The 129,749-nt window shown below is 42.5% G+C and overlaps 16 protein-coding genes and 3 non-coding genes across 20 annotated transcripts; 8 read left to right on the top strand and 11 right to left on the bottom strand.

Moving 5' to 3' along the window:
* The first annotated feature begins 8,949 nt into the window (after positions 1–8,949).
* LOC128707210 (annexin B9) lies at positions 8,950–16,448 on the top strand. Of its 2 annotated transcripts, none has more exons than XM_053802161.1 (5): positions 8,950–8,979; positions 11,782–12,264; positions 12,333–12,558; positions 12,646–12,827; positions 16,395–16,448. In XM_053802161.1, the coding sequence occupies exons 1-5, from the start codon at positions 8,950–8,952 to the stop codon at positions 16,446–16,448; spliced, it is 975 nt and encodes a 324-aa protein (XP_053658136.1). The 2 variants fall into 2 exon arrangements, with proteins under 2 accessions (XP_053658136.1, XP_053658135.1); XM_053802160.1 differs by lacking the exon at positions 16,395–16,448 and adding an exon at positions 13,792–13,848.
* A 143-nt stretch (positions 16,449–16,591) lies between these two features.
* LOC128708815 (DNA repair protein RAD51 homolog 3-like) lies at positions 16,592–17,732 on the bottom strand. The gene is made up of 5 exons (XM_053803796.1): positions 17,572–17,732; positions 17,398–17,504; positions 17,143–17,333; positions 16,954–17,085; positions 16,592–16,870 (listed from the first exon to the last, which is right to left on the bottom strand). Exons 1-5 carry the CDS (start codon positions 17,730–17,732, stop codon positions 16,592–16,594), a joined length of 870 nt encoding a protein of 289 aa, XP_053659771.1.
* A 1,143-nt stretch (positions 17,733–18,875) lies between these two features.
* On the bottom strand, positions 18,876–20,583 carry LOC128709894 (GPI mannosyltransferase 3). The gene is made up of 3 exons (XM_053804931.1): positions 20,459–20,583; positions 19,530–20,381; positions 18,876–19,467 (listed from the first exon to the last, which is right to left on the bottom strand). The coding sequence occupies exons 1-3, from the start codon at positions 20,581–20,583 to the stop codon at positions 18,876–18,878; spliced, it is 1,569 nt and encodes a 522-aa protein (XP_053660906.1).
* An 891-nt stretch (positions 20,584–21,474) lies between these two features.
* Positions 21,475–23,848, top strand: LOC128708900 (uncharacterized). Its single transcript, XM_053803880.1, has 3 exons — positions 21,475–22,569; positions 22,638–22,728; positions 22,794–23,848. Exons 1-3 carry the CDS (start codon positions 21,475–21,477, stop codon positions 23,846–23,848), a joined length of 2,241 nt encoding a protein of 746 aa, XP_053659855.1.
* A 2,008-nt stretch (positions 23,849–25,856) lies between these two features.
* Positions 25,857–25,928, bottom strand: LOC128710529 (small nucleolar RNA U18). Its single transcript, XR_008409905.1, has one exon. It is a non-coding gene; the product is annotated as a small nucleolar RNA U18 (small nucleolar RNA).
* A 3,861-nt stretch (positions 25,929–29,789) lies between these two features.
* Positions 29,790–29,862, bottom strand: LOC128710523 (small nucleolar RNA SNORD18). The gene has a single exon (XR_008409900.1). It is a non-coding gene; the product is annotated as a small nucleolar RNA SNORD18 (small nucleolar RNA).
* A 4,461-nt stretch (positions 29,863–34,323) lies between these two features.
* LOC128710000 (hrp65 protein-like) lies at positions 34,324–41,634 on the bottom strand. The gene is made up of 5 exons (XM_053805039.1): positions 41,242–41,634; positions 40,145–41,006; positions 39,873–40,063; positions 39,657–39,800; positions 34,324–34,551 (listed from the first exon to the last, which is right to left on the bottom strand). The coding sequence occupies exons 1-5, from the start codon at positions 41,632–41,634 to the stop codon at positions 34,324–34,326; spliced, it is 1,818 nt and encodes a 605-aa protein (XP_053661014.1).
* Positions 41,635–42,660: 1,026 nt separating this feature from the next.
* On the top strand, positions 42,661–43,265 carry LOC128708151 (transmembrane protein 216-like). Its single transcript, XM_053803111.1, has 2 exons — positions 42,661–42,880; positions 43,072–43,265. Exons 1-2 carry the CDS (start codon positions 42,661–42,663, stop codon positions 43,263–43,265), a joined length of 414 nt encoding a protein of 137 aa, XP_053659086.1.
* Positions 43,266–44,888: 1,623 nt separating this feature from the next.
* Positions 44,889–45,206, bottom strand: LOC128709892 (cyclin-dependent kinases regulatory subunit-like). The gene is made up of 2 exons (XM_053804928.1): positions 45,033–45,206; positions 44,889–44,954 (listed from the first exon to the last, which is right to left on the bottom strand). Exons 1-2 carry the CDS (start codon positions 45,204–45,206, stop codon positions 44,889–44,891), a joined length of 240 nt encoding a protein of 79 aa, XP_053660903.1.
* An 11,200-nt stretch (positions 45,207–56,406) lies between these two features.
* LOC128718866 (protein tipE) lies at positions 56,407–65,801 on the top strand. Its single transcript, XM_053812482.1, has 2 exons — positions 56,407–57,277; positions 65,732–65,801. The coding sequence occupies exons 1-2, from the start codon at positions 56,502–56,504 to the stop codon at positions 65,799–65,801; spliced, it is 846 nt and encodes a 281-aa protein (XP_053668457.1). The 5' UTR covers positions 56,407–56,501.
* Positions 65,802–88,624: 22,823 nt separating this feature from the next.
* LOC128708103 (growth hormone-regulated TBC protein 1-A) lies at positions 88,625–90,505 on the bottom strand. Its single transcript, XM_053803062.1, has 5 exons — positions 90,486–90,505; positions 89,529–89,824; positions 89,317–89,463; positions 89,047–89,229; positions 88,625–88,980 (listed from the first exon to the last, which is right to left on the bottom strand). The coding sequence occupies exons 1-5, from the start codon at positions 90,503–90,505 to the stop codon at positions 88,625–88,627; spliced, it is 1,002 nt and encodes a 333-aa protein (XP_053659037.1).
* On the bottom strand, positions 89,903–89,975 carry Trnav-cac (transfer RNA valine (anticodon CAC)). Its single transcript has one exon. It is a non-coding gene; the product is annotated as a tRNA-Val (tRNA).
* Positions 90,506–91,135: 630 nt separating the features above from the next.
* Positions 91,136–91,848, top strand: LOC128707126 (probable Golgi SNAP receptor complex member 2). Its single transcript, XM_053802073.1, has 2 exons — positions 91,136–91,269; positions 91,347–91,848. Exons 1-2 carry the CDS (start codon positions 91,136–91,138, stop codon positions 91,846–91,848), a joined length of 636 nt encoding a protein of 211 aa, XP_053658048.1.
* Positions 91,849–91,917: 69 nt separating this feature from the next.
* LOC128708701 (MRN complex-interacting protein) lies at positions 91,918–93,077 on the bottom strand. The gene is made up of 2 exons (XM_053803681.1): positions 93,009–93,077; positions 91,918–92,937 (listed from the first exon to the last, which is right to left on the bottom strand). Exons 1-2 carry the CDS (start codon positions 93,057–93,059, stop codon positions 91,918–91,920), a joined length of 1,071 nt encoding a protein of 356 aa, XP_053659656.1. The 5' UTR covers positions 93,060–93,077.
* A 5,638-nt stretch (positions 93,078–98,715) lies between these two features.
* LOC128709890 (uncharacterized) lies at positions 98,716–107,370 on the top strand. The gene is made up of 7 exons (XM_053804926.1): positions 98,716–98,869; positions 104,942–105,446; positions 105,543–106,036; positions 106,127–106,692; positions 106,762–106,951; positions 107,021–107,257; positions 107,321–107,370. The coding sequence occupies exons 1-7, from the start codon at positions 98,716–98,718 to the stop codon at positions 107,368–107,370; spliced, it is 2,196 nt and encodes a 731-aa protein (XP_053660901.1).
* A 1,830-nt stretch (positions 107,371–109,200) lies between these two features.
* Positions 109,201–114,968, top strand: LOC128709887 (uncharacterized). Its single transcript, XM_053804924.1, has 4 exons — positions 109,201–109,320; positions 109,518–110,782; positions 110,864–110,990; positions 111,060–114,968. Exons 1-4 carry the CDS (start codon positions 109,201–109,203, stop codon positions 114,966–114,968), a joined length of 5,421 nt encoding a protein of 1,806 aa, XP_053660899.1.
* A 415-nt stretch (positions 114,969–115,383) lies between these two features.
* Positions 115,384–117,152, bottom strand: LOC128708315 (uncharacterized). Its single transcript, XM_053803289.1, has 4 exons — positions 116,973–117,152; positions 115,793–116,881; positions 115,519–115,721; positions 115,384–115,450 (listed from the first exon to the last, which is right to left on the bottom strand). Exons 1-4 carry the CDS (start codon positions 117,150–117,152, stop codon positions 115,384–115,386), a joined length of 1,539 nt encoding a protein of 512 aa, XP_053659264.1.
* A 589-nt stretch (positions 117,153–117,741) lies between these two features.
* On the bottom strand, positions 117,742–119,995 carry LOC128708950 (EF-hand domain-containing protein 1-like). Its single transcript, XM_053803931.1, has 3 exons — positions 119,247–119,995; positions 118,913–119,097; positions 117,742–118,841 (listed from the first exon to the last, which is right to left on the bottom strand). The coding sequence occupies exons 1-3, from the start codon at positions 119,993–119,995 to the stop codon at positions 117,742–117,744; spliced, it is 2,034 nt and encodes a 677-aa protein (XP_053659906.1).
* Positions 119,996–120,520: 525 nt separating this feature from the next.
* On the top strand, positions 120,521–129,332 carry LOC128709884 (pseudouridine-5'-phosphate glycosidase-like). Its single transcript, XM_053804921.1, has 7 exons — positions 120,521–120,615; positions 120,753–120,912; positions 121,829–122,194; positions 122,588–122,924; positions 123,009–123,139; positions 123,374–123,433; positions 129,309–129,332. Exons 1-7 carry the CDS (start codon positions 120,521–120,523, stop codon positions 129,330–129,332), a joined length of 1,173 nt encoding a protein of 390 aa, XP_053660896.1.
* The last annotated feature ends 417 nt before the right edge of the window (positions 129,333–129,749 follow it).

Here is a 129,749-nt window from a genome sequence, read left to right as displayed (position 1 = left end):
ATAGATATTTTGAATGATATTCTTATCCAACAGGCATTATTTTGCTGCATAAATTACTGCATAGTTTGTCTTTCCTAGTTTTTGCTTCATGGTTATGGGTTATAAGTTTTTTTCTTTGCGTTAAGTGTTATTTAGCTAGTATTGGACGAGTTTCGAAGAACGCCCAATGATGCGTTCTTCAATCTGAGCTTGTGTGGGAAGTTCCTGGAGTAATGTCATTCTTCATTCAGGATAATAATTCATTGACATGTTGAGCAGTATTTGCTTACAGGATATTGTTGCTTTTTATTGAAGTTTTGCCCTGACATTCCTGTCTTCCTGGACGTTAATCACCCGTTTACCTAAGTCAGTTCTGTTTTAGTTTGAATACTTTCCCAAACACATTACACTGCAAACTATTTTTTATTCTAATCGATCTTAAGGATGGGTTGTGCTTCATCAACCTCTTCTCAAATCTCATCCTTGGATTGCATTTAGGTTATAGTATAGTACTGGTGAAGATATGGCATTATTTCCACAATCCTCCCTATAATTATTTAATGTTCTTTCGCTATTACATTCTTTGCATGCTGCCAGCTATATAAGCAGTAAAATTATATATCAAACTACTGTTCAGTTGTCTTCGGATATGGGTTTTGATTGGTTCTATGTTATAAAACACATTTATTGGATTATACTACACTAGCACGAAAGATTTCAACCAACAACATCGATTTAAAATGCGTCGTACTATGATCGTTCCACGGGGCCGCGCATACCACGCTGAAGAAATTGTTCAGCCGGAAACGTTGTTAACAAAAAAATTGCACTTTCTTCGTTAACTGCTTAATCTAATCTCACTTTTGGTGCTTTTTCTTATTTTAATGTTTGATAACAGAAGAAAAAAACCGAAAACACCAAAGCAAAGCATTAATCTCCTTATAACGATCGAGGAACGATTCATGAACGCACGAGAAAAGTGTCCCAAAAAACAAAAGCACGAACATCGCGAAGCAAATGGGAAATGCAAACGGTTCGAGTCATACGCAAATAAAACAGAGATGGGTTTTAGATCTAATTCTGATGAAAAGTCGGACGTGAGGGGCAAATGGAAAAGACAAGAGCGTTTAGTACCATTTATAAAACACTTTCGAGTGACATTTTTAGGCGAATTCATTATCTGTTTTCTAGCTACATTTTTATAAAACGATTTACGCGTAAATTGAGTCAAAAGGCGATAACGACGATTAAGAAATGTCGATGATACACAACTTCGAAATGGATTACAAATTGAACCCACTGTAGGACGCTGCTTTTCTTTCCCTTTTCGAGTAAAGAAGAATACTATAGTGAACTTCTAGATAAATGCCGAGAGAATGCTGTGCAAATCTTCCTTACCAAACTAAAACCATCTACACGTGTTACAATTGTCCAAATTGGTGTAAAGTGTCCAAACGCAGGTTGCCTATCAATGTCTTAGTTGCTTTAAACGGTACCGGTAAAACAATGAATAGAGATAACAAATCATATTTACTAGCAAATCCGGAGTGAATCGATACTATTCTCCACCAAAAACAACCCTACGTTCGTCTCCGTGGTGGTAAACAGGAACAAAGTACACACGAAACACTACTTACATCTGTATAAATCCATACTATCACATGCAAGTAGCAAAACGAAACACACCACAACCAAATACAAACAAAAATGACAAAACCTCGATTTAGACAATGTACCATATATGAAAAAAAAACAAAACATTTTTCTTCTTCCACCATTCGCAACAGAACATCTAAATGCGCTTCGTAAGATTCCTAGCTCTTAAAAATCAAAATTATATAGCAATCCTGTGAGGAAATTAGAAAATCTCAAACGCAAAACTTACATCCTTTCCTGCCTGGTTCCGCTTGTTTCTCTTTCATTCTTTCTAGGCGACAAGAAAACGATTAAGAACTAGTGGAACAAACTCACGTAACGAAGCGAATACAAAACAAAACAAAAAAAACAGTAGTAAACATAGCGAAAGAAGAAAGAAGCGTAAATAGATTCTATCGAAAACAAAACAAAAAACGTGTAGTAAAAGAAAGCACTTGAAAGCATAAACAACAAAATAACAAACTCACGGAAAAGAACGAGGAGGAAGTACATTGCAGAACAAGAAAACAAAAAAGTAGCAGCTAACAGTAGAAGAAGAGAAAAAAACACACAAACACAGAAGCAGAAGAAGAAGTAACAAAGAGAAAACAAAACTTACACAGAAAAAGAAAATAAGAAAAGTGTATATTTTTTATACTTCTTATATAAAGACGGTGTTTATTGAGTGGAGGAAGGAAAAGGGGCGAACAAAACCGAGCAGGAAGGTCAACACAACAAACAAATAAATAGCAAAACAAAACAATATAACACAACAACAAGAACAGGAACAGTGCGTCAGTGCAGCGAACCCAAAATTAGAACAGAGTGTAGGCTGTTTTGAGATAGAACATGATAGAAATGATTGAAGTACGTTGCCATACAAACACACTCACTCGATTCATTCATGCATTATACAATGCTTGACAAAGTAAAGCAACAGATGAAAGTAGGAAAACCCGCAGTAAAGAAAACATGTGTCAATGTGTCACTAGAAGTAACATAGAATACGAACGTCGTATTCGTAGCAAACAACGCAATGACACACAGTAACAACCACAACATCATGTTGGAAATTTCTTTTTTTTTTTCATATCTTTTGGTTGAACAGTTTTGCACTAAGGGCTGCTAGGGTGCCCCTGTGCCGAAATATTCTGTACAACTCCACACACACAGCCAAGGAAAGTGTGTGAATTCTTACGATTGCATTTAATGAGCAAATAGCCAAGAGCTCAATAGGATATCTCAATAGATGACGGTGTACCTTCCAGAACACGCCCATATTCATTGCTTTGTCACTCCTCGTTAGCTTTCATTTTGCTAAGTAATAATGCGTTAAATGAGAACATGTAAAGTGCTTGTGTAAAAAAGCAAACCCCAGCAGTAAATCGACGCGACAAAGCAAAACATTTAACGTTGAAAACATGTTACCACAAAAAAAGAACAAACAAGGAAGGAAGAAAAACAACTTGAAAGTGGAAAAAGAAAAGAAAACGAGTGAAAAAGAAAACAACAAAAAAGCGTTTCCCTTCAAACGAAACGAATAAGCAAAACCCTTATGGTGGTTCGAATAAAGCAAAAAGCAGTAACATCGTAACAAGAAAAATATAGCAACAAATAACAAAGACGACATCATGAACCACGTTCAGGCGTTGGTATAACAACAGGAAGCAACAAAAAATGAAGAGAAAAAGCAACCACGTACATAAGCAACACAATGTTCTAACACAATTTATATAATTTTTCACGTAAAAAGTAATCGTAATCTAGCACCATTAAGGGCACGCGAACTAACAAACGAAGCAAAACAGTGAACAAGTGTTGTTATGGAGCCGTAACTTGCACAGTACCACCACAAGAGCAGATCACTAGCGTGCACCAAACTCACCACCATCTGTATTCGCTCGTGTACGTCTCGTGTACTCGTCAACTCGTTTATATGTGTGTGATGTGAGCTGTCTATTGTCTCGTTTGATAATTGATTGTTTGTTTCTGCGTGTATGAATATTTCACAATTGAATCACGTTGCAAACACCGAAAGCGTGAACCGATTTCTTCCTTTTTTAAAAAAAAAATCTTGTTCTGTGTCCTGCCACACTCACGCATACAATTGCCATGATCATATAACAACGTCTAACAGAAGGGCCGCCGAGCGATTGTTTTTATTTTTCCTTTCACGAAGACATAAAATTGATAAAGTTTGGTAAAAATATATTGCATACATTGCATACACTCACACAAACTCTTACAAAATGCCTTTTGATAGGTTAACAAAACGAATGATAAAAATATGAAAAAGCACGAAAAGAAAAAGTGTCCAACCGGCACAGCTCCATCGTGCGTGCGCGTACAAATTAAAGCAAGAAATTGTTCCCCTTAACCAGCAACTAAACAACACTATCTCTCTCTCCTTCTCTCTTTCTCTTTAGGCTAGAAGAAAGCTCCGACTCATTAGAAATCTCGAACTAGTGTCATGTAATATTAATGCTTCGGGACGCGCGATCGGGCGTTAATGTGTATGCGCCTTTTGATTCTTTGCGATCGGCCACCCATCCCCCCCCCCCCCCCCCCCCCTCCATCCACCCATCCCCCTACACGTACGAAACCCTCGGTGACGGTGACAGAGTTTGTTGAATCATACTAATTTAAGCTGTGCGTGGAATGCATAACGAGAAGGCAATCGGTATTATCGGCCAGTAATGTAAGACCGCGAACCACTATCGAACGTTCCGTAGCGGACTTAAACAGTCACCGTACAAAACAAATAAAAAAACCAACGGTGCGCAAACAACCACGAACCAACAACATTACCACAGCGACACACACACATACACCATTAGCCGACAGGCGCGTGTATATGATGAAGATGATGATGTTTCTGATTTCAATAAAGTATAACTGAAAGCGATCAATAAATGTAAACCTGACCGGGTGATTTGTGTTTTCTTTACCGTATCACTTTAAGCTATTAAGCTTTAAGCTAGCCCCATGTAAATAATGTTAATTGGACTGTTTATTAAAAAGCTTTTCTTTTCTTATTGAAATATTGATTCTTTATTATGGTACCTTAACAAGCGTTGACTTCGTTTGTCGCTTGGGTTTGGCTTGCAAATTTCTATCGCCAAACGCGCCATCTAGCGGTAAGTAGTGGTAGTGGCTTTGCTAGCGCGGATGAATCACGCAAGAAGATCCACAGAAACAGGGCAGACAGCGACAGCAAATTGGACCAAATTTTGAAACTTTGTTACCAGGGTAGAAGGAACAGTAGGAGTATCCAGCAACAAACATTAGTAAGGGAACATCCATTTATTACGTACCAGTGAAATTAAAATTGTAATTATTATCCTGATTTCTTAAGGTACACGATTTCGTTTATTGTTCATATTTAACTTTTGGCGAAGAACTTAATATACCGCATGTCTTGACGCACTCTATCTAAGTGTTTTGAAAATGAATGGACGGTATTTGATTTGATTTAACATGAATTGCTCGAACGAACTCGTGATCCTTGTTTGTTGAATAGGGACTTTTATTCGTTTATTTTATTATTTACAACGATTCATAACGCTGAAAGTAACGTATATTAATAACTGTTAAGCTTTTATCGATTGCCGTATTGATTCGCTTCAATTGGATAATGAGTAAACACTAATCATCACGCCTCCAACGCCCAGCATTAGTAACGCTACGGTCGTGAAAGGATTGATGGCATTGATGTTCTGTTTTAATGGCACAGTGATGGTTAGTAAAGCCATTTTATTATTTCTTCTTCAACCCGTTCGTTCAACCCGTGAAAAAGATAAATAATTAAAAACTTTACTTTGTACATTTAATTTTAATTGTACATCAATGTGTTTCTATATTTTAAAGCAATTCAATGTTTCTTTCATTAATGACACAAACAGTTCTGTTCACCGGTAGTGAGCTCACACGTGCTGCTCACACTCATTTTCACTTTGGCTCAACAATCTCACCACACTGCGGATGAGTATCTCATCTCATCTCAGAAAAGATTCTGCGCTGTGTACAGATGAGTACTCACTAAACCCTTAAAGTCATTAAACTTGAAGATCATCTTACCGCCGGTTTTGTGTTTTCGTACTTTATGTATATTTCAAGTAACTATCAACTTTTTCCAATTAGTGAGACGTTATTTCTATTAATTGTAACTGTGTGGGGAAGTAAATCGTGCCAATACACATCATCACCACGTCATCTAAGCGTTGTAAATATGTCCTTGTGGTGGGATTCTTGTTTGGTTCATGATCGTATACACCAATACGAATGATGACGAATTTTATTTGTAAATAGGTAAAGGCAAGGTAACGTCACTGGTAGTTTGCTGATTGAGCTATTAAGATGCTATGTAACCTTCATCACCAGATGAATCATGCACGAGTTCCACTAAAAACCAGATGATTCAAAGCTGTTGCATACATCGTGCAATCGCTATCCTTATTCAGATTCAGTACAAACTTAAACTACTCTTCGTGCCCCTTCCTCGTGTTCGAGAATTGTTCCAAAATTTTGCACTTTGCGCACATAATCTATAGAAAGTCTTTGCATTAGGGTTTGAAGCAAACACCGGCTGCTTACATAATGTATCTCTTTTTATCACATATATCTCTTTTTATCTACCAAACTTAGTGGTTAAATCTTATGGATAGCAAAATGGATAAAACTGCAAAGCTTTACAGCAGTTAGGCACGTTGCTCTATGTGTTGGTGATAAAGGAACTCAACTGGACAGTGGGTAAAGAGAAGCAAAACTAAGAACATACAATTAACAATAACATGCATGATTTGCAAGCGCACAGAAAAATAAGAGGTAAGTGTTGAACAACTTTGTCATACAAATTTTATAACGTTTTGTACAATAATAGTATATATTATTATTGTCTACAGCTTAATGTTTAAAATGTAAAATTTAACCTATAAAAAGGTATAACAATGAAAAACTTTAGCGATAGGCAAACTATAAAATATAATCAAAAAATAAACATTAAATAAGGCAAACATTAAATGACTTAAAGCAAATTTTCACTTAAATGTACGTACGTTACAAAAGAAACCAAATCATTTAAAGAATACACAATTAAAATGTAAAAATTATTCTAAATGTGCGCGCTACTGCCTTGCTATGTTGCCACACATACATACATACGTGTATCCAATTAAATGGGGTGCCCAGTTAGATGAGCTCCACCGATGAAAAACAAGTTCAGTTGCACCAGGTTCGTCGTTGCGTGCGGTTAGTATTCCGTAGAGCTAAGTAAAGTGTTTGTGCGAAAGTGTTTCTATAGCATTAAGTATATTTTACCTTTAGTTTGTGTGCTGTATTACGTACGTACTGTGCGTAGCAAAAGTAGTTTGGTTTGGTTGTTCGCTGTGGTGGCAATAAGTTGGGCCCTGTGTTGTGCTCCGTGGCTTGGCACATTGCAAGCGTCTTCATTTGGACACCGTGGCATCAATTGATAAATGGCCGCAGTTTGAAAAGCCGGTTCTGGCCATAAGAAGAGAACAAGAAGAACTTTCCATGTGTGCGAATCGGCGTCTTCCCGAATTGGCAACGGTGGCGATGTTGCCCTCCAAATCTAAAGATGAAGGCAGTAAATTCTTTTTGCCGCTTTTATTTGCTTCCATCTCTTTCCTTGCCGCCAATATGCGTATCAGGTGAAACGTATCTGAAAAGGCAAGCAAAGCAATGAGCAAAAATTAAGAAACACATCAAAATGAAGAATTTCGTCCGGCACGGAATGACCGAGGACAGCGGGTCGGAGGGTCAACGTCATCGAGAAGTTGATTTTCGTGTGTCTGTCTTTCCGTTCTGTTCGCATATTTTGATACAATCAAAACACCAACATCACCACAATAGCACCGGAATTTAATGCCGGTCAAATGGCACAGAGCAAAAACCGCCAGTGGTATTGGCTTACTGAGATCGATGTTTTCACTTGTGTGCATGCGATGTGTACGGTTCGAAAAAAAGGCGGTGAACCTTTTCACGGTTGCTAGCTAAATTTAACGATGATGGGTGCGGATGGTACACTGTGCATACTTTCTTTCCCTAAAAAGTGACACACAAACACTTCAGTTCACACAGTCCACAAGTTACGGTGGCTTTCTCCGGTGACACTCCCAAGCGGCCCCGGCCTGCGCTCTAGTGCTCCGCTGGTCGGTGTAACATTCCACGTGTCACGTGAAATGAAGATCACAGGGAGTGGTTTTTGCCTAAAGAAACTCTATTTGCTTTTGAATTTCCCGCACGATGTTCCACATGCTGCAACACTCAGCGCAAAACAGATGTGGTTTATTATTAGAGCGGATTGTAATTTTCCAGCACCACAAAGGGGAGCTAGAGGGAACGATCGTTTTCTGTTTTTCAGTCAGAGTTAGTGGCGTAAAACTAATTCAGCCGATCGCTAGTGTAGGTAAGGTGTAAAACATGTACACAATTAGCACATCACGAATACAAGCGCCCGAGCGCCCTGATGCTGGCAAGCAGCGACAAATCACCATGAGGGATGAGATCATTCCGCGCACTTTTTGTTTCAATTTTGAACAAACTTTTGCTGCGCTGTAAAGATCCGATTCCACGATGCGTTTAGTATACTTAAATTCACCTAGTACAAAACATGGCTTCTACACTAATGGATCTTTGGGATTGACGGTGGATAGACATTACCACACCGACATAATTATTATTCACTTCGATTACCCAACCCTGCCATATGAGAAGTTTATTATTATCACCGCAGTAAGCACTGGAAGGGTTCCGCTTTTAAAGAAGTGCGTACCGTTTCGATGGTAAAGTGGCCGATACGTCGCCGTTGGCCATTGTGTGTGGGCCACACAATCACGTGGGCAGAACGGTGGAAAGGTGAGACTCACGTTGAATGATTAAGCGTGTTGTCTCTACTGTTGCATTCTCCTCGTATTACAATGCTTCTAACCTGCGGGCACACACACACAGGTGCCCCTTTGAGCCCATGTTGTTACCGAATGACGGCTAACCTTATTCTCACATCCGTTGGTGATGCTCCAACGCACGCACCGACTCCCCAAAAAAAACTCAACGCCTAAAGGGGAAAGTTAAGTGAAATCTTTCAACCCATTTTATTTTGACCGACCAAATATGCTATAACGGCTTCTGCCACTATTTTTCACCGTATTTTAACTAACTTAACTAACTAACTTTAACTTTATCACCATTAGTGATGCATTGTCTCTATTCTGTTGCCTTATCTTTATTTCCGTAGGTTATCCGGCTACCATTGAAAGCTAATTAAGCTCCCGAGTAAACTAATTTAAAAAAAAAAAACATCACCCGACCAACAAAATGAGCTCGTCCCAGTATTATCCATTCCAAGTAAGTATGTCCCACAAAACTGTCTCTCTGAACGATCGAGAGAAAAAATGTGTTGCATTCTGAATCACTAGTAGTTAATATGCGAAACGATCGCATGAATGCAGTCAATGCAGTGGTACGTGCATCATTGCCGCAACGCTTAGAGTAACATTCTCATACCAATACACGAAAGAATGCAGCTAAACGCACATGTATATATATATATATATAGCGAAGTACACAATACTATCGATTGTTTTTTTTTCCTTCTGGCCAACTAGTACTAAAAAACCTCTCACCCACGTTCCACTTGGCGGTGTGATAGTTGGCACGGTTCTAGTGTGATTAGATGACTCCAAGAAAACTTCATACTTGTGCATGACGTATTGTTTAAACCGCATTGAAGAATTTGCGATATTCAACGGCAGTGAGAACCAGTTTTCCAATAGACCATCGTCTTAAATATTGCATTCCAAAGACTTGTAGTTGTAGCGCGGGAATAACTCGTTATCAACACAGCTGATAACAAGCAAAGTAATTGAAACAGCTGATTTTTAATCACAATCATCTACCCGCTTGATTAGGATCTGTTTTCATCAAAACAATTTCATAACGCTCAATTGAATCAATGCTATCTGCCCATCTGGTGGGTGGCATAGTAGATGTGATGAGATCTGCCAAGCCCTCTTTGAGGGCCTCCCATATTTCGCCTTGACACAACAACAGTTCACAATTCTCAAAGCATGACATCATCACCGGCAGCCGATTGTTGGCCGACTGTGTCTCTTCAAGCCGCGGCCTTCATCACATTCCGCTTGCCCCGGCATAACGGAATGCGCATGGATGCGGTCGGAACCGGAAGACGAAAGCATTAGCAGATTTGTGTGTGTGTCCTTCCCCTTGGTGGCGTGGTGGTTGTGTGCGTCTAGCCAGCAAGGCGCCAACGATAGATAGCAGGATAACCCGCTGGGTGTGGGATATGTCGTTGTTATAATGGGTATAGCATTACTAAACCGGTAAAGTGTCTAACCATCACTCCAGGGAGTTGTTTGATGGATTAAGAGCACGATGGAGAATAAAAACGTCCACGACAATATGTGAAATATAAAAGTGGAATTTAGGACCGTTTACACTACCGCTTTACGAATCGATAGCAGTCATTATAAATGTTGTTTAGCGTAAATATTAAAACAACAGTAATACTATTTGCAAATATTGTCCCCATTGTAGACAAGAGTTGCAATATTTACAATTCCGACACGTACTGCATATTTCACAACAAAACACGAACTCGGTGAATCATCCTCTATAATTTTATACTAACCTCTACAGTTTAATACTGCAAACATCTATGACGAATCGTAATGCGCTTTAATCCAAAGCCAAACAGTCATGACTCGCTGACTCCCTCCGCAACACCAAATTCTTCACTACCAACCATCCTTAAAATTGTTCTGTTCCTTCTCCATTTCATCCCCCAAACCTTGGCCCCACCTCTGGTAAACCTTGAACGTGAACTACCTCATACTACGGCAGTCATAAAGCATGGTCAACACAACCATTCTCCGTGTCAGTTCTCATCCAATCATATGACAATCTCGATTCTCGGTCGTACGCTAAGATCAATTAAGCCGTAAAACTTCCGTGTCACACCAAAAGCACACGGTGACCTTTCTATGGATGTTACGGCATTATGTCTTTTGCTGACAAACAAAAACCATATTTCGACGGATGTTTTACAGGAAATATCTCACTATTTTCTGTGCCCCAGCACACACAATAGGTGTGCTGCAGTGGACTGGTGGTTTGCTATCGATTATTTTCGATGGCCCTTTTCTTCTGGGCACTGGCAAAAGGACCATATGGGCCGTTTGGAAATGGCGGTTTTGATAAGCTCAATCGCATGAAAGGGAAAGCGTGAATGAAGGTTAGCGGAAATAATCAATACAACCACACGCCAACGTTTTGAAGTCCCTCCCGATGGCCGGTTTGGCGGTTCATAATAAGTATTGGGAAATGCGGGGTGGGAAATCCACATTGACCCCAATTTACCACCCCGTTGGGTGGTGGAAAGCCTACAAACCTTTCGTGTGATGTGGCGGTACCAATTTGAGCTGGTAAAATATTCACCACACAATGAGTTGTAGGAACGTGCGCGTAATGATATCATTTGATTTTTTTTTTGTTTCTTTTCGGACGTAGTAGTTGTCGTCCATTTTTGTAGATCATATTGAGTAGTAGCATCGTATGGGTGTATGATTCCCAAAACTTTCAAAAAAGAAAGAAAGAGGAATGAGTCAATACCCGATAAAGCGCACGAACGATCATTTATCATCGTCATGCAGTAATTGTGGTTCGGAATGGGAATGATTCGTTAGTTTGCATAGAATTCACATAATGGAATTCCTCCATATACTAAAATTCCCACCCCCGCTATTAGTGACCACACTCGCTACTGAATAACACTGAACGTTCTGAACATGCAGACACTGAATAGTTCCTGCAGTCAACTCGTGCAAAGAACGCGCATTATGTTGCGCGGTCCACGTCATGGGGGTGGTTCCGGTGGGTATTTGTACGATCACTTCGATTCGATAGGCAGCAGCGTGTCCGATTCGTCCGACGAGGAGGAGGAAGAGCAGGAGGAGGAACAAGAATACGTTGAGGTACCGGTGAGTGAGGGACCTGAATGAAGATAAATTAGAAAAGCGTTGTAATGCAAGTTTCGCACGGTATGATGATTGTACTTTAAAGCCAGCCCGATTTCTTTTGATAGTCAAAATATTTAGTAACCTGTTTTTTTAAATTGATTTCCTCCTGTAGTGCACACCGACCGTCTACCCGGCCGATCCGTTCGATGCCAACGAGGATGCGGGCACGCTCCGTACCGCGATGAAGGGTTTCGGTACGGACGAGAAGGCCATCATCGAGGTGCTGGCCCGTCGCGGTATCGTCCAGCGGCTGGAGATCGCCCAAGCGTTCAAGACCTCATTCGGCAAGGATCTGATCAGCGATCTGAAGTCGGAGCTCGGTGGCAAGTTTGAGGATGTGATACTCGCGCTGATGACACCGTTGCCCCAGTTCTACGCGAAGGAGCTGCACGATGCCATCTCGGGCATCGGCACGGACGAGGAGGCAATCATCGAGATTCTGTGCACGCTGTCGAACTACGGCATCCGTACGATCGCCGAGTTCTACGAGCAGATGTACAACGTTTCGCTCGAGTCGGATCTGAAGGGTGACACTAGCGGTGCGTTCAAGCGGCTCTGTGTGTCGCTGGTGCAGGGTAACCGTGACGAGAACAATGTAAGTCGTTTGTTGAAATCATCGCGCCAAAGTACTCACTGGAGCTTGTTGTGTCCGTTTGACTTTAGGGCGTTGATGAGGGTGCAGCGGCAGCCGATGCACAGGCACTGTATGAAGCTGGCGAGGGCCAATGGGGTACGGACGAGTCCGTGTTTAACCAGATTCTGGTGACCCGCTCGTACCAGCAGCTGCGTGCCGTGTTTGACATCTACGAGAGCCTTGCCGGCCACCCGATCGAGGATGCGGTCAAGCGCGAATTCAGCGGCGCTATCGAGGAGGGCTTCAAGGCTATCGGTAAGTGGATTTTTGTACCAAGGTCAAGACGATAACGTAGACCATTAAGACTAATCAGCTTTTGTCATTACCCGGCTCATCAAACAGTACGTTGCGTTCGCTCGAAAGTCCAGTACTTTGCCAAGCGTCTGCACAACTCGATGGCCGGGCTCGGCACGAACGATAAGACGCTGATCCGCATCATCGTGAGCCGATCGGAGATCGATCTGGGCGACATCAAGGAAGCGTTCCAGGAGATGTACGGCAAGTCGCTCGAGTCGTGGATTAAGGTACGTTCCATTTCCTTACCGATCGATCTTCCTCCGTAAAGTCTAATACGCTCCCAAACACCAAAACCGAGATCAAACTAACGCGATCCTCTTTCTATGTGTTGCTTACACTCATACATTGTGTGACATTTCTACTACATCTCTGTCCAAGATACACATCATTCGCATCATTTTGACAACACGTTCAAAACACGACATTCGGAAAACGGCTAAGATACGCCGCCGGAGAATACGCACTTACTGCCTTCTGCTCATTTAACACAACCACCAACTATTGGCTACACACTCACGCCTCTTTTCTCAAGTGTGTAGATAACAGATCAGAATGATAAAATGTGTCCTAACAATCAACAAACAAACCCAAAATGGGTCAAATTCCTCCTTTTCAACCTCTTCTTTACCTCTACCAACGAGTATTTTCGTGTTTCCCATCAAACATCAGCCGAGTATGTTATGAGTTAAGAGCGCTGTTATTTTGTTTCAAAAGTCTGTTCTTTAAATTTTCTCTATTCGGTATGATAAATAATCGTTAAAAGTAGTGCTATAGTTCAATTTAGCGTTTGCAAACGTTATTTGTTACAATCAATGTGTCCCATTGCGTGCGCTGTAAAATATGCTGCTTTAGAACCGTTTGGACTCTGCCACTTTTAAATCATTCAACGGACGACAATACGACCCCCGAGACGACAAAAATCGTGTGTGTGTGTGTGTTTGCATTTCATTGGCGCAAAATCGCTTAAGTGTTATCCCCTCGTTACTTGCTTACAATTGGCACGATCTGATCCCAACGTCCCTTTTGAAGCAACATATTTCGCTAGCAGCTAGGGGCGATCTCACTCTTTAAAATGTCCACCCTCCCCCCAAAAAAAAAAAAACAATGCTAATTGAATGAACAAATTGTATATTGCTTCTATGCTTGGAAAAAAAACCACAATCCGTTTTACTACTGCTGCTGTTTTTCCAGGGTGACACATCGGGCGATTACAAGCGCGCTCTGTTGGCAATTTCCGGCTACCGGTGAACGTTTTGTTATAAGTTGTGCCTACTAAAGCAAAGCAAATTGCAAACACCGCCAACCTCAATAAGTAATAGGAACGAAGAATGTGGACAGATTTGTTTGTTAGGAACGGCTTGTTCTCCGACGGTTATAGATAGGGTTGTTTTCTATCATCTACCGCTGCCAACATCGATTCTACCGATGAACAGTTAACAAGGGAAAGTTTTAATGTAATTTTTTAACAGCAAGTATCTCAACAGACTATCTCAGTATGCATCACTATTAACCGTCGCCAACACGAGTGGCACGTAATCTCACATCACAACATATTCTTATCTCTCTGTGTGAGGGAAGGTTCGTTTGCAAACGAAACTTTAATGCCCTCGTCTTATAAAAACCACCATAAATCCCATAACGAAAAGCTTCTCTACCCTCACTACTCTTAAATAGGGTTCATTTGTACTTTAAAATGCATATTTTGTCCTTCGCACAGTGTTTACCATCTTCTGTACACAGGTGTTGTTTATTTAGAATTGTATAATCATGTGCCTTGACGAAATATATGCGTATATGCCACCCACACCTACCAGTTGTACCGCTTGTACAGGCCAATTTAAGCAGAGAAATAGCAGTTCAATTTTCAGTTTACCTGTTTTGCACGCAAAAAAGCTATTGCTCACTGTGGTTAGTAGTAGAAGTAGTAGTAGCAGTTGTAGAGTTGTGTGACGCAAAATTTAAGTTCTTTTCCATCCGTGTGCAGGATTAAACTGTTTAATAAATCTTAAATGTGAACACACACCTCCAGTAGCAGCGACGTTCATAAACGAAAATTGCTAGGTTTTACTGTATCTTCCTATTGTAATGCCTTTCAGTGTGCATCTCTCGGTGTGTTGTGAAACTTTATTTCGCTTTTTTCTGTGTGTTTAAACGTATAAGAACGGTCATCGTTCGCTGTAGCAGCATGTACTCCTTATTACTAATATGCAAAAGTATTAATAATATACCGGTGAACGCCTTGGTTGTAGTAATGCAACTTCAAGGAAACGCTACCGCGGATGGTTTAACACCCAGTTAACATTATTGCAACCGTAACCGTACTGCAAATTAAATTGAGTGTTTTTTTTTCTCTTTTTTCTCTCTTTTTCACCCCGTTTTTTTACTGTACCCACCCCCCATTTTTGTGTGTTTTGTACGCGTTCCGCGAACCCTACAGGAGGATCTTGGAGGCGATAATGCTAATTTGCTGTACCACTTGGCCGCTTACTAAAATACCATTTCCTCTTTCCCCGAAACATTAAACACGCACACTTCTAATCGCAACGTTCTTATCGTTGGTGATGTGATGTGATGATCTTCGTAGGTTGAAGAAGATCGCTAACCCTACCGCTCAGATCGCTACATTTCAAGAGTTCGTTGTGTTTTAAAGAAAACAAAAAGCTTACTTACGTTCGTTTGATCAAGTGTGTTGGATGTAATGGGTCCCGGGTCAAGTTCTCTGTCACTGGTGTTGCTGGTATTATTGCACCATATTCGGGTCCGCGCTGTTAGTGTAGTGCCTTGCGTATATAGATATGCCCCGTTTTCTCATGTCTGTTGTTTTTGGGCCCAAAAAAACCGTCCATCTCTTTCGCAGGAGGATGTCGGAGGGGATCTTGGCGACCTCCTGGCTACATTGGCCTCGTTCTAAGTGCAACCTGCAAACAGTATGCATTTAAAAATAAGCAAAATCAAAGCAAAAGCATTCAAAAATCATTACAACAAAGACGATAAGCTGATGTTAGTTGGTGCGTACGCAGTCAAATACTTCTAAACGGGCAACGCAATATTTTAAACCTTCCTTTAAAGCAAACAAACAAAAACCCGTCTTCTGTTGTGCCCTTTTTTTGGGGTTTGCCTTTTTGGTTCATTGTGATTTTATCGCCGCACACGGTTTTTTAAAGTGTAACACGAATGTCAAAGCAATTCACATGTTATTGGATAAATATAATTGATGTTTACTATAAAGTATCTCTTGTTTTGTCGTTAATGTTAATCATGGACATCACATTTAATATTGGCGTTCGATAACTAATCAATACACGCAACAACAATCTAACAAACCACCGGATAGCGAAACTAAACGTGCGCTTTGTTCTCCAATCTCTCTTCTTCCAGGACGATATTGGAAGTGATCTAGGCAACTTGCTTGCTGAGCTTGCCACTTATTAAATCATATCTCCCTCATTCCCGATGTATTCGAGTGCACTAACGGTTTGCTAAGAGTTCGACGTAAAACACTGCTACTCTTATTATGGTGTAGAGCACAACAGCTACTTCTCAAAACATTCCTTGCGCCTTCCGTGTGTTTGATGATGTGAAAACGTTAATACTCGTTGGTTATAATGCAGAGCTAATTATAAAAGACAATCCATAACAATCGTGCTTTGTTGTTTGCTAAACAGGTACAGAGTGGTAGAATAATGTGTGTCATAATTTCCTACCTTTACGTCAATTGGTCCCTCGCCCACAATTTCATGTGCAGCACCGCACAGCACCAAATCGATTGTTGAACGAACTTTTACTCCTTTCAGGACGATCTGAGCGGTGACTATCGTGATGTGTTAGTCACGCTAACATCCTATTGAATCACGTTGTGGTCCGCCTGTTTTGGGAGATTCATCTCTGCAAAGTTTCAGGGTCTGCACCGGTTTGATAGCTTAAGGTCACTCACCCAGTGCATTAATAAATGTTTCTCATGCTCTTTTGCGGAATCGTTTATCCGTTGCTTTTAAATTGCTCGCTTGTTGATACCTCTAATGCCCGCCGTCTCGATACGAAACGGTACCGTAATGTGTGGCAGAAAGTGTCCTTTTTCTATGGACGCCACATAGCTTGGTTGGTGTTCGGTATGGGAATCGTAGTTGCTTTCATCTCGTCCGAGAAGTATTCGCTGATTAATCTTGTGCGTGTGGCTGCCACCCAGTGCGGCCACTATCTGCGGTGCTTCCGTACGTTCGAAACTGTCCGTATCCGAAATGCGTGTCGTCACATCGTTCGTGACAATAACCTTCCGATGGGGAAGCAGGAAGAAACGGATTTATTATTTCGTGTTCGAAAGAAAGGGGTAAAATGGATTTGTTCTACGCTTACCACACAACCGAATTTATTGGCGAGTTTATGCAACGGGGTAAGTATTTCGTGGAGACGCTTGACGCGCTTCATCGAGCGTGTGATCGTACTCCTTATGAGAAACGAAAGCGAATCAAGTATGATCAGTTTAATCTGCAAGATAGTTCAAACATTAAACAATTTTAAACCACCACAATAGAACACACATACCTTCTCACCATCGTAAAGTTTGTTCTGCAGTATAGCTATTGCTTCCAGAATTTGTGTACAATTCGCCACGTGCGAATAGAGGATACCATCTAGAGCGGTCGCTTCCGAAAAGCCGGCCAGAATTTCGTCCGGATCCAGCTTGTGCAGTAGCGCAATGTTCGTACAATGGGTATGGCATGCTTGGGCCATTTCTGTAACAAAACATTAGCTGGAGATGTTTATGTATAGTTTATGTTATCATAATAAACTGTTTACCTCGCACTCGCTGTGGACAAAATCCGTAATTAGTATCCAGATAAACAGCTCGTCCTTGTAAGCCTCCGAGCCTTCGAGGTATTTGTACGTTTACCGAAAGCTGCAAGCTGCCAAAGAAGATACATTCAGTTCAAATGCACAGCAGATTAATAACCTTCAGTGCGTAATTCGTACCACAGTTGTGTTTTCCCACTACCGGGAGGTCCGCACAATTCAGTGATCATGCCCTCGGAAATGCCACTACCGAGCGCAAGATCCAAATCTTTGCAGAACGTCACCAGCCCGGTTCGGTTCTCCTCTTGCTTCCACATATCGAGGGCTGATGTTTTAAACATAGGCTGAAACACAAGAATGATTTCTTAGCAGATCGTGTCCGTTTTGGTCCCTTATATTGCGGTTGTGAGAGTCTTACCATATTACAATAACTTCGATCGGATCGATCGGTCGGTTAGCTTAAGTGCTACAGGAACAGCTACAAAACGTGCGTAGTTCACACTTGTGCACTCTACACTAGTTATAAGCAATTCAATTCTTTTAAAATATCGTCACAAAACATTCATTCTAATTACTTTTAACAGTGAACGATGGTAGACACATATTTTAGCTTCGCGCGTTTTTCCAACGAATTGTTTGCAATCATGGACGTCAAACTCGCAGCAAGACAGGCAAAACTGAACTGTCAAACTTCGTCAAGGCTGGCATAAACGGTTGCAATTTCGTGTTTGCAAAATCAAAGGAAAAGTATGTGATTTGAAAATTATGCACCGTGATCGCGATCGTGCAGGTGATCAAACATATGAAACACACATAACCCGATCGTTCACAATGTTTATGCAGTTAGAAAGCACACGTGAACTAACAAAGAAATATCAAAATTATAAAACAATATCATCGCAATATTATTTAGTTAGAAAATCGAATTTTATTAAGTTTTGCACAACATTCCCTAGAAAAATATAATTGTCCGTAAAGCGACAGCAACGATTACGGGCTGTCGACAGAACACGCGGGTAATTTATAATTGTTCACTCGTAAAACGTGTGGCAGTGGTAGTCAAACATCTAGTCTCTCTATTTCTCTCACCGCTACAGAAAGGGCAAAACGCGCAACGGAACTCAATTCCAATCAAACTACTTTGTAAAACTAAATTGGGACACAAAAAAAAAGGAAGCCTACATACCTTCACTTAAACGCTAAGTATTACACAAATTCGCAAAACATTGCATAGGAAATCATAAAATTAAAGTACATTTTGTACTTTTTAGCCACACCGTATGAGTGATTGCCGTTAGTCTAGCCGCTTTTAAATTAATATTTCAAAACCAACGTTTGTGGCTCCTACCTAATCGTTGCACGTAGAACACAAACATTGCATCATGATTGACAAATTTAGTTAGGGGAAATATGATAAAATTAGCAAAAAAAAGAAACCAGTGCGATTAATGTTTGATTGCACTTATTCTAGCCGGTCCGAATCGTTACGGATTGTACTCAGGATCGTAATCGTCCTCCAGGGAAGGATCTCTGGTCGGTGGGGTGGTCGTGGTGGTGCTACTAGTGCCAGCTGCTGCATTCCGATCGAATCGCTCATACACCTTCACATATCCTCCGACTCGTCCCGTCGGATAGTCAGTGTGGAAGAACGAGGCTTTTTCCTGGTAAATCGAGAGGAAATCTTTGATTTGCGGTTCGAGCACATCGAACGTAACGACGTGCGTAGGTAAAGCGCTGATCGGATGCACCGGCAAGTTCCTGCGTATCCAGCTCATCGGATTAGCGTAAAACTGATCCGCCTCGTCGACGTAGTTCGGCTGGTCGGTCAGATTTGGTTCGCAACGCAGAAAACGCATGGTCACATTTTGATGCACGTGGCTGTAGAACGGTGTCGAGTGGCAAGGCATCAGGAAGAACATTTTGGCGGGATTATTAAACTCGTCCCGATAGTCCTTTGCGGTGGTAGCAAGGTAAGGCATCACGTCCATCGTGCCGCGCTGATGTACGAGCCCGGTATAACCCGCCATCAACCCATTCACTGACACGATCAGCAGTGCGGTAAACCAAATGATTTTACTGCAAAATAGTACATTAAGTTAACTAAATCGATGTATGTTTGGGTCCAGCAGTCGCCTTACCTGGAAGCTTTGCGGCTCCAACGAACGAGATAATCCACCGTAATGAACAAACACAACGGCAGCACTGGCAGCAGGAAGCGGAACTCTTTGTGGGACAGTAACGAATACACCGCCACGGTGAAAAACACCGACAACAACAGAATAGCTCGCTCTTTGTACACCTTTCGATGGCGTAGGGTTTCGTACGATGCCAGTAGGAATGGCAGCAGGCAGATTCCAAGCACAGTCGGCAACCCGGCATACACATACCAATACCATGGATGCTCTCCGTAGAAGCTTCCTACACCTTGCAGCACGTTGTACTTCAGGAACTCGTAGAACGTAAAGACGACCGTCCCGTGGAAGTAGCTATCCACGCTCACGCACAGCGCACCCGTCACCAGGCCAATCAGCAGATAGCGCTTCAGCAGCAGCTCCCAAGTCGGATGGGAAGACTTTTTGATGTGATACAAACACAACGGTATCCACGGGAGGACCGAAGTCGGTCGGAGATAGAAGGATAATGCCACCGGCCACAAGAACCGCGTACATTCCGAGCTCCAAGGGAAGTAACTGAGCGCAATCATGGAGAGGGAGGTTTCCAGCGTGTTGGCCAGCGTGCGCGATCCTACATAGAACCAGCACCAGGAAGAAGCGAGCAAAAACGTGGACCATTTGGTTCGGTTGCACCACACATGGAAACGGTAGTCCGCGTACGCGCTGAGACATGCTTGTAATAGGCGAGGCAACAGTGTTAGCAATTCCACCGAGTCTAACCCAAACAGTGCCAACAGTTTGTACAACCCGGCAAATAGCGCCGGATACACGTAACTTCTAATGCCGGCCGTCCATTCCCAGGTCATGTGGCCATAGCTGAAAATAGCAAAAAGGAAAAAAAGGTAAAGTATTTGTATAACGAAACGAAAGAGACCAGCGTGGGTCACACCTACCCAAAAGCGAGATGATGGGCCACCTCGAGACTTTGCCAGTACTCATCGGGAACGAACCAGCTCGCAACGAGAAAAACTGACGCAACGCGTACCGCAACGAAAAACCAAAACGTTTTGTTCCACATTTGCGCGTGCGATGGTTGATGCAGCGCTCTCTGGTTTATGTTGCGAAGGTAGTCTTTCTACTTGGGACCACCGCTAAGGCGCTTCGAACACGCGCTTCACCTTTTCACCACCAGCGAAGCAGCAGCAGCAGGGGCAAACAACGCGCACGCACACATACACGCAATGTGTATGTGTCGGTTTGTTGGGGAGGTTCACGGTCAAACTACCGGTTTCGATTGTGTGCTATTGTTTCACTTCCAGCGTACGATCCACGTGTTTGCGATGCACACTGCACACTCTGCTGAAAGTGTCGCGTAACTCACTCACCGTTGGTCAACGCGCTTAACCCCCTCCGGGAATGCGTGCAGCGCAAAAACGTCCACAAACTGTCCGCACTGTCCGCGGACGCGACCAAAAATAAACTTATGCTCTACTCCGGCTACGGTGCGTGACGTTTTGTTTTGCCTCTTCGCGGCGTGTGTGATGATGACGTAACCGTTGAGCGCAACGAAAAGAAAACGAAATGGCGGTTGTTTAAATCACCTCTCGATGCGATCGTCTCGAGGGATGAAATTTTTCATCTTTTGTGCTTTGATGCAAGACAACAATTAAAATGCACATGCTTGATTGTTGGTTTCAATTCCAATTATTTAAACTGTGCAGTTGAGTTAAAATAACACAAAGCGTATGGTGAAATTGATTGAAATCGTTCACACAATGGTTGTGGCGTGTACTAAAATTGTTTAGACCATACAAACTTTGCCAGAGTAATGAACTTTTGGGTGTAAACACAACGGTATGTTTGGCCTCTGTCAACCGAGTTCTAAAAATTCCAAGTAAAGAAAACACAAAACTCGGCGCACTTTTCTGCTGGTGTTGCATATTTAGTGTGTCCAATTCTCTGAATAAAAATGGCTGCTAATAATACGGCCAACATAAGTGTTGACGATGGCATTCCGATGGATTTCTTAGCCGAAATGCATGTGGCCATGGATTGTTTGCCGGTGGACGAAGAGGAAGCGAGCCGTATAATAGCGGAAAAGCTACGGAAGGAACACCAGGAACGCAATGCAGAGCGTGTGAGACAGTTTAACAATGCTTGGAACATTCAACCGATAGACTGCAATGAAACAACGTCGAGACGCGCAGTGCCACACAACAGTTCTGGCGTTAATGGACCGATAGAGAAGATTCCGGTGCGAGATCCACGGATCGTTGCTAGAAGCACGCAATCATTGCTTGAGGATTGTGCCAAGCACCGTCCGCCTTATACCGGGATCGTACAATTGCCACCAGCCGCAGAGCAACAGCTTGATGCATTAATTCACGAGCGAGCTTTGGCACGATTGCATGCATCGAACACGCGTGATAATAGTGAGGTGAACGAACAGGGTGAACCTCACATTACGGAACATTCAAGGGTACCGAATCGCCAACCACCTGCTTCCGGGCAACATTCACTCGGAGCTGGACGGACACGTTCGCGGGGCCGTCGATCTCGGCGCCACTCACGTAGCGCGTCCAGGAGTCCGTCCCATCGTCGGCGTCGAAAGCATCCACGTTCCAGGAGCCGACACCGGAGCCCATCCTACTCCCGCTCACGATCCAGTTCCTGCAGCTCGGAACATTCCCACGGCACGGTGGATTCGCGCGGAAGATCATCCCGTAAAAACAATATGGATCCAGCGACCATGCTGCAATCGGTAATGGCAATGACTATGCAGATCTTTAGCCAGGCTGGTACATTCCTCAATGGCCAGGCTGGTAATCCCATGGCATTGCCCAATCGTGTGCCGTATCCTGCTGTGGAATCCATCCCGGGAACGATGGTGGACGATGCACTGCGGTTCGCACCTTCTGCCTTTCGCAATATGTTTGCAAATCAAACCGCGAGTACACAAGCGACCCAGCTAGACGATCGGGCAAATGTTGGCAGCGATATGTCTACAATTGTCGTTGAGGACGATGATCTACCTAATCACCCAAAGTATGATGTGTCGACAGAGGTAAGAACGTTGTCTAGGTGGAGTATAACAATCAGCAGATTGTTTTAAATGATCCATTTATGTTGCAGTTATTCCTCGAAGGTAAACTCAGCTTCACCGATTTCCTTTCCATGAAGCCATCCGCCAGAAGTGGCCAGATTGCCCCTGTCGATCCGAAAGGTACTTTGAAGTGGTCTTCTTTTCCCGTCCTTGGTCAATATTAAATCCTCTATCATTTACTTCAGTTCCTAAGCGAATCAACGAGGCCATAACCATACTGGAGCACCAAGATGCGAAGAAGCAATCGGCTCGCTTCCTATACGTTCCGCCAACCTTTTACGGTAGCGATACCAACAGCAAAGAGGAACACCAACGTTCTCCACTGATTTGGAACAATCAGAACGTGTTGTTTCCATTTACGTCTCACGCAAAGGAGGCCAAATTGTGCCAACCATTTGGAAATGTAAACGCAAAACTTAAGGAACTAACAGAAAAGCTGGGCCTAGACGAGGGCATCGTTTCGCAGCAGCTCGAAAAGGTAATGCAGAGAACTGCTGCTGCCGTGGAACAGAATACCAACTATCGGTCCGCACCCGATGCATTATCGTCATCTTCCCGGATCCAGGCCATCACAACAGTGTCGCCCAAGCCCGGTAGTGGCAAAGTGCGACACCTGATTGATCGCACTGTACAGACGGACGGGTATGCCTGTATGCAGTGTGTCGCACGGAACAACAAAACGTTCATTACCACATCCACACAAACCAGCCCTCCCGTCATGCGGAAAGACTCAGAAGTACAAACGAGCGGTCCACCACTGTCCGGTCCCAACGTCATCTCGCTGGACGGTTTGAATGCAACCCAAATCGAAACGGTCGATGCGATCGTACGTTTCATCCGTACTCGGCAGATAGCCGGTTCTATCGAAAGTGTACAGCATGCGCTACGCAATGATCGGGTCACTGCGGCCGGAATGACTCCAACGATTCAGCACAATGCTCAACGGCTGCTGTCGCAGGTGAAAGCAGATCTGCAGCGTTCCGAACCTAACGCCGACAGCAGTCAGACACACTACGGGAACATGCAACTACAACATTCGTCATCCCATTTACCGCAGTTTCAGTACGCATCGTCAAGAGATCCACGTTTCCAACACCCAGGCAGCGGTATAACGAGAACGTTCCGCACTACGACCACCACCATGGCTGAGCAGATTATTCCGGCAGGCTATGAAAGCCAACCGGCGATGTCCAGAAAAATGAAGAAAAAAATGAAACTCCAACAACAGCAGCGTTGGTGAAATCATGTTCAGACAATCCGTGATGAATAACATTATTGCTTCCGCGTGCGATGCGCGCCTTCAAATCATGAATATTTTAATAGTCGTTACAAAATTAAACGTAAGTTTCTTCTTCCTCATTTTTACGTTACATTTTTCATTCCATCTTTTTATTGAATTATCTGCGTTGGAAATTCTCACAATAAACATTCTTATTCAAAATTTTTTGGTTTAAACTTCTTTGCCCACTCAAAGTTCAGCAAGTCGTATTAAAAATGTCAGTTTTCCACGAAACTCGGTTCAGCTCCTCCATTCCCAGCTGCATCCAATCTCCAACACAGGTTTAGCTCCACTTAATACATTTAACGGGCTCTAGCTGTATTCCTCTAAGCCACGAGGTCGCTGTCGAGCATCCTTGCTTTTACGGCCTCTCCTCTAACATGTGTTTTGTTATGTTCAATCCAAGAAGCCTACAAGTTATCGCTTCATAGAAGTATTCGATGCTGATGATACTACGACCGCTAAAAGAACCTGTTTTTGGTTCCAACAGTGACACTATGGCCAAAATCAACAAAAAACAAAAGATGATATACTCGCGAATATTTTCGTGAAGACATGATTATGATTTTCCTGTTCTGATAGCCTTAACAAAAAGAGGACGTTCCTTACGAAAGCAATTCTGCGTAATGATGCAACCTGTTTGAAAAAGCTCTATAATTCAAGCAATTTTAACACATAATTAGTCCGTTTGTATTTAAACGATTCGTATCACAGAACATTTCGTAATACTAGAGAAAAAATCTTTACACATGTATTGCGTTTAGTTTGTATTTATTTTATTTCATCACCACTACATTCACCTTATAGAGAAAAAAGGTACATCTTCGACCTCATTTTTCCGACCCAAAATTTCGCGTATGCATTTGCTTGCTGCGCCTTTCGGAATTATTACACCTACTGGACCAACTACTTCGACCCGACTCCGACCCGCACTCACTGTACCCACGAGTAAGAATAGTTTTTCCTTTTTTGCATCTACTAAACCATCTTGGACCCATGGGTCGACCCGCGTGTCACTAGTTCCTACCCCACAATCTGATAACGATTATCTACGGGTGAAATTATTTTTCTAAGCTTTTCCACCAACATCCCGTGATGGCTGCTTTGCTGTCCAATACACATTTCCTGCTTTTTGGATGGTACCTTCCAATCGATGTCGTGACAGCTATAATAAAAACGAAACAAAATGTCATGAAATGGTTAGTCTCTTGTGGCTCACATTTACCGATTAAAATGAAGAAAATAAACACACGCATGTAAGACTAAAGACATCGTTATCAGAATGAAATCTTTTCAATCACTATTGATCAGTCGGGAAAAGAAGACATAATAAAAATAATTTTCATCAGCTTGCAACATTTGCAGAAGTTAGTTTACATCTTCGTGTTTGTTTTCTTGTAATAATAGTATTTAAATCTATTTTTACGTACCTGAACACAAAATTACTCGGTGGCTCTATCTTCGCAGCAAGGTTAACATTTTGGCCTGTTCTGGCAAGACGATTCGCTGTTGCTAAGACGTTCGAGAATGTTGTTTTATCCAGGCTTCTTTTAGCATTTACGGGGACGCATCATACAGTCGAAGCCAAGATAAGATGAGACCTGTAATTGAAAACAACAGTACATTTCAAACAAAATTTGTAAGACTTTCGGGTTGGCGGCGGCGATGGCCACTTCATTTTTTGTCAATAATTAAGTCAGAAACAGTTTTGTCGATCACAGGTTGTCTTCAGTCGGGAAAAGAAGACTTTGAATTTAAATTAGATTTCATCAGGTATACACGAAGTTGTGATCGTTTGAACTTATAGTTTAATATTCAAATTAATCATCATCCAGGATAATTACCTTAATTCACCTGATTGAGTTGCATTTGAAGAATCAGCCCATTGGCTATCTGAAATATTGAACAATAAATACTATTTTAATAATTATGAATGCAATACAAAGTTGTGCATGTGCATGTGAAAAAAATGTTTCAGAAAGTGGTGAGAAGTTATAATCAAAAAAATCATAAACACGGACCAAATAAATTTCATCACAAAATAATCTATATAGCAATTATGTTATTAACATGATACGTACCGTTGCGTTAAAGTCTTTTAGTATTCCCTGTCGCGCATTCTATTTTGCATGTCCAAATATATCTAGCCATCATGGCATTACTACCATGCGATCTGTAAGATTAATGATGAACCAATCACGAATTAGTTTACATTTCGCTAATTATGGAACTCAAAGATATAAACAATTCCATTGAATTGTAAAATGGTACCTACCAATTTATTTCTTGGACTTTATCCGTCTGAATAGGACCCACGTTTCAAATCACATCTAACCAACGCCATTGGGTTGACAATGATTGTAGTGCCACATTCTAAGAATGACGCAGTTCGAATAGATTCAATAATCATCCTGCGGAAGTTTTAAATATAATATTAAGAAATGTGAATAACAATATAATTTTGGATCAATAAATATATGTGTTGCGGTATGAGTCAGAACAAATGATCTTGATAGATTCATCTGCAGCCGAAAATTTTATATCATTTTCAATCAAACGGTAATTATTTATCATCACAAAAATGCGATCTACGCAAGATATTGGATTGAGGGGCGCTTACTGTAAGAGTTTCTTACCATTTGTGCAGTTGTAATTTGAAGCAGATCGTTCGCATTTTCTAGAATCCATTCTGCTGATGAACTGAGAACCGCTGCAGATCTGTAAAAGAGTAAAGAATAACAATCATAGAGATTTTGCTTTAAGATACATAACGCTCAATAAATGTATTTCTTGCCGCATGTATCAGAACAAATGATCTTGATAGATTCATCTGCAGCCGAAAATTTTATATCATTTTCAATCAAACGGTAATTATTTATCATCACAAAAATGCGATCCACGTCAAGGTATTGGATTGAGGGGCGCTCTTACTGTAAGAGTTTCTTACCATTTGTGCAGTTGTAATTTGAAGCAGATCGTTCGCATTTTCTAGAATCCATTCTGCTGATGAACTGAGAACCGCTGCAGATCTGTAAAAGAGTAAAAATAACATTCATAGAGATATTTTTGCTATAAGATACATAACGCTCAATAAATGTATTTCTTGCCGCATGTATCAGAACAAATGATCTTGATAGATTCATCTGCAGCCGAAAATTTTATATCATTTTCAATCAAACGGTAATTATTTATCATCACAAAAATTCGATCCACGTCAAGATATTGGATTGAGGGGCGCTCTTACTGTAAGAGTTTCTTACCATTTGTGCAGTTGTAATTTGAAGCAGATCGTTCGCATTTTCTAGAATCCATTCTGCTGATGAACTGAGAACCGCTGCAGATCTGTAAAAGAGTAAAAATAACATTCATAGAGATATTTTTGCTATAAGATACATAACGCTCAATAAATGTATTTCTTGCCGCATGTATCAGAACAAATGATCTTGATAGATTCATCTGCAGCCGAAAATTTTATATCATTTTCAATCAAACGGTAATTATTTATCATCACAAAAATTCGATCTACGCAAGATATTGGATTGAAGGGCGCTTACTGTAAGAGTTTCTTACCATTTGTGCAGTTGTAATTTGAAGCAGATCGTTCGCATTTTCTAGAATCCATTCTGCTGATGAACTGAGATCTGCTGCAGATCTGTAAAAGAGTAAAGAATAACAATCATAGAGATTTTGCCTTAAGATACATAACGCTCAATAAATGTATTTCTTGCCGCATGTATCAGAACAAATGATCTTGATAGATTCATCTGCAGCCGAAAATTTTATATCATTTTCAATCAAACGGTAATTATTTATCATCACAAAAATTCGATCTACGCAAGATATTGGATTGAAGGGCGCTTACTGTAAGAGTTTCTTACCATTTGTGCAGTTGTAATTTGAAGCAGATCGTTCGCATTTTCTAGAATCCATTCTGCTGATGAACTGAGATCTGCTGCAGATCTGTAAAAGAGTAAAGAATAACAATCATAGAGATTTTGCCTTAAGATACATAACGCTCAATAAATGTATTTCTTGCCGCATGTATCAGAACAAATGATCTTGATAGATTCATCTGCAGCCGAAAATTTTATATCATTTTCAATCAAACGGTAATTATTTATCATCACAAAAATGCGATCCACGTCAAGATATTGGATTGAGGGGCGCTCTTACTGTAAGAGTTTCTTACCATTTGTGCAGTTGTAATTTGAAGCAGATCGTTCGCATTTTCTAGAATCCATTCTGCTGATGAACTGAGAACCGCTGCAGATCTGTAAAAGAGTAAAAATAACATTCATAGAGATATTTTTGCTATAAGATACATAACGCTCAATAAATGTATTTCTTGCCGCATGTATCAGAACAAATGATCTTGATAGATTCATCTGCAGCCGAAAATTTTATATCATTTTCAATCAAACGGTAATTATTTATCATCACAAAAATTCGATCTACGCAAGATATTGGATTGAAGGGCGCTTACTGTAAGAGTTTCTTACCATTTGTGCAGTTGTAATTTGAAGCAGATCGTTCGCATTTTCTAGAATCCATTCTGCTGATGAACTGAGATCTGCTGCAGATCTGTAAAAGAGTAAAGAATAACAATCATAGAGATTTTGCCTTAAGATACATAACGCTCAATAAATGTATTTCTTGCCGCATGTATCAGAACAAATGATCTTGATAGATTCATCTGCAGCCGAAAATTTTATATCATTTTCAATCAAACGGTAATTATTTATCATCACAAAAATGCGATCCACGTCAAGATATTGGATTGAGGGGCGCTCTTACTGTAAGAGTTTCTTACCATTTGTGCAGTTGTAATTTGAAGCAGATCGTTCGCATTTTCTAGAATCCATTCTGCTGATGAACTGAGAACCGCTGCAGATCTGTAAAAGAGTAAAAATAACATTCATAGAGATATTTTTGCTATAAGATACATAACGCTCAATAAATGTATTTCTTGCCGCATGTATCAGAACAAATGATCTTGATAGATTCATCTGCAGCCGAAAATATTATATCATTTTCAATCAAACGGTAATTATTTATCATCACAAAAATTCGATCTACGCAAGATATTGGATTGAAGGGCGCTTACTGTAAGAGTTTCTTACCATTTGTGCAGTTGTAATTTGAAGCAGATCGTTCGCATTTTCTAGAATCCATTCTGCTGATGAACTGAGATCTGCTGCAGATCTGTAAAAGAGTAAAGAATAACAATCATAGAGATTTTGCCTTAAGATACATAACGCTCAATAAATGTATTTCTTGCCGCATGTATCAGAACAAATGATCTTGATAGATTCATCTGCAGCCGAAAATTTTATATCATTTTCTTTCAAACGGTAATTATTTATCATCACAAAAATGCGATCTACGTCAACATATCTAAAACTATGACACTTTTTTTAAAGAATTTCTTGCCTCTTGTGTAGTTCTTGTTCGTAGCTATTGGTTTTCCGTCTCCAGAATCCGTTCTACTGGTGCATTCAGCACTCATGTACATCTGTAAAAGAACAAAAAAAATTCATATATTTTCTAACAAAATGCATTTTTCTCAAATTAATGTATTTCATATCGCTTGTATCAGAACAAATGATCTTGATAGATTCATCTGCAGCCGAAAATTTTATATCATTTTCAATCAAACGGTAATTATTTATCATCACAAAAATGCAATCGAAAGATCTAAACTACTGACACTGTAAGAGTTTCTTACCTTTTAAGCAATTGCTGATACAAAGCTTATGCTTCTTATAGATTCCATTTTTCTCCTTCCCAAGAGATTTTCAAATCCAATCTTAAATTTCACCTGCAAGAGTCTGTAATGGTTAGATGAATAATTATTTTCTGTTCACAATCTATTTTTCCAAACAATTATGCTTCTATTTTTTGTGACATCAGAAATAATGGATTATATGAAATCATAAAATTTCATAAACACGGACCAAATTATATCATCAAGTGTAGTGACGTTCAGGTTAAACATTTCTTGACGACAGTGAAGATTGACGTTGTCTACCCTCTCATCCAATCAAGAGCTTTAAATGAATGGAAATTCTTTAATAGAAAAAAAAACACATTTCTTACCTTTTGCAACATTGTTTTTCTTGCTTCCAGGATATTTAAACGCTTTCTTTTTGATAACCTTCGTTGGAACGCTGTAAGAGATATGGAAATTAGAAAACATAATTTGAAAGATATCAGCAATATATTTACCTTTGCATTTCTGCGCCATTGTTAGTTCCAACATGAATTATCTCAAGCAGTTCTGATAAGTACACTTCATGAAACTGTCCACCAGCATGTCACATCGTTGATGGGAAGATAGATGTATAAGAATGGAAGTAAAAAGAACTATAGTTAGAAAAGCATACCTGAGAAAACATATAAGTTTTACAAATAATTCAATCGTCTTTTCTAATTGTGACTCCAATATTTTTAACGAGATATGCGCATTTCAAAACTAACAAAAATGTCAGTAAAATAGAAAAGCAAACTTCGTTGAAGTGCGATTATGTTTTGTTGCTCATTGTGGTAAATAGTATATGTAGATTTATCACAGATTTAAACACTGTTCATTTTTCCTTTTGCTTTTCATAGTTTCGTAATAGCTTTTATGTTTCTCATTCTAGAAAAAGAATGTTCTTTAGTTCAATCTTCGTGGAGAGTAAGAATCAATTAGCGGAAGACATCCACAGTCGTTCGTACTCACAAATAGGGTAAAAATAAACATTTTCTACGTTCTCCACACGTTTATGTGTGAACGAGAAACTGACATTAGACTGTGAGAGGCAGGATACATAAATTCCAGATATTCCGTTACTTCCCCCGCTTCTGAGCGACTAAACGAAACAAAAATAGGGACACGAACTGAACATAACATAGCTACTGAAAACTGATAACGCAAACAACATTACAAATGGTGTAAATTGTCGTTTTGTTTTCAATTTACATACACTGACTTTCATACGGTATTGCTGTTAGAGCTTCTTGTTTGAAATGTAACTCAGTTACATTTACACTCTTCAGATTGTGTAATGATTCGAAGACCAAATCAAATCAAGGATCAAGGATTATTGACATCTTGCAGAGAGTATTTGCTATAGTTTATATCCTTGCGTCCAGACAGGAATTTATTCACTTTGCAAAAAAAAAAATATCTCAACCTAGAATTCTTTAACGATGTGGACTATAATTTTGTAGTAATACGAACTAATAGAGTAATAAAAGATTTAATCCCACTACTACACATTTCATACCTACTAATTGCACAACAGATCGATGTTTCAAGAAGGAATAAATAGTGGCCCCTAACTTGATTCGTTTTTCCAAGTGAAATCTTCAAACATACGAGATTGTAATACTAGAAAAGCAAAGCTTTAATCGGTATAGCTGTTTCCAAGTTACATAAAAGTAAGCTTGATTTGTTTTAATGTAATAACCATACTCGTAGTAATATTAACGCAATGAGCGACCTTGATAGCTTAACTCAAATAATCCATATCGCGAAATATGACGTACATGAACGGCATCAGTAGAATGTTAAATAAATGAATAATTAATTAGTTTCTTGCACCATTAATTTGTTTGAAACAAGCGATAACACTGAAGCGCTACTCACAATAAAGAATTGAGAATCGCAACACGTAAATTTAATTGTTTTGTATTATAATTATTGCAAAATTGTTTCACGTATAAATAGTAACACGCCTTTAGCGAAGGGCATGATTCAACATTCGTTTCGATAATAATTGATTTAAGTCCAACAGCTTGTAATAAGCGGTTTGCAAAAACGAAAAACAAACACATAATTGCTACATATTTCCCCAAGTAAGACTTTCGTTGGCACTGCAAATGGTTCTTGCAGATTTCATTGGAAACGGTTTCGACAGAATGGAAGAAAAAATAATTCTTATATATTTAGCTTAAAAGTTACAAAAGATTAATTTGAAATTAGTGCATAAACTATGTAATTTTAATATTACCTATATAAATATGCGTGTTTGCACCCACTAGCGGCAAGACGAAAGAAGTAGATATAGAGATTTTGCCGTCTGGCATGAAATCGAGAATCCGACACATTGTTTTCTATATTTGATGCACCTCCCCATGCGCGACGAAACATTGGTGATGAGTAAACAGGTAGGTGGTGGTCACGTACTCGGCAGAGAAGTTCTTTTCAATCCAACTTTCAGGTACACGCGTTAGTAATAATTGTAGTAAATGTTCCATCGTTTGGTACTCTCAACTAGCAGCCATTGTGCTTTCACAGGTTGACCATAACGAAGTATATGAAGTGTGAAACACCTTTTCGCTTATCTCGTTCCATCATCCACAATCAGTCGAACGCACTCTGCGCTCAAAGCCTTTGCCCGAAAGACTTTTCAGACGACACTATGCATAATAATGCACTAAGGCGACACAATAAAAGCGGACTGACTTCCCATTCGTAGAAAAACGATGTTACTTGTTGAAAACACTACGAAGAATCATCATAACTTTGAAACATCATACATGATACACATTGGGGCTCGGGAGCATGAGTGCTCGATTACATTAATGATATTGCACAGGCTTATGTGCACGTAAGTGCATCTACTTCCAAAAAGGATAGAACAAAATTCGTAACCATTATGTTAATTATTTTCAATTGTACGCAAAAAGAAAAAAATGCTGAAAGCAATCTATAGAAGAGGATCACAAAAAGCACAAGCAACATGCTGTGCATTATCAACTTTCTCACAAATAATGTATTGCATATGTACATGAAATGAAGATTTAAAAATTAACAATGGATTGCTCAATTTGATTGATGATTTCTCAAGACAAGTGCATCATAGTAAGATGAATACAGCACATGAATAATGAAGAAATTATTGTTAAACATATAAGTGTAAAAGAAATAAAAAGCGAAATAAAAGCCAGTATTCAATTGAATAACATTCAACTGAAAACTAACAAATAAATAATAACCGAATATAATGAACGATGTTTGTTGAGGTTACTACTAAAAAGCAATCAGAACAAAATCAGATAAATGACAGATAAAAATATCAAAGATTAACAAACAGCTGCAGAGGAAAATTAATCCGAATCAAAGCATTTACACTAAACTATTTTTAACATCTTTTAATAATGACACTACTAACGCTTGTCAATTGATATTATAGGATAATCTTTATATTCTTCACAAGGTGTTGTATTGAATATATAAGCTGAAGAGACGCTTTCTTTGCTTCATTGGACTACTAACTAAATATCAATCATTGAATTGCCACACCAGATGCGACCACACATAAATTAATCTGTTATTTACTTAGACATTGTATCGTGCCCATACCCACATGGCTCTAATTTCCCTTGGTGGTAATGCTGCACGTAAAAAACGGACGTAAATTAATAAATCTTTCCAACAGAAGGAGGAACGGCAATATTTTCTCATTTGTATCAATCAGCTACGTAGGTGTACGTAAAGATAGCAAACAAAACCTTATGCGTATTTCTAATTATCTAAAAAGAGTACCCCTCCTTCCCTTTGATCATTACTTTTTGAATACTGTAACTTGACTCCGTACACTGCGCGTGGTTGACTGCAGGAATAGATTGTTTGATTTAAACGTTTGTTTTTGTTTTAGCTCTCAGGAAAGAGAATATTTTGACTAACTTTTTCACGTTGTGGGGTATGTGTATTTATTTCTTGTAGAGGCCATAACTTGCAGTCTTAACTAAATGTTATGTAGTGTTTAGGGTTTTAAAATGGTCATACATACATACGGTGATCTTCCTTCGAGACAGATGTGAAGGTCGTGCCATCAATATGGTTGATTTATCTTACACTACTAATTTGTTTGTCACGAGGGCACCGAACTGCCCTGCATAATAATTTGTATGAATCCACATTAATCTACATATACCCCCGCACTACCGTGAAATATTGCGGTTGACCAAGAAATGTTAAAAAAAAACAATACGTTTATCCATCCCAAAGAGATCAATATGTTTGTGTAGTAAAATTGGTTTTACGATGTTGCCAATTCGATGTTAGTCATTACCAAAATCGAGCATAGAATCGATCGGTACTCTCAACTGCCAAAAAGGAATAAAATAAATTGGTACAGCATCGATTGACATAAAAAATATCGTCAAATCGTCATATCTAAATCGTTCAAATTCGTGCAAATTCAAGAGTCGACGAAGATGCAGTCGGTGGTAGCCATTATTGAAAAATTCTTCTCTATGGTGCTATGTCTAACGACTGATGTTGCCAGTCTGTGGCACAGCAGTTTGTTGTTGGATACGATAGAGTTCGTAAACAAGATCATCTGATATAAGAGAAGTTCGACGTGGTTGCCCCAAAATGAAGAAAATAAGATAAAAATTTACACCACACGTCCTCCTCCTGGCCATTTGTATCATGATATCCCTCTTTAGAAGCGTCTACGCTTGTTTTGGAAATCATCACTGTTCAATCGACGATCAGGCGTATTATTCATCCAATTGTTACGATTGCCTCCGAAATTGTTGCCACGCTGTTGCTGATGCATTTGCTGCTGTTGCTGCTGCTGCTGTTGTTGTTGCTGTTGCTGTGGTTGCGGTCCATCGTCGAACCGAGTCGGTCGGTTTTGACCGTGATCGTAATCTCGGACAGTCGGTTCCTATATTGGCAGGATCATAATAATTTATTTATTTGAACAAAATTAGGATCATATTAAATGAGGTGGTGGATTGATTGGATTATCAGAAGAACGAACTTTCAAGGACAGGGGCAAAGACAAACGAACAAACGTGAAAGGTATCAAATGTTTTATTCGTTTAACGCAACACCGGAGAAGAGAGAACAAATTAAAATGTCACAGACAGCGGCAAACATTACTATAGAGATACGAAGACGACACAAACGATAGTATGCTTTCATCAAAATGTACTATTAGAGGAGCAGATTTTAGCGCGAAGACACACACGTTTTTATGAGTAAACCCAGATCTGGTAGAGTGGGATGAAAATATTGGCCAATCTATATGCTTATTTTACGGACATGTTAAAGGCGACATGTTTTCACTAACCAAGAATTAGTAAATGCAGCGAAGAATGTTCAACTGCGCAGTTGATCTTCGTCATGGTTCAGTTCAGTCGTTACCTAATAGTAACATATTTTAATTCTTAGTAAAATAATGATTGCATCACCTAACGATCCATTTGATAATTTGCACTTAGTACAGTGCAGACAAACAATAGTGCACCGAGCAATAGGGACTCAATATAGTGAATGGAATACATCCCAAACATGTAACATTATGCAACGAAAAAATTGGTATTAGTTTCAATATTCACAAAAATTAGAAGGTATCATTTTCATGACGGTCGACGAAACGGAGATATAAATAAAAAATAGTACATATAGCGTACTTTTTAAATTTGTCATTCTATCTTAAATGACATTATACACACATAAAAGCCCCTATTGTTGATGTAAACGTGATTCCCTTAAGCAAAACAAGGTTTAAATAAAAAACCAAGAGCAATCGACACAAAAATGATTCATGAATAATCTGTTGAAATTGATACACCTGTAAATTATGCTGATATGCGCATATTATGTTTTCAACGGATTTTATACGTTTTTTGGGTAACAATACAACTAGTATCTGTTTTCATTGTATCAATTAATGGTTGATACAGATGCAAAAAAAAATAGAAAAGTCAATGCTGTTCTGTTTGTAACACTTATCATATTAAAAAAAAAACAATGTTTAAGTTTGAGAACCGTGGAGATGTTGTGTTCATAAGTTTATGAGGAAAACACGGGTTAAGTCGGTATAATTCAGCGTATGCAGAAAAACTTAATTGATATACATATTAGGAATAATCATTTTTTGATAACAAGTTCGTAAAACGCATGTCGAGCAATTATACCAATATTTTCGTCCCGAGATGTACATTAATTAACTGTTCAGCGAAAGTATTGCAGAAGACGAGTTGTTTCTTCGATGGCAGCGCATTTACAACGAAAGGACGTCAAAATATAATTATGTTTGCAACGACGAGTATCGGTGGTAGAACTGATGGTGGCAATATGTTCAGAATTATCGTTATACTTGAAGAATTCGTTTAATAATGCTTAATGTTAAGTGTCTCTCTCTTCTTGGCGTAACGACCTACTAGGTCAAGAATACCATTTCTGGCCTATTAGACTTATTTTACCACACAGCCGGTTAGTCAGCTCTGACTACGGGAGATTGGTCCGGTTGGATTTTGCACCGGTCCTACCGTATGAAGAACAGCTCCGTTACTAATACACAATCGGGACGCGCTATGTTGTATATCATTCAATATTCCGATCAGAAACTTTTCTCAGAGCCATGAAATGGCTCTGTGTTGGTCAGTAATGATACATAAAATGTGTTGTGTTCTCGCTTTATTACTTTGTGTATGTTATGTCCAATAATTCGAATAGAAATGTACACTTCGAAAAAGCGCCCAACAGTACATTCATTAAGTTATCATATGCTAGAATTATAAATATAGTAAAGTGTTCAATACTTTTAACTTAAGTTGCAAAATAGCAACTTTGTGTTATTTTTCAAAATAATACCACCATGAACGTTACATATGAACAACAACTGTGGTAAATCGACAAGCGAATAGAAAATTTGTACTTGTTCTAGCACAACCTTTAGAATATTGGGTCGATTTGAGTTTTTTTGTTTCTAAACAAACAAATTGTATTTTGGTACATTTGTCAACAGTATTGTAAATTGCCACTGTAGTACAGCTAGCCCTTGGGACAATTATGGACGAAAGTTTTCCGAAACAGCTAGCGGTCATCAGTGGGCGCTCCAGATCGCCGCCCGACCATATGATATGTTGGTAGGTAAGAGGTGTTAAAATGCATAACAACCAACCACTGGCGATCGAAGGTATTAGGAATCATGCCCATTTTTGGGCATGAAGAAAAAAGACAAACAATCTCATTCGATTCTACAAAAGGATGAACCAGGGCTCTAGAAGGGTATTTTGGCATTCAAGATACCTAAATATAAAAGAATTTTAAACACGTGGAATGACTGATGTTTAAAATACTTGCTTGTTATAATCCGAGTGCGCCATCCGAAAGTAGACGTAACACTACTTGAGTTACGATTCTCTCTCTTCTTGGCGTAACGACCTTCTATAGCCTGCCATTTTTGGCTAACTACACTTAATGTTGCCAGATAGCCGGATAGTCAATCCTTGCTACAGGGGATTGGTCCGGATGGAATTTTGGACCGGTCTTGTAGTGTGAAGACCGGCGCCACTGCCATTACACCACCCCCTACGAATAACAAGTACATTTTTTGATACTACAACCTCAGACGATTAAGGTCTATCATATCAGGCATTGTTTAACTTAGTGTTGATATCAGACTTGTCAAGAGACACTTCACACGGAACAACAATCTTCGACGCTTCCCAGCTAAACCATCACAAATGAAAAGATTAATACAAATAAATTAAGATATTTTTACAGTACGACATTCATAGACATAGTGTAAACATATGCAAAGAAAATGTTTTAAGAAAGAATCGCATTGGCTTTTATACCATAGACTAACTGGGTTAGCCAATGAATTTATATATAACCAGGCGGAACATATTGAATACCGAAAGAAGCAGAAGAATGAAATGATTGTGGACAAGAACCATATTTAGGATGATTGATTCAATTGCATTTAGACGACCAAATGTGGATATAGCTTCGTACTGACTCACGCAACACCAGTTGACATTGAAAATAAAGAAAATAACTTCATCAATAGCATATTTTGACGCACACATGTACTGCGAAATAATATGATACATGTTAGTGTTGATGTCCACAAATTGAACTACACGAGGAAAATTCAAATTAATTCGTTAGGCAATTACTTCCAATCAAATCATACGAACAGAATAGGTCTTAATATCTGTCTGGATGACAATATGCCACAATTAGGCCTTAAAAATGTTGCCAAAATGCGTCCAAGTATAAAGAGTTCGTGCTTTAAATTATTTTTGGACGAATAGATGACATATATCGGCCAAGGGGCCAATATTTACCGAATAAGTTAGAAATCGAAATTTACATCTCAAAAGAATGAGATTCTTCATCGTCATATGGCTATTACAATGTTCGTAATCGCAGATTCGAAGTGTTATCAAACAATAGTGTTGTGTAATTGGAAGTAAGACAAAGGATTTCTATTAAGGTTCTTCAACTGTTATCATCTACTAAATCCGGATAAGACTAAGCGTAACGATGAGTTTGGATTATTAACTCATTATCAACTTGACTTTAATCACTAGAACGTCCCCCATCAATGATCCTTTATATTTAAATAAATGATCATAGTAATTTAAATGTTTTTGATTGGATAAATCCAGAAAGGATAGAATCTAACCAACCTTATCTATTTGGTTTTAACTGTTGATAAACCTTTTTTAAGTTTATTACTGGCGTTTTCAATTCAACTTGTCCAAAACCTGTTGAACTTTATTACTTAAGGCAAGCATGTTCTTCAATATTTTATTCTGGATTCATGACCTGCATGCCTAGTCGAATATTAAAAACGTTGCCGAATAGTTAAACCTCGTTCCGGATGTTCCAGAATCGTGCCTTACCACTTCTTTAAAAACATATCGCAGTATCAACATGGGGAAGATAAGGGCTGAGCGATTCGTTAATTGTTCCTTCGTTTTATCGGCAAAACAACCTCAAGCCTGACTCCATTTCTGGCGTACTTTGGCTTTATTTACCTGCTGGATAATTAGTCCTGCGTACGGACGATTGGTCCGGATGAGATTTTGGACCGGCCCTGTCATGCGAAGACTGATGCCGCTACCAATACACCACCGGGTTACCCCAATTCATGAATATTAGTCGATAAAAAACACTGTCATACGGTTTCTTCCGTATTTTTAGAAATTTGTGTACGATATAAATGAAAAGTCTTTGTTGCGTAAGGGCGTTCTGGATGAGCTTCGAACCAGCACCAGAATAATTGTTACGAATAATTCGAAGACAGGAGGACCAGAGGATCAAACCCAGATTTCTGTAATCAAAAGTTACCCAAATGTTAGTTATTCATGTAAAAACGGCAGGGCCGTATACATTTTCAGACATAATTTGTATCCCAGCTCCAAAGCAATATTGCTTTCCCTCCAGTAAACCACCATCAACACCAACCGATAGTCGTTGCAAACATAAGAAAATATATTCCACTTTCGGAACCATCGACAACAAAGCAGCATAAGATTTGTTAATCTAATCCGCTTGACCACGATATATCGTCCATCGATGTACACGATTTCAAAAGTCGTCAGTAATTAACCGTCAAAAATTGAATTCTCCCTCGATTAATTGTGCTTTAAAGCTAATTTAGCCAAGTACAATCGTTTATAGACCGGGTCCTTGAACCATCGGGTAGTAGATTATTAACAAAATTTCGAAATGCAATCTATTTATGTAATTTTATAAATTTACTATCGATTACTATGTCACAAATATGTAGGCAGCTTTAACTATCGTTACATTTACCCTGATAGTCTACTCCCACTCCTGGCCTGCGATTGCACTCGGTCTAAACTAGCTTAATAATTTGCATTTATGAAGCGAAATCGTAGAATTCTGGAAAACGGCTGATATTATTTGCACCAGATCAGCTGATTGAAATATTGATAGTTTGTGATAAACAAACGAAACAAAAAGTTCTGCTAGAAAGAAAAATAAAACAGATTGACTTACCATATTGCCGAAGTTACCATTGCCGCCTCCTTGGTTCATCATGTCGAAGTTGCGGCGGTTGTCGATACCACCACCGGCATCACCTCCGCCGCCGCTTCCCATGCCCATGTCGTTCATTTGCTGTTGTTCCATCATCTGGCGGTTCTGAAATAAAAGGAATTGGTAAATATACGATAAGAATGGAATGGGTTTTGTGCTTTAAAAACAAAGCATTACCTGCATGAACATAGTGTTTTCTTTTTGTCTGCGATGTAATTCTTCATCCGACCGTTTGATTCTGTTGGTCATTTCTTCAATATCGGTTTTCATCTGGATATCATTGCGCTGACGCGCTTCCTGCACCTGACGCTCCTTCATTTCCCATTCGGCTTTTTGCCGATCACGATCCATTTCGCGTTGACGCAGCTCTGCAGAAAGGGAAGAATAATTATTGAGTCTTCGGGACGTTCTAATTTTGAATTAAAAATTGACAAAATGTTAATACTTACGCTCTCGCAGCTGTTCGGTTTCCTGCTCGAATCGAGCGTACTCCATCTGTGCTTCCAACTTTTCTTCTTCCATGATCATCTCACGCTTCAGTGATTCAGCTTTCTGCTTAAACAACTCGTGCATGTGCTTCCAACGCTGTCCATACTCGAACTCGAACGATCCGTGCTCTGCGAAGCGCGGTCCTTGCTGGCGCGCTTTCAAAAATTCACTCTGCTTCTTATTGAGAGATTTTTCAGGCAGACCGTCATTGTCGTCCTGATATGTGTACGGCTCCACAATAACTGGCCGCAGTGACGTCGTGAGGAAGTAGCATTTGTCTGTGCAGAATCGGATAGCTGCCAATGCGCCGGGTTTGTTCTTGAACTCTACAATACCCTCTCCGGTTGGCTTACCACGCTCATCCACCTGCACAACTGCTCGCTCGAGCGGTCCAAACACCTCGAACGATTTGTACAACAGCTCATTCGTTACGTACGGTGTCAAATTCTTCACTCGAATTGCAGTCGCATTCGGAGCAAATCGTACGCGCAACACACGATTCTTGCGCGTAGTACCGTCGAGGCTTCGCTTTGCTTCTTCTGCATTAGAGAAATAATCTACACGCACGAAGGCGTAGTTTTTCTCCTTGTTCATGAACACCTCGTTAATTTCACCAAACGGTTTGAACATTTCCATTAGCTCCTCTTCCGTTACATCGTTTGTCAAATTACCGACGTACAGCCGATTACGACCAGAAAATTTGGCGTCATGTGCCTCAATCGGAGGGATTTCCAGCAAAGGACCGGCGAGCATTCGAAGTTTCTCGCTGATGAAGTATGCTTCACTACCACCGCGACGACGATCGCCGAAATTGTTGTCCATCTTAAAAAAAATGGAAAAAAAAATGAAAAGATGTTTAAATCTGCAAAATTCGATACTAAAAGCAGTAAATCGCAGCAAAATGTCGGGCCATATTTGCGGAATATACCTTCGAGGTTTCGATTCTTGAAACGGCCATTTTGCTTTGCTACATGCTACATGCTTTGCTACGCGTGTTTCTTCCACCCATATCGGACGCCATCTTGAAAAGTGGTGTGCTGGTGCATTAATTACTCACATCATTTCCACCGCGATTGTTGCCACGATTCATGCCTCCACGGTTTTGATGTTGGTTAGGAACGAAGTCTTCTCCGCCCATTTGCTGAGGATTTCCTCCATTATTGCCGGGACGATTGTTGCCTGGACCTCCATTGTTACTGTTACCACCGCCGCCGCCGCCACCGCCAACACCACCCGGACCGCGATTGCGAATCGGCATACTGGGTCGGTTCTTGCTATTGTTGCGATTATTTCTGTTCATATTCTTGTTGGCTGATCCGCCAGGGCCATGCTGATCGGGACCGGGTTGGTTATTACCATGCATTGGTCCCGGGGTACCACCATGTTGCTGCTGTTGAGGACGCTGAGGCAATGGTGATCCATTGATTTCCTGCTTTACAGCCACGTCCATTTTCACTGTATTTCAATACCGTACACTACTTTTTGCTGATTTCCGATCAAAGTTATGTAATACGAATGTATTTTTGCTCACTTTACACTTTACACCAATTAGCCACAAGACCGCAAGACCAGCGAACAATCTGCTTCCGTCCGTCACGAGCAGCAAAGAAAAGTGAAGCAGGAAAGCTGCTTCCGTCGAACCAAGCTGTCAAAACGCACACTGGGATCCGCTCATCAAATCCACGCACCATGGTTGTGTAGCGGCTTTTCATTTCTGTTCTGTCATCTCACTTACAAAAAGTCGAATTATGTATTCCGTAGCTAATAAAATAAGAGTCCAGTAGAGACGATTCGCAGTAAACACTTTTCTTGCAGGGAAATATTTAAACGCCAAATTCCCTCTTGAGCTACACTTGAGAACAACACGGAGAACAACTTGTACTAAACCAGCTGAATTGATTTGATGTGGATTTCTGTTCTAAACATCCAATTTATTGCAGTTTTCGGGATGCTTTGCAAGAATCGGTAATTCAGATGGAATAACTTTACTCAATATTTTGTAATGCACAGCATATTTCCATCATTGAATGTCACCCCGATGGTCGATGGTTGCGGCTTCTGTTCGTATCCTTGCCAACCACCAGCAAAAAAACTGTCAAACAGAACCAGGCAGAACTCGGCGCAGTTTTGTTCTAAAAATAACCATTTTTCTTTCAAAACTGGGCCCAGTCGTACTGCGTGGTTGAGTTTTTGTGAAGTTACTTTAGCTAGGTAAAATAATAGGTTCTCTGAAAAAAAACGCTGGTCTTAAGTACTGTAGGTAAATCCGTCCGGCTGGCCACGGGCGGTTCGGAAGATAGGGCCTCGTCTTCGCCACGGTGATGTGGAATATAGCGCCTCGAACCAACAAAGCTCTTCGATGCCTGCTCACCACCGTCGGATGATTATGTACCCGTAGTGTCCGTTCACGGAAACATCGCACATCAGCTACCCGTCAAGGGGAGCCTAGCAACGGAGTGAATACGAAGGAATAACAATGGGAAACCCAAGCCTAACGTACGAGATTTTACTCTATCTCAATTCGTTTTACTTCGGAATGTTCGCTACCTGCGAGCTGGGAATGCTCACTCTGAAGGCAGTCAATTTAAAGTATCCGGATCATATTCTGCTTCGGGAGGCGTGCATCCTGGTAGCACTGTGTTTGGTTGAAACGATCCGAATCATCCTGGGCAGACGGGGTAGCCTTAGTGACCACGGTAAGTGCGTTTGGGTTAACTGCTAATGTCTGAACGCAGACAAACGCCATGCGTACGGGTAACAAACAGGGGTATGCGTATGTTTATAAATAGTTTCTACTTCTGACCCGACGCGATGTCGCGTTCGGTAAAGCAAATATCGCTCCATCCCTGCAGTCCACGTCCGCTAATGCATTCCGTTATTCTTGTAGGTTGGCATGTGATCCTGTCCGTATTTCTTACAATCCCTTGTGGAATGGGCGTAGGATATCTTCTCTTTTACCAGCTGCACCGACTACGCCTGGAGTACATCCTATGTGCCTTAATGTTATCACTACAGGCAGCAGAACTGTTCTTTGCAATACTGTTCGTATTCACGCTGTGTCGGCCGCCTTCCTACGATTAATTTCTAGACCATCAATGACAAACTGCCAACGCTGTAGTAACCGATTTCCGCCCAGATCGTCTGGACCGGCCTACCATGCCCGGAATGGTGTTGTAATTCCTAATGGCATACCGTTGCTGACCGTGTTAAAACTATCATTAGGCGCACCTACTATAGTTGATATCGCAATGCGCATCATGTTGCATTTGCACACACCAATGTGCCCCTCGAATAGGACGCGGAAATATCACCATCATCATCATCGTCATCATCTTGCTCAAATGGCCAAAACAAAACCGGTGCCATCGTAAGGCTGGTAGTGAATAGGTGCCATGTAGTTTATCGTAACGTATTGAAATCCCAAGATAGAGCAACATTTTTATGCCGTCTGCAGCGATTTTGGGCCACCGTATGTACCATGGACATATGCGTAAGAAGCGGGAGAGAAAATCGGTTGTCGTACAGTCGGTCGGTTGATCGACATGCTACTGTAGGATAGAATTAATGCAACATTACAAGCACATGCCCATCGGCACATTACGAAAGTTCTCTCCAGTGCAATGAACTGCGCACCGCCTTCTCGAGTAAACTATCCATACACACCAACACGGAGTTCATCCAACGTTTTCCCTTAACTTAAGAGCACAACATGAACCATTTTGATTCGATACCAAAGAGCTTGATTTCTAGTCTAGTTGCATAATTGATTTAACAACCAAACTTCCGACCATCGAAGGACCACCACAGTAGTGAAATGTCCTGTGTTTTACCCAATGAAATACTCCATGTAATATTTCCTAAAACTTTTTATATCTTGCGCGAAACAACTAAAACGCACAGCCACACTCAATGCTATCGTCGCTGCATTCTTAAAATCAAAATATTACTAGCAATAGGTGACAGCGATACAAAGCGGGTTTCAGAAAATCTAGAAACTAGTCATTGTTGATACACACGGGCAAGCGGTGTGTGCCAACAGTTAGATAATTTGGGGATATTAAAATTTGTAACTGCTATCAAACTGTGTCAAATATCAGGTACGGGCACATGCCGGAAGAGAAAATTGAAAAGCAAATACTTCAATGTAATCAAACCATTATTAAACAGTGTCATAAAATTTTGAAACATGTTTACCTTATCGTAATACCGGAAGGTGATAAAAAACTCATTATATCAATCTACTCAATACCAGACCAGTAATAAAAGTGTGTACGTTTGAATGTTGTGTTATTACGAGGAAGTATATCGTTCCCGTTTCCCGGCCGCATGTAAAAGCAACTTATATCGTATCCTTTAGGATTTCGTTGGTACTTAGCAAACAGAAACAAAAGCGGTACGAGTCATGTAAACACTTGTATTTGTATAATCAGGTAAAGCGTTAAAATATAACACCTCGATAACCTCGATAAACAAGTCAGCTGTTACGGTCTCAATCTCAATTTTCACACATCCGTTTCGAGAGCAACACAGCAAGAAGAACAGAAGCAATTAAAGTAATATATACATTTATTGATTTGTAATGAAAGTTGAAAGTCAACGCCGTTTTATTCTCGGCTAGAGTTGGTTCGTCAGGAACATCGATCCATATAACAATACAAGCGTATAAACATTTCCTTAAACGTAAGAGGAGTCATCCACAGTTCATCATTGTGGCTCTATGTCCGTACGTAGACGTCGAAACAGCAACACATGCGGTTCTGGCGAATGGATCTGCGAAGTAAAACAAGCGAGGCAAATGAGGATTAACAGCCGAAACGAAAGAATGGTGGTCCAAGATTCTCCCAGTACCATGTACAACACCCAGCCAGGCGATTGTTGAACGCCTAAATTACGCCATTCCGTTTCCGTCATGAGATGGGTTTTCGGTACAAATTTCGCTAAGTCTGGTGGAAGTATTACGTGCCGGTACTCGTACACATCGTCATAATATTTCTCGGAGTACTGAATCTGCTCTGATGGCATGATGCGCTGTTTCTTTGGATATGAGCATGCACAAAACGTATCATAAGCATTAAATATAGCATCGTACATGTTCACTACATACCAAACGGGAAAACTGCGTGGAAATATGGGAAAATACTTACGGATACACGCAACGTAACTACCGGGACTGGTATGTTTTGTTTTCGGTTTAACTTGAATTGAGGACGTAAAGCGCGTCTGGCTGTTGATTTAACGTCAAACGTCAAAATGCAACCGAAGTGCTCGAAAACGGCCGGAAGCTGCTCGATTTTTGGACAAAATGTTTCGGGTACTACTCCCACTGTGGCATTGTAGTTTTCGGTTGAAGCAATTTGAAAATAAAACAAAAAATGCTGGCCGCTGAAGAAATGAAAGACATGAAAGAAACAAATGTTCATTATTCTTATTATAAATTATTAGTATTATTTCCATTGTAAATCATGTTCACTGTGAAGTTAACATGTTTTTTTCTGGCAGTTTGTTGTTCTATTAAGACCAAAATCGAATTTCATGAGTCTTTAAATTTTAATTTTGTGTCAGGTAGTTCTTTAATAAAGATATTATAAAAGGCTTTGATTTATGAATAGTCAATTTAACATGCTTTATTATATACCAAACTCCGTTTCCTCTGATAGGAGCAAAATCCCTCTTCATTCGCTTTGTAAATTGATTGTTACAGGTGAAATTATCCAGTGACACAGAAAGCATCGTAAGCGACATTGTAGTTGCCTTCCAGCAGACAAAAGAGTTAACCATTAAACGTTTACAGCAAGAACTGCTAACCAGATTCCTGGGGTAGAATTATAATATTCTCGGCATAACCTAGGGTGGCCTGTCGCTAAAAGTGGTTTGGGGTGTAAAATTATGCACGGATGAATGGCAGTGCAAAATGCCACGAACAAAACCAACAACTCCTTCCACCATATGGTACCACAGGTGTGGATGCTGGCCCCAAGCAGCAAATGGCAAGAAGCGGTCGGTTTTGTCTTTCTACCGAACAAGCAAACCCAGCGATCCGGAAACCGACCGCTGGTTGGAAAGTTGTTTATCGTACCTGCCACCTCAATCACGCGGGCGGACCCGTATGTATTGTTCTACAACTGTGCAAGCAGTGAACGAGCGGTCGGATACGGTCGGTAAGATAGTGCCGCTGTCACAAGCCAAATGCAAAAACAACCTAACCAAATCATGACTGCCAACCGTTATGAATCGGTACGCCTGCCGCCGACGTCGTCACCGAAGCGCATCGAAGGAAAAATCTCTCAATGAAAAGCGAACCGTGCTTTGCTCGTGGTCGTACGTTTGTATTGGACGGGTGGGTGGCCAGACGAGCCTGCCGTGCGATGTATTGGTGCGCCAGCATGTCGCGGTGTAGTGTGTACTGCTGTGTGCGAAAGCGATATTTGTGTGTGCTTTCAATGGTTTCAACCAACCGCACACTTGAAAGGATGAATGATAAACAGCACACTTGTACAGCAGTTTAATGCTACACCTACACACGCACACCGTAGGGGAAGAAGGCTCGAGCATGACAGATGCTTGCGGTTGTAACTGGAAGAATGTGAGGTTTCATCAAACGTCCCGTGCTGTTATTTTTTGTCGACATTTTTACATCAAGCAAATGTTGTGGAATTAATTTGGAAGCACAATTATACGTTGTTATAGAGATTATTATGATAAGGGAACTTTTTGTGTAAATACCAGTCTGTTTTACACCGAAATACAAACGTGTAAAATGATGGAGCTTTCAAAGCTTTTTTGAGTACAATGGAGCAGCCTGGTTGTTGACGTTTTTCTGAGGAGAGCATCTGTGTGGGAGAAAGAGAGAGAGAGACAGATACATAAATATATATATATACATGAATGGAAGGAATATATTACAACGACATGTCACGGTAAATTCATTGCCGTTGTACTTTCTGAAAATTATGAGGTTATAATTAATGTTATTCAATAAGCTTTTCGTTCCTTCCCCAATACTTGCACTCCAACGAGGCCACTTGCCTGTGCTCTCATCGTAAGCTCGCTCCATAACTGACCGATGCTAACATCACACACACACACACATACAGACGCACGCGCTTGTAAGGTTGTGGATTCGAAAGAATGAGAAAAAAAAACACAAGATCGCGATAGTGCCTGTATGTGTTAGTCGTGGCGCGATGTGGTTGTGTGTATCCTTTCCCGCCTGTCGCGATACGAGCGGGCACACACATGTCGAATGTTGCTTGCGCGGGTGTATCTGTGGACCGGACTAGGACACGTACTGGGGAGCGGTCCGTGGCCTCGAACGAAATGCCACGAGCGTTCAGTCTTGCGTTGCGATTCCAATCCGATGCTCGTCGGTGAGTTCGTCCGTGGTCGCGTCGATATCCCTCTTTTCGTTTCGTTGTCGCCATACGCAGCGCCACTGCCCGTCGTCCCGGCCGTTATCACCACCAGCCATTCATCTGTGTCCGTAACGGTGCCACCGACAACGCCATCGTTCGCCCCAAAAGCGAAGACCTCAAACAAGTGGTGAAGTGGTGGTATACAATTGAAGAAGTAAGGGAATGGTATATCTAGCTGCCCTGTTATCCTGGGTGCTTAAACTCAATTTATTCGGTGCAAGCTGCTTGTGGTGTGGTTTCGTTTTTAGCCCCCATCGTGCACGAAGGAAAGTGGCTAATTTCATAAGATTCACTGTCATCTTAGCCGTAGCGAATTTCTCCACCAACGACAAATGAAAGCTTTGGCATAAGCAGTGGTAGCTAAATTCACAAAGAACTTATTAACTATGCGGGATGCTGTGTCTTCGTTGCGATGGGTAATTCGATTCGATTTAGCACCCTCCCAAAGTGTCCTGGGATGTGTTCGACCGTTCCATGGAGCATCGTCAAGATGGAAGTTGGCCGTCTTCCCTAGGGATTGCGTGGCGTGGATGTGCTTGTGTTCTCGAAAACTTGCAAACTTCCGACGCAACGACCCTCAGGATTATCCAATTCTCCGTCCACCCGCAACATCCGTCAGTGTCGAGTGGAAAGAAACCCAACGTTCTGCTAACCTGCGCTCAGTTAACCCATAAACCCATGACACTTTATGATGTGTCAAAATGGGAAGCTTGGAAACTTGGGTGTTGATATTCCTTTTTTACTCTTTTTTTGGGTTGCATTATTATACCTCATTGTCAAATCTCCACTTCAAAAACAAAAAAAAGGAGCCAGCAATAGACAGGCAAGTTATCTAATTTTTTTTCCACACCTAGCGTCGCACAATGAAGAATGGTTCGCAAGTGTAATTGAATTCCGGTGTCATGTGTGTCATCCGAGACTGGATCGCCGATCCGACTCCAGTGCGAAGGGCAAATGCAACGGGCGCGATCTTTGTGTGAACGTATTTGTATGTGTGTGTTCGGTTGTGTGTGTGTGTGTCTGTACGTTGTACGAGTGGTTGTTGGTGTGCGTGAAGGTGCGTTGGACGGTTAGTGGGTGTGTAACATCAGGAAACAAGAGATTTCTCACCTGATGATGTGTCCACACAGGACGAGACACATCGAATGGGCCTGTTCGGGCAGGGATTTGCTGGATGTGATTTGGAGCAGACTGCAGCGATGGGGCTGCGATGAGAGCAGGGTGCAACGCGCACAATTGATTGAGAGCTTCCAAATGGAAACAAAAAGAAAACTCCTTCCTTTTTGGTGTGTTCATGCGTTTGTGTGTGTGTGTTTGAATATTGTTTGGCGTTTTTCTTTCCCTCATGTGTGTCCTCAGCGAGAAATGGTGTTTTCTTTGTATAGAAAAATAACACAGCAAACGGTTTAAAGCGATTAGATTTTTTTTTGGTTCGTGTTAAACTTCCCCCGAAAGCAAAAACCATGTGAAAGAGAGCTAGAAGCTAGACGAGCTTGAAGCCGTCGGCCCGGTTACGAAAAGGAATAGGAAATGAAAAGTGCCAACACGCTTGGGCGGGCAAAAGTGAAAAGGAATAACAACAACAAAAAAACTCACACACAAAATGGATTCGGTTACACAATCACTTTTTCCCAGCCCCGCAATCGCTGCACGACGAACACGACGCACCAGATGGTGTTCGGCTGTTGCCATGCTCCAAACAGTGGGGCGGCAGGAAGAAAGTGCCCGAAAGCATCTCCAAGCGCTTAGCAGCTTTCGTGCGCGTGGCTGAAAACCGAGCTCCACATTTAACCCGTCCCCGCCAAAAAGAAGACAAAAAAAAAACGCCTAATCAGGGAACTGGGAAATTGGAAGCTAACGGGCGGACGGGGTCGATCGTATCGAGTCATCGAGTGCATCGTTAATCGGTGTTGCCCTTTCGGGGCACCTTCGCTATCCTTCGCGGTTAGCCCAACAAAAAAAATTGATTAATTACTACGAGCACTTACTCGGTCGCCAGTAAAGGTGGACAATGACTAAAATGGGGAAGCAATTAATCGAATCCGACATTAAATGACGATAACATTCCACAGACTTATCAGAAGGTAAATGACGTTGGTCGGATGACGTACGTAGCTTCAAATAAATAAGAAATAAACGTTTTATTCACATAATTTTTCTCGTAAACCACAATACAATAGAAGCGACGTTTTACGCGTGTTATTCAACCGCCAAAATGAATCCATAGAACCTCTTTTTTTGTAAAGAAAACAACAGCTCAAAGCTTTCAATTACGGGAGCACGCGGCTGTAACGGGCATTCTACCTCGGCGTTATTAACATTCCACTGAAACGCACATTTTTCCTTTGATCCCGTTGGCTAAACATTCGCATTAATCCTTTTCGGAGTTTGGGGTTTCCCACATTTTTGTGTGCTTTTTGTTTTGAAATTGAAATGGAGGGGTTGTTTTGTTGCCCTTTCAAGCGCAAAGACAGGCCAAACGTTAATGTGCGTATTTAAATATTGGACTGCTTTAAAGGTATTCTAGTACCTAAATAAGGACGCGAATTCCATATTGCTTAAAAGTTTATTAAAATGGCTAACCTGCTTGGCTTAATGATTTTTATTTTACATAATTTTTTAACCTAATAATGTTATTAAATGCTTCTTGAATTGGTGATTCTATGAAGAAGAAAAATGACTATTTTTCCCAGTATCTTATTCAAAATTTGTGCAATAGCAGCGTTTTTTCTGGTGTATATTTTTGTGTAGTTGCATAAACAAACAAAATGAGGCATGAAGGCAATGTGTCGTTATCGATTCGCAACTCAAATCATTTAAAAACGGAACGCTTATGTTTTTTTGTTTAAGAAAAAAAAAATTGTGATAGAAAATAAAAAGGAAACCATTCTCCTTTTTCTCTTGATAATTTCAATTCAAATGCACGCTGTATCTCAAGCAAAACGGCATTTGATGGACGGGTAAACTGGGGTGGTGTGCAAAAGCGCACAATAACAGAAAAATCAATATCCCCAAGCCGGAATATCCTTCCCGGCAGGGGCCGGTGGGCCGAGCGTAAATGGAACAATGCCGAAACCCGAAGAAAGCGACCAAATAGCACAAACGCGCTGGAGAAGGTGGGCGATGGTGTAAAGAGCGTGTAACAGGGCGGACGGTAGCGAACAACAGAAGCGAAACTGCATCGGTGCATCAGCGAAAAACAACACCCGTACCGAGCATTCAGGTACAGTGCCAGGGACGCATTTCTATTGCGATGGGCTTTGACAGGTTCGTTGATAAGGCCAGCTCCAGCAAGTGCCGGACGCAAGCCGAAGAACTTGCCGAGAGACGACGATATCGTTACTAGTCGGTTGAGTTCACGTGTGTCCGAGCGAATGGGTGTGTGTTGTGATGTGCGCTTATCAGTATGAACATGGCAATAGGAATTCGCCAATTCAAGCTACAGAGGCCAGATTTCAAAGAACGAAGCAAATTTTATTCCTACTTTTTATCAAAATGATTATATTACACCCTTAATATTCATACTGCTTTAAGATATAAAAATAATGTTTAAAATATTCCATTCATGTTGAATTTCCAACATACGTAAAGAACTTTAAAATTAGCCCGACATGTGTGGCCGTATCTTAACGGTAGCAAACCAATCGCAACATAAATAACTCCCACGGCTCAATTCATCCGAATGCAACCTAATTCTGTCACTGGGGTACGAGGTTTTCGGAAAATGAAATCGACATAATCTAATCAGTGGGCGAACATTTTTGGCCTCTGGCCGACACTTTTCTAATGCGCTTTTAATTGCATCGCATGCAGTCGTTACCGTGCTCCATCCCGGCGCAAGCTGAGCTAAGATAAGTGATCCAATTCTGTCAAAATGTTGGGTTGACACAATTATGTTTACGCTAGATGGTGGCCGGAAAGCGCAGCGTAGTGGCAGTGCAGCGTGGTTGATACGAAATCGTTGCAATTATCAGGCATGTCATATGGACGGAGAAGATGCACTATGCACTGCTAATTTGTCATTGATGAATACGGATGAGGCGGAGCGCAATGCTAATAAGCTTTTCATACAGATTGAAATCATATCAATCATATTTTGTTCTTGATTGAATATTGGTTGGGCGTTGCTGCAGGAAACGTCGTTGTTAATAAAGAAATGCTCAGCCGCGTTGAAGAGGAACGTTTGAAGCAAGATAACGAATCAATTTAACAAAAAAAAAAAAACAAGCATAATCAGTCACTGGGACTTATTTGTCAAAATGCTGTAACAATCTACGAGATATCATAGAAGTTCACTACAAACGTATGCTCTTTACTGAACATACTGTAAAATCTCCAACGACCCGTTTATTTCTCTAGTATTAAGAACTTATTCGGAAAATGTTCAGCATATGGCCGGAAAGGGTTCGAAAGGGGGTAGCTACACTCTTATTGTTCCAATTATGCGTTAAGCGCTGTAAGGCATATCGTGAAGAATGTGTTTGATACGAGTTGAATTCTTGTCGGAAAATCCGCATTTCAGACGCCTGAGGCTGTGCAAGTCGTCTAGTAGTGCTGGTTGATTAAAAATGTATCCCTCACTGCGGTCATTGACAAATGGGACTTTTTTTCACAAAGAACGTATGGTACTTCTTACGTTTGTTTCGCACACTTTGATCCTCACTGTTTACTTTTCTGTACTGATGTACATTAAGGCACTTTTGAAGCGTAAAATGCCTCTACTGACATGATGTAAATTTCATCCATAGTTACAAGAACAGTTAAGGAACAATCTGAAGATATCCAGACATAACAATTTAGCGACGAGAATTCAAGGAACCTGAAGCTGCAAGAAGGAACTAACATAATTCCAGAAGATTCAGCAAGTAATTCTTAAGATGATGGAGCGCTTGAAAATGATGGTGTTATCAACACCAGCACCCAGGAATCCAGATAATATTCTTTTAGGTATTGAGGAAAATAGTACTGAGGTATTGAAGCCTTGAACGGATGCTCAGATCACACTGATACTGACAGATCACAAGCCTTTTCTTCCCATCTTTGGTTCAAACAAGGGTGTAAGCAGTGATATTACTTTTCTGGGTTGGTTGGGCGTAACTTGCGAAAAATCATACACCAGGAATTTGGCAAAGGAGCAAGAGATGAAAAAGGATACGGAAGAAATAGTTTAACAATCCGTAGATACAGTTAAACGATCGGAAAATATTGTTTAATACTTCAAAGATATTGTGCAGTTTTATTGCATGTGAGTTTTCTAATGTGTTATTACAAGTTTATAAAAGAAAAGCAAGAAATTCAGGAAAAAAGCATGAATTACACTGCTGTGAATTCGACGTACTAAAAGTTACTATAAGTAATGTACTACTTTGTACACAATATTTAATATTTGAACTATTTTTGTAGAATCTCATTTTGAACCATTTTCGCTTTAAATCGTTACTGTGGAGTGCTAGAACATTTTTATCCAATTTTTCCCATTGTTTCTTTTTCATAATAATGTTTGCGTCTTTGTCCACATGTCCCACGCATACAAAGATCCCCGACAGGATATACCCGTGCCTCACAAATCCCTTTGCCACAAAGTGTCTCCCCTTCTTCGCCTATATAACCCAAGCACCGTTTCGAAACAATGGATTATTCATGCAGCACTGTGCGGTGTATGTCCGATGCAGTCCCAAAGAGTTGCAACCGAAGCCGGCCGATAAAGCATGCGATAAATGAAAGCAAACTCCACACAGACCGGACCGGTCTGGTAAACGGCACCACCAGAACCAGAAACTCGCAAGAGTTTCCTCTTCGAATGTCCGAAAATCGAGTAACAGCAACGGCACAACAGGGACGTCACACTCCCACAAATAGACCGCAACAAAAACAAAAGCAACACCCAAAAGAGGGCAAAAAAGCAACCAGGAATTGATAAAAAAGGGCAAAAACGGAAGTGCCACCAATTGTGGTCCGGAAGAACCACTATCGACGGTGTGCTTCAAGTTTTCGATGGGCCTGTAACTTCATGGAAGAGTGCTTTCATCACGGCTTCTTAGCAGTGGTATGGGTGTGCATACGTACGTGTGTGTGCCTGTATGTTTATGCGAACATGTGGGTGGGTGTTTGCGAAGAGGAAAACAGTGTCCAGCTTTACGTGTTTTGGTGCGCCTTTGGCGTTGGCAGTGGCGATGCCAAAACGGGCCCGTGGCAGAATCATAAAATCAATATAATAATCATAAAAGAAACGAGGTTATACATCACGGTGGAATCGGGCTGACCATCGGGCCCCGTTCGTTAGTGGTGCGGCACGGAAGGGGGGACTGGGCATCCTTTTTTTTATTAATGCCGTTCTTTATGTTTTTGTTTTGTTTTGTGTGTAGGATTTTTCGGTTGCGCTCAGTGATGCATTTGCAATGAAAAGTTAGTGATGGTTGACACATGGTGAATCGATCTGTGTAAAACAAATGACTCTAGAAATGTTAAGTACAGTTGATGGTGGGCGTAGAATGAGGAACAGGAATTCGCAAGAAATGCATTTTAGTTGGATATAAATCTTACTTTATTTTATTTTCTACTGTAAAGGCTAATGTGTCGTAATTATCTAAAAAAAAAACAACAGCAATAATACAATGTTGTGGGCTTAGCTTATCGATACATAAAGACAAAAAAAAACATTACAAAAACCCATTAAAGGATAGATAAATCACGAGCAGCCCGCTGCATTCAAAAGGACCTATTAGCGTACAATTAGCCGTACCCGAAGGGTGAGCAAAAAAAAAACAGGACATTCAATGGCACCCGACACCGAAACGGACTGAATCCGATTACAGCAAACAGAGCAGCGAGCGCTTTGTTCGATACCGAGCGCTCGCGGGCACAGCGGCACACGAACCCACACCGCCTACCGTCATGGGAGAGTCTGGTCAGGGTTCTCCCGGCAGTAGCCGTACCCGCCGTAGAGCTCGGCCCAGGAGCATCATTAATGAAATCAAACCTAAATTGCACGTTAATTAGCTGTCCGATGGGGCCGACGCCGTTGTTGTCTGTCACCGTGTCTCCGGCATTCGGGGAGATCCAAGGTATCCGAGTGCCGCGGACGGGTCCCTCACTTGGGCTTCCTCCCTCAATTGTTGGGCAAGGACGCACAAACCGGGTAGTTTATGCCCATCCCGCAAACAAATCATCGTGAGCGACCAGGCGTCCGCTTTGGGAGCGTAGTGTTGTTTTTTCCCCCCCCTGTTCTATACACCCGCCCAACTACACACACATCGCATTGATTCTAAATTCGTACACCAACACACGCGCAGCAGCATCTTCACCTTCTGCTCGGACAGGTTACTACGATCGCCTAAAATGGGGTTTTCAATTCGAGCGTATTTTCCACCAAGCTGCGGGGGAAAAAAACCATGCAAGAGGGAAAACAATAAAACATTCCCAACGCTTTCGCTTTACGTGTGAGGGTGTGTGTTTTTGGTTAGTTTTGTTAATTTTACTTTGATTTTTCCATTCCCAGTTTTATGTGGTGTTGGGCGAATGGTCGAAAGGATGTAAAAGCGATTACTCTAATACTACTAACACGCTACTTTAATCTTTTACCTTGCAGACCAGTACGAAACGATACGGATACGTGAGCGAAAGAGAGAGATAGAGAGAGATTGAGCGAAGCGAGCAAAGAGCGAAAAGCTCTCGTACCCGATTTGCAACGAGTAAAAGAAACGCAACCAACACAAACGACCGAGAACGAAAGAAGGAGAGAGAGAGAGCGGGTGTAAAAAGCACATCAAACAAGTGTGTGAGGAAGAGAGAGAGAGTGAAGGAGAGTAAGTGTGTGCAATAAATACACCTACGCCACCGTACGCCATTTTCCTCTACCAACCGCAAACGTATCTGACGGCCCGAGAGTGGTGTTTGTGTGCGTTAGTCGTGTTTAACATCGGGCCCTTGGATATCCTGCCCGTCGCGAAACGATCGGCCCCCGTACAGCGAAGCGGTCGTTGCTGGAGGGTGTCGCGGGTGAGGGTGTGCAAAACAGCAGGCGCCGTCCTTTTCAACTGTCGGAGAAGCAGTTTGGAGGCTAGAGGAACAGCGGAAAAATCAGTGCCGTCGTTTTATGCTTCAGGAAAAGCTCGCTAAGTGTGCGTGTGTGTGTGTGCGTAAGTGTATGGGCGAATGGTGGAGCCGTTTCGTGTAATGTGCATTTGGATCAAGTAGGTCCGATGTGTGGTTGTGTTTGTCTGTGTGTTGAAAGCAGCGATTGATATTTCGAAATCAGTAGTGCACGACGGTACCGAGTCATTGTGAAGGAGATGAGTTAAACCCGAACCCGAAAGCGAGAGAGAGAGAGAGAGTGAAAGAGTAAGAGAAAGAGAGAGAGCGTAGAGGAGGGTTTCGTTTTTAATTTTGTGGCCTTCCTCCGGGTGAGGTTTGTGAGCACGTGCCAGTGGCGGGGATCGTTGCCAGTGTGTTCATCCGGTACCGATCTTGCCCCGCAATACAATCAGCAGTGCCGAATAGAGGAAGTGTTTAAGCGCAAGCGAAAAACAACAAAATAGCTCAGAACATTACAACGGCAGCAGCTGCCATCATCCATCCCTCGAGCAACGGGGCCACGACCACCGAGACCAATACGGCTTGTCCTTGAGGGGGATGTTGTGGATCGTAGGTATACTACTTCCACTGGCAGCAGCAGCAGCAGCGGGTGTACTAGCGGATGCCGAAGCAGCAGCACCCTCCTCACCATCGTCCTTGAGCACCTCCGAGACATCATCATCGCCGTCGTCGACCAGAGCGCAACCGGACGCTGTCGCAAACGGAGCCAACGGTGGTGCCTGGTGCACCATCACCCAGCAGCCCAGATACCTGCACACCCGACCCGTACCACCGTCCGACCCCGCCCGAACCCGTGTATGCCGGTGCGACCATGAGGAGCGATAGTTCGGAACTGCTGCTCGAGCAACAGGCCGAAGAGCTACGGAAGAAGAAGCTGCTCGAGCTAGCGGCGGCCAAGAAGGCGAAGAATGGGCCACCGCCGAAACGATCGCTGCGCGAAAATGCCTCCTTCTACACGACGTCCGGGCTTGCCTTCCTGTCGGTGACGGCCGGCGCCTCGCTCCTCTTTCTAGTGCCGCTGTACGTCGATCCCGCCATCTCGACGCTGGTCGGCGACTTCGTCGAGCGGCCGACGATGTGCGTGACGACGCGGCGCGAGGACATGACCGGGCTGTTCAACTGCTCGTGGAGCTCGTGCCGCGAGGGCTGCACCTCCGACGTGTTCAAGTGCACGCACATCTACGTGACGTTCATAGACGATCTGAACTTTACCTTCCCGTTCAACGCGACGCCGGCGGAACTATTCAATCTGACCGACATCGAACGGTCGGAGGAAGCGATACTGCTGGTCAACATCAAGGGCTGTGGGTATCCGCCCACGGTCAAGTGCAAGAACTTCACCGACCTGTACGGGTTCGAGGGTGCCGTCTTTCCCTGCTACTACTCCAAACAGAACAAGACGGTCGTGATGACGGCGTACAACCGCGAGGACCAGGTCAACACGATCATCCACTTCTTCGTAGTGCCGTTCATCGTGACCGTCGTCTCGTCGGTGTTTCTCTGCATTATGCACTGTGATTGTAGGTGTAAGAAGGAGCGCCGGCGGCATCGTCACCGGCATCGTCGGCCTAGGATAGAGAATCTCAGGTAAGCAACTCTCCCCCCCTTCTTCCCACCCTGTACCGGCCAGTCCCGGCGTACGATGATTTGTCAACATTTTGTTTGTTACCGGCTGGAGTGAAATTTAATTAACGGCCACGCAAATGTCAACCCTCTGTTGCCCTTACGCTGTTCAAAAGCGCTGTGCGTCACGCCACAGCTCACGGGCGCTTGTAGACGGTTTAATGCAATTTAGGTTGCCTGTGTGGCGAAAATTATTATTATTCATTGTAAACCATCAACGCGAAGGGCCACAGCACAGGCGCACAGCCGTAGCACACAATGCTATGTCTCGACTTGCCTTGTTAACGTTGTGAGTATGTTTGGACCTGGAAATGAGGCTCGTTAGAAGTATTGCATAAACTCCAGGTTAAGGCCAACCATTAATGCTTTCCAATGCGGACTACAATCAGACACCAGTATGTCTAGCTCATTGTGGACAACAAACGGTTTGAATAATGTTGAGCAGCAGTTCCCTTTTCATCTCATATTGCCTGACGACCGTAACCTATCTTGAGACTATGGTTGTCCCATAAAATCTGAACCTGCCAACCAACAAGATTTCCAAAGTTCATTTTTGCATATCGCACAGCGTTTTTGAAGGCATTTCTGGATTCCTTTCAAATTAAACTGGAATTCGTTGAGGTACAAGCAGAGTTCGTCCCAATTTGTGGGTCTTGTTTAAAAGCTCCTAAGCTCCAAAGCAAACTGACTTACGTCCCTCATGTCAGAACGCTTTGAAAGAGTGCGAATTGAGAAATCTTGGCACAGAATTATGCCGCTTACAAGATATTCTCCCTAAAACTACAACATCGCATAGTCCCATTCTTAGCCGAAATAGGGAAACTCTCAACGAAGAACCTCGCGGCAGTTCTTGAAGAAGATGGCGAAGTAGCAGCTCCGTTTCCTACATCTCTTAATCGATGTAAAGGTTACATATGATCACAGAGCAAGTATGCAAGTTCCGATTCTTTTTTGGAATCCCGGACAAGGTAACCAGATTTGTGAGACTGATAATGACTAATGTCTCAAGCAAACGTAACATGGTGGAAGGAACTCTCGGGGCTCTTCACTATCGCCAAAGATGCCTGCACCAATTAGATGAACAAGCCCGTCTATTCTTCAGCTTAAGGCTAGAGAGGGCGAGCCGAGATTCCGCAGTGGAAGCTTCGTGAAGCAATTTCATAGATTCAGACATGCGTTGATGACTTTGGTTTTTTTTGGTAGACACTTTAGGTCTTGGGCCACTCTTATGTAATGATCAGCACATCGGAGTCTGGCGAGACTAATCCGTTTTACGATAGTGAATTCTTCGGAGGACTCCTGGAACTTGTCAATATAGTGGCTCCTCTAGCGGGAATCTGCTTGTGGCAATTTTCCACTCTGATGCGGTTAAGTGTTTTTCTCCACATTTGGACAGCGTCCGTGTCTCAGAGGTGTACGTAATTGTTGATTATTTCAGCTTACTTCGTGTTGACCCAGATTTAAACCCATGACCTGTTTTCTTCCCCAACATCATTCCATGGCTAAAGTACCAATACTATTTTTTGCTAATATTGAGACACTTTTACCGTCCAGTTAACTGATTTAATTGCCGCATTTACTTAGCATTTCGTTTGGTGATGGATGTTGTTACCTTCCGTCGCAATATTGCACATTTTCGGCCATAAAATAACCTGCAACCGGCCGCTCTCCCACCACCATGCTACGGTCCTCTACGGTTTAAAGCGTCACGTAGACCAAATTAAACAGGAAATAGTGTGGCTTTCTGCCGTTCTGTCGCACTCGTGAACGCGTATTACTGGTGTTGTGTTGTGTTCTGACATTATGTCTTTTCGGCTTCGTTTCTTTTTGTTTGCTCTTATTGGACTACGTTAATCGTATACCACCGCGGGAGGGTCCTGGGACAGTTCCAAATGAGTGTGTTATTTTGTTTTTGTCTACGTTCATCCGTTGCGGTACTGTTGGTTTGCAATTTATCGCAGTTCATTACGCTTCGAATGGAGGCACATTTCATGCACTGTGGAAACAATGAACGAATTTTATTGCTCCCGAAGGATCGCTGTAAGTGGGAAGTGTTGCGGCTGTGAAGTAGCTCATTTGTTTAATCTTTAATATGGCCCAGCTGGATGAACCGTCTGCGACAAGACTGTGAATGTGTAGGAAGGTGGAACAGGACCGGATTTTTTTCCTTTTGGTAGCAGTTGAGTTGTGCCATACGGTAGTTGATCTTAAATAGCATTTTATATTAATCGGTATGGAAGGGCAATTTTCCACTTTTCCAATCATATGACGTGAACTATGTGTGGCTGGTGTTGTAATCGACACATTTGCACCTGACGTTTGCATGCTAACGCCAATCCTTCAGCTCCTCAAACGATGGGCCTTTGGGTTTCAACTTTAACCTTTCGGAGCCTTTCGAGTAACTGCTGGAAGTGGTTGGTTCCAATTACGCGATTGAAATCGGTTCGCTCTTATTAACTTGGCCCAGCGTTTGGAATTGGGGGATCAAAAAGGGCTAAACCGGAACGGAGCAGCAAAGTTCAACGCCAACGCCCGTGCGTGAGCCTCATATACATTGCCCAGTGGCGTGGAAAAGTTCAATCCCTTGCCGGAACAATGAGGTATCGGCTCATGGTTGAATGCTTAACCGGAAGCCCCCTCAGAGTACCTCACATGTAGCTGGTAGCTGGATTTTTGTATATTTTTTTATTCACTCCGTGCAGAAGCCATCGGCTAAACCGGTTCGCTGTGTGGAATTAATTATTTTAAACTAGTTTCTCCAATGCTTTCGAGAGAAGGTGAGTGCGCGTCCCAGATCGGTTCGTCCTTGGCCGAAAAGTGCAGCTGCACGAACGGTGTACTGAAGTAAAGCACATCCTGGTAGTCAACCTGCACGACGCCCCAAGCTGGTGTAAGTAAGTGCTGATGCCCACTACACCCTTAGACACGTGATTAAACGTCGCTTTTTCATCGATTACTGCGAGAGAAGCACATAAACCTCCTGCCTATCATTGATTGCTTCAACTGCCCAATGAAGTGCAGCCGCATGTGCAATCCACCTTCAGCAGGTCGAGAGCTTTCACCTGCTGGCATGCTGCACTTGACCTTAGCGCGGGATGGGGAATGGTTCGCTCGTAAGCACACACTTCAGCTTCTTGTCATTTCCCGAGCGCCGGTTTGATGACCGAAGGTTTTGCCCTGGCTTGACAAACGCTCGATTGACAGCACCGCATACGGCATGGAGCGGGAAAAATCGACCGCCAAACTCGATGCCACACCGTTCCAAATGCTTCACCTAGAAAGGTTAATGCAAAGGTGCCGGCTCTGGGTGGGAATCGTGTTTGTTCGCCTTTTTCGCTTCCGTGTTTCTTTTTTCGTTCCACCGGGTTCGGGAGTTTTGTGCTGTCGATGCTGTCGTGGAAGTTTAGCCCCTGCCCGGTTGGGGAGTTGCTGTCGAAAAGTGGATGACAATCGCGTGACAGTTCCCTATAAACCGCCACCAAATGAACAGCCGGCCCATGCAATGCTGGCGGTTGGATTATTTGTTATTTCATTATGGTTAATAGGGCGGTGGCGGTGAGCACCACTCGGTCAGTGTGGTTTGGCACTGGCCGGGAAGGTTGTATTTCCCCCGGCCGCCCGGCATGAGGACATTTGCCGTGCTGCGTTGAAACCGCAGGCGTGTACGGTGTGCCCGAATCCAGACGTGGCCCACCGGTGGCCTTCACGTTCATTTCCGCTTCTGCTGCACAGTGAATTGTGTGTGTGTTGGGGTTTTTTTTTCTGTTTAACAATCTCCTGCACGCGCCCTTTCCCGTCATTGATGTTACCAGACTGGGTAGCCCCAAAATTTAGTGTTGTTTAGCTGTGGCCACAATGCTCTGCACTCTGCTCCCACCCACCCATCACGGTGCCGTGCATAATGAGGGACCCGTTGAAGTGGTGCTTCCACGACCTGAGATCATAATCCCCCCCCATATCGTTCCCAAATGCCGCACGACAAGAGTCTGAAGTGGTCTTTTTTTGTTCGTTGCGAACCCTTCTTGTACGACCTTCATACAACGGGATGGAGTTGTTCATTTTGTCACCTACCTGCAACCTGCAGCACTTCAGCTTTCCCCGGTAATTATGGCACTGTGGAAAACACGTGGGTATGAATAATGGAGCACTCACTACTCACTTGACCGGGTCATTGTAGCGAGGTACACATCACCACCGCAAAGGAGCAGTGCTCTGCCTTTAGAACGCAGGCCGTTGCGGTAGGCCTCGTGCCGAAACATAATATTAAATATTGGTGGGAGAATGTTGGAGAACGTAAATGATTGTGAGCAAGCCCCTTGCCGGTAAGCGGTAAAGTTTGATTCAAAACGTTGCCCAAAGAGTGATACGGCATATCATTATAGGTAAACAAGCTTTAATGATGTCGATTCGTGTCCACTCACGCGTATTGGCTCAGGTGCTGTAGAAAGATACGGGAAATGAAAATGAAAACACGAACTGAAGGTCTCTCATCGCAAACAAAAATCTTTTTTGCCAGAATTGGGTCCAAAGTCCGGATCCTCCTTTTGTATTTTGTTAAAACGTTAGTACGATGTTTCACGCGGTTGATAGTCTACAAGTAAACTTGTATCTTGTGTCAGATTATCTCCTTCGGACCTAAAGTGCTCGTCCATTGCGATTACCATTGTTGTTTATAGTTTAATAGCTCTTGTCAGTTAATCAGTCAGTCAGTTGTCTAATTAATAGCTGCTTACATTAGCGAGAATGTTGAAGTCACTTTGACTTTGACTTTACGTCACTACCTAATGCTGAAGTTTAAGATCATGTAAGATCTATCGGATGTTTGAGACTAGGTATTTATTCGTTGATCTGTCCTATCTGAGATACATTCATATATGTTCGGTTATATCCGGAGGACACTTTGTGCCTCACGATTTAAAATGTGTTTGACCCGTAGTGACATATGTATGGTTTTTTAAAGACCAACGTACAACGGATACAGGCGTATAACATTGCAAAAATAAAGCGAATAAAGTTTCAGATTAATATTTGCACTATCGCCAATAAAACGACCCAATAAAGGAAACAGAAACAAAACGCCCATTAGGCTGCTCATCAAGCTGTTGATAGTCCGTTTCACTTTCTTGAAAATTTGAATTCTTTGCGAATGAAATGTTCCAAAACGTGCTAATGTTTCTCTATCGCAACAGGAACATTATTCGGCCACACGTACAGGCATTGTAAGCCAACGCACCCAACACTTTCGGTGTAGTAAATGTCGCTCGGTAGAACTTATGCAAGGCACGTAGCGGGGACAACAATCGCATGGACAGAGCACGAATCGCTTGAGAAATGGTCGAGATACATCAATTTATTGAGCAGCACTTTTTAAAAACATTATCCCCCCCCCTTGGAAAGAGTTGGTACGAACACTAGCCGGTGGCCAAATTGTTAAACATTGGGTGTAAAACGATAAAATATTAGCCTTCGTCTGACGGATGGAGGAGGGGTGCTGTTTTATGCTGACCCTTCCCAGGGGTAAGGGTGTAAGTGTGTGTAGCTCGTCACAGTGAGGTAAGCAATTCTTTTTCGCTCCTTCTATGCATTCCTCCACTGGTGAAATCCATTGCCATTCATCGGAATACTTTGAACGTGGTGAAGACTTCATTAGAAATTCTCCAGCAGTACGCCAAAATTGCCATTGCACTCTTTGTACAGAAATTGTAATCTCTGTATGTGTGGCTGTGTGAAAGAGACAGAGAGAGAGAGGAAGAAAAGCGGGAACAAGAAGCGGAAGGAACGGTCACGATGCTTATGCTGATGCTCATGTTCACGTACTGGTTAGGAGTGCCTAGAAAGATGCTGCTATCACCACTCATGGTGTAGATGATGATGATGATGATGATGATGAGAATGGTTCAATAACGGGCTCGTTCTTAAAAGCCTGCAAATAAGTTCCCTTGCCCTCGTGTACCCCCTCCTTTAAAAGAAAAAAAAAAAAACGACCGAACGAAAGCGAATGAAAGCATTATGGATGAGGTGAAAGATGAAGAAAAATAGGATGCAAATAAAGCGTACGGCAATGGCGGAAAAGGCGGACAGATAACGCGAGCAGGAAAGTGATACGTCGCAACCGGGACCGGGGGGTGCAACACCCCAAAAAAAAATCTGCTTGGACGACTACTGATAGACCTGACGTGCCCTCCTTATCCTTCCCTGTATCTTCCCCTCTGCCTGGTGTTGGAGTGTTTGAAGGAAGACATTTGATAAGGTCCTTTTTGGGGCGAAATTAATCTCTCGGCGCGTACACGCGGGAATGTGAGGCGTTAACGATGTTTAACGGTAAGGGTGATAAATTCGAGCATTTCGGTTGATGACGGTTACTTTCGTTCCCATCATCTTCTCGTGGCTGCATCAACAAATAGAACGAGTGTCCCAACAGAATCGTGCAGTGCGCGTTAAACACGGGGTCACACGCAGCCAAAAGATTGTTGTTTGACATATTTTCCATGCTTTTCCAATCGGTTTCCCGTGTATGGTTTTGTTTTAAAACTTCACATTGAACTTTATGTATATAAAGCGAGTTCTCTAATTATTAACTTGTGACCAAAAAATAGAAATGTTATTATTATTTCCAACAAAAAATCGCAACTCAAAGAAAAAAGCTTTCAACACACGCACACCTTGGAACTGTCCTGCCAATCAAGGTGTATATTCAAATAAATGGTGGAGCAAAACATCAAAGCAGCCGATGAGATCCCGCACAGGAAATAGAAAACACTGGGTGGAATTTATCGCACCGTAGCGAAATTGAAAGTGATGAACAAAAACATAATTTCGAATGCTGTAGCAATCAATAAACAGGCAAAATAAACAAAATGCCTCGAAAAAAAAAAACTCGAGAAAGAGAGAGAGAAAGAGCGATTTGATCCGACCCACCACTAAAGTAGAATGGTGTAGCTTTCAATGGGCAAGAAAAAAAAACACACACACACACACCCTAAGTATCTATTTTGTTTTCTCGCTTTACTTTTTGGTTTCGGAATGCAAAAGAAGAATAAAACCCGACCGCCCAAATGATTCATCCACGGAAGTACAGCATGGAACACCGTGTTCCACTTCTAGACCAAATTTATGTAGCGAAGGTGAAATGTATTTCGCATCATTTGATGGGACAAATTTGCATTCCAAATGCAAAGCGAGCAGCACTTTGGGTGGTGGATGGTGCTCAGTCTTAACGGTCGTCTCATGCTCCAACAACAGCCCTTACCACTCGCAAAACCGGACAAAAAAAACCGCACAAAAAACGAGCAACAAAGAATCCGCGACGAATTTCTTTATTAAAAACATATTTTCATTGGCACGCTCGAAACGCAGGAAAAAAACGTATGAACAACTTCATTCGAACCGCGGGTAAGAAAGGGAGGGAATATAGGGGTCGGTAAAAGGGGCAAGCCAAGGTACACGCTTTATAGTGTACTGCACGACATCTTCGGATTACGGAACACGCCGGAACACATGGCTGAACTTGAAGCTTTCTTTCTACCCCAAAACAAAGCCACAAAATAAAGCCAAAAGTGGAACGTAAAAAGAAAGCAAAACGGCCCCAAAAGAAAGAAAAAAAACCCTCCAGTCCGGAAAGCTTTCGGAGTGGAAATCATAAAACACGTGCCTCGTACGATTTAATGGCACATCGCATGCGAAGGGTCTATTTGGGCAGATTCACCGCGTCATCGCGATGTCGCGTGGAGTCGATTCGGTCAGGACGGTCAGGATATCATCATTGGTGCAAATTGGAAGGTAACGAGTGTTTCAACGGCCACTGCTCGCATGCATGTTTTGGAATTCCGTTCTGCATTGTATGCACATTAGAGGGGCGGTTTACCATTTGTCTAAATAAGTCTCCGATGGCTTCCAAACATTATTTGTAAAGGAACTTAAAGGAGCTTGAAAACAGTAAATATTACATATTGAATGAGTAGTTTTCACTGGTGTTTGGGGAAAATCCATCGGAAAAACCCAAAGCTTTAAAGATATCTTGAAAGTAAATACTTCAAACTAGTACTAGTCGAAGAGTATTTGGAAATTTTCCATTTGATGACGAATTCGCATAAGTTTGAAGGCGGAAATTTGATAGTATTTTGCCTCGTCTAGTACTAATAAATTGTTTATAATATATCTGATAAAACACTGAACCAATGATGATAAAAATAAAAACAAAATAAAAAAAGAACCAATGGATTCTGAAGTGTCTAATAAATTTTATGAAAACATTTAAAAAATGTTGTTTTAAGACTCAAGGGTATGAGATATAAAGCTAAAGAACTTCTATCTTCACTAGGTCAAACCATTTAAATTGTTCGATTCTTCGGGACATAAGTACGGAACCTGTTAATATTGACACTTTCTCTTCTGTGTTTCTGTTCTGCTTACTCGCAGTGATTCATCGATATCGACACGAGTGGACATGCTAACACCGGCGATCGAAGTGTACAAGCCACCACTCTGACACAAGGATGACACCCTCGAGAGCAACCTCGGCAACCCGTCGACCAGTAGCGACCTATGACGAGGTATCCTGCCGTGTCCGTCACCCTGCTACGACGTTCCACACCGTTCCCTCCGATCGCGCCACCGGCCCACCCGTCTGGCCGTTCTCACCATACTCGCCGGAACTGTCGTCACGCTCCCATCGCACGCGCCGGTATCAACGCTCACGCCGTGGTCGCTGCTGCCCCCGTTTCTGCTGGCCGGTCGCCTAGCTTCCGGTTCCTGCCGGCTCGATCCTCATCGTACTCCCTCATTTGTATACGATCACACCGTCAACGGCAGTCGGCAGCCTGTTTGGCACGGAACTGCGCCACCGCACGGATCATAGCGGCGGCTTTCCCCGTGCGGGCGCAATGTTCCATGAATGGGACGGTACAGGTAGGTATGGTCAGGGTTTTGGGTGGTGTTCTGCTTCAGTCAAGATAGCTCAGCACAGCACAGGAGTGGGAGTGAGGTTCGCTTGTGTATTCGACCAAACGTTGTTGTCGTTGTTGTTTGTTGTTTGTCAAGCTAGGGAAGGATACAAATCATCGCTGGACGATGCTAGGGCAGTGGCCCACACTAAGCTGTACATAGTGGTTAAAACATTCCGATCACCAGTTCCCGAGCCGTGGGTCCATTTGGGCGCTGTATCGTGACCGCGTCCCTTTCGTCCGTGCCCAGCCAAGCAAACGAATGATGTTGAAAGCGTAGTGACGATAATAAATATCAACAATTCACAACAGCTTGAATATGTTCCACCCAGTCCGGTGCTACTCGATTGCTCGCCCGGGAGCTTTCCTTGGAATGTCCTCTCCTCCTTTTTCCGTGCTGAAATAATTCCGTTAAAAAAGCGTGACCTTTTTTTCCTGCCTGTCTTCCCTTTACGGGTTGACCGATCACGAATAGCCTTTGCATCGTGGTCGCCCTTAGAGCCTCTAGAATCCCGGCCCGGAACATGCGGGGATCGTTCTCCTTAGGGTGAAGGGAAAATGGAAAGCGGTTTCGTTGTAAGAACCGATGGATAGTTTGTTTGTTTGACCCACTTCACCGTGAAGCGAATCTTTTGTAGTTCCTTGTTTTTGTTGGTGTTTCCTTTTTTCTTTCTTCTTTTTCCTCCGCCCTCACGTTCACGTCCAGGGATTCGGGGCAATTTTCCAACCAACCCGTTCGGTTCGGCCAACGGTGCGCCATATTGGACGGTGCCACTTTAGATAGGCTGATAAGTATCCGCAAACGGCGCAAATCGGGCAGACCGTATGGCAAACATCAACGCCGTTACAAAGTGAACAAATAGGGCTAGTGCCAGAGTGCCGGATGGAAGGAAAAAAAAGAAAAAAGAGAAGAACAAAAAAAAACAAAGCAGCACCGAAACACCCTATTCGGTCAGTTGTGGCCGGACGTGAGAACTTGGCCGTACATAAAAAGGAAGAAAAAAAAAACACGCGGACACATCAACACTTATGCTTTGGGTCGAAGAAGGTTTGCAAATTGTGCTAGAGATTATTATTGTTGTTGTTTTGGAACACCTCCGGGGCCATGACGAAAAGCACACCTAACACTCCGTTCGAAATGCCTTTAAAGCCTGTATCGTTTGGGCAGCGGTCGTTCGATCAGCAAACGACCGCAACGTGAGCCAAAAGCAGCCATTTGCAAGCTCGTTCCATAAAACCAAAACGCATCACGCGCATCACGGGCAACGCAAAGTGACCAAAAGGAAACATGATGGGAGGGAAAAAAAATAATACCAAAACAGAAATTCAGCAGCGTAGTGTTTGATGTAGCTAGAATGGCCGTCATAAACGGCTAAACGGTGCGAATATGGTAAGAATGGTTCACAAAACCGGGCTTCGATTTCGGGACGTGGCGCGTGGCAGAAGCATGGAAGAGGAAACAAAACACGACAAGGATTTAGCGAAACAATCTCTTTAGGGTGTCAAATTATTGCCGAACAAAATTCATACCAAATCTAATATAAATCCAATCCCAAACAAACATGTAGAACCGTACGCCGAAGTGGTAAAGTGGTAAAACTAAATGCAACAGAAAACCCCCGGTTACACACAACAATGAAACGATAAGCAAATATGAGAGGCAGTGACGAAGCGTTGTGGAACACCGCTTTAGCCATTGTTGGGAAAAGTGAAGCAAAACGGAAGAAAGAGAACAAAAAAAAACATCAAAAAAACAAGTTATATAAACACGTAAGGGCGTCATTAGGGTTTTAGGACAACGGGCGTAGCGTTTAAGTAAGTAAGCAAAAGTTAGCTAAGAATTAGTTATAATAGCAAGCAAAACAAAAGAACAAAAAACGGATATACTATAAGTAGGATGTGTGGATGTGAATGTTTGCATGAAAGCATTGTTCAAAAGGTAGCTGGAAACAGGATGAAATTATGAAGGAAACCCATGAAACGTTACTTTTGCATGAACCATAATTTTCTGTTTGATGTTTCATATCATACGTTTGAGCATAGAAAATTGTGATGGTCTAAGTTAGGTTACACTTTAGCCAAATGTTATGGAAATTTTTTATATTTTTTGCTCCCATCCGCAAGCAATTATCTACGTTGTCCGCCATCGGTTACTAGGATACGGAGGCTGTAGCACAAAAGGGGTCATTTTTCAGTTGAAGTAGCTGAGGTTACTTTAATCATTGCTCAATCTTCTACAATTCATTCAAATGCTGCAACATTTCCAAAGCAATGATTTTCGTATTTCGAGCAAGTGTTAGTGTGTTCATTCAAGGGGAGATGTACATTTAGAAGAAAGCAAACTTATCTAAAATACTGGAAGAGGCACATTTTCTTTTGACAGTTCATTCATTCATTCAAGAGCACGTAATTTACAGTGGTTTTCTTCGGAAGGCAAGTGTGTAGTACCGAATTATTGTGAACCTAATGGCGTTTCGTCAAAAGCTATCAGAACTCAAAAAATTAAAATTACTTTGAAAGTGAATACTTGCACCTAGTGCTTGTCGCAGCGGATTTTGCATATCCCACGTTTTGACGAATTGGCGAAAGTTTCAAGCTGAAAAAACAATTATTAGGCAAGAAATTTGTCACTTCTTGCAGTAGCGTTTGCACATGGTGATGTGTGTAACATTTGGGGCGTTAATTTGTTATTAATCGGTATGTTGTATGCCTTTCTTGAGTCGATCATTGACTTAAGAGATGTCTAACTTTGAACTGTGAACCATTTACAAGTCACAGTGGATTATATTTTTCCGCTGGTTAAATGGCTGGCTGTACGTGCAATGCGACATTTTGAAAACAAACCCCAATAAACACAACACAAGGTTTGCGTTCGCCCGAAACACTTTCCAGGAACTGATAGCACCCAACACGGATCGATCGATCGATACGTAAAGCCTAAGCCAGGAAGCTCTGCTTTTATTTGGTCGAGGCCGATGAACCTTATCGGCATTAAAGATTCAACAGCTGAATCCATAACGAGCGTAAATTACCATTCCGACTGTTAATAACGTGTTCCTGTTTGTATCTAGCTCGTTTGTCGTTACATATCTTTCATCTAATTTCTCTGTCATTAAATGCTGTGTTTTGGGGTTGTTTACTTGCAGAGAGGACTATAGTTACTCAATGCAATTGTTTGTCTAAAGACAAAGCGATTCCGTTTTCGCTTCTTTTGTCATCAAATTGTATTTTTATATTTACAGCATCGAGTCGAGTCGAGTCCGCCGAGAAACTCTTTTATCAATCATTCAGCTTTAGTCTTTGGGGGCTCGGTTCCTATTTAAACAAAGCGAGGATTCGAATGTTTGTCTCGTTCTCATTAAAGTGATTGGGCTTAATTTGTCAGCTGAATTGCTTCCTTGATTGCTGCTTTCAATGACATCAATTCGTACGCCAACTCGTCTGGTGGTTTGATGATAAACAAGCTTTCATCGTCAGCGGAATACCGACGAAATGGTTTGCTATGATTTTCTAAACAGATAATCACGGTAGCGCGCACATCAGTAATGATTGCCATCAAGCGGCCTTGACGTCGACTGGGGAAGGGAGGGTGCGCAACCGGAAGGAGCAACAAGGTCGTTCTGTGGCAACCATCTTTCATTCATCATTTCGATTGGACCAGTGCCGAATGATAGGCTGGCTGGGTAGAAACAATCGCCAGAAGCTGACTGAGGCGAGAATGTTTACAATCATAATGATATCTTTATTACGGTTTAGAATGGTTTTCATTGCTTAGCTTGTTTGCACTTGCTGCGGAAGATGGCGTACAACGTATCAAACTCTTTTGGGTACTCAATGCTCTTCAAAGTAACATCTATTCCAAGCCAATACCAAACAGCTCGCGTGTCACTCGGTTGTGTTGCGTTTCCAGAGAAATGTGAACAGAAACGTATAAAAATACTTTTTTAATGGCTCCACAGAGAGTGCGCGTATGATTTGGCCTTTTACGCGTTGCATGCTATGGCTTGTGTCCGGCCCGAACGCAACGACTCGGTGAGTTTATTTGCCCCTCGAGAGAACGCACATCCTCGGTTATGCGACGGCCTGTCCGTCCGATTGTACTGGATCCGAGCCGTTGGGCCCGAAATCGTTGTCATTTTAAATCAGTTTAAAAATAATTTTCAACTGTCACTTTGGGACGAACGATCAGCTCTTACGTAATCTGTGGCAGCCCCATAGACACGCCTTTTAAAGGTAGATGAATGTAACTGTTATGTTTTAATTGGTCTCCCGAGAAGCTACATCCTATCAACGTTTCTTTCGACCGACACTACTGAACTGGTGGGAAAAATGACTGGATGGTCTAGCTATGACATAGTTCCGCCATGTTTAGACCTAGTGGCGGTAAATACACACAAGGTGTGTTTTATTTTTTCATTTTGTTGCGTTTGAGTTGTTTTGTTTATTGCAACATTTTTTCTGTTTCTTTCCCACAATTAAGAATACAAATAGAAAGATAATTTGTGCATGACAATATACAAAGTAAAACAAAACAGAAAATATCTAGGTGTATAAAAGATAAATATGAACGGAAAGTGAAGGAATTAAACATACAAAAAAAAAACCCCGCAAATTAACAGTAACAAAAGAAAACAAACGGCAAAACAACTAAAACCTATTCAACCGGAACGAAACAAAATAACAAATCAAATCTAGCGAGAATAAAGCAAACGAATGACGCCAGTTAAAGCATACAATTAGCAAAAAAAAAAAACAAACAAACAAACGCCAGTGTTAAATGGTTAAAATGGTGGCCGGGTTTTTTTTTTAAAGCGGTTGAACGAAAACGTGTCGGGAGGACCACGTGACGCGATCGAGACGCCTGGTGATTTGTAAGCAATACCGATTAGTTGGGTTAGTTTTCAGTCGTCTTTTCTTTCCGTTTCGCTTGTTCGTTTGTTATATTTTCGCAAAAGCTTAAAAATATATTAAATTTGTGTCCTTTCTCATGAAAACAATATAAATAAGGTTTATCATGTACAGGTACAGTAAGTTGTCTATGGCTAGGTAACAGCAACTGCCATATGGGGAACATGTGGAAGGTACATCCCTCTCATCATTTACTTTATTTGTTTCCATCCGATAAACAAACAAGCTACACAAAACCTGAACCAACAATAACACAACAACATGTTTTTCAAGGCTTAAGAATACTAAACTGATCAGGATATAACCCAAGGTATCATCCCAGACGTGCCAGCTGTGTGTGTGTCTTACCGGTTGCTGTTATAGATTTGATTGTTTTACGAACAGTCGGTGCATGAAACCAGTTCACCATTATGATTGAGGGATAAAATGGTTGCAAAAACAAACACAAAAAAACACACCCACACACATCAACTAATATTTGACCACAGACTGGTACCAGCTACGTTACGGCTAGGAAACGATAAGGCTTTTCTCCGGAACTCTCGCAACTAGCAGCAACGATGGTATGACTATCCTCGCTTGTCACTCATACCATGTGAACAGCACTTCCGACATCGCGTAACGGCATTAAGTGAAAATTGCAACAAAAAGAGCAGCTTGCTCATTGTACGCTCCACTGTACGTCCGAGGTCGTTGTCAACCGTCTAGCCAGAACGATTCCTGGCGTGTGAACGGGTTTTCAACAGTTTCAACATTAAAGACTTCTAAACTATCACACACACACACACGCACACGCAAACGGGCGCTTGTTATGGATGGTATAGTTCTTGAGCGCAGCCAACCGGAAGCTATTTAAAAAGGGCAACCGCACGGTACGGGTCAACTGCACGAATGGGGTTTTTTTTTGCGAATGAAAAGTTCGCAAGTCGATTCGTCGAGAAGCAACCATTTTGGCTCCCGGTAGCGGACGGCAGAAAGACGGCCGACGCAAGAAAAAGCATATGGCAGGATTGCGAATGTGGTGACATTTTGCGTGGTGGTTGACTAAAAGTCGACAGCCAGGCGGCTGTGCTTTCCTGCGAAAAGCCTCTCGCCGGGCAGCAATGGGGCCGAGGGGATAGCGAGAAAGCAAAACAAATAAAACCATCGCATCCTGATTTCCTGTTTTTCTTTTGCAGAAGAATATGGTTTGTTTATGCGAATGAGGTTCCGTTCCGGAGACGAACTCGTCATCGTGTCTCCAAACCCGGGCGCGGTGGCGGAGTGGAGTCCTTTGGCTTAGCAATGAAACGCAATTCCATAAAACCATTCTAAGCGGAACTGCTGAGCGCTGGGAATGTGAATATGCGCTCGAGAATGCCGCCACTAGGTTGAGATAAACTTCTATGTTCGATGAAATAGGTCAATCGTCCAATGCGAAGGTTGCGTTGTATTAAGGACAAATTTGTACCAAAAACCTGACTCCGACTGTTTTATCACTCGCTGCATACAAATGCAATACTTTGGGAACATCATAAAAGAAGTAACTCCTCGGGAGAGAGGGATTTGTGTGTGTGGTTGCAACTTTTAGTTCATCCTCAGTTCACACTCATACTAAAGACCTTCCACCTCAGAATGGAATCGGCCGTGTTGCAGGTTGCGTGTTTGCACTTAGTTTTGCGTGGGTAACTGCCACCGCAATCTCCTGTTTAAGTAATTTTTAACCTTTTTAGAACTTTTAAAAAAACCACAAACAACTCCCCGCGGCTAAGTTCGAGGAACGCGCAACCCTCGCTCCGGGTCCACCGGGTGGTCAGAATTGTTTATGATGGGAAGTTGTTTGGTTGGTTGGGGGTTTCGTTCTGTTGTTGGCTTTTAATTTGATGACTTCTGCAATTCGTGGACGGGTGGAATAAATTATTCGACCACCAAGCGTGGTGGTCAAGGAACCGGGTCCGGGAACGATTTATTGACCGACGGACGGATGAGACGAGCCAGTTGATGCTTTTGTGTTGAGTTATGTTTTGGTTGGCAGCGGTGGATCCGGGCACTATGACACATGTATGGAGTGGTCATCACACGACACGTGCACAGCTGGTTAAGAGCTGGATTTAATTTCCACGAAGGACAATTCATTTTGTGTCGAGTGTTTGCTGGCAAGATATTTTTTTTTAATAAATATTATAACTGCATTAACTCCATTATGGCAAACTTTTCTAGCTTCATTTAATGCAAATGAACCGCCGTGATCATTCGTTATGTTTGTGTGACACAGCCCTAAACGATGAAATGCTTTTTTTCCCTAATGGACTGTTCACCTTGCTCGACTGGTACACGCTGGCACCACCCGGCCACCCATTTGTGGCATCTTGGTACTGAACTTTGTAGCGACTGTTATTGCAGGAAACAGACATCCCGCACGCCACGCTCATCCGTGCTGGTTGTGTGCTTCGGTGTCGGTATGTTCCGTTTGTCGCTTTGCGTGTCTGAATGTCAACTGTCCAAAAGTCATCTGCCCTCTTTTCCGTTTTCCTTTCCGCACGTTCACCCTCCTACCTGCGGTACACCTCTAGGGGTTCACCTTCTTGTGGTCATGCTCAAGGCCTAAACACACGCCATGCCATGGCACATGGCCGTTGGTTTTGGGCATTTTAAAGCAAGAGCGCTCGCTGTAGAGAAATGGAACCACTGATTGTTTAACGAATGAGCTATTCGGCAGGTGTGAAGGAAACGTACGGTTGCGGCCAAGCTACAGCTGCTGATGGGACAAACGACAACCGATTGTTGTTTGTTAAAACCAGCGGTTTAAATTACTGGTTCCACGAGATTAATGGGAAAACTGAGAAGTTTCAGTTTTAGTTTTGAATGCCATAGGGGAATTGACATTGAAACGAGGAGCTCACGGAATAGAGTCGAATGTGTTTGGATCGAACGCATCGAGTCTTTTAACCGATTGAAGCCGCAAAGTTTTGCTTTCCATAGCTTTGGAATGTCTTCAACACCTGTAGAATTCCAGCAGAATGACACCGGGAGATTGAGCATCAGTAGTTTCACAAGTTGTTCTAAGAATTCCTGGGGATTCTGCGATGTGCACTAACAGGAGATAGTCGATATTATTGTTTTTAATTCCAAAACTCTCCTTGGTGCCCGCCATAAGTACATTTATAATTCGTTCTCTAAGAATTATTAATGTTAGGGCGAAGTTTCTTCAATGTTTTGGCTGTGATGAGAAAAATGTTACAGGAAGCAAAAAAAACTCGTTATTCGAGATGTTGCTCGTTGAAAGGGATAGGATTTTGATAGATTTTAAACTTGCTTTAACTCTGGGTACTCGTTATGAAGGGGGTTAACTATATTTCAATTTTTCCTCAGTACCGCTCCAAAACAAAAGCCTTTTTTCAATGCCTACCGAACGACTGCTTATTTATTGCCAGTAAAGCATTGTAACACCTGTGAAAGTGTGTTTGCGTCAAGACGACCGATAATGACGCCCTTTTTCTTCGAGCACAATATTTTACGATATAATTGAACTTTTCGAAAGTTAATTACGAGCTAGGTTAGCATGCTAACGAGGCGTAATTTCGTTTGTCGTTACCCCTAGCAACGGTCACACTTTTCTTAGCACAACAGCTTACGCGTTTATTACCGATTAAGCTACTTGGATAAATTATGTTTACGCCCAACAACGAACGAACAAGGAACACAGGGTTCGTTGCTGAAGATGTCACATTTAACCCCTCTGGCATCAATTAGTGTTTGTGTTCAAAATATTGTTTAACCATTGATGATTGGATGGAATTGGATCGGTTCAGGTGAATGTACGTGCTATAGTTCATGCTTACTTTTTCTTTCCCGTTCACGCTCCATACGTGGACATCGATTGTCAGATGCGTTGAAATAATTATAACCCTATCAGAGGGCCGGAAAAATATCGTCCAAATTGGTGTGTAATTTTCCCGCCCCGCACTGCCATTGCCCGGTGCTGGTTGGGGTGTTTATTTGTGGTCGCGATCTACCTAGACTAACCCGGTAATTCCGTTTAATTGGAAGCACCTTCCCAAATTCGATGGTAATACGGTGGGCGCGCGGTGACCAATCGAAAACTGTCAACTGTGGATGAAATTGGTTGGGTTTTCTTTTGTGTGCGTTGTTTTGTCAACATCGAGCGGGAATGAAATATTTAATGCCCTGTCGTTCTGGTCGAAGACTTTGGTGGCACCACGCGTCCGGAGACACACGTGCTCAATTATTTAAGCTCATGGTAACCCATTAGAGATATTGAACAGCGCTTTCCCTGCAATGTAAATCGGTGAAAACGTAAAAGTTTTCCTTCTATTTCTTCTTTCGGTGGGAATTCTTAACGATACGAGATTTGCTAATAATAGGACCAAACCAAGAAGGCAACGTTGAAAAAGTGAAAAGAAAAGAGGGCGTTTTGGAAATTCCTTCGTTTAACCGTTTTGCTTTCGAATGAAAAAAACAACGAAATGTGCTACGGAATGGTCCATTTTTAGAAACCCATTCCAAGCAGCAATCAATAACAACACCAATTTCAGTAGCCTCCAACCACAGGCTGGCCTTTAGGTCCTTCACTTATGAAAGCTCCTCACATTATGCACTGCGACCTTGCAGCTTGCCGGGCGGGTGGTTGGTTTAAGCGGCATTGAAAGTTTTGTGGAACTGCTCAAGCTGTTCCTTGACCATCGGTACTGCAAATCGGTAATCGATTGCCTTTCCCGGCTGGTACGGTGGCACCCAAGATGCGAGCTTTGCGGGCACTGCACCGTGCACTGCGGCTACGTATTTTGACAGCAGCAGTAGTAGGTCAGAATCGCCCCATTCACCCACCCACGCGGGTAACCTCGGGTGACCCGCATTGACTGGCATGTCGATTTTACTAAGTACGCTTTCGACCTTTCGAGACGTTAGACACCGCTGCTGCCGTAAACTCAACCCATGATAAAAGTTTGCCCAGGTCCAGTTTGAGCGTAAGGGCTCTATTCCAGCCACTCTATTATTGAACGATTATTCGCGCCGGAAGGATTGTCGGCTCTTTATTTACGCCGATTGCGTTGTGATTTCTTCCCGTACTAAGGATGCGTGGTGGTGTTGAGACAGCACGAAACCAAAACCCCCGAAGCCCAATTCAGTCCATCTATTCTTGGCAGTTGGAAGTATTTTTGGCATACTCAATAAAAGACCAAGAGGAAATCATCAGATCAGTGGCTGGAATGGAAGCAAGAAACGAAAGTTGAACGAAATATTCTTCAGACGGATATGATCACTTAGCTGCCAACGCTCAACAACGCCGTTTGGGGATGTTTTGCCGACCTGTATAATTCAAAACCTGTCACCGAATACCCCTGGAGTTTGGCGTTTGCCACTCTTGACAACCTTTTACCCGAAACAATGAGAGAAATGTTAAAATTTTTATACCGATTATACAACGCGTTCGTTACTGAAAGAATGGACGTTTAAGTATATTTCCAGACTCAGATAAGACGAAAAAATATTTAACACCGTTCCTTTCCCTTCCAAAGGGACGAAAGGACACGAGCGCCCAGCAACGTGTGTGTGTGAGTGTGCGGGTAGGACGTTTATTTATATTTAATAGAGGCTCTAATTTAATATTCACATTGCGTGCCTGGAAGCTTGGATATGGTCACTCGCCGTTTAGGTGAGGTTGGCCTGAAAGTGACAAACATCCCCTAAGCAGTGCGGTCCACCGAAAGGGGTGGTTTTGATTCGGGGTGAGCATCGACATGTTTTCATTATTGATCAGTGAACCGGTGAACTTCAGTTCTTTTGACGTCAACCTCCTGTCTAGTGGTGGGAAAAGCGGGGACACCCACGGTTAAAGTAACAAACAAACCGAAAGAAAAAGTAAGTAAATCTGGTTTTGTTGGGCATTGGAAAAGGCTCCACCTTAATCGTAGTGTATATCTGGTAAAGCCTTAACTGCTAGCTTCCCATCACCTCCAAAACACATAAAAATGTTTGAAGTTTCAGTAAGAAAATCCTTACGAACCAACTTTAAGACTGTGCGTTTTCTAAAGACCCTCAAACAAAACGTATTTATTACCGTTGTGCAGTGCGTTTGTATAGCGCAACAAAAAAAAACACACACACACACACAACGAGTCTCAAATCCACCGTTCCAGTTTTATGGGCCATTATGAGTTGTGGTTTTCAGGCTTCCCAGGTCCTCTCCTGTGGCTGCTGTCTTTGCTGGTTACCAAATTGCCCGGAGATGGAGATGGTTGTGTGTGTTTTAATGTTTTTTTTTTTGCTTTGCTTGATGAGCCATCACAACCTGTTAGAGCTTGACAAACCGTGTTGAGCCAATGTTTTGTAACGGCGGCAACTGCGAAACTTCCGTCATCAAAATCATCAAACCCTCTCCGGTGAAGATAACCTTGTTTTTTTTTTTGTTACTCTCCCCTTATGTTTTCACTTCCTGACAACTGTTTGCGATTGTGGATGGAATGGTAAAAAGTATCAAAAAGCATTCAAATCACAGTTTTGGCTCGCATGGCACGCATCACACCGATCGAAGTGTAATTAAATTAACCTGATATGGACATTTTTTGCTGTTGCTGATGTCGTATATACGAACAGCCGAAATCAGTTACGATACCATGCAAATCAACTGTCAAATGGTTTGAAATTGCATTACCGTCAACAGTGTTATCAGGGCGAAGGCCCACTGTCCATTGCCCACAAAATGCTGTGACACGTTTTCAATGGTTTTTAAATTCAATTCCATGCCTTACGGCTATAATTAAACATTGAATGGTTCATACACATGTGATATGTTTGTGACTGTAGGCTATAAAAGAAAATAGTTCCATTTTGCAATACCAATTGCATACCTCGTAGGCGAAATTAGTTTACGATGTTCTACATTGAACTCAACTCGTGTGGCAAACCACATCAAATTTGCTTTGGAATATTTTACTTTGGATCTTGCTGTTACCTAGTCATGAAATACCTGTTGCCTTCATTCTAATTTTGTTAATTTGTTTAGTAGCTTTTCTTTCTGTGCGTTACACTAAAAAAATCGAGATACGCTAGAACAACACAACCAATGTAAGTAACACCACACCACTGAGAATGTTAGTACCGAGGATGAGATATGGATCCAGCTGATGTGCACCTATATAATATCGTAAAATCCCACTGACAACCTTTTTCTATCATTTCTATACACCGAGATGTATATGATACCTAACATAGTCGTAGATAAACAAATACTCAACCATCCCCAGAGACGCTAACTGACAGTTACGTTCCCTTTAATTGTACAGTAGCCAATACAATAGTCCTGGATACGTTATCGATGCAACACACCTAAAGGAGATTATTCCAAGGACCTAAAAACGTACTTAGTAACGCTGTGCACGGTACGCAAAAGTGCAAAAGTAAACCACATTTGGCTTCCCTACTCTTAACGAACAGACGAAACAATCCCAGTTTCCCACCTCCACCCCTCACACATACAGCAAGTAACAAACCCAGTATTCCACTGACACACGGGCATGATGTAATGATGTAATATGTAAAAGCAAACCACAAAACACCTCCCGTACGTACGTAACCGTGCCGCGTGAAACAGATTCCCCCTTTCCTATGGCATTGTTTCGTTTGTAAAATGTTTGGTTTCCACAACATACTTGCTTTAAACGCGTAACACATTTTCTTCCCTCGATCATATACATTTCGCTCGGTCACGATCGTTGGACTGCGTAAGACGACGATCATCAGTAAATGAAGGTGAAACATTGAAAAGCGTCACCCACGTGGTCGTGCTTGTAGTTGCATAGAAACAGGCGCATAAATTTTCCTAGTGTCTAATTAGATGTTTGAAGCACTGCTTTAACCAGCCTTTATTAATGCAACACATTTTCAATATCGTTTATTTAAGTTATTTTAAGTGATATTAAGAGAGTAAATCGAGAGGAATAGTGTTAATTAACTGAAATGTTTAACAGTGGAATTAATAAATTTTGTTAAATATGGGCAAACTTTTAATAGTTTCTGCCTTGAACATGTAAATGAAATTATTAATAAATTCTCCGATTCAATGAAAATAATAAAGGTCAATTGAGGCGGCTTAAACAGTGAAAGGACCCTAGCACAATTTGTACGCCTGTATAGTATGCAATCAACTGGCAGAATCGCGCGGTAGTCGCTTTACTAATGTTTTGCCGTCAAAACATCATCACCCGGTGCGTAGAACATACAGAAAGCAGAACCAGAAGGAGAACAAACGCGATCGAAATTGGCCTTAAAACATAAATCGAATGAACACTCAAAAACAAAAGAAAACAAAAAAAACGAAGCATTGTAAGCGGTGAAACTTTTTTGCATGCGTAAATGCGTTTGTTTAAGTAAGGAAAAACTATACTCTTCTATAGGAAGTTAAGGCCGACACATGCGATGCAAAGACAATTCTTCCCATAGGCGAACAGTGACGATTTATGAAGCACACGTGAATTGTAGATACACATACACTCGTACTTATTGACGTACGAACCGGGCAAACCTGGACCCTGTGCGGTTATGGCCGGGGCGGGTGTACCGGTACCGGTACCCGTAAAACAAAACGTGAAAATCGCTGTACAGCCATACTACACAGTTTTACAGTGTGTTTTCTTTTTCTATGTGCCGCCTGGTGAGAATTGTTTGTTCATAACCGGCATTCTCTTCACAACGTCCCAGACCAGGGCTTACGCCAGGAGGAAAGGTTTATGTAAGCAATTGCGCACAAAAAAATGGGAAAACCGTCAAAGGTAAAACCCAAAGGGAAATGCGAAAAGGAAATCATTACAGGGGGATATATTTAACTATTTTAAATTTGGTATCGCGCGAACAGTAACAGTAACAACAACCAAACCTAATCTATCGCGTATTGGTAATGGATGTACGCGAATGGTACGAAAACACATTGGCACTTATTGTAATAATTGTAGCTCTGTGCAGAGTAAAACTATAAAGTAAACAAACAAAAATATGAAAGTACCCCACGGTACCACAAGCACAACTGCCGATAGTTGGATAATGTCAAGGATAGATAAAAAGAGAAAAAAAAAGAAAAAGTTAAACCATTCAAACAAGAAAAAAAACAACAAAAAAATAAAACAAAGAAGGTAAAATGGTAGAAAAGAAGCAACAAAACACACAAAACAGACAAACAAATACTGTTGCTACCAATGTCCCGTGCGTTTCACAGTGAAAAACTTAAAACAATCTTCGTAAACGGGGCGGCAGCTCGGCTCATGTTATCGAGTGTTTGCAGGCCTGGGAGCGAAATAGTACTATGTGTAGCGAAGAAGCTGTGCCGACAGTTGATGAAACGTGATATATGTTGTTGAGATGAACAAATAGATGAAAATGAGAAACGAAAAGATAAAAAAGACAGTAAAACACTGTCAGTAGTAGCAGAGCTAGCAAAACCAAAAAAAAAGAGAGAAGCAACAATTTACTACCGATTAAGTGCATGTGTGGAAAATCTAAAAACAAACCAACCAAAAAAAAGAACAACAAACCCTAGAACAAACAAATCAAACGTAACTATCGATAGTAGATGAGTAGTGTTAAAAGTTTATCACAATTAACCCAGATTGTGGCGTGCATCGTCGTCATGTTCATACTCGAGGGCTACGCTAGCGCCCTCTTGGAGATAAAAGGGAAAACTCAAAAGTGTACCAAACCTTCCCCAAAACTGTGTCTAGCTGTCCGAGGTAAAGCGTGTAGCCTAACTCCAGGCGGAAACACCTTCGTCTAGGATGCAAAACCTATCTAGTCGTCCCTGCTAGCCATTCTACCCCCCAAAAACACTGTGCAGAACGAGAAGAAAACAAGAGTGGAAGACAAAACCAAAAAAAACGCAAAATGACCCCTAGCTGCTAGATAATATTCATTGTGAGCCAAGACGGATGGAAGGTGTAGCTAAACTATGTATGTATGATATATAGATATGCAACCGGATAGAGATGATGGACCGGCAAGCAACAAAAAAACCCCAATCGAATTCGCTCTCCGGTGCATACGTACATCTCTACATAACTATACCCATAAATAGGGCTGTACAGTGGGCCAGTGGGGGGACAGTTCCCTTGCTGGTTCCCTCACCCTCCTCTCCTGGTACAGCGTAACACTGCAGTTTGTGCTGTTGTATCGTTATGACCTAACCGTTTTGCAAAATGTTGAAAACACGCTACTACGAGGGAGGGAAATGCGCCACTATTACGGGACGGTGTGTGTGTGACCATACAGTTTTTAGTCGATAAGTTAGGAAACACTTTTTTTCGCTCTTTTGTATAAAAAACCCCCCCTAAACCAAAACAACAACCAATTTGCGGTACGAACGAAACGGAATAGAGGGTCGTTGTGGGTGGTAGAAGGTCGTAATTTTCCGGACCGATAGCTGAACAGAGAGAGAAAGAAAGCAAAAGAGGAAGAGAGAGAGAGAGAGAAAGTGAGAAACTGGACACTAGGAAAGGTAGCAAGCACTGTTCGGTGCTACCTAGCGGATACCCAGAATAACGTATTTATAAATCAATTGACCGGAAGTTAGAGCAAGGTGGCGCGGTGGGTGCGAAAGGGACAAGAGTATAGAAATGAATCAAATAATAAAAACAAAATACCGATAAAAAAAACATACATTCAATGGTGTTTGAGCAATACTGTTTGTTAGAGTGTGGTGGATGGTTTGCACGGTAAGTATTGGGTGGCAAATGGTTAATGGACAAGTGAATATCACACATCAAAGCTTAATAAATGAATTCTTTAGAGGCATATTTACTTATTTTATTATTACATTTTGACGGCTCTTTGCCGTATTATTAGCCATACATTGGCTGAGGAGAGTATAAGCTTCTCAAGGCATTTCCTCCTTGTCTTTTGCCTTATCCCGGACCTGCTCGGTTATCTGAGAGGTATACTTGTCATCTGTTTTGTCTCTAATATCCCCAGGATGGAGTTTTGTTAATGGTGATTTAAGAGCACATGTATTGCATACTACCAGGGGCGAACGCACTGATAATATAGCTAGGTCATTATTCATTTTTGGGGAGTATTTAATCGTCGAAAATTGTCTCTAGTGGCTGGACAGGACTTGCGGAAGAAACCATTAACAATCGAATATTATGCCTTTTTGTAGTTTGCTAATTGGGTTATTTCTTATCCGAACTTATAGCCACAGAATTATCTGCTCCTTAGTTAAATCTAGGCTATAGAGACACGATACGATTAAAGTAATGTTTTATTGCAAGTTTTGTATAAAACTACATAAAAGACAACTTCACCGCAGCTTCCTCAAACTACCAAACAATATTCAAAGCTAGAATTTAGAACCGTTTGTTTGTAAACATGTTCTAATCGCAGAATTCAAATAATTCAAGGAACTCTTGTGTTCTTGTTAAGACAAAACAAAGAACTCAAGGAGCATCATCTCTTCCATGGTTTGTTGAGTGTTTTGACCATTTTTTTTAGTTGAGTTTGAGTTGAGGTTATGAGTGTTTGATTCTGTAGCAATCATCAAACATCTGGAATTTAAAGTAAACTTATAGAGCCATACAAAGAACTAAGAACTCAGATAGCATCATAGAAAAAAAACAGAACAGAAACAAAAAAATCTTTTTCCACTCCAAGTTGTAGTAAAATTGTTTGCTTGCGTAAGAAAGGAATGCAAATTAATTACAACGGTCAGTTGATTATTTTCTTGGAATTCCCCTTCTAAAAACAGATCTTATACCATTCTTTGCCGCTAACAAAATGGCTAACTATTATTTATCTCCCGAATCACTCCAACTACTAGCCCCGAAGCACTCTGTCAACTGACCAATTTGATCGACCGCAGTACGTGTACGTTACACTTGTTTGAGGAGTGGAAATCGAAAGCTAACTGTGTCATGGAAGCCACGGAACATTCGATTGTGCAATCGGGTTAACGATTGGCGTCCGTTCGGTGAGAAGAATTTACGGCCATCACATACGCCCTCGCGTACTGCCCTGCAAGTAGCATAATGCTGATTGATGATCTCGCAACGGCACACATTGCTGTGCTGGTGTTTCGTTTCCCCGGAGGGATTAATATTTTCAAACCGTTTGCATTTTGTGTCCATTTGTGCCGACTGTCTTCCCAATCTTCTGTCGAGTGAGTACCGGTACCGGACGCGTGAAACGTTTCCTTCGTTGCTTTAGAAACAATTGCTATAATCAATCTTATTATGTGCCATTTATCCTTCCACTTGGTATGTTTTTTTCTTCTTCTTTCGTTCACTGTGCATATTAAGCACTAGCACGAGGTCCGTAGATGAAAGTCCGAAGCTCTGTGCGGGATTAGGGTGTTGGCGAGGGAATGAAATTAGAAGAAATTATTACCACCCCCAGGCGTGGTATGAGACTGCGAACGAGCGTGCAATACATAATCATTGCAGCAGGTATGACAAATTACGCCCGTGAAAGCCAAGAGTGGGGTAGTAATTAAAAAAAGGAAACCCGATCTGCTGGATACACCTCGAGCGGAATGGTTCACAAGATGCTTCTCCATCTTCTGGATGACTGCGGATAGCTCCAGCCTTAACTAGCTAAAGGGATAATTGATTGGACAACTTTTTAACAGCATCATCAAAACATTTCCAAAGCCGCTGTTATTACAGCGTGTCCGTGTCCGGATTGTTGACCGGAATGGTAATATTTTGTAGTGGAAAACACATTTGCACCGTTTTTTTTGTAATGTCAACCCATTATCGCACCGTTGAACCATTCACCACTGGCATTACGGTCGGCCGGCACTAATTTAAACGGAGGCATCTCCCAGTGTTACGGGAAACATTTTAATGACAATTCTTACCACCACCTTCCGAGCACACGGAATCCAGCGATTTGGAGTGAAAAAATGTAATAATATATAGTTCATATTAGAGGGGAATCTGAGGAATTTTAAACTATCCGGCATAAATTTACATTTGCATGTCATACGTTCGTAGAAGGGTAAGTTTTCAAAGAAAAGTTCATTTCTAATGTTAATTTTACTGACGTCCAAGTATCCGTCACCATCCAAGGTTAGCGTCAAGGGTGCATAACGATGCAATCATCACAACGGTGCCACGATGCGTTCGACAAAGCAAACGGGCTCCCGTTGCCTACATCTAGGCGCAGCGGGCGCTGCAAAGGAATGTCATAAAATGTGTAAAATTTAATAATCCTCGACGCTCGGTACGCCTGCTGGCAATATGCATCGACATTCCGGTACGTTGTATTGGCAAAAACGTAACGTTACGTTTCACAGGGGAACACAAAAATTTCGCCAATTCCCACGATACCCCGAAGTAAACTGCTGCCGGAAGCTCCGCAACCGGCAACAAAGAGAAACGATCGGGCAAAGGGCAAGAAGGTGTGGTGTGCGATATGGCATGAAAAATGAAACATTTCAGGAAAACACGATAAGCCGATTTGGTGGCAAGGGTGCTGTCGGAATGTAGCAAATAAACACACGGCAGGGGAATAAAATGTGGATGTAAAAAAAAACACCGAAGGATTTGCTGCGTTATTCATACGGGAGCTATTGTATCCGGGGTATAGAATAAAGAAAATCGCTTTATTACTCTGTCTGCGGGTGAACTGTAGAATACAATATGCTTATCGGTGCGTACACTAACACTGGACGGTGATAGTGATGTACATATCCGATAAGTAAAGCAATTAAAATGCATTCAATTAGTCCATTGGATGATAATAAACTGTAGTTTGGTTAGCTACAAGTAATAAGCGATGCGAATTCAGAGTGCATACTTCAACAGTAATCATCATTGAGCGATGTTGGAACGCATCTTCGTGAATTAAATTGATTCTTTTGTTGCTTTCGACACAGCTATTTAATATTTAGTTATTACAAGTTATTTTAAGGTTTTGTATTTTTGTGTGTTGCATTTACACTTTTAAACGATTCTTTATTGCAAAATTTCAATCATCGATCGATCAATCATCATTGTTATAACCTTTTTCAAGAATACAGTAGAAAGTCGATTATACGGGGCCGGTTTAACCGACGGGCGGATTATCCGTGAGCTAAAAAATGATAGCTAGTAGAATATTTTTGACTTTCTTACGAAAAAGTTTATCAAGTTAACCTGGAAAATGTTTCATATTGTTATTAAAAACTAACTTCTAATGTAAAAAAAAAAACATATGAATGATTTTAACGTTGTCCTGTCATTTTCATTTTCAATTCTTGCACGTACAAATCTGAAGGGCCTGTTATCCGTGGAATTCGATTAACCGGCATGCAAGCCCGTGTAATCGATGTGCTACTGTAATTACATAAATGGAGGCGCCCAATACTTCACTACTGTAGGCAATATTACTTGAACACACATATTTGAGTTTTGTTTTGAATGCACCTTCGGAAAAAGGGCAATATTTAGAGGTTTTATGTAAAATTGAGGCTATAAAAATAGATTTCCAAACTGATGTTAGCTTCAATTGTTATTGCTGCAATAATATTGCATCTACTTCAAAGTTTGGACGCTTCCATTCATTTACATATTTGTTACAAACAGAATGTGGCTTTGTATTAGATTTGTTTAAGTTTACGCTTCAAAAACTAATGATATTCAAAAAATAATTCTCAAATCAACACTATCTTCCAAACTTTCCACTCATAATTATTGTGTTTAATTTGACCCACATTTCGGCACATTTAATGACACACCATGATACATACATGCAGGCATTTCAGTATTTGAAATAGAACCATCAGCCACAGTTTCTTTCGAATGAAGAATAAGCGCTACACGCAAACCCAATTGTTCCCGGTACAATTTGCTTCAACTGTAGCACTCAGCTTTGCCCACACATGGTGCAATTGCCACATGAAATGTGGAACATATAAATAAACGATGTGACGGTTGTTTCAACCATTATTGCCAACCGTCCCCGGTACGATTCGCGATATTTGACCGACAGCTGTAGCAAATGGTACCCCGGGTGGTGCGGGTATTTTTTTCTCGAGAAATTAGCCACCGTTGCGTTCATTAAACATTTGCCCATTGGGGGCTTAACGGAGCGGGACCGGGAAACGCCGTTCACAAATGCCGGCAGCCAATTGGCCGCACAACAAAGAGCGACCAGAATTCGGTCCGATTGCCCTCACGTCGCTAGAGATCATCCTAATGTCACTAAATCAAACTTGACCTGCATTTTTCTGGCAGGTTGGGAAGTCACACGATAGTCTCTTAGGAGGCTTGTTAGTTGCACCCATGAAAGAACTAAATCTGTCACTATTTGGAGAAAAAAGTAAGATAATGCAGGACCAGCACAGGTTGGAAGCACACAAAATTCGTTTGTTCACCAGGATTCGGTGACCGTTTGATAACCGTTTATGGCTACCTTGGGAGCGACGACTGATGCTACTCTGCAAGACAAACGATTGGCGAAACTTCGTTCTTTGCGGCAGAATTGTACACAGGGCTAATTCTAAAGAAAAGTGCCATTAAAACTCCTCGTGGGAATTGGGAATACGTAGCGAAGATAAGACGTATTTTATACAACTAAAATTATATTAACTGTAAACCAATTGCAGGTTTCCTCACAGAGCTTTTTTTGACGACAAATACACTTTTTAAACATTTAAATCTTAAAGCTTTTGTACATTTGTTAAACTTCCCTACGGAGCTAGTTTTGCCCACCAAGCCATCCAAATATTTCTTCTCCGCTGCGATCTGCGCCAGAAAGATGACGCGTGCTCAAAGCCTATACTCCCAAAACTCGACGCTCCATTACATAATTTCATCCAGCATGAGTCAACCGTTTTGCCTGCCGAGCGAGCAACTCCTTCGTTCTCCATCGAGCCATCGAGTGCCAGCGCTTATTTCCCGTGTGACTTATGATGATGGGGCTAAACTTCATTGAAAAGTGAAAACATGCCGTGCCAAGAAAAAGCAGCACCTTCTTCGGCAGCAACAGAGCAGATGGGCGGCAGTTGGGATACGATTTCGTGCCGGAGGATATTTTTTTCGTGTTGCTTCAACCCCTATCGTGTGACTGTTAGGGTCCCTACCCTAATTGTGTGCAAAAATTCCGTGTCAAACACGGGTTGTGGTAATCAACGAGTGTTCAGCGAGCTAATTAAATGGTGGTTAGAAGTTGGACAGTTGCTATTCTGTCTGTTTAGTTTAGTTTTTGCGTTTTGTTCACGTTTAATGTTTAAGTTCACTTCTTAAGGGGCGTTATTTTGGGGCATACTAATTGCGTTTGCATGCGCTTCTTAAGTCAGAAATATCATATCCCTCTCGAAGTGCAACACTTTTTGCTCTGCTTTCGTAAATGATGAAAAGGTTGTATTGAATGTTCATTCCCCTGGCAGTTGGTAGAACTTTCCTGACTTAACATGACGCTCCTCTTTCGGGGCGAATGAGGAAAGATCTGACGTTGCGCACATAATTACACATGAGAGTAATCATTACCACTGGTCCCATCATTTCTGTTCGTGCAATATTTGCCTAATCATTATCTAATTAACTTTCGAAAGTTACATAATGATTAACCGTATTGTCATGAGACCCATCGTGACGGTAGAATGATTAGTGCCTCTTAGGGAATCGGATGGGCATACAAAGATACTTTACAGTCATCATGTTTAGCACTCCTACCGCTGTGTCAAACGCCATACTTCGAAGTAATGCATAAAGCTTGCTAAAATCGAATAACTTTTTTTTACTTTTTATTGTAATTCTTTACTTACAAAAACAAAAAACAATATACACGGCTTCATATTGTCCGCTAAGTTCATAATTGATAAAAAGCGAACTACGTTTGAGCTATTCTCTACTTCTTGGCAGTTTTTTTATTTTGAAAGTTTTACGACTTTTGTTAAGAGTGTTTGATAGATTTATTGTGCCTAAAAGGTACTTTTTGTTAAAATATTATTTTGTAAAATGTTTCTCACATTCTTAAGGGATATTCGAAGAATCATCATTTTGGATATCTAATAGATAATAACGAAAAGTGCGTTACTATTTTGATTTAAACTCATGATATGAAAGTTCCTTTCAATTGATAAATAAATAAAAAAAAGTCATTAATTTCTCTAAATGCGTTCTTCAAGCAGTCAACTGAGTTGGAAACACTGTTGCAACAAGCATTCACAGGGAAGAACTGAAACAAGTTAACAATATTTTTGATCGTGTGCTATAAAATGTCACGATGAATGATCCATCATGTGAACAAGTTAAATAGTAAAAGCTACCGTTTGATTACAAAAACTAAACCATAGTTTGCTGCTGTTGTGTGTTGTACGTACGTATGTCTCGGTGGCATATTTAGATAGTTTTGTGTTTCGAGAAAAACCGAAAGGAACCATTTCCTTTGATAAGTTGTGAAAGTTAGGCATTGCTTCTGCTTTTAAACCACATTCGAACGGTTTTGTCTACACTATATTCAGTCTGTATCTCTTCTGAATATAGCTCTCCAACCCCTAGGAAACTTTACTCTTGCTGGCCATCCGTTCGTTGTAGAACCGCTGCCGAAGTGCATCTAGTTGCGAGCGACGCAAATTACCCGGCACCTTGAAGATACTTTTCATGAACTCGTGACAGTCCATGAGTACGTGCGATTTTTCCAACGAACGGAACAGTCCGATCAGATTGGAGATATCATCAGTCGCTAACAAATCTTGTCGCAGCTGCACCACTGCCGTAAGCCCTACGCGGAGCAAGATTTTGTTCCCCTCGAGAAACAGGCAGTCCCATATCCGCAGCACGGTCTCCGTTGGAAGTACTTCAGCGTACAGGCAGATGAACCATTTGGTTGCTATCACAGGCCATGGCAGTCCTGCCACAGAATAAAACGAAGCAATAGATTCGTACAGGAAGGTTACTTAATCGTATACGCACTCACCCAAATCGAAGATGTGCCGATGGACATCCGGGGCACGCTGACGGATCAGTTCACTGAGCACCTCAATATCGGTGATGAGATTTTCCATCGTTTTGGTATGATATAGCGGTACGATGTTCTCGACCACCACTTTTAGCAGCCAGAACGAAGACACTTCATTCTTAGTCACTAACAATAATAAACCTAAACGCCGAAACGGGCACGTAATAAATAATCAATATAATTATGATGTGATAATGTCAACAGACCACAGTTCCGAGGATAACTTACCTGCAATATAGTTTAGGCCCTGACAGTACCCAACCGTGCGATTGTGGTGGGCAAACGCAATCAGCACGTTGTACAAACTTAATTGATACTGTTCAAAATGGATATTGTCCGGAAATGTTCTTGGGAGATCGAGTTTGATTTGGTCCGCTAGGGAAAGAACGAAAAAGTAAGTAAAAAATTGCATAGGATTATACTATAAGCTCTTCACTTACATATTTCTTGATCGAACTCATATGTAAGCAGAGTTTGATAGAGGTTCGGTTGCTGTTGCTGTAGTTCATGCGCACCGGACGTTTTCATCCATACTTCTTCCCGGAGCGAACCTGGCACTCCTTTCCGAACGAACCGTTTCAATTTGGAACGGTTCTTTAGCATGTCCGCACTCTTGAGAAACTTTTGCCATCGCATACTGCGTGTCGTTAGTACCGTTAGATAGCTGGACATGATATTTTCATACGACTGGTAGTCGAAATCCGGTTCCCGCTTGAATCCATATTCGTCAACATCACTGGAACGATATAAATTATCATTATTAGTATTGTAATAGAAATCCATAAAATAAAAAAAAAAACAAAAAGCTTTCTCCTGTTTCCGCCCGGGTTCGAACCGGGGACCTTCTGCGTGTGAAGCAGACGTGATAACCACTACACTACGGAAACACGTCACCGAAGGGCACGCTACAGCCCTACAGATGCCTCACGCGACACTTTCATGGATCACAGCGCACACGCAATTATGTAGCGCCATTCGATTGTTCCGTGCGGTTCTGTGCAAAACAACATGCAATGCGGTGCAGGTGGCGGCACAAGCAATTTGTATTCAAATCTCCACCAATTCTAAGGGAAAGTGCAATGATCGGCCTTATATAATGACGCATTATTCATTGTTGTTGGGATCCATTGTTCATACAAGAAACCGGCACGGCAATGTGCGAATTGGTTACTTTTTATCACCCCATTATACAATTGCTTCTGCCGCATGGTGCATGCGTTTTATGGGTGGTGAGCAGAGTTCATGGTGTTGTAGAGTGATAAGTTTTTATATGTTGTTCAACCCATTAAAATCAACAACATGTTTTGTTCATTATTAGAACGATACAAATACAAATTGATAGAAACATTTATGAAGGTTACTTTTAAACACATGAACGTACACTAATTCTGACTCACCTGAACTTCGACACAGCCATGTCGTTTTGATGTCTCTTACGCACGGCACTACACTGCAAGTTTTTAACACTGCACCAAAGACAATTTTGCCCAGAATTGCACACTCAATACGCTCATTGATGTTCCAGCTATTTCAAATGCGATGCCCCAGTAGAACCCTTTCGCAGTGTTATCATATTGGTTCAAATCATCACAAACGCATCAGCTGATGTTTTGATAACACACTAATCAATTAGAGCTGCTGATTTGATTTCCTCTCGCTAAATATACCACCGGTTTCCAAACTTGTCTAGGTCAAATCTAGGAAATTTATAACCCATCCAATGGAATCCTTCTATTTATCACAGACCATTATTATTAACTGTGCTTTCGTCTACTGCACGCGCAACAAGAGAAAATAACAGAACGCGAGGCCAATTTTCAACAGATGCTTCGTTCGCCAAAAAAAAGGTAAACATCGATCTGACAGCTGACACTGACGTTCGACTTGTTTTCGTTTACGTGTCATTCGGGTGTTGAATTCGTAGGAATATGGAGGATCGTGCTTGATTGCGATACTTATCGCAATAAAATTGTTAATTTAATTCAACGAAAAGTGTTACGGGTAGCGATATTGATAGCTTTTAAATCTCAGATAGAAGGTCCACATAATGGAAGCTCTGTATATGCAAACGAACAGCCTCATCCAGGAAACGCAGCAATGTTTCCAGCGGCTGAATGATACGCGTTTCGATTCGGGTGAAATTGAACACGACATCCAGATGAAGATTACAACAGTTAATGGGTAAGCTGAAGCACATCACATTTTGAATACCCCCAAAGATATCGCCCTTAACCTTTTGTTTTACGCACCAATTACAGCAACTGTGATCGATTGGACGTGCTGCTCTTCAAAGTGCCCGTAGCGCAGCGACAAAATGCTAAAATGCGCGTCGATCAGCTCAAATACGACATACGTCATCTACAGGCCGCGCTAAAGCTGTACCAAGATAAAAAACAGCGTCGGGAGACAGAGCTAGCGGAACGGGAAAGTTTACTCAACAAACGATTCACCGCAAACACGGAAACGTCGATTGATATCGATTACTCGCTGCAGCACCACAACTCGATGCAAAATGCACACCGAGGTGTGGATGAAATGATCTGGACGGGATCGAATGTGTTGGACGGGTTGCGATCACAGCGCGAAACGCTAAAGGGAGCGCGAAAGCGAATACTGGACGTCGGCAACACGCTCGGACTGTCGAACCAAACGATGAAAATGATCGAACGAAGACTCGTCGAGGATAAGTACGTGATGTATGGTGGGATGTTTGTTACGACGGTTATAATTTGTTTGATAGTATACATTTGGATTCTTTAACGAATGCAAAATAAATGTCTGTTGCTTTTCGAATGTGATTCACGATTTGATGGCGTATCGATTTATCGCTCAAAACATGATGACATTGTCTGTATTTTCATTCGTCACATCATCTTCCGGGAGATATTTTGCCCACTTTGAAGACACAGTGGTAGGTTTAGTTTCTGTTTGAGATTTCATCTCATTAATATTAGCTAACGATTCAACGGAAGGTGCTAATTTACTCTCAACGACGGTACGCTTTCCAAAATTCATTAGCGGAGTCGCAAACACATTTGAAAATTTTCTCTTGCAGGGCATCTCCGGTGATTTGTTACTTCTAGATGAGCTGGGAGTTTCAGAAGATGAAGTTTTAGGAGCAGTATTTGCCTGAGAAAAGGTATTTCTCGTGGGATTTGGAAAAGTTCGTTTGGTAGTACTTTCTTTGTGATGGAAACTAGGAAGTGCCATTGATTCATTTCCGCTAGAATCTATGCTTCGTTTGTTAGCACCTGTGTTTTTGAAGAATGTATTGATCTTTGCGTTGCTCGCTGTACGAATAGGGTTGAGCATAGGTTTCTTCTGTCCTATGGCCCAATTACTCCTTGGTGAAGGGTCTTTATCTAAGTTTGTAGACCACCTTTCCTCATTATCAAACAAATGTTCCTTCTTCGTTCGCTGATAATTCCATTCCTTTGTACCTGTTGCCTCAACGTTATTCACCGGCTTATTAATCCGTTCTCGGTCGAACGTCGTACTTGACACACTTTCCAAAGATTCCAAAGAACATATAGTATCAGATAGATCGTCGTTTGTCTCCTTTGTCAAAAACGTTTCCCATTTACTCGGCCCTTGTGGTGCTTCATTCCTTGCCGCAATGGGACTTCTCGGGTCTCTCTCTAAAGGCGGTTTAGACAGCTGTATTTTATTTTGAAGAACCAGTTTAGTTATTTCCGCTTCTTGTTGATCCATCTCAAGCTTCCGCATAGATAGTTGCTGTACCATGCTTCGACAATCTTTGCCCGTTCCGCGGAAGAATTCTCGCGCCAGTGATTGTTTGACGCCACACAGCTTGCACACCCATTTGTTGGCCTTTTTGACAATATCCACCTGAAGAAAACAAATATCGTATAGAGCAGGCAACTTTTGTAGATTCTCCCACGTCTCGGCATTATGTATACCTGATATTTTAAACACTGAAAACACCGAACAACCCGCAACTCTTGAGGCATTTTACCGGCTTGCGGGTTTGTTTGGAAACGGGTAGCAAGTTCAGGCTGGATCGTCTTGTGCAAAGTGACGTTTTAAAATACAATTGAAACTTGTGACTTTTGGTACCTAAGCAACAATTTTGCAAATCGATTTATTCCATTTTTTTTAAATCAAGATAAAAAACTGTGGAACTATCTCATAATTATTGAATCTGTTTAATTTTATCCATTACAAGCTTTCTATCGCTCAGTTCCTGCAACCAAAACTCACACGAGATGATGAACAGGCCATTTGCGAATTCGAGTTGAATGTTATGTTGTTTACTTTACATCATTTTAGTGGAAAATGATTGCAATCATCAGTAAAATCCTACTTATTGTGGTCATCCTAAACAGAAATATTCGCTCTACATCGAGCTCAAATGTCAAACGAGCTCATGTTTAGCATCGCATGGTCCAGCCCTGTTCACTGCCACTTTTTTTGTTTGGCTGAAGCCTTCTGTGCTTCTGATACCAGGAGCAATCGTATTTATTTTTTGAAGATTCAATGATAAAATAATTTCAGCTAGCTACGGTACGTCTGGTGTGTCTAAACCATTTTCTAAATTTACGATTAACAAAATCTATTTTCTAGTCCAAAAAAGTGACAGTGAGCAAAACATAATTCAATAAAGTGGTCATTTTCAGCACCAATTCAGCCTGGCAAGAGTACTGCTGTGTAAATAAAGGTTTCTTTTAGCGATGTAGCGCGGAAAACGAGACACACCGGAACGGATGTGGAAAAGCTGCGGTCGTCGCTTTATGCCCGCAACTTCACACCGTTTTCCTACCGAAGCGAGTGCGTTCTCTTTGCCGTCCGCTCACTGCGCTCAGAGTTTTTCATGCTTGAAGCGTTGAATTGGTCAGTGCGCGAATGGGTCGTGAATAGCCGTTCCTGCCAATGCTCATCTCACACTCAGCTGGTGTTGTTAGGGCAGAGAAGTGGTTTATCCATCCGCTAGAACGGGTTATTTCGGATGTCCGGAAGCGTCGTGATGTTAATTCGCATTGGCGCAAGCACTTGAGGCCAAAGACAATCGTGTGCAACAGGGGAGTTTCGCGTTAAAGTAGGACCCTGGTTGCTGGCAGTGAAGCGTGCCAAATCGGGTGTTGATACAATGTGATGTGAGTGATTGCATTTGCAGTTGCAATGTGTGATAAGAAGCAATTGAGTGAAAAAGAAATCCCATAAAATTGCACCAAATTCAATGAGATCTCCCCCCATTCATAGGATCGAAATCGGGTTTCCAAGGGGTGTTGATAAGTGAAAAAAGTTATAGAATGAATTGGATCGGTGTCGGAATGTAGAACCGATATCCCGAGCAGTGTGTAACTTGTTTTGCTAACGTGGCTGAAGCAGACGCTACATCATAGCAATCTTTCTGCCCATCATCTGTTTGCCTGCTTGTGGAAGTGTTCCCTCGAAATAGTGTTGTTAATTAGAACAACAGCCACAGCTAAAAACGGCTCATTGAATAAAGAAACGTGAAAACCGTTGTGGAGGGAGAAATCTTCACCTAGCACCATCCTCCCTCATAACCTTTCAAGCGTGCCAAGCTGGATAATTCAATTGTAAATCGGTACCTGAGCGCCGCGGACGACGACTTCGTATACTGTGTGGATCTGGACATCCGGCGCTTCATCGAGCGGGCCAACCCAAAGGCGTAAGTAATTTATTTGCGGACAAAGTACAAAAGGTGACGAAAGGTGGAGGCCCCCCTCCTTCACTTCCCGCACCGATGAATCGAACCTGGTGGACGAAAATCTTGGTGACCCAGAACACGCGAATGAGAAAAAAGTGTGTGTGGCTCTATGGAAGACTAACGGTATTTCTTCCTTTACCTTTCTTTACCACCCCGTTTACGTTTACCTTTCCCGCGGATGTGATAAGTATTGCGTTCAGATTGTTACCAAGCATTACAGAAAAGTATTCGTTAGTTGGTTCAATGTTCGATTTCATGGCAATGCTACTGTGTTTTACTGAAAATTGAAAAAAATAATAACAATACAGATACCATTACGCTTTTACGCTGCTTTGAGGTTCCTCAATCAAATATCAATCGCTTCACGCGAAAAGAGACTATTTAGGCATTTTTTTCTTTTGAACAGTAACATTACGTTTACTTTTGTTACGTACATATTCATAATTTACTAAAAAGCCATATGTGCATGGAATGCTTTAGTTTATTATTCAATTAACTGTGCAACGGACAGGACGTAGCTTATAAACTGTTTAAGCTTTGTTTAAAGGTTCGAAATATGTCTATTCATTTCGTTTCATTCGTTGTGGGCTAAATTTGGAGTAGTTTGATAAAATAAAGTTTATAGGGCGCAATCTGCTTATAAGCTGTATAAGCGCTCTTTAAGAGCTTTGAAGCTTGTAAGCTTCTTATCCGCTCGTTAATGTAGACATATCGCACATCTTATAAAAATGTAGTTTCAAGACGAGTTTTGTTTCAAACGATGATTTTCTCTTTGAAGATCAATCTCAATGGTCAGTCTTGTAGGTGGAAGCGCTTGTATTGTAGTCCCAGTTTTTTTCTTTTATTCGCCCAACGCTGAAGGAAAAGAAGAGTAAAAGAAAAACATGCTACAGCACAACAATATTGAATGGGTGGTGGTGGTGGTGGTGGTGAAGCAATCGGAACCATCGAACCATGTATGGTACTACACACAGCAATAAACCTCACAAACATTCAGATCAGTCAAGTGTTTCATTGGCATCATTTGGGATCATCATCGATCGGTCATGATTTTTTTTTCAATTTTGTTAGTACCTGCGTTGTGATCCGATTTTCCGGTATTTATTGGCTAGAAATTGCACAACTGTTTCCGTTCCTAAACTAGACAGTAGCCCGCTGGTGGTAGCTTCAAAGAGCTCTCCACCTTCAAAGTGTTTATTATGCAAATCTAGTCAGTCAAGAGTGGAGGGCTAAAGTCTCAAATTGACGAAGATTTTGCATAATCATTATCGCTTCAAAGTATCATTTAGTACAATTGAAAGCGATTGATGTGCCACACTGTAACAGTGTCAGAGGTGGGATTTTACTAGTCACGTCTTACTTTTCATCCCTACTGCTGTTTTACTGCTCTTTAAGAGTAGCACCATGAAGATGATTAATTAGACGGGCGAACAGGATAATTACTTTTGCACCTTTCGTTGTGCGTTTCTACAGTGCGAAACATATGCAAATCACATTTCGGCATCTGCCTCCATAATGGCCAATGATCGCGTAGCTGTCGGGCTGGTGTAGGTAGGCGCGCGCGTCCGTTCACACATTCGGCCAGGGTTTAGTTCTTGTTCGTTCGTTCAATACCGCTCTGCTGCCAACAATTCCACAGGGGCGTTGCGTTGCAATTCGCGATCGGAATAAATATTTATAACGAAAAGCACATGGCACCGTTGGGCCTCCCATGTCCATACGGAGCTCGTCGGAAACTGTTGTTTCAGTTCCAATTCCATGAGGTCATCGATGCGGCCATTCTTAATTAGGTGCTAGCGAAGTAAAAGCAATCGCGTTTTGGGTTAATTATGCGTGTGCGTATGTGTGAGTGGAGCTTCTCTTAACTGCAATGAAAAAAGGGGGCAATTGTTTTGCTTTTCCTGCGAGGTGAATAGTCGATTGATTTGGCATTTTCTTTGCTTTTTGTGTATGTTTCTTGGGCCGTACAATACCCATTGAAGCTACCGGCGAAAGGTGGTAATTAGGGATGGTGCAAACGTTCGCCCCAGGACGTTTCAGGGGTGTTTAGTGATCGGTCAAGTAGCAGACGTATGAAAAGCATGATTAATGTAAAATCTCGACCAAGATCTTCAAGATTAACACTCCGGGTAAGAGCTCACTGGATACAGGTCTACAGCGACGATGATGATTATCCTCCGTTCTGTAATGCTCAAGACCTTGTTGGTAAATGTATCAACAGTTTATAGCAATTACAGATAATATTGATTAAATCACCTTTAAGGTTTACCAATCCAACCAGATGTAATAGGAGGCGGCACCGTCTGCGACAGCTACTGACATCATTTTCACTTCTCTCTTCCCTTCTTAGTGTGTTGATCTTTCCGCCGTTCAGCAGCTACCGCCGGTTTCTGATCCACAGGGTGTGCGCCAGTCGATCGTTCAGCCAGCATGATATCGTAACGTTCTCCATCGGGATCGGGGACGAACGGCGCACGGTCGTGTGCTTTAGACATCAGCTCCTCCAGGACATCAAGGCGACCGACGGGAAACGGTAATACCCTTAGAACTGTGTTTTTCTCTGTACGTTAGCTAGTATGCACACGTGTTACACTCACTTCAATTTGATTTACATTGGAAATAAAGGACAGTCCTTGTGCTATTCCAAGGTTAACGCCCTGTACCTACCCGCGGTGTGAGGTAACGCTCATTTACGCTATGATCTGCTGTAGCTATATTTACGCGTGAATGTTATTTTTGGATGCAAAATTCTGTCCCCCCAAACAGACCAAGACCGGTATGGGAATTCTTTATTCATAAGTTTCGTCTGTGGCGTACAGGTGAAAAATGATTCATGCAGAATGGTTCAAACATCAGCTACCGCGTGCATTTTCTTGTTAAAGTTACGCTCGCATTAGAGTACCGATCAATACGACAAGCATTTTGCATTTTATAATGAAAATACCCATCTCTGGTTTTCACCTTTTGTGCTCTTGAAATATAACTATCTATTTATAACTTGTAAGAATTTCCCATTTTTCCGTTCTTACAATCGTGTGGTCTTTTTGTATCGGGATATGAAGCGCATGCGAGGTGATGTTGTATTGTATCTTTCTTAATACTGCGATCTAATCGTCGATTGTAATTGTTGTCTAATAACACGTTCAAGATATATTAGACATGAGCAACTTCAACTAAAATAAGCTCATTCATATGGCAACTTTCTTGAGTTGCTTTAACTCAAAATGATGATCAGATCAGCTTAAGTACCCGTTGATGATGATAAATGGCCGATATACCGATATACGGTGCACGTTGTTGTGCCCCCGAGGCTTAACGTCAGGTTCGGCCGACTGACACAGATTGTTACGCAAGTGCAGCGAAAAAGACTGTGGAGTGTCCTGCTGCCGGCGGTGTTGTCGTCCGTACGTGTGATACATGTCTCATTCACATTCCTGCCATGTTGCGAATGGTGCGTACCGTACATTAGGCCACCTCGTGACAATCGACCGCTTCGGACGACGCCCGGTTGGGACGCATGATGGGTGAAAGTCGCACTGAACTCGACCTTCATGCAACTGCGTTCAAAAACAAGCGATTCGCCAACTCCGCAAATTCACTGACCTTCAGCAGCGCTAGTGTGTCTGTTTTACCTTCATTAAAATCGTGGTACCATCTTTGCGTTTCTATTCCCGCACGAACGGATCAGCTTCGAAGAATCGATCGGCGGTACATCAGCGGCCAAACCTCATTACGCCAGCTGGCGTAGTTCAACGACACCACCGACAGCGTCCACCAGTACCATCATCACCACAAGCAACTGTTGGGGAGCAAGCAGTGGCGCCAACGTGCACGCAACTACCAGCACCACTACAGTCTGCAGCATCGGCAACAGTTCGCTGGTGGGTGGAGGAAAGCGTGCCGAAGGACGCGACGTTGAGAGGGAACAGAACAGCATGGGTACGGAAACGATTCTACAGAGTGGTGGCGGGATCGGTGTCCATCAACAACAACAACAACGACAACCACACGGTGCAACATCCACCAACACTCACCAACGATCATCGTGCCTGATCGATGAGGATGCTGCGTATGGCGATGCGATGAAAGGTGGGTGGTAGTTTTTGTCTTCTTATGTTTTCTTCTTCTTTTATTTTCTTTCTTTTCTAGTGTCTATCTCTTGTGTATGTGAGTTGTTGTTACAACTTCTATGACTATATACTTACTAGATTATTCTTTTTTCCTTTGTTTATTTGTTTTATTTTCAACTTTGTAAAGATTTCTTTTGCAATTTATTGTTGTTTCTAATATTTCTTAAATGCTTTTCTTCTTTTAACATCATTTTGTTATTAATTTAGATCATGTTTATGATTTCCTTTTTGGTTTATATTGAGCTTTAAGTATATTGTTCCCTTTTTTCTTTTCTTCTTTCGATAAATCCTTTCTTCATGTTACCTGGATGTTTGCATCATTTTCCATGTTCCTTCATTGTCTTATTCAATTACCTTCGCTTTTACGAAACTGCCACTTTCGTGCTTTCGTGCCGGTGATTCGATTTTGTTTTTTGTTGTTATCGTCTTTTTGTTTGTGTGCAATTTCGGTTACTAAACTGCTGTCGATTAATCAGCCAGCGGTTGCGTGTTGTTTCGCGAGTCGTGGGGAGAACTAATGCCTATTTCGCATTGTTACTACTGGCTAGTGGTTGTTTCTTACGCTTTTTGCGCTGGAACAGCAGTTGCCAGTTGGTTGTTATACAATGCGTACTGAAATGCTGCTGTGTCGATTGTCAGAGAAGGTTCAGTTGTGCCGGTTTCTTTATGCGTCGTAAGCTTAAAAGTGTTCGGAGCAGTTTTTTGGCAAAGAATTGATACAATCGTTACTAATAGAGCTTTGGAGGTGAAATTATATTTGAATGGGGAATATTTTTTCAAAGCACTGTAGAAACAAATACAATTAAAGCAGGAACTAAAAGTAACCATTTAAGTCCAGTAAAAACAAAACCCACTCGTCAATGTCTTATGTGTGTAGCATGTGGTGCGGCAGCTGCACAAAGTGGTTACACTTATTCCACCTCGAGATCTGCACGATCACTTTCCATCTTCCCCTCGAACATGCAAAGTGTGGCACACTTCACACATGGGCCAGACACAGCATCGCATTGCAAAGGTGTGTGTGTAAGGGGTTTGGTGTTTGGCAGGAAGGGGATGCAGGCTTCAAGCTTATTACGAAATATAGTTACCACGTTGCATCGGTGCCGGCTGCAAGCGGTGCCTGCTAGTGGCACGGTAAGCCGATGACGCTGACCCATTGGCATAGCGTTGGGACTCTACCACCAACCGGTAGAAAGCATGTTGCGGTTTTGTATATGCTTCCAATCGCACCGTACGCTTGCACCTTCCACCAAAGTATGTGGCGTAACGGTGGAGTCCTTGTACCTAGTTGCAGCTTGCACACGAAACCTCTTATGCATTTGATCATGCCTTGTTGCTCTTCTTCTCTTCCCCGTTTCGCGGCGTATCGTGTTGGATTTTCCGATATTATCCAACCGTTTTGCGAAGATTTTGTGAGCCATATTTAAGTATAAACACGATTGGCAAATGAATACTTATCTTTTGTTCGGGGAACAGCTAATTGCCCAAAAATACACAGTAGCTTTCGCAACTCTTAACAGCGATTGTTGAAGGGGGGGTAGGTTATAGTAGAGGATTCATAAGCCTTTGAAATTGAGATTCAGATTCATTCATTCGGCTTAAAGATTAATTTAGAATGATGAATCTAAATCAAATTATCCCCACAAAATATTAGAGTTATAGAATTTATGGCACAAATTTGCTTATTATTATTGAAGTTTTTTTTTAACAAAAATTCCTGGACCCCAACCCCAACCAGCACAAATTTCCTCAAGTAGAAAGTCGTATGGTTTTTGTGCACAATGAACATAAATCACAAAAGTAAGCTAAATAACAAATAATCACTAGATTTTGTTGAGCCCTTCGAGCGAATGCCATAAACAGCTAACTTAGCTCTCGCACACCAATGCCCAGTTTTGATCATGAATGAAGTAAAAAATCGTACCCCCTGCGACGCGCTCGTGTTGGTGTGCGTGAAAAGAACGAACGCATTAGGTAGGGGTATGTGCGTATCCACACTATAGCCACAAACCAACCACCCTGTGCACGTTGAATGGAGGAGATTCGTAGCGAAACCGTCATCGAGTAACCTAGTCTGTTTTGGGACCGTCGGTTGTTGGGTTGCGTTCGAGCTTCGCGCACTGCTCGTCTATTACTCAACCGCGTTCCGTTGCGAAAAGGGAAAGGGAAAAGTTAAAAAGCCTTGACGGTCGCAAAAAGAACTTGCCCGGATTCGGTACGGCAGGGTGTCAGTGTGCATTTTCTCGCTGGATTGTCTGCGAGTGCCTTTTGGTTTTGTTCGTGCCGTGAAACAGACGTAGAATAGCTGCGACCTTTCAACCTTCTTCGCTGTGAAGAGAGATCGAGGAAATTTCGGTAAGCTTTTGGTTTGTTAGTGGTAAAGAAGAATCAGTGAAAACGGTAGTTAAGTAAGGAATGCATCAAATACCGTATGAGAATGCCAAAATAGGCAAAAACAAAGATGAATTTTGGTCTGAAAGGTCTGAAAAAGTAATCAGCGCATGTATTGGTGAATTAGGAAAGGGCGAAAAAAGTTCTTTGTGTTTGTGTGTGTGCATTCCGACAGATGACAGAACGTGTGTACGCAGCCGATTCTGCGCAGTGGATGCGTCTCGTGGAAGGAGAACAAAGAGAAGTTTGACATCGTCTATAGGAGAAGATAAAAGGGAGACGCATCATAGTACGCTATTGTGAAGTTATACCAAGTTTGTTTACAAACATATGTGTTGTGTGAGCCGTCGTACATAGTAACGCATGTAAGGTGTTTGAGTGATGAATGATAGTAGTGTTTTATATAGTTTATCTCTTTGTTTAACAGAAGACTCTTATTGTTAGTAACGCAGTTTGTACATCGAAATGTGTTTTATTTTAGAGTGATTCCACTGATATAGCATATTTCATTACTAATTCTTAGGCAAGATCAGGAAGTTCCAGGAAATACGCTTTATTTGCAGTCGTCTTCTGGCTTGGTAAGATTCAAACTTCTATTCGTAGAGTTAATTTGTTTGTACGTTCCCTTATGCACACATTCAAGTGCTAACATTTAGCATGTCGATGAACAATGCTTCACAAAATGCACGCAAAACCATACCACGAAACGTTTGGCATTAAAATTTGCCGACTTAATGAGTTTGAATCCGTGTTAATAATTATCACCATCGCCAGTCTTCCTATCGACTGCTCTTTCACAATAGCCTTGCACCGGCACCGGAACCGGCATAATAATCAACATCCTCAGTTCCTATTGTGCTCCATATCCACACGCTCTTGAAGTTGCTCTAGAAGTGGCCGTGCAAACGCGTTTGAGCAACATAAAAGTGTTAAAAGCGAATGAAGAAGCATCGGCAAACGGAAGTAAAGGCCCTTTCGGTGGGTTTGGCTGCTACTAGGGTAGGCCCTCAATGCCTCGAGGTGCAGACATCGCAGCAACACAATGTGGCAACAGTCGGTGGTGTGAAAATTAGCGATCTAGAAACCACTGCATCGCGTGTTGACGTGTTTGGTAGGAGGGCTTTTACAGTGGGTGATACAAAAATCCGGAAAAGGCAGCACTCGCAGCCCCCAAACGAAAGCTTAATAACGCGAGCGAATCGATAATGTGTGTCGGTGCATTCCGGTTGAAAAGGAACGAAATGAAAAAATGCTAGTTGTGAATGTGATGTAGAAAATGAAGAAGTTATGAAAATGAAATTGACGAAATTTAGTAACAATTGTGAAACAAATGCCGTTAGACATGCACAAATGATAACTTCTTTCCCGTTGCAAGTCTTTGTGGTTTAATAAGCTTGCTTAATTGGTCGCGTGGTCGCATATTTTTTTAATTCCAAAATTTGTCACACCACGTGTGAAACATGATACACGCCGTGCTATGCATTGGAGAAATGGATATTACAAAACACCTAAGAAACGCATCCAAACAAACCACATAACTCTAAACCGCGTGATTACAGCATCGAACACCGAATGCACTGCATTGGCCACCGAATGCGAGAGAAACAGGTGGATGAAATATTGCTTTATGCTTCGTTGCTGTATTGGTGTGTATGGTTGTGATCGCATGACAACCGAATAGCCGGTGTTTGGAAAGATGAAGATGCGGAAAATACCATGGAAGGTGATTACTTTAGGAATGCGATTAATGCTCCATTACATGGAACCTTGGAGACAATGTGGCCCAACATCCGGAATTCCTGGAGAGCATTAGACTTGGGATGATATTAAGGAGTTATTCTTTGTCGTTTTAATAGTATAGTGGGTGATGCACGACTCAACAACACGCCAGGTCCGGGTTCAAGTCTCCACAGAACCGTGTGCTCCTTTTTAAGAATTGATGAATACCCACTAGAGAAGTTTGTAATAATGAGGAATTTGAAGAAATTCTGTCGACATTTTGAAGAATTTCTACTCCACATGTCGAACTTATATAGAAGACGTGTCTAACTTCACGCACCGCTGTGAGTTTTGTGGCTATTCAACAGAAGTTTGACACAAATTCGACCTCTTGCAGGGATGGGTTAACTCGTGTTCGAAGGAACAGGTTCAATAAAAGGAGGCAAAGAAGTTAAATTCACTGCGAACTATCATTAGTTTATAATAAGAGAAGTACAATACAAGTATCCAGTGTGTAGAAAGTAAGATAGGAAGAGGGTTTATAAAACGTTATTTTTATACATTTCGATAAAAATCCGCATGAAATTTCTAACACTGTTGAAAGGGTTCTATGTATCGACAGGTGTGAATATGTCACAAAAAGGGTTTAAAAATCACCATGGATCGTCGGCTTCCTTTTTGGAATACAAAACAGCTCCCAACGCACGCAAATTTGCGAAGAACCACTTCCATTCGACGACCTCTCCGCTTGTGGCGGCGAAGCTTCGAAGGCAGAAAGGAAACCGAAAGTGTTTTAAGGTCATGCAGAGGGTTAGATAATGCTTTTTTGGGTTAGCTTCACATTCACATTTGTAACGCACGGTGGCCAACTTCACCATCCATTTTGTCGTTTACGCCGTTTCCCATAACAAACAGCGCACACTACGTCACCGAAGTAAGATGAAGCCGCGTAACCGTGGATAACGGGCGCAAAGGCTGTCAGAAACCGAGACGACGTAATGTTGGAAATGGCTAGATGGTTCGGTCCCAGTGACCGCATTTCATCGGCAATTGGTGTTTTTTTCCTTCCTCTTTCGCACGGCCGTTCGTTTACCAACTACACTGCCGTCTCGAGACCAATCGAGACCAACAAAAAAAAAAAGGTTCCACTTTCGGCATTCACATTCCACCTTCGATTATGGAGGCGCCAACGCCACCTACGATTGCCCGGAATGATGAACGGGGAAAAAAGGTGTAGCGTTTCAATTAACTGTAGCAACGCAATGCTGCGTTGCACAATCTTGTTAGCGTTGGGCCACGCGCAATGAAGATGACGCTGGGTACGGACGAAGTGACTAACTAACGAGCATTTATAGTACAAAAAAATGTGTTTTTAATGTTACACCAAACAAAGCGTAGTGTAAATCCATCCGTTTTCTGTTGCGAATCGAAAGTTACGTTGCACGCATATTAAATGCTTATGCCGTGAGGTTGTAGTAGAAACCGCACCATTCCGCATGCGAACAATGTTTCCATGACAACGATGAACTGCAAACAACAACAGTCAAGGCCGGCGCGCAGCACGATGAACGAAATGTTCATGTCGACCAAAATCGGCCAGTGGGGAGTACCCAATGAATGCTAGTGTTGACCCAGGGTGTAAACGTGTCACCATAACACGTGGGACATTCGGTTGTTGTTTATGCAAACCGAAGACGGACTCTAGCACGGCCACGCTCCTCTGCGTAAGGTAAATGGCCTTCATTACATGATGGTGTGCCATGGTCAGTATCCACAAGACTAGACGGGTCATTGGTGCGTAATTAAAACTGCAGGAATCACAATAAAGCGGATAAAACTGCGAATTAAATGTTAATTCTGTGTGCATACCAACATAATCGCACCATTAAAACATAATTTTCTCTTCGCTCTGTTCGCCTAGGCTCATCGCTCCACACGGACAGCGTCGGACACGGTCACCACCAGCAGGAACAGCCACCTTTCGTCAACGGTGTGAAGTTCCCGCCCGTGGTTGGAATTTATCGTCCACCGGCGGCAAGGCGTGCTCTGAATCTAGCGGAAAACGTTGTGCATCAGCTTGCGCCACCGGCAGCCTGTGAGCATCCGAACGATTATGGTCATTTAACGCCGTCCACTCAACATTCACCGGCAACTGGTCACCAGCAAGTGCATCTGCTGCTACATACAGCTGCAGGTGACGGTACTGAACCGGATAAGATAATAATCGCACCAGATTCCAGAGAAGGCCATCCACTCGGAAAGGACAAGCCGGGGAAGTGCGAAAAAACTAGTCACGCCGGACAGGAAACACTGCAATCGTCATTTCAGGCGAGTGTTCCGGAATGTGCTGGACAGATAGGAAGTAACGACAGTACCGGAAATAGTGACAGTAGGAACAGTATCGGAGTTACATCTCCAAGTGCAAGGTAAGTGTGCGCGAAGGAATTTGGATCAGTACAAATTGATGCCAAAAAAGTTAGAAATTAATGTAAACTGTGCTTTCTCTGTATTTTCCTATTCAGGATCAACCGTCCTCCTCGAGAAAGACGTCCAGATCGTGCTGTTTACGTTCCGCGTGCACGTCGTAGCTTAACTACGCCTCCGGTCGCAACCGCTCAGTCACAATCTTTACCACCAGAAACTACCGAAGTGAATGTCGCGAAAGTGAGCACATCTTCAACGAAGGGTTTATCGCGCACAGCATCTAACCGTGTTCAGCTTTCCGAGCCGGCGACAGCTGCAATATCGCTAACCTCATCAGTGTCTTCCAAAGAAGTCGTTAAACTAAAAGACGGCAAACGTAAGCTGTTGGAATTTACATCAGCTGGACAACTGCAAAGTGGCAATACTGACACACTAGCCTGTGATACTGTGATAGAAGCTCCGTTACGTACTCATGCTACCGACGTTGGCGGCGGTGAGGTTTCACTAGAATCGTTGAAGAAACGGGGCCATAGTTTAGAGGAACAGCAAGAACTTCAGCGATTTACTGTAGCATTGGTTGGGGTGAAGGCAGATAGAGAACCTTTGGCGGTTTCATCTTTCTATCGAAACAAACATCAAGAAGAGAGCCACGAGCGAGATTGTGGCTTCTTGAATACCAGACCGGAAGAAGAAGCTTCTAAGGAGAATTCTGACTGCAACCCTGAAACGGTTGTCACGATGCATCGCAACAATCAGCGTAATCGTAATGTGCGCAATACAACTTGCAGCACCACAGCAGCACCACTTGCCACCGGTATGCTCATCACCGATGCCAACGAGGCAGAAAAGATCGATCGCGATGAGACGGAATTGCGGCGTGCCTCGCAGGAGATCAATCGCAGCAATCGGCGTATTATGAAGCAGACGTTCAACTCGGATGTACTGGAAATTGGTGATCCTGCACCTGCACCACAGAAACCGGTAAAGGTTAAGCGTACACCTGCAGCTGTTGTGACTGAGAGTGTTGAAGGACAGAGAAAAACGCTTGCCTCAGCAACGGACGCAGTTTCCAACGGTAAAACGGTAAAGAGTGAAGCGGCGACGACTGCTGAAAATGGCGAGGAGGATGCGGACGATTGGGAATCAATGTACGATGATAATGGTGATTGTTTAAATCCAAAAATGCTCGAAGAACTAACGACGGCTGTCGGGAAAGTGTCGATTGAAACGCCCCAATCGGATTATAAGGTAAGCGGAGTACGATGGATAAAATCGGATTTGCGGTCATTAACCATTTTTGTACATTATGTTTTACAGTTGTTTGAAACGAAGCAGGCTGTGCTAAATGAAGAGGAGTTTCCACACGTGCTGGAAGTGTCAAACTTTCCGGCCGAATTCAAGACGCAGGATTTGATGATGTTGTTCTCCCAGTACAAGGAAACCGGATTCGACATCAAGTGGGTCGACGATACTCACGCGCTGGCTGTGTTTAGTAGCTCCAAGATTGGTAAGCCCTCGCCCCACCTTCGATTATTTATTTTTTGCTTATTTATTGTATTAATGTTATTTCAAACAGCTGCCGAAGTACTCACTGCAGGCCTTTCGTTTGCACGTGTGAAACCACTTGGCGAAGCTACGGCAGAATCGCGATCGAAGGCTCGCAAGTGTTCCAGCTCATTGCAGCCGTACCGTGCCCGCCCGGAAACGTGTGCCGCAATGGCACGAAGGATGGTGACGTCGGCGCTCGGTGTAAAGCTAAAAACGGCACCAGAAGAACGCGAAAACGAACGTCGTCTCCTGCGTGAAGCCAAAGGTACCAAATGGGAGCAGTCTTTGTCGGTGGATATTAATCACACATTTTTACCGTATCTTCTAGAACGAAAAAGACTCGCTGCCAAGCAACGTGATGAGGTATGGGACAGCTAGTGTTAGCGGCGTTATGAGAAACTTTACACGTTCGCCAGACCTTCACCGAGAACCTTTTGCAGGTTGAAACATTTCGTTTCGCGATTGAGCTGCCACGGTTGCCATATCTGATAAGAAGTGAGAGTATATTTTTGTTTAAAAGGTATTAGATCTTGTGAGACCGTTTTATGTTAGTGCGCGAACTGCACACAAAACGTTACCGAGAGCAAGTTTAAAATGGCCAATTCTATGGGTAATATATGTTCCCAGAAGTATGTAGCTGTGTGTGCATGTGAGGTGCAGCGTATTTGTGTATGCATTTTTATTTTATATTTTCGTTTTGAATACTTTGGACTCTACAGTTATTCAATTTGAATGAAGATGGTCAAGCGTGCTTGGTAAATATATATTTAAACCGGATAGGACCACTTGCGAAACGAAACAGTACAAGCATGTTAACGCCAAGGGACAGTAAAGATTGTGTATTATTGTACTGGGTATATAGCTGGTGTTGCACGACTCTACAACACTCTAGGTCTGGGATTAAATCCGCATTCGCGTTTTGCCTTCAAACATAGAACTTTAATTTTCAACCATATGCAAGTAATTTGAGTAATTCAAGTCACCACAGATAACCAATTATGCAATGCTGGCAGCCGACACAATGGATCGGAGAATCAAATAAAAAATGAGTGTTAGGGTGATGATCATCATCGGTTTGTATTAGAAATATGAAAGTTTAGTTTATTATCCCTATACATTGTGAAATGCGAGAGAGAGAGAGAGAGAGCGTCATGATTGGGTGATTCAATCAAAAGTTAATACAAATAGGTTACGGATGATAGCACACCTGAATCCCTTATATACAAAATGTGTAAGGAGCGGGCTAGTGGCATATTTTGCCAGTACGCCCTCCACAGTGTTTATTATATCTCTTATTTACAAAGCAAAAAGAACCGCGAGTTATGGTCCTAATAAAGAACCTAATTCCGATATTTAAATGTACAACTGTTGCAAATACCTTTATTTCTAAACCCCGAAAGCGTAGACGTTCTTTGGAGATTGCCCATGCATTTCGCCTCAAACTATAAATGATATATATTTTATAACCATAGATCGTATGTTATTAATCGATATATTTTTAGTAATACAATATAAAAATCGGATAATTCTCATCTGATTTTTTAATTTGCCTCGGATATTTTGGATGGTTTTGTAATGGTGTAAACAGGACTTTATCATGGAACCGCGGGTGACTAGCAGCGCCACTAGTGGCAAATGGGTAAAACGACGCCAGCTGTCAAGCGCTACATTCAACCGAATTTCATAACTGACAAACATTCGCTCTTTGTTTCGGGAACAGCTTTTTTCCGCAGATTGTTAATAATTTTTTATTGTAAAGTTTAAATCATTGCTCATTTATACATCCAATAGACTCCGCTTATAAAAAAAGTGCGTTATTGGGAGAGAAAAACATATCAGAACAAGTGTGTGCTGTCAAAATACGGTGCGATAGCGGACTCTACGCGTAGCGATGCTGACGTCACAAATACATCTTCAAACAGCGTTCCGTTGCGTTCCAAACTGAATAAAAGCGAACATGGTAAAGAGAGATACCGACAGAAGGCACGCGTAAACATCGAGCAAGTGCATCTTCGGCAAACAAAAGGCGCAGCCAAAACAAAACGAGACGCAACGTATCCTTCCGTAGAATGTTCATCCATTTGCCCGGTGCAGTTTTAAGCAGTGTTTGAACTGAACCGTTGCACATGCTTATCGCGCTACACGCTATCGCGACCGTGGTGAACGCGCAATTAGAGACAGCTGCGTGCGTGCTTTCGGGAAAGCATCATGTCCGTTAGTGTGACCGTACATGATGTTGATCTGCCGATGGTGTCGAACCCGTTGGCCGATCTGGAAAGTGTCCGTAAGATTGCCAACGAAAAGCTACGCATCCGACGGCTAGTACAGGTAAAGGGGTTACGCTTTTCGTTTGTCCAGCAAGAGGCACAAAAACGATGACCTCGATTTTAATGTTTGGGCACACATTTGACGGTGACGTAATTGCGCTCGATGCGAACTGTTGTGGTCATTGTGGGGTTGTGAAACACATTTCAATAAGTTTCGTGTGCTTAACCTTCTTGTTTTGTAATTCTCCCTTGTCCCAGGTCCGTCAACAATCGAAACAGTTAGCAGCGAAAGTGCGCCAAAATTATCAGCAAGCCAAGGAGAAAGAGTTGGCCAAAATTGAGCAAACGAAACGCGAAGAAGTGAAGGCCTGGAAACGGCAACACGTCCGTAACCTGCAGGAGGAATATGCGCGTAATGTTTGTGAAGTTGGTGAAGCACACCGGGCGGCCGAAGCGGCCGAAGGATGTGCCGTTTGGTTTGAGGAAAAACGTGCCACTCAGCAGGCGGTTGCTTTACAGCGTGGGAAAACGGCGGAAGCAAACGCAGCGAGGGAACGGGAACGTAAAGTGGCAGAGAAAGAAGCAAAGCTGCGGAAGAAACAATACGTGCCATCGAAATCCATTGCCGTACAAACAGTCAATCCCGTTGTAGTACTACCAGCACCGGCGGCCGTAGATGCTCGAAAGGAACCTGCTGTCATTCCGGCTGATGGCGACAGTTCTACGGAACCTACACCAAGCCCGTACGAACACTTTCGATCTAGTAGGCAACGAAAAGGCTTACACCCGACGTTCCCCGAAACGAACCTGTCCGAGTCGGAAGACGAACATTACTGTCCAGGTATTGCCCCAGTCCGCATCGACAAAGAGAATGTTCCAATGGTGGTACATGAGTACAGTGCCACTGCATTCACGTCACCGAGCGATTATCGACCGAATGTTGTTTCACCACCAGCACCACCGAAACCACAACGACTGCAACCATTCACCCAAATCACGGAACTGATCCAACAAAGACGCCGTCAGCGGCAACACTCACTGCACGATGAGACTCGACAACCTTCCGGTGCATACCGTGACACTTACGGAACACAGAAAACGGTCCAGTTTGACAACTTGAGTGACAACACACTTTCTTTTCCTACAAGCTCAGTTCTCACACATGACGATCGTCCGTTTCCGATCGCCACGAATGACTCGCCCCGAAAAGTTCCACCCCGAAGGATGGTTGAAAACCCAAAAACTCTACCACTATCGCAGAGAATTGATCAGCAGCAGGAAGAGGTTGTAGGAAAGCGTCGAAAGAAGGCGGTCCCACCGGAGTCGAGTTCGTCCACTGCATCGTACGGAGGTGTTTGTAGTACGAAGGTGCAATACTACGATTGTAACACCAAGTACCGGAAGGAGTACGATCAGCCGGTTGGGTTTGTGCAGCGCGAAGATCATCGATCGAATGATCCTACCGGTATGGAGGAAGCGAATCGATACGAATTCCTGCAGCAAGAGCTTGCCAAAGCACGAAGGTAGTTAAATAAGTGGGCCGATTAGGTGTGATGAGGTAAAATTGGTATAATATAATATTCTTTAACCACTTTTAATTGTAGCAAACCACCGGTGGATCGCACAAAACCGGCTCTAGAAAAGCAGCAAACGAGAAAAGATTACGAAAAGCTGTCGCAAGAGTTGGACAATTTAACGCGAGTGGAAAATAAGCTGAAAAGTTTAGCAATTGTAAGTGTACTTTCGAATGTTGGATAGAGCCAATGTTTTGAACTAACCAACCAGGAATTGTCTTTGCAGCCGACGAAAACAGTGCCTTCGGAAGCCACGGTTAAGCAGCAGGCAGCAACGCGTCAACGGAAGGCGGTCGAAGCGGTTGAAAGTTTACTTCGGCAGCGCGCTCTCGTGACGTGTCCGATTGTGCAAAAGCCAACCTCGTCCGAACAGCGCCCTCCGACCGTACGTCCATCCGTAGTAAATGTGGCGCAAATGAAAACTGGAAGCGGTACCATCCAGCCGGAAGGGAAAGATATTTCCACCGACAGTTGTGCCTCGATCGTGCTGGACACGTTCGAGCGCCCCGGCATTCCACTACCGTCCGAAGCAACCGGTGGGATGGATAAAATAGCGAAGTTGAAGGAACTATTGGAACAAATTAACGAACAGCGCCGTTTGCTTACGGAAGAGTTAACACGTGAGAAAGCGGAACAGTTGGCAAAAGCATCCGATCGAAAGATGGACGATGCTTCGGTGAAGCTGGAAATAGAGCGACTTGAGCGTATGAAACGACGGCAAGAGGAATTGCTCGAACAGCAGCAACTGTTGCAAAAGCGTGAACAGGAGGTAGAAGAACTAGGTCACCAGTTGGCAGAGAAGATGGCAATGTTGCAGAGAAAACAACAAAAACACCGAGAGGGAGATGTGGCCGGAAAGAAGGTTAAGAAGGATGCGAAGAAAACTCCCACGATACACGTAGAAACAAAAGGTCAAAAGGGAACAGTCGATGTGGACGTTGTTCAACCTTCGTCTGCAGGAAGCAGCATCAGTGAAACCAGCAAAACCTCGTACGAAACCGTTGATAAGCAAACGGGTGATGTGCCACCGCCGGTAAAGATTATCATCACCGTAAACGATAAGGGACTATCGCCATCGAAAAAGAAGCACAAGAAAAAGTCTGTTCAGAAGAAAACATCTCCTGTAAAGGTTGTAATGCCGGAACAGGTGTCCGCAATTCCAGAAAAACAAGTAACGTTGGAACCGGCTCAGCAGCCAATCCAACCGATCATAAAGCCGCTTGCAACTCGGAAAGATGTACAAGTCAGAAAGAAGGTAATGGAGCTCTCACCCGGCAGTTCTTCAACGACATCAACCGTTTATCGACCACTTCCTCCAAAGATCGGTAGTTTAAAGATCCTTCAGCGTGAAGTACCCGGAGCTGCAAACGAGCCAAACAAACAAATCCTCCCCGATACATCGAAGGCTTCAGCAGCTACGAAGTATCACCTTCAGAAAAGCGATGATCGCAAAAAGTTGGGCATCACACCGGGTGCGAATCTGAACCCAAATCTGCTCAAATACATTGTCCGATTGCTCGGTATGTCACGGCAATCGATTGATCAGCTTGGAGTCAGCTCGACAAGCGTTTCGACACCGAACGAATCGATCGTAAATGTGAGCAGTAATGTAGCCGGTGGTCAACCGGCGGGGGTTGTCCAAGTTGGATCGCTTGCCCCGAACGAGGCAGAAATTGAGCGCGCTAATCGGTTAAGGAAATTTATCGATGAAAATTATAACTTTCTGCAAGAGATCGACGAAACGCTACGCCGATCCGATCAGTCAACGTTGGGTAGCAGCGATCGGAGTGGTATTTCGGCTGCGAACGATGGCAGTTTGTTGAATGAACCGTCGGATGATGTTGAAGTGAGCCGTGTGGAAGGAATATGGATGGAAACGTTACGGCGCAGAGAACGAACAATGCAGAAACAGCAGAAAAAAGCTGCCGTTGGTACCGACGAGCAATCGTCGAAGGGAAAATCGAATAAAAAGCAACTTGATAAAAATCAACGAATGGAACCGACTTCTAGTGAGGCAGTACACAGTAAGGCAACTGAACCCAGTTCTCGACCACAGCCAACGGCACCACCAGCACCGACAGTGAAGGAAGGTTCGTTAAAATCTATTTTGAAATCTCCAAAACGGGATGCGCCATCGAAGGTGGCGAAAATCATCACACCCCAAGGCCATGTGGAGGTGATCAATCTGAGCGATCGGGAAGAGCAAGAAATTCTAGAACGCTACTCCCAACTGACGGAACGATGCAGCCAACGCATTACAGAACTGTCCCAAATGATTAACCAGGTGCGTGAAGAAAAGCGGCGACTAATTGAGGACAGTCTCTCTTCCTTGGAGCAACAAGAATCGACGAAATATATGGATCTGCCACCAACGATCAGTTCTACCGCGGCACAACAACCATCACAGTCATTACAGCATCCTTGCGATGTAGTTTTGTCACCACCGGGTCCAACCGCCCCCAGTGTAGCGCCGATCGGGGAAGATCCGGTAAGCGAAGAGATTGACAACATCTTCTCCTCCAAGCAGATCGGGCTCAGCAAGGACAGTGGTATTGCAATGTCCCGTCCCCTAACCGCGTCCGATATACGGGAAAGCCCCTCCGAGGAAGGTAGCCAGGGGAAGGAACCACTGCCATTCGAACCATTCCTGAAAGATATTCCAAAACCAGCGCTAACGTCTTCTATCGGTGGACAGGTGGAGATTGGCGGAGGACCAAAACTGCTGTCCGTTGGTAGTGGTGTTTTACGCCGAAACACGCCACCAGTCGCCATTGCACGATTTAGTCCACAGCTACCGGATGAACTGCCAATGCACGAACTATCTACGATTCCGGAAGTGGAAACACCGGCACCGGTAGCTACATCGAAAGTGAACGATCTTTCGACGGTATCGGTTTCAGCCGGGGATAATGCAAACACTGCCGAGGTACTGGCAGAAGCACGCAATAGGTTGCTACTAAATGAACCTTCGATCCCAGACATTGGGTACGATCGGTTCATGAACTATGAGGAGTATGTGCGAAGTACAGCAACCGGTACAACGACGGGGACGGCATCGTTCGTGCGTATGGAGCTAGAACAAACAGTTGATCCTGTTGAAAGGTCTGCGTTGGCACTGGATGTGACGGAGGAACGTGAACCGGAGAGACTAGCGTACAGGAAATTCCCTGGACCAGCACCAGCGTTTGATATTACGGAAGAAGGCGAGGCAACAGTACAACAGTCGGTTGCATCAGGAAGCACTGTTAATAAATCTGGTTCCGACGCATCCCTCCCCGATGTTGTGGCCGAGCTGAAAAAGTTGAACATAATCGTAAAACCGTTCGACAACTCGCTGGATAACTCGAACCGTTCCACACCCCTATCAGAAGCGCAAGATACGCCAGCTCCTGCGATCGGACAGCAACAGAGGCAGGAAATAGCACGACCGGGAGGATCGTCTCGACAGGAGATTCCAGCATCGGATCTGCAACCATTGTCCGAATCGTTCAAACGTGATCTGGACAACTTTGGTCTTTGGTGGGCTTCACCTATGCTGAAGCGAACTCAACTCGAACAACACTCGAGCGGTTCGTCACCCAACTCACTAACGGGCGGAGCAAAAATTGTCGGTCCAAACGATGAAACCGTGGAAAACGATGCGGAAGGGATGGGCAAACCACCGAATCTGGTAGAGTTTATAACGCGCGAACTGATGGTACGCACCCAGTCCGATCTGCAGTCGCTTTCATCGGTATCTTCGAGTTCGCACGGTTCACACAGCGCGTTGCTACGTTCGCTGTTGAACATAAGCCGACTGGACAATAGCAATTCCAACTCGAGCCCAACTCGAGAGTTGCTGATGCATACGCCGACGGACGGAAAAAACATTCAGCGTACATCCACACCAGTGGCGAGCAAATCGACAGCCAGTGGCAATAGCTTGAAATTGACCGGCGACGGCAATACGGATACCGCAGTTACTAACCGTACCGAGACGGGACTGTTCTCGGGCGAATCGCGACTTTCGTCCGTACACTGGAGCTCCTCTTCGGGTAACTCATCGGACAGGCAGGAACCGCCACCACAACAGCGACTGACGGTGCCCGATCTTCGACTAGAAAGGCAGTCCTCCACAGAAAAAAGTCATCGATGAATTAGGTGGCGTGAATGTTGATAAATTAAGATTAGGAAATGCAAAAAATTTTCTGTAGCATTTTGCGTGAAGCAGAACTGTTATATTATATTAGCTAAATGTGTTTTTTTTTTAAATAATATTATCTAATCAGTTCGATCTGTTATCGTTAATATGCGGTTTTTTACGTTTTAAGTTGGACGAATGATTAACAGCGTTTAGGGAATATTATTGTAACTGTCTTGACATGTAGATGTGATAGAAGAAATGATTGTACACAATAAACAATAGCGGACGCACGTTGTTGGCGCAACATAATATGAAAAAGAAGTGTGGTTGTCTTTAATGGATGCAATCTATTGCATTTCAACAGAGAATCGTGCGGATGTTCGTGTCGGTATTGATGTAGGGTTAGGAGTCGGTCAACCATGGGTCTTTAGAATTCCATCGATACGGAGTACAGGATGAATGTTCCATTGTATGTACCAGTGATAAGCCATTTTCTGGATGTGGATGTCATAAGGAAAATCGTTAAATTCAGCCCTTCGTCACTTCATGCTGTGATGCTTACCCATTGGCAGACATTTTAATAAGATTTGGAGAACCTTTCAAAGGTACGGACGCTTCTACGGTGTCCACCTTTCCGCTTCCGATGCGATATAGTTCCAGCAGACCATTTTCCGTCGGTGAAAAGATGTATTCCGTATCGCTCGTGCAAACAATGCGTGTTTTGAAGGGAAGAGGCATTTTGATGATTAGTGTTGGTGTAGAATGCTGGAAAAACCCCGTAAACTTTACTCATTCTGCGCTTACAACAACCCTGTGAAGATTTCTATTCCACTTACGATACTATCCGTGATGTCATGGAACAACACTTCCCCCGTAAGATCACAACTAATGAGTAGCTCTTGGCGGCGATTCTCAATCTTCTGCAGACTAGTTACACTAAACGCGTGGCTCTTCAACTCAATCGTACCCGGAGAGAAATGATTAACCTTACCGGCAGCGATGGTTGTAGAAGAGTTGACGGAGTTGAGTACTGATGTCATTGATCGTTCCGATGTGGACGCTACCCCGAGTGGAATTAATTGCGTGGTGGAGCAGAGTAGTAACGATCCATCGTCGCAACCTGCTACAAACTCCGTATTCGAGGTGGCCAATATTTGCGTCAGAATGAGTGCCTTACCGGTGGCTGATGGTACGTTGAGTTTGAAAATTTTATCCTTTACGATCGTCTTACCAACACGCCATTGTATGACGGTACCTTCGCTGTGTGCTGTGAGCAGGGCGTAATCCGATTTGGACATTACGTTATAGCGTGTCCATGCCATATCGACCACCTTCCCGCAATCGGTCGTTTCCGAATGTAGTTCGGCGAAGGAGTTCCGCTCATTGCTGAGATTCATCTCGTAGTGCCAGATGTACACGTCCCCGGAGACAGTACCACCAGCGAACATGTCCCGATTGAACGGGTTCGTTTCGAGTGATTCTATGCAAGCTTTAACCGGATTGCTGCTCAACTCTACCCACTGTACGGAACCACCGTAACGATCTCGCTTGGGACAGAACACCGTAACGATCGAGCTGAAATGATCACACCATGCTTCGTGGTTAGGGCTGCAGGCTACTACCAACAGTGGAGCGTCACGTGTTAGTATGGAAAGCCAAGCTGCAGCACCAACGTGGAACGCATTTGCGTCATGTTTTTCGGTAGTGGGGTCAGGAATCAACCCGCGAAGGGTTAATTCTTGGTGACGACTCACTCGATATCGTTCGGAAGTTTCGTACAAATTATCGTTACAATCAAAAATTGGTGTCATTCCGTAGGAAAGTTCTTCCTCCACAATGGGTTGCACTTTGCGTATAAATGAGACCAGTTTGGAGTCATCGTAGGTTGCAAATTTCTTGGTTCTCGGTGCGGTGACCGTCTGAGTCTGTAAGGGAACAAACGTAGAATGACTTAGATGTTGGATAAATCAAATCAAACAATTAATTTAGACAAGAGTCCTTGTTGAAGATACTTGCAGCGGTTTCTTTCCGTTCCTTCGGTTCCGTTGCAACATCGGTGCGCGTTGGAATTGGACAAGGATCTACACCGACATCCTTCTGGAGACGGTCTTGTGGTGCCGTTTCATACCGTGTAGATTCAAATCCAATCGGTGTGTTGGATTGAAGAGTAAATTTAGCGTGATCCGCATTGTCCATTCCGATCAACCTGTTCAGCAAATCTCTATTCAGATTTATGTGTTGAAAACTATTTCTACGAACGTGATACCGGTTTGTTGTGGCCATACGTTTTCGTTGCTATGGCAACGGTGAACATCGACATTTGCGGATAAACCATCAGCGACATCTGTTGTATTCAACAAACGATATGCCATGTGAATAATTCGAAAGATTTTGTTCCAAAACAGTTCATTTGACGTTAGAAAAGCAATTCATTGAATTAAACCATTCATTTACTTCACATCCTTCCATCAAACATAAAAAAGAAATAATCTTATTGAAATACAACCGTTACAAAAATGGGTCACCCTGTACGATTTAGGTGACATTTGGTTGACATACGGCGCACGGCTGTGTATGTGCTTTGCTCGATGCCGGCATCAGTTGTAAACAAACGGTGTTCGTGAACAGCTGACGAGAAGCTGCGTGTGCGCCGCGTTTCGAAGTGTGTGTCATTGGTGCGCGCGTGTGTAGTGCGTGTGTATGTGCGAATTATCCTTTTGAATGTTCGTTTAGTTCGTTGTAATTTCGCTCCACGTGCAGTTAAAGTGTTGAAAGGTAAGCCTGCCTAGCAATCGTCCTGGAATCGAACTGTTTTCGAGGCCTTTTTGGATCCGTGTGTGGGAGAACTTTGTGGAGAATATGGTTGGTCCTCCGGAATGCGGTATGCTTGGATGGCAAGTTCATCTGGCTCGTTTGTGTGATACGCCTTTCGTAGCTCTTCGTCGGGTATAATTGGATGTGGACAGGGATGTTCCGCTGGTTCGGCAGATCGTTGCATTCCATCTGTAAGGGGAACGGGCGACCCACGTGCTGACGGCATAGGCGAGGAAGCTTTAGAGTCACCAATTTCAAAGCCGGTCAGTCGCTTCTGCACTTCATCTTGGTCGTTTGATTCTTCAGTAGTTGTTTGCTCAAGTTTCTGATACTCCTCTTCAGTGGCTTGCCGGAGATCATCTTTCAAATGTCCTTCGCCCAGCAGATAATTGCGCACACTGTCGATTGCCATTGGGGAAAATATTTCCGGATGCGCTTGCATGTACCGGTACACGTAAAGATCGGCACTGACAATTTTAAATCGATGTGCAAACACCACCATCGTAGCTCCAATGTAGAGATCCTTTGCCGTGTAATACTCCGGCTCGTCCGGATTGCAGCCGGGAAGCCAAACTTTACGCGGCGATAAGAACCGTCCTCCCCGAATGCCAGAGTTGTCGATGGACGATTCCATGATGGTAATCGTACCGTCCGCAAGTGAAAGACTCAGTACGAACTTGCGTATTTTATCCTCCGGGTGTGCCGTGTCCAGCACGCATCCGTACCGTAGGAATTTGTTTACATTCACCAGGTACGTGATGACGTCCTTTTTCGGGCTTTTGGGAACAAGGCTGTGGTACGAGGCAAGCGAATCTTCCGGTGTCCCGAGACCGAGGTAGCTCGGTACGTCTAGTCGAGGTATTCGCTTGGGCGAACTGTCTAATCGGACCCGGTCCGGTTGGATGAGTTTGAGCGCTTTCTCGTAGTAGCACCGCGTGAACCCATCACAGTCGAGCAGCAGAAACTTGCGTCCGTAGACGAAGATGGTCGTGCCGACAATCAAATCCTTGGGAGAATAATATTCTGACACTTCGGCATCAGTTTTCTCGAGAAATATTGAAGGGTGAGAAACTGCAAGGCAATGGAATATGGAAAAGAATTAGTCGATGACTTCACGTAATGTCCTACAGCTGTTGAATTACCAGGATTTTCTTTCCAGTCCTTTGGCAGTTTCTGCTTACGGAGCAGCATCGGGAAATAGTCCCGTCCCTCTTGGTTCTCCTTTAGCTCTTTTATGGATACGGTATCATCTTCGAGATAATAGAACAGCTTGTACGTCATCAATTCGCCACCGTCGCGGTCTCGCTCATCCAGTACACAATCGAAGCTACAATGAGAAATTGATACAATGTTGTGAAGTTGGACGTATTCCGCAGTCACCGACTGGTGACACACCACAACAACTTAATCCACTAAATGATAAGATAATGCCTCCTGTCCGCCCGTCTATCCCTGGAACGGTCTGGGTGTACTTACTGTAGAACCTTCCCTTGATACTCGAGATACTTTCGCAGCTTATCGTCCGGTACTGGGTACATTTTGTGATGACGGAACGTCTGTCGCTGGCTGATCGAACGCTCGTTCATGGTCGGATCCGGTGGAAGCAGTTCGATTTCGTTCAGCTCAATTCCATTGCTTAGCAAAAATTCCTTCGTGAACGCATCGCAATCGGTAATGTGGAAAACGTACCCATGCATCTCCACATCGATACCGATGTTCAGATCCTTCCAGTTGTAAAACTCTTCCCGGTCCGCATCTTTAAGCTTCCTGCCACGACGCACCAGCCGACCCTGCGGATAACCACAGTTTTCGATCGTCGGTTCCAGCACAGTCATCGTGTCGTCCTCGAGGAAGTAGAGAATGTGCACATACCGTATGCGGAACGTTTCGGTGGCCGACTCCGGTACCGCCTGCCGGAAGAACGCATTGAACTTGAGCGTCTTCTGATCGTACAGCACGAAATGTGGCCGGTACGGTTTGACCGGTAGATGGCGCACCCGACCGTACGTGAGGATCGGATCGTACAGCACCGAATTATTCCCACCACCGTTCGATTCGGGACAGAATTGGATGGAATCTTCATTCAGCCGTTCTCCGCCGAGACCACACTCGGGTCGGGCCGGAATCGGGTAGCCGTTGACGTACTTGAAGCTCTGCGGTACATGATGCTTCTGGCGCAGACGGTTGGCAAAATCGTTCCCAGGCAACTTCGGCAATCCCTCCATGATAAGAATGCTCCAAGTCGGAGGACGATGTAAATGGGAATTTAGTGAAACAAATTATTGCACAATATTTGATATCGAATGTGAACAAAATTCAAGAGTCTCTTTGTAAAAACCACGTCGTACTGTGCCTATTTTATAGCAGAGTACTCTTTTGCGTTATTCAACAAATAAAACCGAGCGCCGTTTCTATGGTAAGTGGCTACCATCGTAACGATCAAAGGTACCCGTGCAATTGGACGCAATGCGCATGTTCGGTTCGGCCACACCTGTTGCGTCGTTGTTTAGAATACAATTGGCGAAAGATTCATATTTCTTCTTCCAATGCGATGGGTTTTGGTCGTTTAATTATTCAATTCATTTTTAAATAACGATTTGTTTTACCATTCCGCTATTTAACTACATGTCGTGATATCTTGATAGGTATCTGGAGAATCTGAATTAATTAAGTACAATACGTTCTATTTTAATTAAATCTTTACAGGTTTTGTTTGATCCTCGACCTGCTCAAAAATTTGACCCAGAAAAATGTTACGCATACCAGCCACGATGCTCTGTCGTTCCTCCCGAGGGTATTGTGTAAGCAAGCACGGTACTACAGCATCATCAAAACGTCGTATCAGGTAAAATGAAAAGAATAAAATAATGCCTTCTCTCACCACCACTATCGAAAGTACAAAGTTTCACTCTCTTTGCATGGTACCATTGGCAACGCTTGGTCTAAAATAACACAATGCGATGGAAAAATGAAACCCCAAAGTAGCTCGTCCCTGATCGACATTGCACCGGAAGTGCGGGAAACCCTCCGGCACACGCCACAGTTGGTAGTGGCATTAGAATCAACCATCATTACCCACGGAATGCCGTATCCGCACAATCTCGACACGGCACTAGAGGTGGAGCAGATCGTACGACAGCAGGTAGGTGACAAGTGTGTACGCGCAACTGTGGGACGGTACGGAGGAAAACATAAACTAGTGTGGCATCCTTTGGACCTGCAGCAATTAGCACATCTCCCAGGTGGACCGGAGCGTCCGCTTAACCGCATGCTGTTGTCGTGCGCTAGTGTTGATTTTTTTTCTCGTTACGTTAGCAAGATAAGGGAAGAGATGGTATCAGCAGTACTCGGTAGGTTGCCCATTGCTTTCACACGGGGGCCGATCCAGTCCATGCGACTCGTCGACTGTTTAAACGGTGACGCTCACGTTCGACTGCAATTTCGGTTACTAACTGAGTTTTAACTACTAGCAAAACCGCAAACCGCACTGTCCCCACTGACCGCATTGCACAAGAGCGCGGTTTGGTGAGCGCAGCGGGCAGCAATACAGCGTGTGGTTGGCTAAAGGGAATACGCTAACGGTGCATACAGTGGACAGCGGCAGGATCTTAATCGAGAACACTGGCGCCAGAGGACCACCGTACAGTTCCAGAGCAGGAATAGAGATTTTGGACCAGTAAGCGCATATTCTGCTTCCAAAACCACAAGATTCAATTAAAAGCAAATTTCACCATCAGCTGCAGAAGTGAACGTACTGGTTTCATTCGGGTTGCTCTGCCTTCAGCATAATTCCGCCAACCGTAAGCAAGCCAAAAAATGATAAAACACATTCCGTGTGTGTGTGTGTCTGCACTGGTGGCAGGACTAGAATTTCTTCTGTGGAAAAGGCGTCCCGGTACTAGGATTAACTATGACCGACTTTAACAAGCTATCCTTAACACTCGCTTTGTCAGACGAGGCATGGTTCACTCCCTTGCGAGTTTAATCTCCGACTAGCGCACACTCTACTCCTAGAGCTGAACGTGTCCTTATTAAATGTATCCTTCTTCATGTTGTAGGGTGCAGTTCCCGCCACGATAGCAATTGTTGGAGGTCGTATAAAGGTGGGCCTAGGGGCGGATCAGTTGCGGTTGCTGGCCCGTAACGATAGTGGCGCTCAAACGGTGAAAACGTCCCGCCGGGATATGGCGTACGTAATGGCGACGAGTGGAAACGGTGGCACCACGGTGGCGGGTACACTGCTCGTCGCTGATGCGGTTGGTATACGTATCTTTGCGACTGGTGGCATCGGTGGAGTGCATCGCGAAGGCGAACGGACGATGGACGTTTCGGCCGACCTGATCGAACTGGGCCGCTGCCCGGTAGCGGTCGTTTCGAGCGGCGTTAAGTCAATCCTGGACATACCGCGGACGCTGGAATACCTGGTAGGTGGTGTAACGGTAGAATGCGCTGGTAAATTCAGGTTAGCGGTGTAAAGAATGATTTATTGTTACGCGGTTTTCGCGGATGCGCCTAGAACCCCGTAGTAGCTTTCCCAAAGGACTATTTAACGTCATCTCGTTCGAGCGCGGGATTTATAAATCTCCTGCAGAGCCCTTTCGATGAGCAGTCTATTACAGTAATTGATAATTCATGATTTATTACGGCCATGGTACTGTGCAGCAATGAGACTGAGATAAGGCAGTAATACTGTGAAATTGCAATATAGATTTTTTTTCATTTTTTCGATTTTTCAACATGCTTAACAGCCTTTCTTGCAAAGTTTCCACTGCATGCCGAATGTCCAATGCCATCTCTCTGCCATAATCGCATTCCAGGAAACTCAAGGCGTATGCGTTACCACCTACGGCAGCGAGGACTGTGAATTTCCTGCCTTCTACACACGCTCGAGCGGGTCAAAGGCGGCCTACAACCTTACCAGTGCAGCCGTAGCTGCCAAGATGCTTCACATGAACCGGGCGCTTGGGCTCGGGTCAGGAATTCTAATTGGCGTGCCGATACCGGAACGCTACGCAATGGATGCCACCGAGATGAATGCGGTGATTGCAGAAGCGCTTCGGGACGCAGAGCGTAAACGAATTCACGGCAAAGAAGTAACACCATTCATACTTTCTGCTGTCTCGGCATTGACGCGTGGGAAAAGTCTCGATGCAAGTAAGATCTGACGAGGGTTAGAGCGGGTCCGTGGCGGGGCTGTATGTTGTATAAAAATCTGTTCTTGTTTACCTTCAATTCCAGATATGGCTTTGATAAAAAATAACGCACAAGTTGCCGCAGACATTGCGGTGGAACTTGCGCGCATCGAGAATTGGTCTTCGCCAGAGTGTAAAGACGTTGGCTCGTTGGCTGCTGATGGCGCTGGTGCTCCGGTTAGTTAAACTCTGCATTTATTTTTATACCTTCTCTAAAATAAAACAATTCATGTGCTGCTTGATGGTTGAGAGTTGAAGGAAGAGGTGTCTACCGTAGCGTTGTACACGGTGCATTGTTAATGTGCGTTTGCAGGAAAGAACTCTCCTATGGTTGTGGCAGCTAGAAAGAACATTTGAAATTTTATAGAAAGCATGCAGCAAAGATTTATTTTTGTATTTTCTTCATTCAAGCTCGTCATCGGCGGTTCGGTAATTGACATTTGCATCAACGTCTTGGAGGATGACCTGAAGGTATGTCATTATTATTATTATTTGATCACTAATTCTTGGAACACTTGGAATGTGTTCCAAGTAAGAATTCGCTGATAGTTGTGAACCATTCTTGAGTTCCTATTTGTAAAATTTCCCTCAACCTCATGCCTTTAAAAGATATTTCTTGTAAAAATGGTATTTCTGAGATCTCTTATCAATTGTTCCAATGTTTTCGTCAAAGTTGCTGACTTCTTCCATGTCCTCAACTTTTTCGGATGTTTGTTGTCTTCCCTTTTGTGCTGTATTCGGTACGAACTTCATAGAAATAGAGGCTTTGTGTCTCGCTATGTGCAGGTGAATCATGTTCTGTGAAAAATAATATTTGTACGTGAAATTTCGCAAGAAATATGTATTCTCTCCCGTATTGAACTAAAGATTAAGCTAAAAAAAGAAGAGGAACAATGCGTTTAAATATTTCAATCGTCTTTATTTCAAATTGTTCGTTTCATTTGTTTGTTTATTTTTGTTGTTTCCATTTTCACGTTACTCTCTTGCCGTTTCCCTACCATCCGTTTCTTTCTTTTTCTGTTTTTCGATTTGTTACGTTTGTTTTCTGTGCATTATGTTTAGGTTATTTACAACACATCAGTTTCAAGATAACAGATTTAATTAGTTTCTTCTTTGCTATGCATTGCTATGCTCTGCGCGTTCACGTTCTCACTGTACGTTTTCCTTCTTCTTTCTCTGGTTACATGCCGAGACGTTTTATACTGTTGCATTTATAGCCGGCCTGTTCTATAGCATCATTTCTCCACTACCGTGCCATGCTCGCTTATCGCTATCGGGTTTTGTTTATGCAAGGTTTACAATAATTACAACTGGTTGTTCTGTTTTAGCTGAAGGAATTGAGTACCCTTCCTGTTTGTTTTTGTTTGGTTTAGTTTAAATTTATAATATCAGTTTATTATATGTTTATATTTTTGAATGAACGAGCAGTAGTTAGCGGGTTTTTAAATTGTATTTTTTAAAGTTTTTTTTCTCATTTTTGTTTTGGTTCGCTAAAGTCGATGTATTTCGTCTATACATACTCTAATACACACTCTGGTTTACATCGTAACACACCATCACCAGTGGATTTATTTAGTACATTGCTAAGATTATTTAATTTTCTCCTCCTCGCACACGCGTTGTCCGTGTGTTGTGTTTTGATTTGGTCGTAAACATTAAACGTTTATTTTAGTAACATGCAAGTTTTGTTTGGATTTCCTGTTCTGGGGGTTGTGTTTTTCGGCTTTACCTTGGGTTGTTTTTTTTTATTTTGCAGAAATTTCACAAGCAATGTTATGTTTTCGATGACTACCTTCATGCCACAGTTCCTCCTACACGTTTTGGTACAAATCGATCGATAACGATAACGGAACTACAGCTCTTTAATTGAGAATTTCCAATAAAATTCTCGTTGAACAACTGCAATCGATCGTTCGTTCGCCGAGTGCAGGATTTGGGGAGACGAAAGTAGGAAAATTAATCAATTTACCCAATTACTCGAACGACTCTTCCGCGTTTTCCCTGTTTATTCAGGCGCGCATGTTATTCTCTCTGTTGTTTTCGCATCTGGTTGAACTTATCATCCACGTACATTGTAAATTAAATGCTTACACTACTCCATCCGGCGTGTCCCAATCCGTCGCCAACGAAACTCCCGGTTCCTGTTTTTTTGTTTTGCACCTTGTTTCAATCGACTGCTCCAAGTGCCTGCAAGTGGAGCGTTAAATTAAATTTTCAATTTACAGAATGTTTATCAGCCGCGCCATTATTCGCCATTTCTATTCTGGACCTGCACCAAAAAAAAAGCTACTTCATGATGATAAAAACCATTCCAGTCTGCTTCAGCTGCAGTGTCAAAAGCGCGCTAATGAGTCGAGGAATAATGCATTTAATTCGCTGTCCATTTTGATTTCATCTCACGCCCTGTGCTACCAAAACCTCGCGGTGTACCTTGCAGGACCTTGGCCGGTAAAACCTGGGTACATTTTGCGCCATAGTCAGCGGGCTCTTGCGGGGTACTTGTTTTATAGCATGTTTTATCATGTTGAATATCGCGTTTGCCGTTGTATTAATCGATTTGGCAGAGAGCCTCTACAGATTAGCTGTTTTTTATGCATCAATGTAATTAAACGATTATGTGATTACCATGGTCGATGAGGAGGAGGCAACATAAAATAGAAGGATATCATTTTTCATCAGCGATCGACATCATGGTTTTACCATGCGTTACTTCAGCACATAGCTCCAGCAGGATATTTATTTTTGTTTCTATCTTTCTCTTTCTTTCTCTGTCCATAATTCTAACAATCTCGATCGTAGATCTGCAAGCAATCTGCACGGAAGAGTGAGAGTGTTTTTATATGAATAGATTTGTGTCTCTGTCATAAATTCCACGACGGTATCTCTTATATTCGTTAGGACACTTTTGATTATATGTTGCATTTTGTCTGCCCTGCCTTCTACATATCCGTTGGGTTCGTGTTTAATAATGCGACCAGATTTTCTTACCCGGTAAAGTTATTACAAACGTCTCCATTTTGTTTTTTTTATTCACTTCCTGGTACACATACACGCACACACACACACACATATACACTCTACTATAGGCAAATCGTGTAATATACAGAGAAACGAGTTAACAGTTCATTATAGACTCTTGAGTATTGAGTAATCTATCATTCAAGGAATTTTGTTGAAATCACTTAACACCTTAACCCATTTTTTTCGCGCATATTTCCCTCTCTTACATACTAGTTTTTTCTCAATTGTTAGCTTAATTAATCATCTGTTTAGTGTCTGTCCGTCTCTAGCGCTCAATCTGCCTTCATTTCTACTCAATATGAAGTACTTCCTTCTAGATCCGTCATCCCGTCATCCCTTTTCCCCAATGGCCTATAATTAGTGCCTATTTGTAGTTTACCTCACAATCGGAATATCTTAATAATCGAGTCAACAAATTATTAAAGCCGCTATCTAAATATCATAATAAACGCGCGTGTGTGTGGCATATGTGTGGGGTAGGAGTGGCATGATGCTCGCAGCAGTAGTAGAAGTTACGTTAGAAGCATTTTGCGGGCACCTCCTCCACGATCTATAGCACAATTCCTGATCTCCGCCTTAATTGCACAAGTGTGTGTGTGTGTGTTTCTGGTGGTTTTACTCGTTGAAACAGCCTAATTGTTCGCCTTTATTTGCCGTCAGTGCACTTCCACCTTAGTGTATATTGGTATCATGTTGACCAACTGTTCCTTGCTTACTTTCTCGAACGCTATCCTGCGTCTTAGGATTTATTTGTTAATGTCTGCATGGTTCCTTAGCGCTATATTTGTGCTTAGCAGCACATATTTACAGACTAACCTTCTCTAGACTAATATTTACAAACGCCACACGACGTCCAGTGCGCTCCGGAAAGGGGGGCCGGGTTCGCTTATGGAAGCCTTTTAGGTTATACACCGTGTACTGTGTTCTCGGGACCTCTTACAACGCTAATATCATTGTGCCAAAGAATTATGCTGTAATGGTACAGAGGGATCCCTCCTCAACTCAAAGCAGAACGGGTAGAGATTGAGTTAAAGAAACCCCATAAGGCATAACTGAGCCTGGGTGTGGTGGGGTGTGTAAAAGGATAAAAAGAAGTTTGTGTTGGGTGAGCTGAAATAAGTGCAAAAAGCGATGTTTTGTTTGTGAATTTGGATTTCCATTTTTTTTTGGGGACTTTGATAACAGAAATTTTATGTAAACGTATAGTTTTTCGCTTGTGTTTGTGCACATTCCACACTCTTACCAGCATACATGCGGATTTGGTGGCACTGAGAATTACTGTGGTACTACATCCTTTCCATAGGGTTGGCTCAAACCGCACCGGAAGGTCTTCCTCTAGGCTTGCAACTGCTAGCAAAGGTGGGGACACAAAAGCACGTATGAGTCAGAATCGTTATTCGGGGGTTTTCACTTCCTTTTCTTCCTTATACATGCGATAATTTACACATCTGCTCAAGGACTCACATTCATACATCCTTTCTTCATTCCAGACACAATGCCCGGAGTACACATTCTGCACAATGGATGTGGGGATTTGTTTTGTCTAGGTTTTTTATGGTAATTTTTTATCAAAAATACATCTTCCCCTTGCTGGTTTCACAATTCGCTTCCTCACTCACCTGCCTCATTATTGAGAAACACGGACGACAACAAACCCCTAGCAGAAAATACATCATAAGGCACACATTGTCAATATTTCTAAAGTGTTGAATCTTTGTTCGTGTTTCGGTGTATTATTTATTTAGTTGCATCTCGTTCTCTTTCTCCAGCGATATTTGGTTCCTGTGTTCAGGTTTTCGGTTTGGAACGCGATGAAGAAGCTTGGAACTGAAAGGGTAGTTTTTTTGTTGGTCAAGTGCAAGCACCGCCAACACACGGGTGTGGGGTTCTTTTTATCGCACTGCTGGGTAGCTGGGTGACACTTATTGGTACAGTAATGTATGTGGGGGAAAAACTGTCTTACCCCACGGTAACAGCGACTAAATTCGTAAATTTTCAGGTTTGCAAATAGTAAATGGGTCCCATATTTTGACACACTTTACAGGCAAAATGGAATCCGGTAGCAAGAACGTCGGGAATGGGAGTAAACATTGTTTTCTATATGGTTTTTTTTGTTGTTACAAGGTTTCTCCTTCTTACGCTGTGAAAAATGTGCTAGCTGGTATCCGACCGAAGGGTGAAAGCTTTTTACCGGTAAGGAAAGGTGCGAAAAGCATTTCCACTGCGCGCAGATCAAATTGGGATTTGATGGCGGTGGATGTTGTTTTCATCGGTAATGCTATGGGGATGCTTATTTTTTAGGGTTGTTTGCATTTTGCTTAAGATGTAGGTTGTTACCATTTATAGCTTAAAAAAAACCTTCCCAACCTTATCTTTAGTGAGCTTGCTGCTGCCTTCTCTTCCCTTTTCGCATTCGCTTATGTTTAAATGTATATAAATATGCTTTTTTGACCGATCCCAAACCCTCCCCCAACACTCGGCACGCTCTACTATCGCGTGTTCCGTCACTACAATGTATGTGTGTGAGTTTTTATTGTATTTGGTTTTGTTACTCTGTTGATCGATTTTCGTTTGTTTTGTTTGAATCGTTTCAAAATTATGTACAATTGTTTAAAGCAATCTTCCAAAGCAATTTTATGTTTGTCTTTTTTCATGTTTGCTTCAATATGTTATTGAAGCAAACCGCGTCAAGATTTCACGGTGCGAGTTGTTCAAATGTTACTGCTCACCGCCAATTCTGGGAGTTTTTGGAGTTGGAGTTTGAATATTTCTGAATATTATATGTTGACAATCTTAGTAAGGTCATATCGTGTTCTGCAACCCAAAAGGAGTTCTGCATGTGAAAGTAAAACTTATTGTAGCATATCTTTCTGTATGGTTATAACTTACAGAACGTCCCGTTCATGGTTGAAGATCAATATCAAGTCCACAACTTCACACCGCCAACATGACAACTCTCTTCCCTCGCTCAGTTCACATATGGTTCGCTATATTGGATAAGTTTTTAGTTTTATCCCTTAACGGCATAACTATCCTCTCTATTATATGCCTATTGTACGCTAGTTTGCTACGAAAGGAAGCAACTTTGTACAGTAGATTTTTCGAACAGCTAGTGCTAATGAAACTAATGCCATGATAATTAGCTTAGCTCATGTAATTCGTACTGCTAGTTACAACAATTCGAACGGTATTCGTAGCGGTTATCTATAGTTTCAGCTTGCAAAGATACCGTCCGGATATTAGAAATCTGTTTTATTAGGTCTGTGTTTCACGCGTTTAGATGGCATGAGTTTCGCTTTCATCGTACTCTTTCCTTACTTTGCAGTTACCGTCAAGAGAAGAGAAATAGACTCTTCTATGGCTTGGTTATTATTCCGAGATGGTTGTAAAGTTAGTGTAACGATGAAGATGATAAACATTTAATTAAACCCACATTAAATGTACGCATGCATAGCAAAGCAAACGAGGTTTGAAGACTTTTATGCTGAAGTACAAGATCACAGTTTGGTTTAAAGTGTTCTTTAATAAAACGATAGGGCCAACAGCAAAAATGATGAACGACCAAAGGATGTTCGCCATGAAGCATGTGAATTCTGCAAAGCAGCAAAAATGTGCTGAGGTGTATGAAATTCGTAGAAACAAAAAACATAAAAGGCGATACGGCAGATACCGCGAATAAGGAGATGAAGAAATGTAATATCTATTCAGTTTGAATTTTCATGTTGCCGACTAAAGGCCCTTACACGTCATGTATGGTTTAGTGGAT

The sequence above is a fragment of the Anopheles marshallii genome, chromosome 2 (genome assembly GCF_943734725.1).
Source record: "Anopheles marshallii chromosome 2, idAnoMarsDA_429_01, whole genome shotgun sequence".
NCBI classification, from domain to species: Eukaryota; Metazoa; Arthropoda; class Insecta; order Diptera; family Culicidae; genus Anopheles; species Anopheles marshallii.
Note: the sequence above shows the minus strand (reverse complement) of the source record. Positions and strands in the feature narration are given on the sequence as shown.

Bases quoted from the DNA above. Each gene is read 5' to 3' on its own strand.
- LOC128709887 (XM_053804924.1), top strand. From the start codon at position 109,201: ATGTCCGTTAGTGTGACCGTACATGATGTTGATCTGCCGATGGTGTCG. The intron at 109,321-109,517 runs GTAAAGGGGTTA...CCCTTGTCCCAG, and splicing joins GCATCCGACGGCTAGTACAG to GTCCGTCAACAATCGAAACA. The intron at 110,783-110,863 runs GTAGTTAAATAA...TTTTAATTGTAG, and splicing joins GAGCTTGCCAAAGCACGAAG to CAAACCACCGGTGGATCGCA.
- LOC128708701 (XM_053803681.1), bottom strand. From the start codon at position 93,059: ATGCCTCAAGAGTTGCGGGTTGTTCGGTGTTTTCAGTGTTTAAAATAT. The intron at 92,938-93,008 runs GTATACATAATG...TGTTTTCTTCAG, and splicing joins TTCAGTGTTTAAAATATCAG to GTGGATATTGTCAAAAAGGC.
- LOC128709892 (XM_053804928.1), bottom strand. From the start codon at position 45,206: ATGCCATCAGAGCAGATTCAGTACTCCGAGAAATATTATGACGATGTG. The intron at 44,955-45,032 runs GTACTGGGAGAA...TTTACTTCGCAG, and splicing joins CTGGCTGGGTGTTGTACATG to ATCCATTCGCCAGAACCGCA.
- LOC128708815 (XM_053803796.1), bottom strand. From the start codon at position 17,732: ATGTTTAAAACATCAGCCCTCGATATGTGGAAGCAAGAGGAGAACCGA. The intron at 17,334-17,397 runs GTAAACAGTTTA...GTTTTGTTACAG, and splicing joins TTGTCCACAGCGAGTGCGAG to AAATGGCCCAAGCATGCCAT. The intron at 16,871-16,953 runs GTAAGCGTAGAA...CCCCATCGGAAG, and splicing joins CCAATAAATTCGGTTGTGTG to GTTATTGTCACGAACGATGT.
- LOC128708900 (XM_053803880.1), top strand. From the start codon at position 21,475: ATGGCTGCTAATAATACGGCCAACATAAGTGTTGACGATGGCATTCCG. The intron at 22,570-22,637 runs GTAAGAACGTTG...TTTATGTTGCAG, and splicing joins AGTATGATGTGTCGACAGAG to TTATTCCTCGAAGGTAAACT. The intron at 22,729-22,793 runs GTACTTTGAAGT...CATTTACTTCAG, and splicing joins TGCCCCTGTCGATCCGAAAG to TTCCTAAGCGAATCAACGAG.
- LOC128708151 (XM_053803111.1), top strand. From the start codon at position 42,661: ATGGGAAACCCAAGCCTAACGTACGAGATTTTACTCTATCTCAATTCG. The intron at 42,881-43,071 runs GTAAGTGCGTTT...TTATTCTTGTAG, and splicing joins GGGTAGCCTTAGTGACCACG to GTTGGCATGTGATCCTGTCC.
- LOC128709884 (XM_053804921.1), top strand. From the start codon at position 120,521: ATGTTACGCATACCAGCCACGATGCTCTGTCGTTCCTCCCGAGGGTAT. The intron at 120,913-121,828 runs GTAGGTGACAAG...TTCATGTTGTAG, and splicing joins AGCAGATCGTACGACAGCAG to GGTGCAGTTCCCGCCACGAT. The intron at 123,140-123,373 runs GTTAGTTAAACT...TCTTCATTCAAG, and splicing joins CTGATGGCGCTGGTGCTCCG to CTCGTCATCGGCGGTTCGGT.
- LOC128708103 (XM_053803062.1), bottom strand. From the start codon at position 90,505: ATGGCTGTGTCGAAGTTCAG. The intron at 89,464-89,528 runs GTAAGTGAAGAG...TTCTTTCCCTAG, and splicing joins TGAGTTCGATCAAGAAATAT to CGGACCAAATCAAACTCGAT. The intron at 88,981-89,046 runs GTGAGTGCGTAT...ATTCTGTGGCAG, and splicing joins TCGGCACATCTTCGATTTGG to GACTGCCATGGCCTGTGATA.
- LOC128707126 (XM_053802073.1), top strand. From the start codon at position 91,136: ATGGAAGCTCTGTATATGCAAACGAACAGCCTCATCCAGGAAACGCAG. The intron at 91,270-91,346 runs GTAAGCTGAAGC...CACCAATTACAG, and splicing joins AAGATTACAACAGTTAATGG to CAACTGTGATCGATTGGACG.
- LOC128718866 (XM_053812482.1), top strand. From the start codon at position 56,502: ATGAGGAGCGATAGTTCGGAACTGCTGCTCGAGCAACAGGCCGAAGAG. The intron at 57,278-65,731 runs GTAAGCAACTCT...GCTTACTCGCAG, and splicing joins CCTAGGATAGAGAATCTCAG to TGATTCATCGATATCGACAC.
- LOC128709894 (XM_053804931.1), bottom strand. From the start codon at position 20,583: ATGTGGAACAAAACGTTTTGGTTTTTCGTTGCGGTACGCGTTGCGTCA. The intron at 20,382-20,458 runs GTAGGTGTGACC...TGCTATTTTCAG, and splicing joins GCCCATCATCTCGCTTTTGG to CTATGGCCACATGACCTGGG. The intron at 19,468-19,529 runs GTAAGGCGACTG...ACTATTTTGCAG, and splicing joins TGGAGCCGCAAAGCTTCCAG to TAAAATCATTTGGTTTACCG.
- LOC128707210 (XM_053802160.1), top strand. From the start codon at position 8,950: ATGAGCTCGTCCCAGTATTATCCATTCCAA. The intron at 12,265-12,332 runs GTAAGTCGTTTG...GTTTGACTTTAG, and splicing joins GTAACCGTGACGAGAACAAT to GGCGTTGATGAGGGTGCAGC. The intron at 12,828-13,791 runs GTACGTTCCATT...CTGTTTTTCCAG, and splicing joins CGCTCGAGTCGTGGATTAAG to GGTGACACATCGGGCGATTA.
- LOC128710000 (XM_053805039.1), bottom strand. From the start codon at position 41,634: ATGGACGTGGCTGTAAAGCAGGAAATCAATGGATCACCATTGCCTCAG. The intron at 40,064-40,144 runs GTAAGTATTAAC...CCCTTTCTGCAG, and splicing joins AACCGAACAGCTGCGAGAGC to AGCTGCGTCAACGCGAAATG. The intron at 34,552-39,656 runs GTAAGTCAATCT...CTGCCAATATAG, and splicing joins ATGGTAACTTCGGCAATATG to GAACCGACTGTCCGAGATTA.
- LOC128709890 (XM_053804926.1), top strand. From the start codon at position 98,716: ATGGGTACGGAAACGATTCTACAGAGTGGTGGCGGGATCGGTGTCCAT. The intron at 106,693-106,761 runs GTAAGCGGAGTA...TATGTTTTACAG, and splicing joins CGCCCCAATCGGATTATAAG to TTGTTTGAAACGAAGCAGGC. The intron at 106,952-107,020 runs GTAAGCCCTCGC...TATTTCAAACAG, and splicing joins GTTTAGTAGCTCCAAGATTG to CTGCCGAAGTACTCACTGCA.
- LOC128708315 (XM_053803289.1), bottom strand. From the start codon at position 117,152: ATGGACAATGCGGATCACGCTAAATTTACTCTTCAATCCAACACACCG. The intron at 116,882-116,972 runs GCAAGTATCTTC...GTTCCCTTACAG, and splicing joins AGGAACGGAAAGAAACCGCT to ACTCAGACGGTCACCGCACC. The intron at 115,722-115,792 runs GTAAGTGGAATA...GGGTTTTTCCAG, and splicing joins ATGACATCACGGATAGTATC to CATTCTACACCAACACTAAT.
- LOC128708950 (XM_053803931.1), bottom strand. From the start codon at position 119,995: ATGGAGGGATTGCCGAAGTTGCCTGGGAACGATTTTGCCAACCGTCTG. The intron at 119,098-119,246 runs GTAAGTACACCC...TTCTCATTGTAG, and splicing joins TATCAAGGGAAGGTTCTACA to CTTCGATTGTGTACTGGATG. The intron at 118,842-118,912 runs GTAATTCAACAG...ATTGCCTTGCAG, and splicing joins GGACTGGAAAGAAAATCCTG to TTTCTCACCCTTCAATATTT.